Source organism: Artemia sp. Qi Xiang Cuo, chromosome 2, assembly GCF_049724085.1.
Source record: "Artemia sp. Qi Xiang Cuo chromosome 2, ASM4972408v1, whole genome shotgun sequence".
In the NCBI taxonomy this organism is placed as follows: Eukaryota; Metazoa; Arthropoda; class Branchiopoda; order Anostraca; family Artemiidae; genus Artemia; species Artemia sp. Qi Xiang Cuo.
The window spans coordinates 40,645,152-40,789,330 of NC_142795.1; the positions used below are offsets into that span (position 1 = coordinate 40,645,152).

The 144,179-nt window shown below is 34.9% G+C and overlaps 2 protein-coding genes and 1 non-coding gene across 14 annotated transcripts in view; all 3 read left to right on the forward strand.

The window, feature by feature from the left end:
* The first annotated feature begins 43,481 nt into the window (after positions 1–43,481).
* LOC148955231 (malonyl-CoA decarboxylase, mitochondrial-like) lies at positions 43,482–109,082 on the forward strand. Of its 9 annotated transcripts, none has more exons than XM_089101001.1 (11): positions 43,482–43,620; positions 50,771–50,935; positions 53,087–53,227; positions 54,596–54,736; positions 56,349–56,504; positions 57,894–58,089; positions 61,514–61,617; positions 67,634–67,778; positions 94,915–95,130; positions 105,506–105,611; positions 108,809–109,082. In XM_089101001.1, the coding sequence occupies exons 1-11, from the start codon at positions 43,510–43,512 to the stop codon at positions 108,933–108,935; spliced, it is 1,608 nt and encodes a 535-aa protein (XP_088957127.1). In that variant the 5' UTR covers positions 43,482–43,509; the 3' UTR covers positions 108,936–109,082. The 9 variants fall into 9 exon arrangements, with proteins under 9 accessions (XP_088957127.1, XP_088957183.1, XP_088957191.1 ...); XM_089101017.1 differs by having other exon boundaries at positions 43,500–43,620; positions 50,768–50,935; XM_089101009.1 differs by lacking the exon at positions 43,482–43,620 and adding an exon at positions 43,843–43,927.
* A 24,295-nt stretch (positions 109,083–133,377) lies between these two features.
* Positions 133,378–144,179, forward strand: part of LOC148955232 (uncharacterized) — a 24,100-nt gene continuing 13,298 nt past the window's right edge. The window contains exons 1-2 of one of the 4 annotated variants that reach the window (XR_016142933.1): positions 133,400–133,475; positions 135,972–136,433. The gene's annotated coding sequence lies outside the window, so the exon portion shown is untranslated. Of the gene's footprint in view, positions 133,476–134,343; positions 134,368–135,971; positions 136,434–144,179 lie in introns of those variants that run through there. The other 3 variants (XM_089101094.1, XM_089101103.1, XM_089101099.1) reach the window with 3 other exon arrangements.
* Positions 140,049–140,235, forward strand: LOC148955233 (U2 spliceosomal RNA). The gene has a single exon (XR_016143749.1). It is a non-coding gene; the product is annotated as a U2 spliceosomal RNA (small nuclear RNA).

A 144,179-nucleotide genomic window follows, 5' to 3' on the forward strand; every position in this document is an offset into this window, starting at 1 on the left:
ATCCTCAAAGACCTAATTTCCAGAATTTTCAACTATGTTGAACAAAATGGCTATCTCGAAATTTTGATTGGATGTGTTTGGGGAAAAGGTGGGTGTGAGATTGGCGTTAGTTGCCCTCAAATCACTTTCGACTATTAAAAAGGGCACTATCCGTTTGAATTTCCAATCGAATGAGTCATTTTTAAAGTTTCTACGACAAAGCTTTCTATAAAAACCTTATATGTCCCCAGGGCATTACTTACAACCCGTGCCCTGAGGACTGTGGGGGGAGTGTCCTCAAAAACATAATTTATATCTGGAAATCAACTACGTAGAACAAAATGGCTATCTAAAAATGATGATTCGAATGAAATTGCATTATTTTTCGCTCTTGGCTCCGTCCCTGACGAATGCCGCCAAGAGCTTGCATCGGCATTCGTCTCGGAACTACGTCATTCACTGATGAACGTCAAGAGATTTAAATTACGCAAGTCGATAAAACCTTGTGTCTCGTCTGATGAAAATTAAATAAGGTTTTAAAAATATAAAAATAAAGCATTTTAGGATTGCTGCTTAATTTTTTTTCGTTTAATTTGGCATCCCTTCTGTACAATAAGATCAGTCCAATGATTGACTGTCGTTTTGGATCTGAAACTACTGCTACTAACAACTCACCGCAGCACCAAGCCGCCTGAGGCCAATACAGCTACGCACGCTCCTCCTCCATCCCAATCTATTCAAAGCCTCCCTGTTTACACCCTCACACGAAGTTCCCATTTCCTTATACCTTCCTTTATGACGTCCTCCCACCCAAGACGAGGACGACCCGCTTTCCGTTTAGCCCTAGACGGTTGGCCGAAAAGAACAATCTTCGGCAATCTGTCATCCTTCATCCGCACAACGTGCCCTAGCCACCTCAACCTTTCCTTCACTATAGCCCTAGAGAGCGGTATTGATCCACATTTTCGTACAGCCTATTGTTTGAAATACGGTCAGTAAGCCGGGTACCCAGAACAATCCTTAAGCAATTTCTCTGGAAAACATCTAGCAAATCTTTATCCGCTTTTCGGAGCGCCCACGCTTCAGAGCCATATTTGACCACAGTCATCACTGTAGCTTCTAAAATTCTAATCTTGGTTTGCAGACTTACACCATTTTTACTAATAATACTACCAAGGTAAGTGAAGCTACCCACCTGGTCAATCTTTTTATTTCTCAGCGTCACCTTTTCATCTTCACTCATTAATTAAAAAAACTTTTTTCCACAAAATAAGTTTTTCAAAGAAAAGTAGAGCTCCATTAAACAAAAATTAGCAAAAATAAAATCAAATTATCTACCAAGCGTGAAACTACCCCAAATCATCATTGATAAATAAATGAAGCACAAAACGAACAGAAATTACCATAAATAAGCCAGTCAAACTCAAAACGAATAGAAATTATCGTGAGTTGGGCTCAAAACCACTATGCCTTCCCAAGGCCAGAACATAATTTGCAGTTTACTGAAAAAACATAAATATTTTTACTTTTATAACTTTAATAAATCAAATAATATTAACATTTTGATGACTAAATATCAGTATATGTATATTAAACTGACAATGCACATTCATTTGTATTTTTTCAGTAAAGTGCAAATTATGTTCTGGCCTTGGGAAGGCATAGGGGTTTTGAACCCAACTTATGTTAATTTCTGCTCGTTTTAAGTTTGACTCGGTTATTTATTGTAATTTCTGTTCGTTTTAGATTTGTGTTCTTTTCGCTTGGTAGATTATTTGATTTTATTTTTGCTCAATTTTTGTTGAATGGAGTTCTTTACTTTTCTTTGAAAAACTTATTTTGTGGAAAAGTGTTTTTTAATTAATTTCTGTTCGTTTTATATTGACATAGTCTTTTCAAGGACAAAGAAAATAATACTTTAAATCTTTTCGTTTTTATTAAGACTTTATAGTAGTAGGAAGGGCAAAATATCTCCCACGAGTACATAATTTATTCAAGAATTATCGATCGAGTCTAATGGGGTCAAGGTTAATTGATTTGTTGTTGTTCGTCTAGGTGTAATGACTCCAGGGCGAAGTTTGCACATGCGCATTAATGGGAGGAGATGTATTGATCTAGGACAAGAGGGGGAAGTGGATTTCCGAGAAATTGTTTGTGTAATCGACGGGGAAGTGAATTTCTGAGAACTTGATTTACATAATCGGTGGGGAAGTGGATTTCTGAGAACTTGATTGCGTAATCGACTAGGACAAGAGGGGAAGTAGATTTCTGAGAAACCGATTACATAATCGGTGGGGGATATATTGATCCACGAGTATAACGGGAACAGGATCACGTGTCTCCTTCTAAGCCAATTAGGGAGTCGGAAAATATTAGCGGGAGAGGATTGCCTGGAATATATGGAAAGGATTTTTGCTATAGTTTTATTAGTCTGTGAATAGAATTCAAAGGAGTGAGAACAGTTTGACTTTACTCATTTGGATATATTTGTGCTGATGATGAGTGGAATGTTTACCCTATTAGAAGTTGATAGTGGAGTTGGTAGCAATGATACAAGAGCACCAAACATTACGGTGGAAATCACGAGAGGATCACGGCTTTGTCTGGAATGGGATGAAGTATATGCAAGATATGTGATATCATTGAGCAAATTTAAAATGGAGGATCAATTATGCTTCGCTGCAAAAGTTGATATAGCGCATGTGAATGGACTTCAATGTGCTTTAAGTGCATTAGTGAAGCATATCGAAGACAATAAACTATATCGCTAATTGTACATGCTTAGTATAATTGTTGTATTTATACAATAAAATTGTATCGAAATCGAAAATGTTCCCTTTCTTTTTGTTAGAATGTTAGGCTAACGAATCATGGTCAGTCTAGAGTCACCAGTCAGAGTGATAGGATTGAAAAATGAATAAATTTGAGAAAGAGAGAATTAGATCGAATCTGGTGTTTATGGAAAAACATTTGATTTTGGATGATGATTTTATCGAGTTATCTCTTCAACGCAGGATATTCTCTCAGGGAACACTTGACAATGTAATGAAAACTAATTCTCCACCATTGGACTATTGTATGAAACTTTATCGATGTGACTCAAATACTTATACTCAATTTATTGGTATATTAATTGGAACAAAACAGTATAATATCGTGGATATACTTTTGAAAACATTGCCATAAATTTAATGTAGATAGCTCTCCCACCATTCGAAAGAGGTGACGTCACAGAGTTACTCCTCTCCCCTTACGTCCACCCTGAATTTATCGAACGAGGATGATCACATTTGTTTTAGCTGTGAGAGAGTTGACATCGGAAACCAAAAAAATGTTCTATACATGTCCACTATGCATGTAAACTCTTTACAGTTGGACACAATGTGAGAATTGTACAATTATTGATGACTATAATGAAAAGTGCAAATTATGTAATCCTTGTAAATTACATAGAGGCTATGCAGTTCACATTAAAGGATGTAATTCATGTCTTGAAGAGATTTGTGATTCTCATCCTAGAGGGCATCTGTGCTCCAATTGTCACTATGACAAATGTGATTAGTGGGAAAATACTTACCCCGCTATGATTGGAAAGAATCCCAAACGTGATTTTAGTTTATTTCTACGAGATTGGTATTGTCGTGGATTTAAATTATTCTGGGAGGAAGAATCTGGTCTACGATTCAACTGTTGGGGTAACAAGATAATTTGGTTTCTACGTCATCACTGTGACGACACTGCCTATTATGACTATAAACCAAGTGATTTTTATTTGGCAGCTACTGAATGTGATTCACCATTTGAAAACACTGTATGTGATATTGCTTCAAATAGACAGATTGAACTCTTGAATTTCTTAATATGAATGCAAATAGTAGTTTTGACTATACACAGAGATATGACAACAGTGAAGTTACATTACACTGTAGCAAATGTGACCCTGACTTTGCAGTTAATCATTATCAATATACAGTGAATCCAAATGATTTAACAGCAATAGTGGTTCACGACAGTTGCCTATACACCGAAAAAGAAGAAATCCATAGTGAAGATTTAAAGACATTGTTGTATACATACATTTTATTAATAAACAAATTCACATACATTTTCTAAGCACTTTACTCTTAGGACATCGAAATCAATATTATACAGGTCGGAGAGAATATTTTCCACCATAAAGTTGTTCAGACGTGGATTGTCTGCCTAAATGTTGAGAAAATGATTGTAAGTATAGCCACGACATCGGAACACAAAATATAGTACCGCATGGAAGCCACAGCTTTTAGTCGTCAGATCCTGCACTCTCTTCCGATTTTGAATAATAGCTTTCTCACTGCTCTCAATATAGTTGCTTATTTGGGGAGTGTAGAATGTATAGGGTAGTCCAAGAGGATCAAAAAATTCAATCGTCTTCATTGTTTGAAAGATGCACAACCAATGACCCGTGTGCACAGTCAATGGACTGCTATTAACAATAATTAAGGTATTGTTGGCACTTTGAATTTTTCCAAGGAAGTCCAAGGGCAGACAATAGGATCTGTACTCTGACATGTAGGGATCCATATTAAATATATTGATTATTTGACTGGTGTTCATGGCACCAAGTCTAGTAGAACAATGCCTTCGAGAGTGATTTCTCAATAGGTTTCATATTGATTCAGCGAGATTAGTGCAATACTCTCAGCTAATGGTTCGGCAAATGTACACTCTAAACGCACACTCCCCGTACGTACCATACTCATATCCTGGGTGCCAGACAAATCCAATACAATGATGCCATGTGTTTTAGCAAACATTTCTTCGGTTATACCATTTTCAAATAGTTGTGAATCATGATCTAGGGTTTGCATGGTCAACTCATACAATGTTCTATAGGATTTATCAAAGGATAGATTGTAGAGTGGGATGCCGTTTACTTTGCAGACAAGAGATGAAAGTCCAAACATTTCAAATTTATATGGACATCCAGTCCATGATCCTATTGCATTAGCGCTTTTTACAAATGCCAAAGCGAGTTTTGACAGAATTTCGCCATTGATAAAGGATGAGTCGGTGAAGGTGCGTGACCCCACGGCCATATGACGTTGATTGGTGATTGTATAAGGAACAAGTAATTTAATATTATTTTCACTGGCTCTCAGTTTTTCCACTGCCAAAGTAACAGAGCTCATAACTTGTTGTCTGCGTACATGAAGTATTGCCGAGGTGAAGTAGAGACTTACATCGGGATTGGCAGCAATTTCCTTTCTCAATATAAAACTAAAGGGAATCAGAGTTAGTTTTATATCTTCTTTAATACTGGGCGGTAACCATTTGGGTACATTAAATATTTCATGATATATTTTTTCGAATAGATGTAATTCGCTAGTTGTGGGATTTTAAGTGCATCTGTACTATCAGTATTAGTAATATATTCATATCCATTGGAGACGCCTCTCAATTCCTTGTATGACTTGGGTGTCATCAGTATAAATTGCATTATAGCTTGTATAATTTGAGAGATTGATGCTTGTGCTCACCAGCGTGCCATTGATGTAGACACTGATTTGACGAAATAAAATATGTAATATACAATTTTCATAGGATATTCCAACGGCGAGAATTAGCAATGTAGTATCGGATTTCCTGACATTAAATTTGTAAATCTATAAATGTCGGAGACATGTCCATAAAGTAGTCTTCATTGGAATAAATTTTAAAGTGAATATTATTAGAGAGGGGTTGTTGAGGATAAAATTGTTCACAATATCCGTGCTTGACACTCAAATCAACATTTTGTGCATTGAATAGATTCACTGAGGAGGTGATTGAAGGTTGGGAATCCTTATGCGGTAGGTAGGACATCTTAGGAAAAGATGTCTAGTTTTGATCTAGCAATTCTCTTCTTGGGGCTTCTTCTTCTACTAGTCCTTACAGTGCGTGTCGGCTTTTTCCTTCTTTTCTTTGACAGGGGTGATGTCTCTCGTTTCTGACCTGAGTAGAGACGGTAGTGCACAGCGAAACAGCTTAGCAAACCAACTGCCAAGACCGTAGCCAGACATTGACGAGCGACCTTTGTAATAGTCCATTCCATTGCCCTGTTGTCTTGGGCCAAGAGTATTAACATAGCAGTCAATATCAGGACAAATGAATACCACTTTTCTATTAGACATCTTGTTGTTATTGAACGATGGGTCGAAAATGGCATGTAATCACAGCCAAACCTTTTGATATTGCTAGAGGATCACTTTTACTGCCAATAATTGCAGGACTTGTAAACAGTTTTCTCTAGAGAATGGCTAAACCCTATAAATTGACGCCATTTGAACTTGTCCTCTCGCCCGTGGAACATTTTGAAGACAATCTAAGCAAATTCATTAATGATGAGAATATTACCGATGACAAAAAGCTAGTTTTACTTCAAGATGCATTGCGACGTGTGGACAAACATAGACCTTGTCGTGAGCGACCCGTCGTCACAGATCCCTCTAAACGGGAAACATCTCCTCAAGATTCTGTGCAGTCAAAGGAGAAGGAATTGAATTCTATAGTGACAACAATGGGAAACCTATTGCCAGTGACCTATCGAGAACAGAGTAAAAGAGTATTATCTTATCTCATGTAAGAAACTGATGGTGACCAAGTTCAAGTTGACAGTGCAGGGAAACGAATTATAATTCAGGGAAAAAGTTATAATCTAGTTGATTTAATCTGTGATATGGTGACGAATCGTAAAGGACTTTTATCTTTTGACAATAATCTATACACCTCTCTAATTGTATCAAACTTCCCCAAAAGTCTTATTGGCAATAAGCAAATTCTAAAGAAAATAAGAGAATATAGTCCTCTAAAAACGCCAACACCACCATATAAGAAAGCAAAAGATTCAATATTGAAAATACTAGCAGCAGCAGCAGCAGCAATGATTTTATTACACCTGTGGCTGCTAGTCAAGAGCAAAGACGGATTGATTCACCCTCCAGTGTGCAAAAGGGAAGTGGACATTACACTACGTGTTTGCGTTCAAAATGGTTGAAGTTCTGAAGCATGTCTATGAAAATATTGGTGAAGTGGGAAGTCTAAGTTCCCCCAAAACACTTTCTAAAGCTGCCTCTGACATAGACGGCGACAGCACATTAAAAAAAGCAAAAGAGTATCTACATAATGAACCGAGTTACTCACTGCATCGGAATCGCAGGCTTCGTGGCAAACAATATCGTCAAACTAAAGCCTTTTTCCCTCTGCATATAATGCAAACTGATCTTTTGACTTTGACGCAATTCAACGGCGTCACAATGCACCCTAAAAATATATTCTAGTGGCAATCATCGTCTTTAGTCGCTATGACTACGCAATCCCATTACAATGAAAGACAGGTTTTGAAATGTCTCGGTCCTTAGAAAGTATACTTAAACAGAATTGCTATAGAAAAATTCAATCGGATCGTGGTAGCAAATCTTTTAATCCTCATGTGCAAAAGGTTCTTTTGAAATATAATACAACACTCTACGATAGTCACAGTCCGATAAAAGCTGTACTAGCTGAACGATTGAAAAGAACTATTCGTCTATTAATTTCAAGATATTGTATGCTGAAAAATACATCTGCTTTTATTCATGATTTAGATAAAATCATGGGAATATACAACCAACGACCTCATCGTTCATTGTCCAACTCAAGCCCTCGGGAAGTTCATTGCAGTGAAAATACATTTGATGCTTTTCTAAAGCAATACTCCAGCGAAAAAGAAAAAAATGTGAAGAAAAAGAAATTCAATTTTGGTGATACTGTTTGAATTAATAGAACCACCAATATTTTTGAAAATGGGAATTATCTATGGAGCGCTGACATTTTTAAAGCGTCCAAAATCCTGGACACTTAACCCAAGACATATCGACTGCGAGACAACAAAGCTGATGTAATTCTTGGCCGTTTTCATGAATATGAACTTCAAAAAGTTAGAAAGACTAGCGAAATTTATCAAATTGAAAAGATATTCAAGAGTCGTACTCCTAGAGGCCACAGACAGTTGCTTGTTCGCTGGCTAGGATACAACTCTGAGTTTGATTTTTGGGTCAGTGTTGAAGATATTAACAATGCCCAATCATTTCTATGTGACTTTCATGTCCAATGTCTCTGATCCTCTCTACAATGACTTGAATAGAACAAGTAATTTTTGGACGAAACTCTCCCCCACCATCAAATTCGATGACAGAAAGTATGAAGTGGCTCTTGTCGACTGTATTCTCAAAAATACATATGATATTCTGAGAAAAGATCGTAAATATGAAATAAAAATTAGACCCTATGATTGGCCGTCACAAATTCATAAGATCAATTGGATGGATTATCCATATATTGAATTACCCTATGAAGAACTCACCTGTATGAATGATTTATGTCGTTCTATTAAGAAAAGAATTTCCGCTCGTAAAAAAGGAGCTTCTCATTTAAACTATTAAAAGGAGGAGGGTAAGATCTACATTAGTTCACCTATTGCCAGCGAAAAAGTTATTCTCAATGATTACCTAAAAGACGTTCTTGGCTTCAAGCTTAATGTAATCAATGGTAAAACGGGTGCAAACACTAATATTAATTTCGCAGACTACCTACTTGCCGTCTCTACAGACGGATTTATGTTTCTCTACGCCTCATCGGTTGAAACAACTAGTGTCTGCCATAGTAATGTCACTCTTTAACGGTTTCTTGAGCATACAACCAATGCTGAATATGTTCAGCCACTACAATATAAAGCATATTCATTGTATTCTCGTAAGCACTTCCTATTTGGAACTCTTTCAGTTAACACTAAGAACTGAATTGGGTGATCCAATAGCAATATCAAAAGGTCTGGCTGTGAAAACATGCCATTTTCGTCCCATTCAACAACAACAAGATGTCTAATAGAAAAGTGGTATTCATTTGTCCTGATATTGACTGCTATGTTAATACTCTTGGCCCAAGACAACAGGGTAATGGAATGGACTATTACAAAGGTCGCTCGTCAATGTCTGGCTATGGTCTTGGCAGTTGGTTTGCTAAGCTGTTTCGCTCTGCACTACCTCTGGTTAGAAAATATATTGTACCGGCTGCGACAGATTTTGCATCCTCTACACTATACGATTGGGGCTCTGGCAAGGATTTAAAAAAAAAGTGCTTCGGAAATTTTAGGACCAGCGCGCGAACCCTTGGCGAGAGATTAAAACAAAATGGAAAAGGTTTAAAAAGGTCAAGAAACAATGCATCACTCATCAGTCTCTACTCAGGTCGGAAACGAAAGACATCACCCCTGTCAAAGAAAAGAAGGAAAAAGCCAACACGCACTGTAAGCACTAGTAGAAGAAGAAGTCCCAGGAAGAGAATTGTTAGATCAAAACTAGATTTCTTTTCCTAAGATGTACTACCTACCGCATAATGATTCTCAACCTTCAATCACCTCCTCAGTGAATATATTCAATGGAGAAAATGTTGATGTGAGTGTCAAGCATGGATACTATGAACAATTTTATCCTCAACAACCCCTCTCCGATAATATCCACTTTCAAATTTATTCCAATGAAGACTACTTTATGGACATGTCTTCGACATTTATAGATTTACAAATATAAAGTCGGGAAATCCGATAATACAATGCCAATTCGGGCCGATGGAATATCCTATGAAAATTGTATATTGTATAATTTATTTCGTCAAATCAGTGTCTATATCAATGGCACGCTGGTGAGCACAAGCAACAATCTCTCAAATTATACAAGCTATATGCAATTAATGCTGATGACACCCAAGTCATACAAGGAATTGAGAGGCACCTCCAATGGATATGAATATATTACTAATACTGATAGTACAGATCCACTTAAAAATGCTACGATAAGTGAATTACATCTAGTTGAAAAAATATATCATGAAATATTCAATATACCCTAATGGCTACCACCCAATATTAAAGTGGATATAAAATTGACGCTTACAACATCCAATTTCATATTGAGAAAAGAACTTGATGCCAATCCTGATGTAACTCTCTCCCTCACCTCGGAAATACTACATGTATGCAAACAACAAGTTATGAGTTCTGTTGCTTTGGCAGTGGAAAAACTGAGAGCCAGTGAAAATAATATTAAACTACTTGTTCCTCATACAATCACCAATCAACATCATATTGCCATGGGGTCACGCACCTTCACCGACTCATCCTTTATCGATGGTGAAATTTCATCAAAACTCGCTTTGGCCTTTGTGAAAAGCGCTAGTGCAATAGGATCGTGGACTGGATGTCCATATAAATTTGAAATGATTGGGCTTTCATCTCTTGTTTGCAAAGTAAACGGCATCCCACTCTACAATCTATATTTTGATAAATCCTATAGAACATTGTATGAGTTGACCATGCAAACCCTAGATCATGATTCACAACTATTTGAAAATGGTATAACCGAAGAAATGTTTGCTAAAAAGCATGGTATCATTGTATTGGAGTTGTCTGGCACGCAGGATATGAGTATGGTATGTACGGGGAGTGTACGTTTAGATTGTACATTTGCCGACCCGTTAGCTGAGAGTATTGCACTAATTTCACTAAATCAATATGAAACCTATTGGGAAAACACTCTCGAAGGCAGTGTTCTACTAGACTTGGCACCATGAACATCAGTCAAATAATCAATGTATTTAATATGGATCCCTATATGTCCCAGTACAAATCCTATTGTCTACCCTCGGACTTTTTTGGAAAAATTCAAAGTGCCAACAATACTTTAATTATTGTTAATAGCAGTCCGTCGACTGTGCTGACGGGTCATTGGCTGTACATCTTTCAAACAATGAAGACAATTGTATTTTTTGATTCTCTTGGTCCACCCTATATAATCTACACTTCACACATCAGTAACTATATTGTGAATAGTGGAAAAACTATTATTCAAAATCACAGGAGAGTGCAGGATCTGACGACTAAAAGCTGTGGCTTCCATGCGCAACTATATTTTGTGTTTCGATGTCGTGGCTATACTTACAAGCAGTTTCTCAACATTTATGTAGACAATCGACGTCTGAACGACTTTCTAGTGGAAAATATCCTCTCAGACCTTTATAATATTGATTTCAGTGCCCTAAGAGTAAAGTGCTTTAAAAATGTGTGTGAATTTGTTTATTAATAAAATGTATATATACAAAAATGTCTTTAAATCTTCACTTTAGGTTTCTTCTTCTTCTTCGGTGTATAGGCAACTGTCGTGAACCACTAATGCCGGTAAATCATTTGGATTCACTGTATATTGATCTTGATTGACTGCAAAGTCAGGGTCAAATTTTCTACAGTATAATGCAACTTCACTCTTGTCATATCTCTTTGTATAGTCAATGATACTATTTGCATTCATATTATGAAATTCACGAGTTTCAATCTGTCTATTTGAAGCAATATCACATACAGTGTTTTCAAATGGTGAATCACATTCAGTAACTGTCAAATAAAAATCACTTGGTTTATAGTAATAATAGGCAGTGTCGTCACAACGATGACGTAGAAACCAAATTGTCTTATTACCCCAACAGTTGAATCGTAGACCAGATTCTTTCTCCCAGAATAATTTAAATCCACGACGATACCAATCTCGTAGAAATAAACTAAAATCACCTTTGGGATTCTTTCCAATCATAGCAGGGTAAGTATTCTCCCACTGATCACATTTGTCATAGTGACAATTGGAGCAAAGATGTCCTCTAGGGTGAGAGTCACAAATCTCGTCAAGACATGAATTACATCCTTTAATTTTTTACTGCATAGCCTCTTTGTAATTTACAAGGATTACATAATTTACACTTTTCACTATAGTCATCAATAATTGTACAATTCTCACATTGTGTTCAACTGCCAAGAGTGTACACGCATAGTGGACATGTATAGAAGATTTGTTGGTTTCCGATGTCGACTCTCTCTCACAGCTAAAACGAAACTGATCATTCTCGTTCGATAAATTCAGGGTTGAGGTAAGGTGAGAGGAGTAAGTCTGTGACGTCACCTCTTTCGAAGGGGGAGCCATCTACATTGAATTTATGGTAATCTTTTCAAAAGTATATCCACGATATTATTCTGCTTTGTTCCAATTAATATATCAATAAATTGAGTATAAGCATTTGAGTCACATCCACAAAGCTTCATACAATAGTCCAATGGGGGAGAATCACTCCCCATTATATTGTCAAGTGTTCCCCGAGAGAATATCCTGCGTTGAAGAGATAACTCGAGAAAATCATCATCCAAAATCAAATGTTTTTCCATAAACACAAGATTCGACCTAATTCTCTCTTTCTCAAATTTATTCATTTTTGCAATCCTTTCAGTCTGACTGCTGACTCTAGACTGACCATGATTCGTTAGCCTAACATTTTAAAAAAAAGAAAGGGAACATTTTCGATTTCGAAGCAATTTTATTGTATAATTACAACAATAATACTAAGCATGTACAATTAGCGATACAGTTTATTGTCTTCAATATGCTTCACTAATGCACTTAAAGCACATTGAAGTCTATTCACATGCGCTATATCAACTTTTGCAGCGAAGCATAATTGATCCTCCATTTTAAATTTGCTCAAGGATATCACATATCTTGCATATACTTCATCCCATTCCAGACAAAGTCGTGATCCTCTCGTGATTTCCACCGCAATTTTTGCGGCTATTATATAATTGCTACCCACTCCACTATCAACTTCTAATAGGTTAAACATTCCAATCATCATCAGCACAAATATATCCAAATGAGTAAAGTCAAACTGTTCTCACTCCTTTGAATTCTATTCACATACTAATAAAAACTATAGCAAAAATCATTCAATATATTCTCTGCAATTCTCTCCCGCTAATATTTTCCGACTCCCTGATCGGCTTAGAAGGAGACACGTGATCCTTTTCCCGTTAGACTCGTGGATCAATACATCCCCCACCGATTGTGTAATTAATTTCTCAGAAATCTACTTCCCCTCTTTTCCTAGTCGATTACGCAATCAAGTTCTCAGAAATCCACTTCCCCACCGATTATGTAAATCAAGTTCTCAGAAATCCACTTCCCTGTCGATTACACAAACAATTTCTCGGAAATTCACTTCCAGTTCGATTACACAATCAATTTCTCAGAAATCCACTTCCCCCTCGAGTCCTAGATCAATACATCTCTCCCCCGTTATTGCGCATGTGCAAACTCCCCCCCGGAGTCATTACACTTAGACGAACAACAACAAATCAATTGACCTTGACCCTATTAGACTCGATCGATAATCCTTGAATAAATTATAACCTGTCATCGTTAGACTCTATTGTAGATGGCAGCAGTGGTGTGCACCCGGGAACTCATGATAGCTTCCTACTTATAGTTTGGCCTGCTATTTGTATGCCGGAGAAAAATTGTCAGATATTTTTTTAGCAACACACACCATTTTAAACATCGAATGAGCTCTTTTTGAAATTTCTACGACGACGCGTTCTATAAAAACCTTATATGCACCCAGGGCATAACTTAAAACCCTTGCCCTGAGGGCTCTGGGGGAGTATCCTCCTCAAAAACATAATTTATATCTGGAAATCCACAACACTGAACAAAATGGCTATCTAAAAATTTTTATTGGATGTGTTTGGGGAAATGGTGGGCGTGGAAGGGGTGTTAGTCACCTTCAAATCACTTTCGACTATTAAAAAGGGCACAAGCCACTCCAATTTCCAATTGAATGAGCCCTTTTCAAAGTTTCTACGACAACTTCTTCGATACAAAGTGCCCTGCTTTAAAGGTTAAAATTAATCAATAATACATTAGGGTTAATCCAATAGGGTTAAATCCTACTTTATAAAAAAGGGTTATATTAGTCCTAACCAGAGTTCTAGTTGACTAGATAAAGGAAACTACAGAAATTTTTATTTCCTTATACAAACGGTGTTGCATGTGTTTTAGACTAATGTGAAGCCCCGTAAGCTAAAAGGCTTACTGTGTTTTTAGTGTTAACGTCAATTAGTGTTTAGGTTCAATGTACAGTCTCGTGCTAAAAGACTTACTGAGTTTTTTTAGTGTTGGTGTCACTTAGTGTTTTAATAAAAACACTACAATAATACAATAATGCAGGGCATCCTTATGCCCTGGCATAATCCAGTCATTTTTAAATGCATAATTTCTTTGTTGTTTACTGCGTTCGACATTGGGGATCCTGGGTCCTAAAAAGTGGACATTATGCTTTGAACGAGAATTTTATTACCACAAACCTTTACCATTGCCTAGAGATAAATATGCATTCTCTAGTGCTTCTCATTCGTCAATTCAAACGGCTTGGGCTTACGTCTTTTCAAACTCTCCGACATGAATAGCCAACCGTGTGAAGATTTTTTTTGGAAGATGCGGTCTCAAACCAGCACTTACAGTACTATAATAAACTTTTCGTTAATCCAACTTCTACATCGAATTCGTCGATATGAAAGTATAACGGATTTTGAAGCTTAATATTCTAATGAACAGTTGTCCTTGCCAAAGGCCAAGCGAGTTAGATCCATTGGTGTTGGGTCTGTCAGTTCTGATTTTTCTTTGCCTGGGGACGATGAAATCAAGCTCAAGCTAGGGCGAGCTCGTATTGAAAGCCAGCAAATAATGAAAGCCTTGATACCCGACGACGTACTTTCTGCTTTCGGTCACCAAGTACTGAATGTTCGTCTTTCTGTACTTCACGACAGTGACTCAGACGATGACTCAGAGGAAAATACTCTGTCCGATAAGCAGGAAAAGGCTTCCGCGACTGACACTGAATCGAGCTCGGAAAGTGACGCCATCGTTGAAGATTTACCAGTGATTGCTCACTGTGTGAGTAGGAAGCTATCAATATCTCCGGGGAGATGGCTGCTGCCATCTACAATTTAGTCTAACGCTGACGGGCTATAATTTATTCAAGGATTATCGATCCACTAACGGGTCAATGACCCCTTTTTTGAAGGTCGATTTATTTGTTGTTGTTGTTCGTCTAGGTGTATTGTCTCCGGGGCGAAGTTTGCACATGCGCATTGACGATGGGGGAGAGATGTATTGATCTGGGACTCGAGGGGGGAAGTGGATTTCCGAGAAATTGATTGAGTAAATGACTAGGAACTAGATTTCCGAGAAATTGATTGCGTAACCGAGGGGGAAGTGGATTTCCGAGAAATTGATTGCGTAATCGACTATGAAAAGTGAATTTCTGAGAAAATGATTGCGTAATCGAAGGGGAGAGAATTTCCAAGAAATTGATTGCGTAATCGAAGGGGAAGTGAATTTCTGAGTAATTGATTGCGTAATCGAAGGGGAGAGGATTTCCGAGAAATTGATTGCGTAATCGAAGGGGAGAGGATTTCCGAGAAATTGATTGCGTAATCGAAGGGGAAGTGAATTTCCGAGAACTTGATTTACATAATCAGTGGGGGAATGTATTGATCTAGGTTAGGTTAGGTTAGAAATGACATCACTTGTTTCCTAGGAATTATACGGGATTCTAAAGAGATAGAAAAATCCTTTTATAAATACGGCTTCTTCGATCTTTAGGTCATAGAGATAAATTAATATTCTATCGAAACCATAATAGTGTAGGTAGGAACATCTTAGAGATGAAGAGATTAACGCGGGAAATGGTTTCCTAGGAATTTCAAATGTAACAGCGCAGGGATGCCAAAACAAAAGAAACTTGATTTACATAATCGGTGGGGAAATGTATTGATTTAGGTTAGGTTAGGTTAGAAATGACATCACTTGTTTCCTAGGAATTATGCGGGATTCTAAAGAGATAGAAAAATCCTTTTTTAAATACGGCTTCTTCGATCTTTAGGTCACAGAGATAAATAAATATTCTATCGAAACCATAATAATGTAACTAGGAACATCTTAGAGATGAAGAGATTAACGCGGAAAAGGGTTTCCTAGGAATTTCAAATGTGACAGCGCAGGGATGCCAAAACAAAAGGAACACGCAGAAATTACTTTTAGGGATTATTTGGGCCAAACCGTTTGAGACATTTTAGAAGATGATTTAGGCGAAACCGTTTGAGGCATTTTAGAAGATGATTTTAGAAGATGATTTAGAAGATGATTTGGGGTGAAACTCTGTGGTCGTTATAATACACAAGTTCCATTTGATCAATGTGGTGAGGTCCCCTACCCAAACCCTAAAGGGCCCCCCTACCCCAACCCCAAAGGGCCCCCCGGGCCCTAAAGGCTCCATGGACCACCAAAGGGCCCCCTCCCGCCCCTTCCCCCGGGGTCCCCCGAGCCCCCGAAGGGCCCCATGGCCCCCAAATGCCCCCCAAGTGCCCCCGAGCCCCCACATTTTCTTAATTTTATGTTTGTTTGATGTGTTTGTGTTTGACGTTTGCAAGTTCAAGAATTTTTCTTTGTTGGTTTGAATGTCTAAAGTGTCTGTCTTTCTCTGTTTGGGTGTTTGATTCTATTTGTTTGCATGTCCGGGTTGATGTTTGCAAGTCCAAGAACTTGTCTGTGTTGGTTTGAATGTCTAAAGTGTCTGTCTTTATCTGCTTGTGTGTCTGATTCTATTTGTTTGCATGTCTGGGTTGATGTTTGCAAGTCCAAGAATTTGTCCTTGTTGGTTGGAATGTCTATAGTGTCTGTCTTTCTCTGTTTGTGTGTCTGATACTATTTGTTTGCATTTCTGGGTTGGTGTTTGCAAGTTCAAGTATTTGTCATTGTTGGTTTGAATGTCTATAGTGTCTGTCTTTCTCTGTTTGTGTGTCTGATTCTATTTGTTTGCATGTCTGGGTTGGTGTTTGAAAGTCCAAGTATTTGTCTTTGTTGATTTGAATGTCTAAAGTATCTGTCATTCTCTGTTTGTGTGTCTGATTCTATTTGTTTGCATGTCTGGGTTGGTGTTTGCAAGTCCAAGAATTCGTCATTGTTGGTTTGAATGTCTAAAGTGTCTGTCTTTCTTTGTTTGTTTGTCTGATTGTATATGCTTGCATGCCTGGGTTGGTGTTTGCAAGTCCAAGTATTTGTCTTTGTTGGTTTGAATGTCTAAAGTGTCTTTAATTCTCTGTTTGTGTGTCTGATTCTATTTGTTTGCATGTCCGGATTGGTGTTTGCAAGTCCAAGAATTTGTCATTGTTGGTTTGAATGTCTAAAGTTTCTGTCTTTCTCTATTTGTGTGTCTGATTCTATTTGAATGCGTGTCTGGGTTGGTGTTTGCAAGTCCAAGAATTTGTCTTTGTTGGTTTGAATGTCTAAAGTGTCTGTCTTTCAATGTTTGTGTGTCTGAATCTATTTGTTTGCATGTCTGGGATGGTGTTTGCAAGTCAAAGAATTTTTCTTTGATGGTTTGAATGTCTAAAGTGTCTGTCTTTCTCTGTTTGTATGTCTGATTCTATTTGTTTAAATGTCTGGGTTGGTATATGCAAGTCCAAGAATTTGTCTTTGTTAGTTTGAATGTCTAAAGCGTCTGTCTTTCTCTGTTTATGTGTCTGATTCTATTTGTTTGCATGCCAGGATTGGTGTTTTCAAGTCCAAGAATTTGTCTTTGTTGGTTTGAATGTCTAAAGTGTCTGTCCTTCTCTGTTTGTGTGTCTGATTCTATTTGTTTGCATGTCTGGGTTGGTGTTTGCAAGTTCAAGTATTTGTCTTTGTTGGTTTGAATGCCTAAAGTGTCTGTCTTTTTCTGTTTGGGTATTAGATTCTATTTGTTTGCATGTCCGCGCTGATGTTTGCAAATCCAAGTGTTTTTTATTTGTTGTTTTAATAACTAATGAGTTGGTCGTTCACTGTTTGTTTTTCGTATTCTGTTTTTCTGCAAATATGGTCTTTTTTTTGAAAGTCCGAGAATTTATCGTCATTTGTTTGAATAACTACAGAGTATGTCTTTATCTGTTTGTGTTTTTGATTCTATTTGGCTACATGTGTGGGTTGGTATTTGCAAGTCCAACTATTTGTCTTTGTTGGTTTGAATGTCTAAAGTGTCTGTCTTTCTATGTTTATGTGTCTGATTCTATTTGTTTTCATGTCTGGGTTGGTGTTTGCAAGTCAAAAATTTTGTCTGTGTTGGTTTGAATGTCTAAAGTATCTGTCTTTCTCTGCTTGTGTGTCTGATTCTATTTTTTTGCATTTCTGTGTTGGTGTTCGAAAGTCCAAGAATTTCTCCTTGTTGGTTTGAATGTCTAAAGTGACTGTCTTTCTCTGTTTGGGTGTCTGATTCTATTTGTTTGCATGTCTGGGTTGATGTTTGCAAGTCCAAGTATTTGTCTTTGTTGGTTTGAATGTTTAAAGTGTCTGTCTTTCTGTGTTTGTGTGTCTGATTCTATTTGTTTGCATGTCTGAGTTGGTGTTTACAAGTACAAGTATTTGTCTTTTTTGGTTTAAAGGTTTAAAGCGTATGTCATTCTCTGTTTGTGTGTCTTAGTCTATTTTTTTGCATGTCTGGGTTGTTGTTGGCAAGTCCAAGTATCTGTCTTTGTTGGTGTGAATGTCTATAGTGTCTGTGTTTTTCTGTTTGTGTGTCTGATTCTATTTGTTTGCATGTCTGGGTTGATGTTTGCAAGTCCAAGAATTTCCCTTTGTTGGTTTGAATGACTAAAGTGACTGTCTTTCTCTGTTTGTGTGTCTGATTCTATTTGTTGGCATGTCTGGGTTGATGTTTGCAAGACCAAGAATTTGTCTTTGTTGGTTTGAATGACTAAAGTGCCTGTCTTTCTCTGTTTGTGAGTCTGATTCTATTTGTTTGCATGTCTAGGCTGGTGTTTGTAAGCCCAAGAATTTGTCTTTGTTGGTTTGAATGTCTAAAGTGTCTGTCCTTCTCTGTTTGTATGTTTGATTCTATTCTTTGGCATTTTTGGGTTGGTTTTTGCAAGTCCAAAAATTTGTCTTTGTTTGTTTGAATGTCTCAAGTGTCCGTCTTTCTCTGTTTGTGTGTCTGATTCTATTCGTTTGCATGTCTTTGTTGGTATTTGCAAGTCCAAGTATTTGTCTTTGTTGGTTTGAATGTCTAAAGTGTGTCTTTCTCTGTTTGTGTGTCTGATTCTATTTGTTTGCAAGTCTGGGTTGGTGTTTGCAAGTCAAAAAATTTGTCTTTGTTGGTTTGAATGTCTGAAGTGTCGGTATTTCTCTTTGTGTGTGTCTGATTCTATTTATTTGCATATCTGGTTTGGTGTTTCAATGTCCAAAAATTTGTCATTATTGGTTTGAATGTCTAAAGTGTCTGTCTTTCTCTGTTTGTGTGTCTGATTCTATTTGTTTGCAAGTCTGGGTTGGTGTTTGCAAGTCCAAATATTTGTCTTTGTTGGTTTGAAGGTCCAAAGTGTCTATCTTTCTCTGTTTGTGTATTTGATTTTATCTGTTACATGTCCAGGGTTGATTCTTACATATCCAATAGTTCGTTTGTGTTTATGTGAATGTTTAAAGTATCTGATGGTCTCTATTTGTTGGTAAGAATATATTTTTTTGCATGTCTCGGCGGATATTTAAAAGTACATTAACTTGTTTTTATGGTTTGAAATGTCTAAAGTGTCTGTCTTTAACTGTTTGTGTCGCTGACTCTATTTGTGTGCATGTCTGGGTTGTTTTTTGCAACTCCAAGAATTTGTCTTTGCTGGTTTGAACGTCTAAAGTGTCTGTCATTCGCTGTCTTTGTGTCTGATTCTATTTTTTTGCATGTCTGGCTTGATGTTTGCATGTCCAAGAATTTGTCTTTGTTCGTTTTAATGTCTAAAGTGTCTGTTATTCTCTGTTTGGGTGTCTGGTTCTATTTCTTTGCATGTCTGGGTTGGTGTTTGCAAGTCCAAGAATTTGTCATTGTTGGTTTGAATGTCTAAAGTGTCTGTTATTCTCTGTTTATGTGTCTGATTCTATTTGTTTGCATGTCTGGGCTGGTGTTTGCAAGTCCAAGTATTTGTCTTTGTTGGTTTGAATGTCTAAAGTGTCTGTCTTTCTCTGTTTATGTGTCTGATTCTATTTGTTTGCATGTCTGGGTTGGTGCTTACAAGTCCAAGAATTTGTCTTTGATCGTTTGAATGTCTAAAGTGTCTGTCCTTCTCTGTTTGTGTGTCTGATTATATTTGTTTGCATGTCTGGGTTGGTGTTTGCAAGTCCAAGAATTTGTCTTTGTTGGTTTGAATGTCTAAAGTGTCTGTCTTTCTATGTTTGTGTGTCTGACTCTATTTGTTGTTATGTCTAGGTTGGTGCTTGCAAGTCCAAGAATTTGTCTTTTATGATTTGTATGTATAATAGTTCTGTATTTGGGTTTGAAACTCTGTGTATAGTTTTTAACATGTCTAAATTTACGATTATAAGCAAAAGTAATTTTCTTTGTTGGTTTGAATTTATATAGCCCCTGCCATGCTCTTTTTTTGTTGCTGATTTTAAGTGTTTAAATGTCAAGGTTGGTGTTTGCAAGTCCGAGAATTTGTCTTTGTTGGTTTGAATGTCTAAAGTGTCTGTCCTTTTCTGTTTGTGTGTCTGATTCTATTTGTTTGAATGTCTGGGTTGGTGTTTGCAAGTTCAAGTATTTGTCTTTGTTGGTTTGAATGCCTAAAGTGTCTGTCGTTCTCTGTTTGTGCGTTTTATTCTATTTTTTGGCATGTCTGGTTTGGTGTTTCAAAGTCCATGTATCTGTCTTGGTTTGTTTGAATGACTAAAGTGTCTGTCTAACTCTATTTGTGCGTTTGATTCTATTTGTTGGCATTTCTAATTTGATTTTTGCAAGTCCTTGAAATTGTCTTTATTGGTTGGAATGTAACTGTATCAGGGTATAGCGCAACAAAACACATTTCAACGAAAGAAATCCACAATGAGCTTTGAAAAATCGAGAGAATGTCAGTGTGACAAGGTAAAGCACAAGAAAACACTACTTAGATAGTCTAATTCTTGAAATTAAATCAAATAAATTCCAAAAGGGACAATGAAAAATCTCGAGAATGCAGCTGTTGCAAGTTAAACAACTAAAAATAACTATTGAAATATTCTGACTCTTGCGTTTCACGACAGAAATTAAATAAGAACTCTGGAAAATCAATAAAATGAAAATGTATCAAGGTAAATTACAAAGAAACACATTTTGATGCAAGAAATCCACAATGAACTTTGAAAATAAATAGAATGTAACTGTGATATGGTAAACCACGACAAAACACTACTGAAATATTCCAACTCTTGCATTTCACGAAAGAAATTCAAAATGAACTTTGAAAAATCAAGATAATGTAACTCTTACATGGTAAACCACGACAAAACACCACTGAAATATTCAAACTCTTGCATTTCAACGACAGAAATTTCAAAATGAACTTTGAAAAATCAAGAGAATGTAACTGTGACAAGGTAAACCATTACAAAACACTACTGAAATATTCCAACTCTTGCATTTCAACGAAAGAAATTCAAAATGAACTTTGAAAAATTAAGAAAATGTAACTGTGACAAGGTAAACCATGATAAAACACTACTGAAATATTCCAACTCTTGCATTTCAACAAAAGAAATCCAAAATGAACTTTGAAAAATCAAGAGAATGTAACTGTGACAAGATAAACTACGACGAAACGCTACTGAAATAATCCAACTCTCAAAATGGACTTTGAAAAATCAAGAGAATGTAACAGTGACAAGGTAAACAATGAAAAAACACTACTGAAATATTCCAACTCTTGCATTTCAATGAATGAAATTCAAAATGAACTTTGAAAAATCAAGAGAATGTAACTGTGACAAGGTAAACCACAACAAAACACTACTGAAATATTCCAACTCTTGCATTTCAAGGAAAGAAATCCAAAATGAACTTTGAAAAATCAAGAGAATGTAAGTGTGACAAGGTAAACCACAACAAACACTATTGAAATATTCCAACTCTTACATTTCAATGAAAGAAATCCAAAATGAACTTTGAAAAATCGAGAGAATGTAACTGTGACAAGGTAAAGCACAACAAAACACTACTGAAATATTCCAACTCTTGCATTTCAACGAAAGAAATCCAAATGAATTTTGAAAAATCAAGAAAATGTAACTGTGTCAAGGTATAGAGAATGTAACTGTGACATGGTAAACCACGACAAAACACTACTGAAATATTCAAACTCTTGCATTTCAACCAAAGAGATTTCAAAATGAACTTTGTAAAATCAAAAGAATGTAAGTGTGACAAGCTAAAGTACGATGAAAGACTACTGAAATATTCCGACTCTTGCATTTCAACGAAAGTAATTCAAAAAGAACTTAGGAAAATCAAGATAGTGTAACTTTGGCAAAGTAAACCACGATGAAACACTACTGAAACATTCCAACTCTTGCACATCACGAAAAAAACTCAAAATAAACTTTGAAAAATTTAGAAAATGTAACTGTGAGAAGGTAAACCACAACAAAACACATTTCAACGAAAAAAATTCAAAATGAACTTTGAAAAATCAAGAGAATGTAACTGTGACAAGGTAAACCACGACAAAACACTACTGAAATATTCCAAATCTTGCATTTCAACGAAGTTAATTCCAAATGAACTTTGGAAAATAAAGATAGTGTAATTTTGACAACTTTAACCATGACAAAACAATACTGAAATATTCAAACTATTGAATATGCACGAAAGAAACCGAAAATTAACTTTGAAAAATCTAGAAAATGTAATTTTGAGAAGGTAAACCACAACAGAACACTACTGAAATATTCAAACTCTTCCATTTCAATTAAAGAAATCCACAATGAACTTTGAAATCAAGACAATGTAACTGTGATATGGTAAACCACAACAAAACACTACTGAAATATTCCAACTCTTGGATTTCAATGAAATAAATTCAAAATTAACATTGAAAAATCCAGAGAATGTAACTGTGACAAGTTAAACAACAACAAAACGCTATTTAGATATTCCAGCACGTTAATTTAAATGAGATAAATCCAAAACGAACTTTGAAAAATTAAAAAAATTTATTTGTGACACTGTACAGCACGAAAAACTACTACCGAAATGTTCCAACTCTTGGATTTCAATGAAGGAAATCCAAAATGAACATTGAAAAATAAAGAGAATTTAACTGTGACAAAGTAAACCACGACAAAACACTACTGAAATATTCCAACTCTTGCATTTCAACGAAAGAAATTCTAAATGAACTTTGAAAAATTAAGAGAATTGTAACTGTGACAAGGTAAACCACGACAAAACACTACTGAAATATTCCAACTCTTGCATTTCAACGAAAGAAATCCAAAATGAACTTTTAAAAATCAAGAGAATGTAAGTGTGACAAGGTAAACCACAATAAAACACTACTGAAATATTCCAACTCTTGCATTTCAACGAAAGAAATCGAAAATGAACTTTGAAAAATCAAGAGAATGTAACTGTGACAAGGTAAACCACAACTAAACACTACTGAAATATTCCAACTCTTGCATTTCAATGAAATAAATTCAAAATGAACTTTGAAACATCAAGAGAATGTAACTTTGACAAAGTAAACCACGACATAACACTACTGAAATATTCCAACTCTTGCATTTCAACGAAAGAAATTCCAAAATGAACTTTGAAAAATCAAGAGAATGTAACTGTGACAAGGTAAACCACAACAAAACACTACTGAATTATTCCAACTCTTGCATTTCAATGAAAGAAATCGAAAATAAACTTTGAAAAATCAAGAGAATGTAACTGTGAAAAGGTAAACCACGACAAAACACTACTGAAATATTCCAACTCTTGAATTTCAACGAAAGAAATTCAAAATGAACTTTGAAAAATCAAGATAATGTAACTGTGACAAGGTAAACCACGCCAAAACATTACTGAAATATTCCAACTCTTGCATTTCAATGAAAGAAATACACAATGAACTTTGAAAAATCAAGATAATGTAACTGTGATAAGGTAAACCACAACAAAAGACTACTGAAATAGTCCAACTCTTGCATTTCAACGAAAGAAATCTACAATGAACTTTGAAAAATTATGATAATGTAACTGTGACAATGTAAACCACGACAAAACACTACTGAAATATTCCAAATCTTGCATTTCAACGAAAGAAATTCTAAATGAACTTTGAAAAATTAAGAGAATGTAACTGTGACAAGGTAAACCACGGCAAAATACTACTGAAATAATCCAAACCTTGCATCACGAATACGGAAATCAAAAATGATCTTTGAAAAATCAAGAGAATGTAACTATGAAAAAGTAAACGACGACGAAACACTACTGGAATATTATAACTCATGAATTTCCACAAAACAAGTCGACAATGATATTTGAAAAATCAAAAAAATGTAGCTCTGATTTGGTAAACCTCGACAAAACACTACTGAAATATTCCAACTCTTGCATTTCAACGAAAAAAATCGAAAATGAACTTTGAAAAATCAAGAGAATGTAACTGTGAAATGGTAAACCACGATAAAACCACTACTGAAATAATCCAACTCTTGCATTTCAGTGAAAGAAATTCAAAAAGAACTTTGAAAAATCGATAGAATGTAACTGTGACAAGGTAAACCACAACAAAACACTACTGAAATATTACAACTCTTTCATTTCAATGAAAGAAATTCAAAATGAACTTTGAAAAATTAAGAGAATGTAACTGTGACAAGGTAAACCACGACATAACACTACTGAAATATTCCAACTCTTGCTTTTCAACGAAAGACATTCAAAATGAATTTTGAAAAATCAAGAGAATATAACTGTGACAATGTAAACCACTACAAAACACTATTTAAACATTCAAACTAGTGCATCTCACGAAAGATGCCGAAAATGATCTTCGGACATTTTGAAAATTGTGTATGTATGATTGTAAACCTCAGAATAACCTAACTGAAAAAATCCAACTCTTGAAGTTCAATTAGAGAAATCCTCGAGTAGCAATGGAAATCGGGAGAATATAACTGAGACAAAAAAAACCACAACGAAACACTACTAAAATATTCCAACTCTTACATTTCAATGAAACAAATTCCACAATTAACTTTGAACAATCAAGAAAATGTAACTGTGACAAGGTAAACCACAACAAAACGCTACTGAAATATTCCAACTCGTCCATTTCAATGAAAGAAATCCACAATGAACTTTGAAAAATCAAGAAAATGTAATTGTGACAAGGTAAACCACAACAAAACACTACTGAAATATTCCAACTCTTGCATTTCAATGAAGGAAATCTACAATGAACTTTGAAAAATTAAGAGAATGTAACTGTGACAAGGTAAACCACGACAAAACACTACTGAAATATTCCAACTCTTGCATTTCAATGAAAGAAATCCAAAATTAACTATGAAAAATCATGAGAATTTAACTGTGACAAGGTAAACCACGATAAAGATATACTGAAATATTCCAACTCTTGCATTTCAATGAATGAAATTCAAAATTAACTTGTAAAAATCAAGAGAACGTAACTTTGTCAAAGTAAACGAAAACGAAACACTACTAAAATAATCCAACTCTTGCATTTCAAGGAAAGAAATCCAAAATGAACTTTGAAAAATTAAGAGAATGTAACTGTGAAATGGTAAACCACGATAAACCACTACTTAAATAATCCAACTCTTGCATTTCAGTGAAAAAAAATTCAAAATGAACTTTGAAAAATTGAGAGAATGTAACTGTGACACGATAAACCACAACAAACCACTACTGAAATATTCCAACTCTTGCATTTCAATGAAAGAAATTAAAAAAGAACTTTGAAAAATTAAGAGAATGTATCTTTGACAAGGTAAACCACGACATAACACTACTGAAATATTCCAACTCTTGCTTTTCAACGAAAGAAATTCAAAATGAACTTTGAAAAATTAATATAATGTAACTGTGACAATGTAAACAACGACAAAACACTACTGAAATATTCCAACTCTTGCATTTCAACTAAAGAAATTCAAAATTAAATGTGAAACATCAAGAGAATGTAACTGTGACAAGGTAAACCACAACAAAACACTACTGAAATATTCCAACTCTTACATTTAAACGAAATAAAATCGAAAATAAACTTTTAAAAATCAAGAGAATGTAACAACGACAAGGTAAACCATGACAAAACACTACTGAAATATTCCAACTGTTGCTTTTCTACGAAAGAAATCGAAAATGAACTTTGAAAAATAAAGAGAATTTAAGTGTGAAAAGGTAAACCACAACAATACACTACTTAAACATTTCAAATCTTGAATTTCAACGAAAGAAATTCCAAATGAACTTTTAAAAATCAAGAGAATGTAAGTTCGACAAGGTAAACCACGCCGAAACGCTACTGAAATATTCAGACTTTTACATTTCAATGAAAGTAATTCAAAATTAACTTTGAAAATCAAGATAATGTAACTCTGATAGTGTAAAGCACGACCATAGAATACTAAAATAGTCCAATTCTTGCATTTCAATGAAAGAAATATAAAATGAACTTTGATAAATTAAGAGAATGTAACTGTGACAAGGTAAACCACGACAAAACACTACTGAAATATTCCAACTCTTGCATTTCAACGAAAGAAATTCAAAATGAACTTTGAAAAATCAAGAGAATGTAACTGTGACAATGTAAACCACAACAAAACACTACTGAAATATTTCAACTCTTGCATTTAAATGAAAGAAATTCAAAATGAACTTTGAAAAATCAAGAGAATGTAACTGTGACAAGGTAAACCACGACAAAACGCTATTTAAATATTACCAATCTTTAATTTAAACTATTGACATTCACAATGAACTTAGTAACAAATAGGTTATGTTTGAGTGACAAGGTTAACCAAGACAAGAAACTACTGAAACATTCAAAATCTCGCATTTAAACGAAATAAATTCACAATGAACTTTGAAAATCAAGATAATGTGACAATGATAAGGTAAACCACAACAAAACACTACTGGAAGATTCCAACTCTTGCATATCAATGAAAGAAATCCAAAATGAACTTTGAAAAAGCAAGGAAATATATCTTTGAAAAAGTAAACCACAACAAAACGCTACTGAAACAATCCAACTCTGGGAGTTCAATGAAAGAAATTCAAAATGAACTTTGAAAAATTAAGAGAATGTAACTGTGACAAGGTAAACCACGACAAAACACTACGGAAATATTCCAACTCTTGCATTTCAACGAAAGAAATTCAAAATGAACTTTTAAAAATTAAGAGAATGTAACTGTGACAATGTAAACAACAACAAAACACAACTGAAATATTCCAACTCTTGCATTTCAATGAAAGAAATCCAAAATGAACTTTGAAAAATCAAGAGAATGTAACTGTGACAATGTAAACCACGACAAAACACTACTGAAATATTCCAACTCTTGCATTTCAACGAAAGAAATTCAAAAATGAACTTTGAAAAATCAAGAGAATGTAACTGTGACAAGGTAAACCACAACAAAACACATTTGAAATATTCCAACTCTTGCATTTCAACGAAAGAAATCGAAAATGAACTTTTAAAAATCAATAGAATGTAACTGTGAAATGTTAAAACACAATATACCACTACTGAAATATTTCAACTCTTGCATTTAAACGAAAGAAATAAAAAATGAACTTTTAAAAATCAAGATAATGTAACTGTGGCATGGTAAACCATGATAAGCCACTATTGAAATATTCAAAATCTTGCATTTCACTGAAAAAAATTCAAAATGTACTTTGAAAAATCTAGAGAATGTAACTTTGACAAAGTAAACCATAAAAAAACCCTAATGAAATACTCCAACTCTTTCATTTCAATGAAAGAAATTAAAAATGAACTATGAAAAATTAAGAAAATGTAACTGTGACAAGGTAATCCACGTCAAAACACTGCTGAAATAAACCAGCTCTTGCATTTCAATTAAATAAATCCCAAATGAACTTTTAAACATCAAGATAATTTAGTCTTGACAAAGTAAATTGCAACAAAAAAATACTTAAATATTCTAACTCGTTCCTTTCAACTACAGAAATTCCAAAATAAACTTCTAAAAAACAAAAGAACGCAATTATGACAGGGAAAATCATAAAAACACACTACTGAAATAGTCTAACCATTGAATTTCAAGGACAGAAATTCGAAAATGAAAGTTGAAAAATCAAAAGAATGTAACTGTGACAAGGTAAACCACGACAATACACTACTGAAATATTCCAACTCTTGAATTTCAATGAAAGAAATTCAAAATGAACTTTGCAAAATCAAGAGAATGTATCTTTGACAAAGTAAACCATGACAAAACACTACTGAAATAATCCAACTCTTGCATTTCAATGAAAGAAATACACAATGAACTTTGAAAATCAAGAGAATGTAACTCTGACAAGGTAAACCACAACAAAAAACTACTGAAATATTCCAACTCTAGCATTTCAATGAAAGAAATCTACAATGAACTCTGAAAACTCAAGAAAATGTAACTGTGACACGGTAAACCACAACAAAACACTACTGAAATATTCCAACTCTCGAATTTCAACGACAGAAATTCAAAATGAACTTTGAAAAATTAAGAGAATGTAACTGTGACAATGTAAACCACAACAAAACACTACTGAAATATTTCAACTCTTGCATTTAAAAGAAAGAAATTCAAAATGAACTTTGAAAAATCAAGAGAATGTAACTGTGATAAGGTTAACCACGACATAACACTACTGAAATATTCCAACTCTTGCATTTCAACGAAAGAAATTCAAAATGAACTTTGAAAAATCAAGAGAATGTAACTGTGACAAGGTAAACCAAGACAAAACACTACTGAAATATTCCAACTCTTGCATTTCAACGAAAGAAATCGAAAATGAACTTTGAAAAATCAAGAGAATGTAACTGTGAAATGGTAAACCACGATAAAACCACTATTGAAATAATCCAACTCTTGCATTTCAGTGAAAGAAATTCAAAATGAACTTTGAAAAATCGAGATAATGTAACTGTGACAAGGTAAACCACTACAAAACACTACTGAAATATTCCAACTCTTGCATTTCAATGAAAGAAATTCAAAATGAACTTTGAAAAATCAAGAGAATGTAACTGTGACAAAGTAAACCACGACATAACACTACTGAAATATTCCAACTCTTGCATTTCAACGAAAGAAATTCAAAATGAACTTTGAAAAATTAAGAGAATGTAACTGTGACAATGTAAACCACAACAAAACACTACTGAAATATTCTAACCCTTGCATTTCAATGAAAGAAATTCAAAAAGAACTTTTAAACATTGAGAGAATGTAACGGTGACAAGGTAAACCACGACAAAACACTACTGAAATATTCCAACTCTTGCAATTCAACAAATGAAATTCCAAAATGAACTTTGAAAAATCAAGAGAATGTAACTGTGACAAGGTAAACCACAACAAAACACATTTGAAATATTCCAACTCTTGCATTTCAACGAAAGAAATCGAAAATGAACTTTGAAAAATCAAGAGAATTTAACTGTGAAATGGTAAACCACGACAAACCACTACTGAAATAATCAAACTCTTGCATTTAAATGAAAGAAATTCAAAATGAACTTTGAAAAATCTAGAGAATGTAACTGTGACAAAGTAAACCACGACAAAACACTACTGAAAAATTCCAACTCTTGCATTTCAATGAAAGAAATTCAAAAATAAACTTTTAAAAATCAAGAGAATGTAACTTTGACAAGGTAAACCACGACAGAACACTACTGAAATATTCCAACTCTTGCATTTCAACGAAAACACTACTGAAATATTCCAACTGTCCTAGTCGATTATGTCATTCTATGCCCATATATGGAGCCCCTTCATGACCTCCTGATAGGGTTCTACCGATTATGTAATCAATTTCTCAGAAATCCATTTGTCCTAGTCGATTACGTCATTCTATACCCATATATGGACTCCCGTCACGAGCTCCTGATAGGATTCTACCGATTATGTAATCAATTTCTCAGAAATCCATTTGTCCTAGTCGCTTACGTCATTCTATGCCCATATATGGACTCCCGTCACGACTTCCTGGTAGGGTTCTACCAATTATATAATCAATTTCTCAGAAATCCATTAGTCCTAGTCGATTAAGTCATTCTATGCCCATATATGGACTCTCGTCACGACCTCCTGATAGGGTTCTACCGATTATGTAATCAATTTCTCGGAAATTCTCTCCCTTCGATTACGCAATCAATTTCTCGGAAATCCTCTCCCCTCGAGGGATTCTATGCCCATATTTGGAGTCCCGTCACGAGCTCATGAGGTTAGGTTAAGTTACGCAATCAATTGCTCGTAAATTCACTTGTCCTAGATCAAAACATTCTCCCCACCGTCAATGCGCATGTGCAAACTTCACTCCGGAGACAATACACTTGAAAACAACAAATAAATCGACCTTGAAAAAAGAGGTCATTGATCTTGTACTCGCCGTATTTCCAAGTTCCCTGATCGGTCTAGAAAGAGGGTGTGGTTTTGTACTCGTGGAGTTTCACCCTCAAATCCTCTTCTAAAATATCTCGAACTGTTTCGCCCAAATAATCCCCTAAAAGTAATTTATGCGTGTTCCTTTTGTTTTGGCATCCCTGAGCTGTCACATTTGAAATTCCTAGGAAACCTTTTCCCGCGTTAATCTCTTCATCTCATAGATCAAAACATTCTCCCTACCATCAGACATTGATAAACTTGGCCTGGAGACAATTCTCCTGGACGAACACCAACAAATCAATTGACCTTGACATCGTCCATCAGACATTAATAAACTTCGCCCTGAGACAATTCTCCTGGACGAACACCAACAAATCAATCAACCTTGACATCATCCATCAGACATTAATAAACTTCGCCCGGAGACACTTCTCCTGGACGAACACCAACAAATCAATCGACCTTGACATCATTCATCAGACATTAATAAACATCGCCCGTAGACATTTCTCCTGGACGAACACCAACAAATCAATTTCTCGGAAATCCATTTCCCCTAGGGAGTCTATGCCCATATATGGAGCCCCGTTCGGTGATACATTCTTTCGATAACCGAATTTTGTACTCATGGGAACTCTTGAAAACAAAAAATAAATCAACCTTGAAAAAAGAGGTCATTGACCCCCTTCGATTACGCAATCATTTTCTCGGAAATCCATTTCCCCTAGGGATTCTATGCCTATATATAGAGTCCCGTCACGACCTCATGAGATTGCGTTAGGTTACGCAATCAATTTCTCGGAAATCCATTTCCCCTAGGGAGTATATGCCCATATATGGAGCCCCATCGGCATTAAACTAAATTGTAGATGGCAGCAGGAGTGAGCAATGGGAGTACTAGGGTCCTTCCTACAAATTGGCTCCAGCTTTGACCCCCGCATATAGTCATCTTAAAAGTAAAAGATTATTGCGAAAATAAATCAACTAAAACTAAAAACTTTTCAACTGAAAATCAACAGAAACCAAAGCTTGAATGATCAATATTTTTAAATTGAACCTTCGAACTTCACTCTATAACGAAACCTGTGTTCTAGAATTCTAACTTTGGTAATTGAGGAAAAAAAACATTCTTGTCCCCTCGGTGTTGTCTCCTGCCTAGGTTTTGAAAAACGTTTTTTTTTTGTCATTTCATTGGAAAAGATACTTTTTTTTATTTAAAAAAATGGGAGAAACAACCAAAAGCGAACTTTATGGGAATGTGCTATCAAGTCAAATTTATAAAAAGCGATTAGGTATAAATACAAGCTTTTAAATGAGCCCTTAAACAGCTCTCTTTTGTTACAGTAGACTTCTATTTTCTGCAAGTCAGTAGGCGATTTATAAAGCCCTGTCTTCATTATGGCTTTTCAGGCGAAGTCAGCCAAGAGTAAAAACAGGTCTTTGTTCGTCAAAAAAAAAACGTTCCTGAAAAAAATGTATTGTTTTGTGAATTAGCCTATGGATAATGAACTTGCATCGGTAGCACTGATCTGTCTCCGTTTTTTTTTTTTTTTTTTTCACCAGGGATAGCGAATAACCAGAACATCATAGAGAGACGTGTAATAGCTCATTCAAAAGAGAATTAAATTTGTAAGTGCCCTTTTTAAGTGACCAAAAAGATTGAAGGGCAAATAGCCCCAACCCTACAGGCCCCCTCCCCCCAAAGTCATCCAATCAAAATTTCGAGATAGTCATTTTCTTCAATATAGTTCAAAGGTCCAATATCTATGGTTTTAGTGATGATATGACCCTCCATAGTCTCTGGGGAAAGGGCTGTACGCTGTATTGGTATCAGACGTATCGATATCACGCGTATAAGTATGGGCGTATTGTTATTGGGTGTTTTGGTATCGAATGTATCTTAGACAAATTTTTAGTAGCTCATATAAAAGATATTGCTCATATATACGCCCTTCCTTCCAATAAATTTCACAATCAGCAAGTTCCAAATCATGGTTGCAGCACCAACTGCAACCTAGTAAAGAGCTAACAACAGCCCATAGTAACCAAAAGTTTAAAAACGCGTTTTAAAAACAACTGCCTTGTGAAGAAAAAATTGCCACATGACACTGAATCAAGACAATAACTGACACTAACTATTGTTTCGGTTAATCTTAAAAGTAAAAGTGTATTGCAAAAAGAAATTTATGGTGATTTCGAAAAAGAAACCCCTTGAAAATGGCGTCAGATCAAGATGAAAAGTGTACCAAAAGTGAGTTTGGAAGCATAAAACGGTACCATTGCAATAATTATGGTCCAAAGCCCTTAACTAGAGATTTATTATATCCCTCAAATATATTCCCCCTCCAGACCCTCTTAGTAAGTTTCATAAATCGCCTACTCATCTTAAAAGTAAAAAATTGTTCCGAAAAAAGATCAACTAAAACTAAAAACTTTTTAACTGAAAATCTAGCAAAAATTAAGCTTGAATGATCAATAGTTTTTAATTGAACCTTCAAACTTCACTCTGCAATTAAACTTGTGTTCTAGAATTCTAACGGCGGTAATTGAGGGGAAAGGACGTTCTTGCCCCCTTACTTTTTTGCTTCTGCCTAGGTATTGAAAAACACTCTTTTTTGGTCATTTCATTGGAATAGATACTTTTTTCATTTAAAAAAATAGGGGAAATAACCAAAAGTGCACTTTATGGGAATACGCTATCAAGTCAAATTTATGAAAAGTGATTAGGTATAAAAATAAGCTTTTAAATGAGCCCTTAAACAGCTCTCTTTTATTACAGTAGCCTTCAAGTTTCTGCTTGTCAGTAGGTAATTTATAAAGCCCTGTCTTCATTATGGCCTTTTCAGGCGAAGTCGGCCGAGTAAAAACAGCTTTTTGCTCGGCGAAAAACAAACGTTCCTGAAAAACATGTATTATTTTGTGAAGTAGCCTATGGATAATGAACTTGCATCGGTAGCACTGTTCTGTCTCCGTTTTTTTTTTTTTTTTTTTCACCAGGGCTAACAAATGACCAGAACATCATAGACAGACGTGTAATAGCTCATTCGAAAGAGAATTAAATTTGTAAGTGCCCTTTTTAATTGACCAAAAAGATTGGAGGACAAATAGCCCCCCCCCCCCTCCCTACAGTTTTGGGAAGTATGAATGATGAACTTTATGTTACAGACGGAAAGTTTTTCGTAGCTGTCAAGGTTGTTTGCAGTACTTTCTAGAGGTGTCTTATCTCCCCTAGATCGGTGATAATTGGAAATCATATTAAAAATTAATTTTCAACTGGAACAAGTTTTTTCGAGGGAAGTAAAGAGCGAAGTTGAAACTTAAAACGAACAAAAATTATTACTTCACAGCCTATCTGACATATATCAATAAAACTAGTACAAATAAACCAACTAATTATGTTTCCCTATGTTTCTAGGATTATAGAAGTAGGAATGGGCCAGGAGGTGCTACGGGGCCCCACTCCTGCCATTTATAATCGAGTCTAACGGTACAAGACCACACCTCTTTCTGGACCTGTTTGATGGTTATATTGTTTGTTGGTTATATGGTTTGATGGTCATATTGTTTGATGGTTTGATGTTGTTTCATGGTTCTGTTCTGTTTGTTGATGGTTATATGGTTTGATGGTTATATTGTTTGATGACTTTTTAGTATGATGTTTTTTTATAGTTCTCTTCTGTTTGTTGATGGTTATATGGTTTGATGGTTATATTGTTTGTTGGTTATATGGTTTGATGTTGTATCATAGTTCTGTTCTGTTTGTTGGTCAACTTGTTTGATGTTTCTATATTGTCAGATATTTATATGCCAGAGTTTACATCATTGCCAGATAAGAGCGTGTCTAACGGGACAAGATAATTGACACCTATTTCTAGGTCAATGGATTTACGTAAGGTTTCTCTTACATCACAATTCCACCTTCAGATTTTGTTTATAATGAACATGCTAACAAAGGAACATACCGTCTCAAGACATTATGGAGCAAACAACGAATTCTGTGGATTTAGAAGTTTTAGCTACACAGATTTATAATGTGAGTCCGGTTTAGTAAATTTTCTTTGGTTTTTCCAAATAAAATCATTTTTTGTAGTCCTCCCCCAATATATTCAGATTCACGGTACACCCCCCCCCAAAAAAATCTTTATACTTTGTTACAAATATACTCTTTTTTCCACTATGTAACCTCTCCTCCCTCCTCCCACCATTGGTCACCAATTAATTTTTTCAATTGAAGATATTACTTGAAAAAGGTGACTTTTTCACATGTATTTAAAACCATCACAATCTTCACACTTGCGATTTAACCTAACCTGTGTGTGAATATGTCTCAAAAGGGAATGATTTCGTAAACATATCTTTTCGCACGCGCATTATCTAAATTAAAAAAAAAAACAAGGGTGGTAGCTAGACAATGAAATGATTAAGGCTACAGGCTTTGCGTAATTCTAGACGGTCTGAAAAAGGACCGAATTATTTGCAAAATTTAAAGAGATATTCTTAGGACATGGAAATTATGTAAAAAGCGGATGCTAACAGCCATTTAGAGTCCATATTATTCCTTTTTTATAGCTTTCTTTTGATAAAGTTTCTTTTATATTCTAAGAGGGGGAGCGTGAAAACTATTTATAGTATTAGGCTAGAAAGCAGTCTTTAATTTAGGAGGGAGGGTTGGTAAAATTAGACCTATGTCTCTTACACTCTATAAAAAGATATCTTTTATTAACTGAGCGGAAAATGGTTGCTTTTGCAGACAATTATACCTTATGAGGGAAGTGTTCAATTTTCAAATGGCTTTGATGAAAGCAAATACTTCTGTTATGAAGAGAAATAATGGTTTAGTTAAATCTTCAAAGTTTTACTATGCCGGAAAGGAAGGGATGGGGCAATTTAAATGCTCTGATTTTCGTATTCATAGATTTTATCTGTTCTTTAGATCATTAATAGTTTAAGAGGCTTTCATAAAAATACTACTTTCACTAATTTCTCTTCTTCTGTAACAGGGAGTCATTATTTTATACTAAATTTTTTCTTCTTATCTAGGAAATCACCGAGTTGACAGGCCCAATGAAAAGGGCAAGGAATAATAATGCTAAACCCCTAAAACGGTCAGCGATGCCTATCCCATCTGTACCTCATCTCCCCCCTTACAGACCGTTAATGCCTGCGCAATCTGCCCCTCATCATGAGATGCCTGACCCTTTCGTTGATCATGTTGAGTTAGAAATATCCTTTTATTGTGACTGTTCTATATATACAGGACATTATCATGATTTTGAGAATTCTCATGAACCTACAACAATATGCTTAGACAGTGTGGACGTAGGGATAGACGAGAAGAGTCTGGAGGAAATGAGGAGAAAAATCATACATGATATTGAGAGAAATTTATACAGATTGCATGCAAGCTCGCATAAAACAAAGTTCAATAAGAAAGAATAAGAAGAGAAAGATCGAAAGTAGATACGTGGAAGAGAGGGATATCTCTACAGAGATATCTCAAAATATAGTATAAAAGACAGTGATGAAAACTCAAAGAAAAATGTGCATAGTGCAAGGTATAACAATGAATATTATGATGAATATGATCTAAGAGAAGAGAAAAAGTGGCCCTCTAAAAGACAACATAAGAGGTTATTCTATGGAATGGATTTTAAACATCAAAAATCGGGCTGGAAGAGCTCTCATATATCATTTTACGATAAATCTCAATATTGATATGCTTGACGAGTTTTATATCGTAATTTTACAATAAATTTGTTTGTACTATATTAATTTTTTCCTACGCGATAAGTCTACCCCAAACTAATCTTTACCAGATTGGTTTGGGATCGACTAGATCCCACTCCCCCAGTTATCCATACCCCGCAGCAGCCCTCCCTCCACTAGGCTACCACCCCGAGCGTAGGCCGCCAACGAGGGAGTATCCAATCCACCGTACGGTTTATCTCAGTTCTGGCGCAGCCCAGGACACATTTTTCAGCAAAAATATCAAAACACGCAAAGGAAAGGAAATTCAATTTTAAGAAATTCTTGCCCCCGACCAACCCGTCCGATGTGGGGGATTTTGGTCAGTGTTGTCTCATTCCAGGGACGATATCCGGTCATCCCAACGCGATTCAGGGAGGGTTTGCTCACTGTTGAATCGTTCCGAGGAGACGGAATCCGGGTTTCGGCTAGATGATAAAAGAGGCTAAAAACGGTCTCGCTCGAGCTAATTTAAAGGTAGTGATAATAAGGAAATTATCTTTGAGTTTCTACAGCAACACTCTAGCGTCAGAACATCCCTGTGTGAGAAGATTAGATGTCCAAATCGATAAAAAAGTATACTTACGGTCCAGTGCGGAATGGCACTACGACAAAGTTTTCACACTAGCACCAGCTCTCCACACATCACCCCCTCCCCCCTTTGAAAACAGAGAAGCCCTTATTTTTTTCTTTACTATTGTTAGATACTCTAAGCTTTTCACCTCACAATGCTATACTATAAATACTCTAAGACATCCCCTCTCATCACCCCATCTCCCCAAAAACGCTTTTCAGACATTTCTCGCCAAAAATTTTATTTTCAAGTCATTCATTTGGGCTTTCTCAAGCAATTCAGCCCACAGTGTAGCGCTATAACTACTCTAAGACATCCCTCTGCCATCACCACATCACCCCAACCATAAATTTCTCTTAGAAATAATATTTTTCGTCAGTGATAACACGTTTTCTGTTTGAACTAGCAATTTTTCTGCCAAAGATACCAAATTTGTTCTTAGAAGTGAAAAATTTTTTTGATTGTGATAACAACTTTTCTGTAAGAAGTAGCAAGTGTTGCTTAACACTAACAAACCTTCTCATCAAAGTAACAACATTCTTCTTTAATACTACCAAACGTTTACTTAACACACAATTTTCTCTTAGAAATAATATTTTTCATCAGTGATAACACGTTTTCTGTTCAAACTAGCAAGTTTTCTGAAAAAGATACCAAATTTTTTCTTAGAAGTAACAGGTATTTTCTTAAAAGTAAAAAATTTTTTTTTAATAGCACCAAGTTTTCCGTCAAAGATAATAAATTTCTCTTAAAAGTAACAATTTTCCATCATTGATAACTAGTTATCTGCTAGAAGTAACAATTTTTTCGTTATGATAACAAGTTTTCTGCCAGAATTAGCAAGATTTCCTTAATACTAACAAGTTTTCTATTCGAAGTATCAACATTTTCCATTAAAACTAACAAACTTTTTGTTAACTCACTCAAATTTATCTTAGAAGTAACAGGTATTTTCTTAACATTAACAAATTTCTTCTAATAGCACCAAGTTTTCCGTCAAAGATAATAAATTTATCGTATAAGTATCAATTGTTTGTCACTAATAACAAGTTATCTGGTAGAAGTAACAAGTTTTCTGTCAATGATACCAAATTTTTCTTACAAGTAACAATTTTTTCGTTATGATAACAAGATTTCTGTCAGAAGTAGCAAGTTATCATTATCACTAACGAATTTTCTCCATCGAATTAACAATTTATTCTTTAATACTAATAAACTTTTACTTAAAACACTTGAATTTCTCTTCGAAGTAACAGTTTTGTTTCTTAGCAGTAACAAATTCCTTCTAATAGCACAAAGTTTTCCAACAAGATATCCAATTTCTTTTAAAAGTGACAATTTTTGTCAATGATAACAACTTTTATTTTAGAAGTAGAATGTTTTCTGTCAAAAGTACCAAATTTTTTATAGAAGTAACAATTTTCTCGTTTATGATAACAATTTTTCTGTCAGAAGTAGCAAGTTTTCCTTAACAATAACAAAGTTCTTCATCGGAGTAACAACTTTTTCCTTAATACTAACAAACTTTTACTTAAACAATTCAAATATCTCTTAGAAATTATAGATATTTTCTTAATAGTAACAATTTTTTCTAATAACACCAACCTTTCCGTCAATGATAATAAATTTTTCTTAGAAGTAAAAATTTTTCGTAATGGTAACAAGTTGTCTGACAGAAGTAGCAAGATCTCCTTAACACTAACAAATTTTATTTTCGTAGTATTAACATTTTCCCTTAATACTAACAATATTTTATTTAACACACTCAAATTTCTCTTAGAATTAATAGGTATTTTCCTAACAGTATCAAATTTATTCTAATAGCACCAAGTTTTCCCACAAAGATAATAAATTTCTCATAAAAGAAACAATTTTTCGTCAATGATAACTAGTTATCAGTTAGAAGTAACAATTTTTCTGTCAAAGATACCAAATTTTTTTAGAAGTAAAAATTTTTTCGTTATGAGAAAAATATTTCTGTTAAAAATAGGAATATTTTCTTAACACTAACAAATTTTCTCCATCGAAGAAACAACTTATTCCTTAATACTAATAAACTTTTACTTAAAACACTTGAATTTCTCTTAGAAGTAACATGTATTTTTCTTAGCAGTAACAAATTTCTTCTAATAGCACAAAGTTTTCCAACAAAGATATCAAATTTCTCTAAGAAATGACAATTTTTGTCTATGATAACTAGTTTTTTGTCAGAAGTAGCAAGTTTTCCTTAACACTAACAAATTTCCTCATCGGGATAACAAAGTTTTCCTTAATACTAACAAAATTTTACTTAACACACTCAATTTTCTCTTAGAAGTAATAGATATTTTCGTAACAGTAACAAATTTCTTCTAATAACACCAACCTGTCCGTCAATGATAACAAATTTATCATAGAAGTAACAATTTTTCGTTTACGACAACAAGTTGTCGGACAGAACTAGAAAGATATCCTTAACACTTAAAAATTGTCTCTTCAATGTAACAAGTTTTTTCATAAAACTAACAAACTTGTACTTAACATACTCAAATTTCTTTTGGAAGTAGTGAATATTTTCTTAACAGTAACAAAATTCTGCTAATAGCACCAACCTTTCCGTCAATGATAATAAATTTCTCTTAAAATAAACAGTTTTTCGTCAATGATAACTAGTTATCAGTTAGAAGTAACGAGTTTTCTGTCAAAGATACAAAATTTTTCTTAGAAGTAACAATCTTTTCGTTATGATAACAATTTTTCTGTCAGAAGTAGCAATATTTCCTTAACACTAACAAATTTTCTCTTCGAAGCAACAATATTTTTTATTAATAATAACAAACTTTTCCTTAACACTAACAAATTTTCTCAATTGAGTAACAACTCTTTCCCTAAAACTAACAAACTTTTAATTAAAACAATCAAATTTCTCTTAGAAGTCACAAGTATTTTCTCAAAAGTAAAAAATTTTTTCTAAATGCAACATCCTTTCCATTATTGATAATAAATGTCTCTTAGAAGTACAATTTTTTGTTATGATAACAAGTTTTCTTACAGAAGTAGCAAGATTTCATTAACACTAACAAATTTTCTTTTCGAAGTATTAACATTTTCCCTTAATAATAACAAACTTTTACTTAACAAACTCAAATTTCTCTGACAAGTAATAGGTATTTTCTTAACAGTAACATATTTTTCTAAAAGCACCATCCTTTCCGTCATTGCTAATAAATTTCTCTTAAAGAAACAATGTTTTGTCAATCATAACTAGTTATCAGTTAGAAGTAACAAGTTTTCTGTCAAAGATACAAAATTTTTCTTAGAAGTAACAATTTTTTCGTTATGAAACAAGTTTTCTGCCAGAAGTAGCAATATTGTCCTATCACTGAAAATTCTTTCTTCGAAGCATCAATATAGTCACTTAAAAATTACAAACTTTTTCTTAACACACTCAAATTTCTCTTATAAATTAAAGGTGTTTTCTTAACAGTAAAAATTTTTTCGGCAAAACACCAACCTTTCCGTCAATGATAACAAATTTCTCATAGAATTATCGATTTTTTGTCACTGATAACAAGTTATCTGCTAGAAGTAACAAGTTTTAGTCAATGGTACCAATTTTTTCATAGAAGTAACAATTTTTTCGTTATGATAACAAGTTTTCTGTCAGAAGTAGCAAGTTTTCCTTATTACTAACAAATTTTCTCCATCGAAGTAACAACTTATTCCTTAATACTAATAAACTTTTACTTAACACACTTAAATTTCTCTTAAAAGCAACAGTTTTTTTCTTAGCAGTAACATATTTTTCTAATAGCATCAAGTTTTCCATCAAAGATAACAAATTTCTCTTAAAATTGACAAGTTTTCTCTCAAAGATACCAAATTTTTCATTGAAGTAACAATTTTTTCGCGCGCACTTGTAATCTAGACTAAATCAACCTCAAAATGAAACAAAACCAACTTTATTAGAAAAATATACAAAAAAATTAACCTTAAAATGCATAAAATCCAACTTTAATAAAAAATAATATGCGAAAATGTACCCAATTATTAGCGGAGTAGACCGTTGCGGAGGGCACGGCCGCTGTGGTGAGCAGTGACACGGGTCATGGACTGTTGTTAATTCGATGGAGAAAATTTTTTAGTGAGAAGGAAAACTTGCTACTTATGACAGAAAACTTGTTATCATAACAAAAAATTGTTACTTCTAAAAAAATTTGGTATCATGGCCAGAAAACTTGTTACTTCTAACTGATAATTAGTTATCAATGATGAAAAATTGTTACTTTTAAGAGAAATTTATTATAATTGACAGAAAGGTTGGTGTTATTTGAAAAAATATGTTACTGTTAAGAAAATACCTATAACTTCTAAAAGAAATTTGAGTGTGTTAATTAAAAGTTTGTTAGCATTAAGCAAAATGTTGTTACTCTGATGAGAAAATTTGTTAGTGATAATGAAAACTTGCTACTTCTGACAGAAAATTTGTTATCATAAACGAAAAAACTGTTACTTCTATGAAAAAATTGGTATCTTTGAGAGAAAACTTGTCAATTTTAAGAGAAATTTGTTATCTTTGATGGAAAACTTGATGCTATTAGAAAAATATGTTACTGCTAAGAAAAAAACTGTTGCTTCTAAGAGAAATTTAAGTATGTTACGTAAAATTTTTTTATTATTAAAGAGTAAGCTATAACAGTGAGTAGAAAATTTGATAGTGTTAAAGAATGTTTGATACTTTTGACAGGAAACTTTTTGTTGTAACGAAAAAAATTTTGCTCGATAAAAAAATATTGTATCTTTTCCAGAAAACTTGTTACTTCTAGCAAATAACTTGTTATCAGCGACACAAAATTTATACTTCTATGAGAAATTTATTATCTTTGACGGAAAGGTTGGTGTTATTAGAAGAAATGTGTTGCTGTTAAGAAAATACCTGTTACTTCTAAGAGAAATTTGAGTGTGTTAACTAAAAGTTTGTTAGTATTAATGGTAAATGTTAATACTTCGAAGAGAAAATTTTTTAGTGTTATGGAAATCTTGCTACTTCTGGCAGAAAACTTTTTATCATAACGAAAAGTTTGTTACTTCTATGAGAAATTTATTATCATTGACGGAAAACTTGGTGCTATTAGAAGAAATTTGTTATTGTTAAGAAAATACCTATTAATTCTAAGAGAAATTTGAGCGTGTTAAGTAAAAGTTTGTTAGTATTAATGGAAAATATTGATGCTTCGAAGAGAAAATTGTTTAGTGTTAAGGAAATATTGCTACTTCTGACAGAAAACTTGTTATCATAACGAAAAAATGTTTACTTCTAAGAAAAATTTTGTATCTTTGACAGAAAACATGTTACTTCTGTTACTTCGTGGCACCCACGTCAATTTAGAGGGGGAGGGGTCTCCTCTAGATCCACTTGTATGACAAGCTTGTGTAGTGTTCTGTGGTGTTTAATAATTTCTGATTTTCCAACTAAAATGTTTGGGCCTTTCAATTTTTACGTATTAATCAGTACCTATTTGAAAAACTGTGGTTATTAAAATATTATGGAATTGAGTCGATCTAAAAATTGTTTCTGTGCGAAAAATGTAACCTAAAACTTAGAAAGAAGAAGATTTTAATTCCTTTGCTGAGGAATATGAAAATTTTTACCAGGACAATTGAAAAACCAATCTTCTAAAAATGTATATGGCGATCCTTATAATTTACATGTGGCTCATTTTGTTATGAAATCTGTCAGTGTTGTTCGTATAGAAATAAAAAATAAATAGAGGCAAGATTATCGCTATTTTTCACTATTTATTTCATTCTTTCACTACTTCCATACCGTGAATTCAGGTTAACGATGAAATTTTGACACAGAGTTTGCAGAATATGTCCAGCTTTTTTTCTCTATGTTGTTACTAATTGATTTTGCCCCCCTCCCATTCTGTGACAAGACTTTGGGCGGTAGACCCTTACACGCCTAGGTAAATATGACTGATTAAGTTCATCGAGGAGGGAAGGGGGTGGCACTGGTAAGAAAGCAAGGGCCCAGTGCGATATAAGTGTTTAATGCGTAAATTTATCTCCGTGTACGATTCTTTTTAACGCAATTTATTATTTTTGAAACTCTTCTTTTTTTTATTCCCGAATTTCTTATAATTTTTTTTTCACAATATCCTGAAAATAGCCTTTACAAGAAAAACTGCCTATAATGAGCCAAAAAGTGAATCCAAGGATTGCCTTGTACGTTTTCAAACCCCTAACTGAAATAGTCTTCTCCCGGAGCGGATTAACTGAGGTTTCAGTTTTCCTTCGAATTCGAAGTATGAGGTCAATTTAAAGTCACAGGTCTTAGTTCACCAATATTAGTTCCATTTTGTATTGATATGTAAATCTAATAGACTTAATAGCTTCTCAAAACGTTCAAGATATATCGTTTTGCTATAATCTTTTTTTAATGAAGGATATCTAAATGCTTGGGATGTTAAATATAAAATATGGATAATTCTGCGACATTTCAAGCAGCACTTTCAGCCTCTATGCATTCCTCTTATCTTTACACACAACTCAGCCTGGGGGCTTCTGGTGTGCACGGATCTTCAAGTGAACAGCCCCTTGCAGCATCTACTTCCTCCGTTGCTTTCTGATAACCATCTAGGTTTTTTTTAAAATAAATTTATTCACTTGCCTTATTCTTATTTTTTTTAAACCCATAGTACCTTCACTTATACGTTGGAACAAATTTTGTTCCAAAACCAGGTCATCAATCCAAACTAGTCCGTTATTCCTCAAAATTCCCCAGCGTTTGATTGTTTTTTATTGCGCAAACGAACTTGCGAGACAACCGGTGCTGACTGGCAAAAATTATGCAATATTGTCTTATAAATTTGCATGGAACTTGACAAAATTGCTAGGAGCTCATTTAAGTTCAGTCACAAAGGATTTTGTGTCCTGCTATCTTTAGATTTTGCTTTAGACGCTGTTGTGAGACCTTTTAATCAGGTAAAGGAAGACAACTAAGTCCTAGCCCAATATTTTAGCAACAGTGAATTGATTACCACAGCTAGGAAATAGAAGAGTCGCCTACTCTTTTGCATAAAAAATTTAGCTATCAATTTGTAAAATAGTTCCTGAAACTGCTCATGATTTTGTTATTATTTTTCAGTGACTGTGCTGAATTTTGTGCATCGTAAATTAGATGGCATATGTTGAGCAATAGTTATAAAATAGTTGAAATATGATCTATTTAAGAATTTTAAAAAATCTTAACCGTTTCTCTAATGTTGTCAGACACAGTCAAATTCTTCCTGTATGACTCTTTGAACACTATTTTTATTCACTTTAGTCCTAACTCAATAATATGATTTCGTATATATTGACCCTATTTTTTAGGGTAGCTCAATTTAGGTAGCATATTATTATGGATATAGGAAGGACAAAGCAAAGGAGTCTCATCAGGAGATGCATCCTGGCTCCAACTAAGAATATCTAGGCCTACAACTAACAAGGCCACATGTTGCAGCACTAATTTAACAGTGGCATCAATTTACAAAAATATTGAGGGCAGTGAAAAAAGGCATTTGTAAAAATACAGTTTCGTTTTATGAAAATGCCAAAAAAGACTTTTGGTTACACTGGAGAGCTCTTCTGAAGGAAATACTAAAATATGAAAAGGATAGTATCATTTGATTCTTCATTTTATACTTTTCAAAAGTTGAAAGAACACTTTTCTGACAATGCACACCCTGGCCCCCCCCCCATTGATGCTCCCAGATGTAGCCCTGAATAATATATTTCTCCAATGTGTTTCATCTCTTGGTGCTTCGTATTTCTTTGTTAATGGGTAGCAGTACCTTGACCTGTCAAAAGCATTAGCCTAAGCCTATCTGATGATAAAAGAATTATGGTAGCCTAAGATAAGTTGGATACAAATATTATTTAGAAATAGGTACACTAATGAAAGGATACATGATAGCCTAATCTGATTAACAATAAATGATCTTGTTGTTTTATGTTTTCTTTTAGTCTTGCATATATCAAAAGGCTTTGTCTAGGACTGGGGCAGATCCAGGATTTTTTTGGAAGGGGGGGGGGGGGTGCAAAATAGGTTGATCCAAAAAACTTGCATTAGGAGCAAGTTTATTTAGCCTAATGCAAACTTGTGTTAATTAAGTAAATTACACTACTTTAGACTAAGTTAAGGAGGGGGGTGCATCCCCCTTGCCCCCTGGATCCGCTGCTGGTCTAGGACTATCAAGTAGGAGGGATAAGAGGGGCTGCATTATCAGAAAAGTAGGAATGGTATCTGTAAAGAGTATAAAATAAGCAATCAACTGGTACCATTCTTTTGTTTTTTTTGTGTTTCCTTCAGAAAAGCTGTAACCCTTCAGTGTTACCCATTCTTCAACTAGAATACCCCCTGGAAACGTATTTTGTAGAGGGGGAGGCAAGTGCCCACTAGTGGGATGCATTCCTCCCAATTGATGCCTATGCAAATAACCTAATGCTGACACAGCTCTACAAGTTTTTCTATCCTATTCTGTTCAATATGTCACTCTTTACTTCCTCTCTTGAAGTTTTAATTTTCTTAAAATCCTTTCTTACAACCTTTTTGCACCCCACTTGGGACATCTTGCTCTTCATTGATCCTACATTGATTGCTAAAAGCTTGTGTTTGGACAATCTATTATCCTTCACCAGTAAAATGACCTATACCATCTTAACCTTTGTTTTGTTATTAAATTTTTAAAAAGATTTCCTCAAAGCAAGTTTTTAGAAGAAAAGTAAAGAGCTCAACTAGGCCCAAAATGAGCAGAAATAAAGTCAAATAACCTTCTAAGTCTAAAACTACCACAAACCACTATCAATAAACAAAAAAACTCAAAACAAACAGATATTACAATGAATAACTGAGTCAAACTTGAAACAGGCAAAAATTAATATGAGTAGGGCTGACAACCCCAATCCCTTCAGAACATAATTTGCAGTTTACTGAAAAAAAAAAAAATGACCATGGATTTTCAGTTTAATATACATATAGGCCTACTGATATTTATTTATTCCTTAAAGTTGTGATAATTCTTTATTTTTTAAAGTAAAAAAAGTGAAAACATTTTAAATGTGTTTTATTATTGTATTGTGTTAGTGTGTATATACAGTATATTGTGTTATGTATTCCAATTATTTGAGTCAGATTTCAAGCCATCGACTATTAGGATTTTTTTTGTAAATTCTTTAAAACCTCAAAACTAGGATTTAGCAAAGGTGTGATGCTAAAAACAATCCTTGGGGTCATGGGCGCCCATAAGCTGAATTCCAGGGGGGGGGGCAAACTTCGTCTAATTGCTACTTTTAATGCTATATAATAGAAATCTCAGAACAAAAATATAAAAATAAGGCAGCATCATTCAGCCAGGGGGGGGGGGGCAAGAGCCGCCCCCTGCCCCCCCATATGGGCGCCCATGCTTGGGGTTCTTATATAGTAAATGTTTCTCTGAGGGTTCCATTTTTATTAAGATAATCTAAGATCAATGCGCTTTGGAGAGAAGAGGCAGAGTTGAATAGCCTACCTCAAAAGATGTTCTCAAGGCATAATTTAGACTGTAAATCCATTCTTGGAAGTGTCAGTCACCAAACTCAGCTACTTTCTAAGAATCTGAAAAGCCCATCATCTAGAATTTTACCATAGCTGGAAATACTTCCTAGTTAGTGAATTTAAACAGACCTAGTCCTATAAATTGCTAATCTTTTGAGTTTTAGTAAACAGGATTCACATTTTCTTTCTTGGAGTTACTGATATTTGTTAAATAATCTCCTAGTCTGTACAACTTCATTCTAGACATGAGTACAACCACTCTGTGTTATGGTGGTATTGGTAAATGATATACTACATTTCTGACAATGGTTGAAACAAGTTGAATTCAAGTTCCACTTCTCTGTGACTCTTTTACTTAGAACTGTGAGCCATTTCATGATTTTTAATGATTGCTAGAAAACAAAACTTTTTATGAAGGCTTCCAAGGCAAAACCAAAACATGTCTAGATTTAAACAATAGGCACTATATATGTATCACATATGCCAATACTTTAGAAATTAGTCTAGTTTGTTTAAAGTGTTGCTATTGAAAATGATGTCATTATAGCATATATTAGATTCTATACAGAGTGACATGTGAAATTACTTTTAAATTTCTTTTCTTTTGTATACCCTATGAGTTTGATTAAATATTGAAGAACCAATTTTCTGAGAGCCAAGTATTCAACCTACCATACTTAAACAACAACTGGTTTACAGTAAATTCTATAGAAGTAGCTTTTGCTACATTGCTAAGTTATTAAGCTGGGTGAATATACATATTGAGAACAGATCTTGAACCCAAAAGAAGAATTCAGTAAGGTATTTCCAAGTTCTTACCTCCATTTCTTCCCTTCTTTCAGTGCACTGACTTTATGAACTAGGAATGCCTTTTTGTGCTAGGTGAATAAAGCCTTCGGGAATGGATTTATTGGCCAAATCTGGGCATAGAAAGGTGCTTTGGCTTGAAATATCTACTTGTTCATACTTGTAAGAATTGAGAAATGCTGTGAAAACAAACACCTTTCTTAACACAGATTTGCTTAGAATCATACTCAAATTGTAGGAACTGCTTTGCCAAGAGAAATAGGTGCTAAGCCAAACTGAAACATCATTTGTGTAAGTTAAGATAAGGCTTCACTAAGTATTAAAAAGCCTTACTAGTCAAGAGCTCAGAAACACTTTCCTGGATCCATATGAGATGTAGGCTCATTCTTGAAAGTTTCATTCATCTGCTATCTAACTCTCCCTGAAGTAATGCCATGCTAGAGTTTTATGCTATATGTAAAACCATATTAAAATCCAAAGAATATCTGTGAAATGGCAGGTAACACTTTGGTAATATTTGATTAGAAAAATTAATTATTAAGATTAATCATATTGTCTTAATAAATAATATTTCATTGCCCTAATGCTGACATTTTTAACACAGAAAACCCTTATTTTTTTTTTGAAAGTGAAATGGGTCTCTTGCATTAATTGAGAGACATAATTAGAATTTTCATTTATGGTTAATTTTTAGTCAATGATACTCAGAGCTGGCAGAACTCACTATATGACAAATAAGTGAACATTTTTAGTAGATTACTATTTTGCAATCAGAGGTATTATTGTATATAGCAGGCAAGGGGGGGGAGAGGAGAATGTTTAGCTATATGTTAAGAATGAAACAATTAGAAACTTAAAATACAAAAAAATTCATGTTAAAGAAGTCTTGTCCCCTGAGACTGATCTTTAGACATGCCCAAATGTGTGCATTGCTGATTATATAAGGACTATGAGAGTTAAATTTTGTCTTCCCAATATGAGTTAGGGGTATCCTAAAATGGGATTTGAGCTAAATTACTGGGGTTGCAAGTCTTTTTTCACAGATGGGGTGTTTTAATACCTTTCTGAAATATGAGTCATACAAGGATTTTTTATGTGTATAATTTGAGGGCTGACAGTTGGGCCTTTAGAGCCTTGCTTCCTTGTATATCTCCTTTATCAAAACTTAACTCATCACCAATATCTTGTACAAAATTTCAACTCACAATCAACCAGTGACTGTTTAAAGAATGGTCATAAGTGAGTAATTGTTAGTCAATAATATTATTTATGTCATAGAAAGAATGCCTTAAATCTAAAGTCATAAAGTATACATTTTACAAATTGTATCAATATTGTCCAGAATCACCACTTCAGGGTTTCTGAAAGTATGAGATATATTGAGCACATTTACAAAAGGTGTTTTATTTCCACCAAATGTGGCATTTGAGGATTTTTGAGAATTCTGACTACAAATCTGAGGCTAACATTGCAATATGTGCTGAAACTCTAAACACATAGGTTATATATTTTACTAATGGAGGTTATGTTGTTCCTTGTTGAACACCAGAGCCATTGAAGTAAGTTGAATGTGTATGAAAAGGACCATTAAAGTTGGACCCTGGAGATACAGGGGGATCTTCTGTCCTTTCCAGTCTCCTTTTTTAAGGTATAAACAGCGAAACCTAATGAGTATAAACAGCCAAGCCTATTACGCCCAAGTTCCCCTTGCAGGACTCTGTGGTATTGGCTACAATTTCAAAATAAAAATTTTAGTCAGGATAGCCAAAATATTTACTCAGAACAGCCAAAAATTTCACAAAATAGGCCTTTGGGGGCAACTATGACCAGTGTTTTTTAGGGATAAGGACCCCAAATTATACAAAATAAGTCATAAAATATATTAATTTTTCATGGATGTTGAAGTCAGTATCTTACAAAGACTTATTATCTGTAAGATAGAAGTTGGATTATATATGCCTAATTTTGCACACACAGACAATTGTTATCTCCTTCAACTAATGGCAATTAATAGGGTGTTAGGGAATGGTTCTTAAACACAATTTGTGTGCTCTGTACTTAGTGTGTTTTTAGTTTAAAACAATCAGTACTGCAATGTTAATCACTTGAGATTTAATTATTAAACTTAAGTAATGCCTACTTGTTCATGAACACAACATATTAACATATGCAAAATTAGGCTGGACAGTGATTCAAACCCTATTTTGAAGTATTTTTGACTTAAGACAGTCATGCTTTGATCTGAAAGATCTTTAATGATTAGTGTTTAATAATTAATAATCCCTAAATAGTCTCTTAATGATCACAAGTTAAGCCAAAACTGTATAATATGTCTAATTGTGCACAGTGGAGGTGAAGAGTGTTAGAGGGGACGCAGGCCAACTAAATCTGCTGAAGGCCTTCTAGTCATGTAGACTGAAATCCTTCCATGACTCAGATTTCAACATGGTGAGAAATGTCCTCCATTTGTGAAATAAGTACTAAATGTCGTTTTAGGCTATTCGGGATGTCTATGTCATCCTTTGATTCTATTGGGTTTTGTCATTCTGTGAACAATGGCAATGATTAAGGTTGAATCATGAAAACTCTTTGGGATCATGGTGTGACTGTTCTAAACCAAAACACACATTTCCCAAATGGTATTTCATTTCCACCAAAACTGATTCACAAAGACTTATAACCCTGTTGGTTACAAATACAAATCTGGGGTAATATTGCACTACAAATATCCAAAATCGAAACAAATTAAGCTCATAGTTCACAAATGGTGTAGGACATGTCAAACCTTGTTGAAAACTGAGTAATTGAGTATTTTCAGTCTTCATTAAATAGTGTTGCGTCTATTCGACCTCCAACAATACGCTCCCACCTTCAATTTGCACAAGTAGACATGTTATACAACATGATCATTCAGAGACTGTTTAGGTTATGGTTTTTGCAATTAAACGTCAACCATTAAAAATATTTAATATCACAGCATAACTTTCCTAAGTATAAAAAAATCAAATACACATTTCAGAAATAGTGCCGCGTTACAAATCAAAATTGATTTGTATAGTGTTTCTGAGGCTGCTGAACATAAATATGAGGCTAATATTGAAATAAGGGCATCTAAATAAAAAGATATAAAATATAATTTCAACAATGGGGATCATGTCAAACCTTGCTGAAATATGAGTAATGTAAGGTTACATTAACGGGCTGCTAGTAACACCACAGACAATGTTCTAGGGAAAATTAACATGAGTCAAAATGTAATTGTGTTGCAGAAAACAGCTTTCACCATTTCTAGTTTACCACTAAATGGCGACCCAATGTACCTTCATTAAGCCTTTAATTAATTCAAAGGAAAAACAAGGAAAGAATGTAACTTCTAACAAATTTTGACAATGATTGCTGTTTCAATATTTACATTTGGTGTCCTGTAAACAGTTCTTGCTATTGAAGTTTGTTATTGCTTTTGTTTTATTTATTCCCAGCATTCTTGGTTGGAACTCAAGAAATGTTGCGAAATAAAACCGTGTATTGAAATATGAACTGAATTTGAGAGTAAAATATTTTTAAGAGATCCACTCATAAATCTACCAAATAGATACTGGCAACCAATAATCTTTGGTTGGAGGTTTGTGATGCAGCACAAAAATGTTAGCCCTTTAATTGCTCCAAGTATAGGGTGTGGCAGTCAAAAGGTAAAATATGTCCATTCCCTCAAAGGCTCTTCTTTTAATAATGCATGACTTCTTTCAGTAGATGGCAGCTAGTACTCATATAAGTAACTTGACAACTGAAAAGTTGGATGATGATAAAAAAGCATCCTACGATTTGGACACTATGTTGGAGCCAAATTTCAAGGTTGCAGAATCTGTTTTAAAAGATCTAGTCTCCTCTGAATTGGCAACTAGTTATTTCATTGAGGTAAATCTTGTGCTTAACTTTTTATTGGATTAGCTATTTTTGCGTTAGTAAATTTAAACCCTTATTAAAAGTACAAGATAATGTATTAAGCAATAAACTTCAAGGCCATGAACTTAATATAAGCTGATTTGCAGAATCTAAGAGTGTGAAAGGGCTCGTTTCTGTGGTTGTTGTTTTTAAAGTAGTAAGACTGGTCCTTTTTTTTTATTGAAAGCTGGAGGTGGATATTTTAGTTTTTTCCTCATTCTGCGTAATTCGAACAGTCACTGAGGATTGATATACTCTTATCTTCCCCATTCAAAATATGAAGGCTTAACAGTATCTCTCTTTGCAAAGAGGTAATATTGATATCTTTGTTTTGTCTCACTGTTCTATTGTGGTAAGGCAAATTGAAACATTTTGAAACCACGAATGTCTGTGCATTGTCTGTGCAATCTCGTTGAAGAAAAAAATCTACAACTAAATCAGGAAGCCTTGTTTTAGACTTAGAAGTATTACTGTCTATTATATTTTGTATTATTAGTGTTAAGTGAAGTAGAAGAAAGAAACATGAGCAATTTGCTTGTCAATGGGAAATACAAGCTAGCTGTAAATAAGTAGGAACAAAAGTAACATATGTATATATACATTTATATATATATATATTTATATATATATATATATATATATATATATATATATATATATATATATATATATATATATATATATATATATATATATATATATATATATATATATATATATATATATATATATATATATATATATATATATATATATATTATTTATATATATTCTATATATATATATATATATATATATATATATATATATATATATATATAGATATATATATATATATATATATATATATATATATATATATATATATATATATATATATATATATATATATATATATATATATATATATATATATATATATATATTACATTATTTTTAAGCTATTTGCTGTAATTGATAGGCCAAATACTCTGAAAACTGGAAAGCATGAATAAAAAAAAGATTAAAAACTTCCTATGCTATGATATCAAAATAAAAATAGCTGAACTGATTGCCTCGTACAGCTACTAGGATTGATATAATACAGGAAATATCAAAGCTGTTAGTTTTATTCTGTATATTATTGGCTGTCTATGACACTCATTGCACTGTACTTTGTTTTTCCTTTGAAGCGCTAGAGGGTAGTGTTATTTAATAAAATGGATTTGGCTTGAGTTCTGTGTTAGCAAGACTGGAAACTTGAGCTTGTCTCTTTCTTATATAGAAAAATCACTAGCAGTGTTTTCACTGGATAAACCACTAAAGTATCTCAGGAAAATCCAGCTTTGTAATTGCGATATGACTTGACAGTTTTGTTTACGTTCAGACATAACGGATAATATGTTGTTTTGTAATATGTTTTATATTTAAAAAGATTTGTAATTTTAGGGAGATTTGTAAGGGCTGCACCAAGACTTAATTTGACTAAAATCTCTGTTATAGTTTTTTTTTTTTTTTTTTTTTTTTTAGTTTAACGTTACGATTAATGTTGCAAAAAATAATTCTGAATGGTAACATTGCCTGATCAGAAATTAGAGTAAAGAAAAAATATGGAAAATGGTAGGATAACAACAAAATAAGACGGGAAAATTATTTAACATTTGTAATTAATAAGGTGGTCTAAAACATAATTTATGTGATTCATTTGACCAGTCATTTTAATGAAATCGAGTTGCTTTACATTTGAATATCAATTCAGTGGTTGAAGGTAATAATATGATCTATTTTTGCAAAATAATCTTCAACCACGGGGATTGTAGAGCATATAAACATGTCACTGAAGAAGAAATAGAAAAAATTATGTCATTTCAGATGTTGAAGGCCCTAACCGCCATGCAAATTGCATGAGGGGAGACGGTGAAAATTTCACAAAGCTAGCTTTGCCTAGTAGTTTCTATTAATATCAAACGCGTTAATTATCACCCTTTTTAAGTTAGGTTGTGACTTCCAAGACACCTTCTATTCTAAAATGTCAGCCAACATAGATGTATTTTCATGCTTCAATTTTCCATGTTAAACAAATTTAACAGTTATTATTATCATATTAGTTTATTCAAATTAATACTGTATTATATTTCATTTCAGAAAAAAGTGAGAGAGTTTTGCCAGTTGTACAGATCTTTTTCTGATGACCAAAAGGGAGCATTATTGGTTACTTTGTGCAGAAACTTCGGACTCGAGCATAAGAAAGTGATGTCAGCTGCAGAAAACCTTCTTCAAGAAAAAGTAATTAATTACTTCCGCCTCCTCTGTATTTTATAACGTTGCTCATGATTGTTTTTTCTGCAAAAATTATATAAATTTAAATTACATTTTTTTCTTTTAGAGAATTTGTCCTTCTTTACATTTCACCATAAATAAGCCAATGACAACCCGAATCATTAAACTTCAGTTCAATTCTTTGTTAATTTAAGGGCATTCTATTAAGTTTTAATGCCCATATTTTAATATTTTTTAGTTCTGCAATTCCTATGCGTTTTATAGTTTTGTCTTTGGGTGAAGCTTCTTTTACTCAATTAAAAAACGAACTTTTTTCATACAATTTCTGTACGTTTGTTGATGCTGGTTTTTTTATTCGGATTTTTGCTGTGAAGAATATGAAAACGAAATGCTTTATGGACTTTGGGCAGGTAGTGCCAATAATTTTGCATTACTTGTCCATTAATATTAACAACACTGTTTTTTTTTCTTTAATTTGTTGCTCGTTTTATAATTTACTTCAGTATAAAATGTTCATTCCATGCTGTGAAGATTTTTTATAAATTGGGTACGAAGAATAACTGTTGTAACAAAATTCGCCATTTTTTAAATATGACATTTTACTAATCAAAAGATAAGAAAAATTTCCTAGCCTAGTATTTAAATCCAAGACTTTTGACTTTATGAGCATAGGTGCTTGCCACTGTACGAGACGGCACTGGATATAAATTTACTGTAGTTAAGGTCCTATAAAAAAAAGAAGTTTTAAATTAGGTCTGCTTCTTGCAGGAAAACCAAAGGGAGCTTTTTAACTCTGTGGATTTTACATGTCAAGCTTCGCAACAAATGAACACCCGGATGTCAAAACCTGTTAACACTTGCTTGTAGATGCAAACGCAAAGAAAAATCTATTATAATAGGGATCATACAGTTGATTATAAATCACTGTGCGTTATTTTTGAAAAGCATAGAAGACGAGATCTAATCAAGCTGAAATTTGATGATGAGGTTTTTTTACCCCAGGGAATTTTAAATGTAATAACTTTATCCCAAGCAGATAATGTTCAAGCATGGCTGAGGTTGGTGTATTGAAAATTCCGCTTGGATTTTTTCCCCCAATTGACAAATTAAAAAAAATCTTGTAAGATAAAATACCATAATCTCGATATATAAATGAAGTATTAAGATACACACAAAAATAGTTTTGAAACTATACAAATATCTATTTATGTCTGTATTGGAGGACTGTAGCCATTTTCTTGAAAACAGTCATTTTTTTTGTTGAAGCATTATAATTTCTGGTGTGAAGCTGATATAAAATAACAATCGTGTGAACAAGTTTTTTGCCATTGGACTTAAATTGTGCCATTATCCTTTCCTTATATTCGTTGATAGGAAGATAATATCATGGCCCTTCTGAGACTAGAAGAAAGGTTGAAAGATCTACTGAGCCCAAAATATAATTGGATTTTTGCACAAATTGGAAAAATTGATGGAGGTGTCAAGTTCTTGGTTGACATGAGAGCTGATCTACTTGTAAGTCTTTACTCCCTTAACTGTTATTAATCTAATTTAGACAAGCTGACTTGGTTTAAGCATCATTTTTTATAAATTAATATTGTGCTATCCATAAATGTTTCCTCTACTACGAATATTTGTGTTACGGTTTTGACATTGGGCTTTGACAGATGAAGTATTAGGGCAGGAGGAATAGTGGGCTCATCCTCCAATGACATGTGACAGTTTTCAAACAAATTTATCCTATTTGTGTTGCATGTAAATGCCTGTTTCATTGTTGGATCAGACCTCCTAACATATCCAGCAAATAATTTGGTCTTTTTTTGTAGTTTTGTACTTTTCTGTTTTTGTGATACAGAAAGCAAAAAATAAAATTTCTGTTGATATACAAGTGTAGCGTACCTCCTCAACCTGTTTTTTGAATTAAAGATCGAGTTGCCAACTGACATGTAGTACACGTGGAACGAATTTAAAATTGATTAGGGGCTGCTTTTATTTTACAGTAGTGTAGTCCCTTTGGGGTTTATTAATAATAACTTTCCGCAGCATCCTACTTACCTGCAAGGATGTGTGCAGGTATTTGTCCAAGGGGAACATATTTAAAACATACATCCAGGTGAGGGAATTGAAGCTGGCTTTCTTGTCCGAAAATTGTTGTTTTTACCGAATATTATAAAATATTACAATTTATGGATATTTCTGGTATTTTTTTTTAAAGTTAAGTTAGGGTTTATTCATCAACCAAAAATAACAAAATCCAGAAGCTAAGCTTGTAAAGGAGATCACTACCCCAATTAGGTCTAAAAATAACAAAAAAAAACTATAATATAAAAATCACTAATAAGCAAATATACCACCCCTACTCGTTTACAACTCATCAATTCTCAGCATTCAACATGTTTGACCTTGTCCTGCTCAGTCCATCCACCAAACACGACCCCCCCCCCCAAAAAAAAAACAACAAATTAAAGGCATAAGAGACCAGAGAACTGACTGACTCACCCCCATATACCATATAACAATGTATTCTAACAAGAGGGGGGCGGGTGATCCGCCAAGAGGGGGCTAGTGCTTCCGCCTACCACTCCCTTACTTGTGTAGCTACGCATCTAATTTGTCTCTTAGTGCGATTTCTGATAAGAATGTAATGTTTGCCCTTAATATAATCTACTGGAAAATCAAAAACTTATACTAGCGTAATAGAACTTCGTAGTTCGCTGCTGAATATCCAAAGAAAGTTAATAAGGTTATCCCTTCATTTGAGATTATGTCTTCCACTAGGGTGCTTGTTGTATTTTGCTGGATTGGTCAAAATACATTATGGCCGGTGCTTTGCTGGCATACAGACTAGGTGACTAAACTGCTGCTATGATAGAAACCTAATTTGTCAGGTTAATTATTTAAACAGAGCAGAACAAAATCCCGGGAAACATCATCATGTTATGCAATACTACTTCGCTGAAGGCAAATAATACAGATACGAGTTCAAACTGCTTTAAACCAGGATAGACTGATAGTTTTTTTTTTGTTTATATTTGAAAACTATTTTTCATTTTAGAGGTCATAATTATCTTACGTTTGATATGGGAAATTTGTCCTGAAGTTTTGAAACCTGTTCTATTTGATTTAGTGTTCAATATCTCGAGAGGACGGTGGAATCGACTTGCTGCCGAGCTTGCGGTCTATGAATAACGCATTGAGAGACCTGTTGGTGCTCTGGTTCTCGGTGGGATTTCTCAATTTGGAAATAATTACATGGAAGTCTCCTTGTGAAATGCTAGAAAAGGTAAGAAAAGGTGTTCTAATTTGTAGAATTAGGTTTCAAACATCTCGGCTGCCATAAGAAAAGGAAGGGGATATCATCAATGGTTGGGAAGCTTTTATAAAAAAGATTTCGCCTGTCTTTTAGGCTTATATGTATATATTTTTTTGTAATTCTTGTTTAAATCGGGTTTGTAGAAAGTCTGTGCATGAAGAAAGAGAAGACAAGTGTCAGGAATTAGCGTAGCAAATTGCGTTAATACGTTTTTGCTGCTTTCAATATGAAAATTGACACAATAAAGTTTCTGCAGTGATTTGCATTTCCAGTCAGTAGAAGCAAGTCCAATTGGAAATAAATTTAATTGGAACATCAATAGGCCTCGCACATGTGTGTTTTTCCGCTAAAATGTCGTGATTTTTACATCCGACTGAAATCCTTTATTAAATCCCCAAGTGCTTAAGCGATATGCAATGTAATTTGTACTTTTTCATCGTGAAGCTCTTACAGACACTGTTCCTAACTGGGTCCATGTCGAAAGTGCTTAACCGTAGAATTATTCTCTTAACCGCAGAATCAGTCCGAGATTTTTCTCACATCCTCTTCTTGTTGACCTGTTTTATACCTTTCAAATTCCTTATGTGCAGGGAAGAAATTATATGTGATGTTTGATTGTTTTGGTCATTTAATACATTCAAGTTGTTTCTAAATGAAAGACTATCCAGAATTCTCTATAAAGGAAAGACTATTTCGGGTAATCAACTTGGCCTGACTACTCGAAAGAGAAAATAAGAATAAGTTCTGTCTGGCGTTGAGCATGCATCTAGAACTGACTCCCTGGGTCTTTACAAAAAATATTTTGTAAGCCCTATTTATAATTATTTAACAAAAAGGGACTTAGTACAAATATTTGATCAAATTCATCGGTTTGACTCCTCCAATCAATGTTTCAATACGGGGACATGTATAAATCCTACCAAGTAAGCTCTGTAAAAAAAATTGTATATCGGGCTCTTAACGTGCCTGGTGCTGTGAAGCGTTTCTAAAAAAGAACTTAAGATTATGTGTCTACATTCAAAAGTTAACCACATCCCAAGAATGAAGAGTAAAATCTATTATTTCTTGATTTCCATATTTTGATATATATATATATATATATATATATATATATATATATATATATATATATATATATATATATATATATATATATATATATATATATATATATATATATATATATATATATACAATGATATACATATATATATATATATATATATATATATATATATATATATATATATATATATATATATATATATATATATATATATATATATATATATATATATATATATATATATATATATATATATATATATTAGTCTTTTTGGACTCCGTGTTTCTGTATAGATATCTGAATACGAAGCAGTTCATCCAATAAGGAACTGGACTGATTTGAAAAGACGAGTGGGTGCTTATAGGAGGTGTTTTGTTTTCACTCACAATGCTATGCCAAGTGAACCAATTGTGATCCTTCATGTGGCACTGACGGATAACATACCATCCTCGATGAGGGAAATTGTACAAACACCTAAAATGATGTCAGGTAAGTAGTCGTAATTTTTGTCATTTCATTTTAGCGATAATTAAAACTACCAAACGTAATTATTGATGCTTGAAAATTAACCAAGGTCTCCAGAACCAGATCACAAATGTCGTTAAGCGACACTCTTTCTGGTTATAATTTTATTACACAAAACATCACTTGCGCTTTCTACGAAATTATAGTCAAAACATGAAATAATTTATGTTGACACACATGATTAGACTTTAGAATTTCAACCTGATAACTAGAATTTCGCCCAAAGTAAAGGATTCTGAGGTTCCGTTATTTTAAGTTTTTTTATAAATCTGGATGAAAATTTACTGTGACTTTGCATTTGAACTTAAAATTCATAATAGGTTTGATGGGTTGTGTATATCCTCCTCTTTCTTAATGTTAGCTGTTTATTAGCTTTTAATATTAATTATATATTATTAATAATTAGCTGTTATTATTAGCTGAATATTTGCAGTTGGACTTGGGCAACTACTTTATTTAACTCAGTTACTTAAGCAAAGTAAATTAAAATCTTATAAATGTTTATTTTTTGGGATATCACCTAACAAAAGTACCATTAATTAACATTCACTTAACAAAAGGGAGAATAACACACAAAAATAGTTTCAAATTGTATAATTTGAGAAAAAGGCTACTATCCTTCGATACATACAAAATTAGATATATGTATATATATCTAATTTTTTATGTATCGGAGGATTGTAGCCTTTTTCTTGAAAATAATCACTCTTTTTGCAGAAGCATTATAATTATCTTATATCTCTTTATTTGATAGCGAATTTCAAGTAGTTGTTCCTGTAGCCTTTTTCTCCAGGGTATAATCTGTAAGTCGAAGGTAATTATCTGTAAATCTCCTGGGTAAATCGAACGTATAACCTGTCTTATATTAGTTAATAACTAGCTTCCTTCCTTTATACATTACTAAACCATTCATGCAATCGGCACTTTTAACAGTTGAAACTTTGGACTGTTGTCGAGTACACTCTCGCAGAGATCTTAGTTAAGGAATTTTTTGGCTGGGGGAAAGGCCAAGAGGAGGAGCCTTTTTGTCTCCGATCAAGGTGAAGTTTAATAGAAGGCAACCTCTACAAAGGAGATGCCAATGCGCCGAAAAAAAAACGAAACACAAATTCTGAGGGAAGGAGGCCCAATATCTCTAATAACGAACAGATGGATATTTATTCTTTGTGCATAACCAGGCAATTCATCCGGTCACCACGAAATCCTGGGGAGTTGTCATGTGTTGTCTTGGGCTGATTGACTTGATTCTTTTGGGATATGTTCCTAGGGCCATAGTAACTTCAAATTTATGTGTGGGGGGAAGGTTGGGGGAGTTTAGGGATTGGCCCATTTTTGTCTCCGATCTAGCTCAAATTCTACAAAAAGATAATCTCTACAATGAAAATACCAATGTGCCAAAAAAGAAACGTTCTTGCAAACATTTGCTGGGCATTGAGAGTGGGAAGATGACAATCGCCACATATACACAATGTATCAAACTTCGTCAAGATGACATCAACCAAAGATATATTGACTCAAAGGGTTTTTTCAAATGTCGTGCGGAATTCCAAAAATTGTCAGTGTTTCAGTGTACGTGCTGTATTAGCAGCTACGAAGAACGATGTCACTGTCACCATTATCAGCATTCGAAACAGAATACCACGTAAAGCGACAACATACAAGTCCATCGTTTCTGTGATTAATCAACTCGAAGTTGTCTATTACCCAACTGCGCTCTTGATTAACTGGATTTGCCATTTAGGCCAACTCACATAATAATGTTAAGAATTTCAGTGAAAAAGATGAACAACAATGTCGTTTGAGGTAAAATTTTGAATAGAAAATTTAAGGGGGAAGATGTAGTGTTGCCACCTGTTCAGTGATCCCAACAGATATGCTATTTGAATTCAGACGTTTAGTTTTTGGTACCACTCGCTTCCGCAATGACCACAACAAAGCAAAAAAAAAATAATGGCTGTAAGTTTGTGAACTAGATTTTGAAAGTATGTGCTTCTTAGAAAAACAAATAGGGAAAAGACATAATCGGAATGAGGGTGGTTTTTAGCCGATGAAAAAGAAAGAAAGAAGAAGACAAAGCAGATGTATCGGCATTGACTTTCTCTAAGTTTTCTTCACTGCTTAAAAAAGAAGAAAATTCTCCTAGCATATGGAATGCCTCCGAAAATTGTGAATATGATCAAAGCCCTGTATGCTGCACAGGTTTGTGCAGTCCAGACGGAGAAATGGTTGTCAGAGTGGTTCCCTGTCGAGTCCGGTGTACGTCAGGGATGTTTACTATCTCTAATATTATTCGGAATACTTATAGACTTTGTGCTTTGAGCTTGCCACTTTAGAGGAGGCATACAACTAAGCCCCGAGTGTCAAATACACGACTGGAATTTCGATGAAGATATTGCTCTCGCGGCTCACTGCCAAGAGGACATTCAAAATAATCTGAATGAACTAGCAGCGAAAGCTGCCCCTGTTGGCCTGAAGATTAATGTTGATAAAACGAGAAGTATGTCTAACGGAGTCGTGACGACCTTTGCAGCTGGCATTCGATATGAAGGCACTGATATAGAAGAGATCAGAGCATTGCTACGCATAGCGTATGCAGGTAGAACTTTTTCTCAGCTGAAGAACATGTGGAGATGTAGAAACTACTCTCAGAAGTTGAAATTGCGATTGTTTAGGAGTAATGTACTCTCTGTACTTTTGTATGGATGCGAGTCTTGGAGCCTTTCAAATAATACTGAGAAAAGACTACTCAACTTCGAGAACAATTGCCTACGTAAAATCCTTGCGATACATTGGACCGACAGAGTGACGAATGCCCAGATAAGGGCAGATACCGAACAACCACTGGTGACCGACGAGATCAGAATGAGAAGTTGGAAGTACCGGGGGCATATGACCCGCATGAGCGAAGGACGCTTCCCACATGATGTATGGTGTTGGACCCCACCCGGCATTTGAAGGGCTGGACGACCAACGCAGCACAATTGGTCGAACCCCGGAGAAAGAGGTGACGAGACCCCTAACCACGCTGAATGAACCTTGGTCTTTGGCACAAGATCAGCCAAGTTGGAAGTCAACCGTCGTTGCCCTATGCGCCCCCTGGTGTAGGAGGATCTAAGTATCAGTAAGCAAGTATGAAAGAAAGAAAACTAACCTTCTGAAGTAAACGGCACCTAAGCAGAAAGACAGCTTATTATTTTTTTGTTTCATATATTCTTTGTTCACTATTTTTTTTAGCAGTGAGGATGGCTTAGCGGAAGTCTTTGCCGAAGTATGAATTTTGTCCCTTTCTGTTTTTTTTTCTACTAGCAAGAAAAGATAAAAGTGAAAACTTGGTTTAAATTTAGAGTTTTAAAGAAGGTTTTGAAACTAATATTTTTCTTACCTTTAGTGGATTCCGTTATTTCATCTACAGGTTTTAAACCCGAAGAAGATGTAAGATCTTCAAACTCTGCTATTTTCTATTCGATTACTTCGACACAAAGAGGACTTCAAGTAAGGAATTTATCTTTTACTATTTGCTATGTTTCTGTTTTACTAAGTCCTGAAAAGTTGTTAAATATTAATGCTATCTACAGACACTTGGCATTAAATCAAACAGTTCGTGGTAACGAACTGTAAGCAAGGAGCGACCCGACTCAATGGGAACCCTAAACTCTAGAAAACAGGATTTTGATAGCAATAGATACATCAAAAGAATCAGATTTTAATGCTGATTTCAAATATATAAGTTTCATCAAGTTTAGTCCTACCCATCAAAAGTTACGCGCCTGAGAAAAGTTTCCTGATTTTAGAAAAAAGCGTAAAAGACCACCTAAAATCTATAGAACCTTAATGAAAATCACACCATCATATTCAGCGTATCAGAGAACCCTACTGAGAGGTTTCAAGCTCCTATCTACAAAAATGTGGAGTTTTGCATTTTTTGCCAGAAGAAAGATCACGGATGCGTGTTTATTTTTTTATATTTTTTTTTCTTTGTTTTTTCCCGAGGTGATCGTATCGACCCAGGGGTCCTAGAATATCGTAGGAGGGCTCATTGGAACGGAAATTAAAATTTCTAGTGCCTTTTTAAGTGACCAAAAAAATGGAGGGCAACTAGGCCCCCTTCCAAGCTCATTTTTTCCCAAAGTCACCCGATCAAAATTTTTAGATAGCCATTTGGTTCAGCATGGTCGAAAATGTGATAACTATGTCTTTTAGGATGACTAAATCCCCCGAAGCCCCCGGGGGGAGGGCTGAAATTTATGAACTTTACCCAATATTAACATATAGTATTGGTTATTGGGAAGCATACAGACGTTTTTAGGGGGGGGATTTTTCTGGTAATGGGGGGGGTGGATCGGGGGTTATGTGGGAGGATCTTTCCATGAAGGAAGTTTTCATGGGGAAAGGACATTGCTATGACGGGGACGCCGGATTTCCCAGCATCATTTAAAAAAAGATACGAAATTAAATAAAAAAAAAAGTTTTTCAAACGAAAGTAAGCAGCAACATCAAATATTTCAACGAGCAGAAAATATGACTCAGATGATTGGGTTTACCCCCTATTAAAAGCCTTACTCTTTAAGCCAAATATTTTTTAGGACTTTAATAATAGATATTTATTATAATTAACGGCCTTTGGGATTAAGCGGTCATTTTTAAAGAATTGGAACTAAATTCGAACTTAAGCTTAAAGAGCAAGGTATTGACTAGGGGGCGAACCTAACCCCTAATATACGTATTAAAAATACATGAATATAGAAGTTCGTTACGTAAGTTAATTCGTAAGTTACGTATATTTTTTACTAATAAAAACGTTCGTAAACAAAATTAAACAACTTTCGAGGAGGCCATTTAACCAAATAAAAGTAAAATGAATATGCGAATTTTGTTTTAATTATTCATGTACGGTGAGCCAAAATCAAAATCTGCATTAATTCAAAAACGTAAAAAAATTAAATTAAAAAAAACAAGTTTTTTTAACTGAAAGTAAGGAACGACGTTAAAACTTAAAACGAACAGAAATTATTCCGTATGTGAAAAGGGCTGTCCCCTCCTCAACGCCTCGCTCTTTACGCTAAAGTTTGACTTTCTCACAACTCTATTCTTTTTTTTTTACAATAAAAAACTGTAGCGTAAAGAGCGAGGCGTTGAGGAGGGGACAGCCCCTTTCATATACGGAATAATTTCTGTTCGTTTTAAGTTTTAACGTCGTTCCTTATTTTCAGTTAAAAAAACTTGTTTTTTTATTTAATCAATACATGAACCAGCTTTTCAATCATTTAGCAATCATTTACAGTAACCTACTACTTGAGATTTTGCGTAATTAAAAAAGAAAAAAGAGGAAGGACTCTGTTTGGATAACAGTAAAAAGTTAACCGGTCAAATGAAATCAGGCACATACGCTGGATTTTTCTGTGGGGGGGGGGGTTAAAATTTTTTGGGTGGTTGGGGGTCGGGTAATAATAATTCTTTTTGATAATATGAATAAGAAGTGTCCATAAATAGAGGGAAATTTAAGTTTCTTTTTTTCTGGAGGAAGGGGGATGGCTAGAGTGTACTAGTAGTACTAGGACGGAACAGTAGATATATCCTGGAAAGCTACATATTTTACCCATAAAAAGTAATTTACCTTGGTGACTCAAAGTTTTAATCGCCGCTAATTTAAAACTATAAAAGCCTGGTTTTCCTATAATAGCCATAAAAATCAATGTAAAGAGGTTAAGGTCTGTTAAACTAGGAATAGATGAGGATGGAAAGGTGATGGTAAGTAAAGAGAAAATCGGTTAATTCCATAGCTTCACTAGCGAAGGTAGCATTATTAGCAAGATGGTAAATGCACAGATGAAGTAAGAAGTAGAGTAGCTAAGGTGCCGAGCAGTTGAAAAAAGTTTGGCAGAATAGGGGGGCTTTGGAAGAAATACCGGCAGAGAGGGCGTTTTGCAAGACAAAGAGTTCGTGATTCGGGTTCTTTTCTATAATATATATATAAACCTATATATGTCTATGTGAAGGATTCATGCCTGAACTTCTCAGCCGACCATAATGGGTTTTAAAATGTATATTGTCGGAAAACCAGTAATATGGACAGGTTATTTTTACTCCCTAAACTTTACCATTCTCCCGTAAAATTGGCGATAAAACCTTTTGCATCACGTAGTAAATAATCGCAAATATAGTACTTTGCAAACACGGCCTAAACCGTTTAAAACCCTTAAAGAAATTGTCTATAGTTTTGCCAAACAACAAGCAATTTTTTTTTTTTAATAAAAATAAAACACATTTTTATAGTTTTAAATTTAGTGGTGATTAAAACAGTAACATTCTAACATTTAGTAACCTTTTCTTATTCCGGGCACAGATTAAATAGAGAAGTAGAGAATCAGAAATAACAATGTTGAAGCAGCCTGATTTATGATTGTATTATTATAAAGATGTGCTTGTATTCATAGTTATTTTTATTAAAAGCATCTAGATTAAATTAAAATATAAATTTCATGCTTAGAAGTTTGTATTTGTGCAATATATAGGTTTTAAGTCTTAAGTCTGAAATATTATTTGATATAAAAAAACAACAAAGAGAGAAAAAATCAATGAAAAAACAACAAAACGAGATTGCGGCCAGTAGAGATAAAAGGTGAAAAACTAAAACGACGCGGATATTTCGACTGTATGTAAACAAAGATTAGAAACAAAGATAAAAACTAAAATAAACTAAAAACAAATAAAACAACCACCAATATTAATAAAACACAATTATTGCAGCTGATCCACGTAGGTCACAGAAATTAATAGTTACTTCGATGAGAACACCAAAGCAACTGGGTAAAAAAGTATAAAAATGGAAATGAAGTTAATTGTTTTGTTGGGAAATAATCCTATTGTTAGCTATTATTGAAGCAATTCTTTTTGGTCTGGTACGTAATCTTGTCTGCTGTTGAATTTGTAAAATCTTAATATCTATATTAACTATTGATTCGTTTTTCAAAAGAATATTATAAATTGGGTCAATATTTAAATTTCCCGTATCTCTGTTTATTGAAAGATTAGCAAACATATGTTTTTTTTTATTTCTATAGCCTCCCTCACCCACTGAGAAAAACCTTTATCATTAGAAATAGCCATGGCCTCATCAAATTGTACCAAATTTTCAGGATGAAAGAAAATATGTTCTGCCAAAGCCGGAACAAAGGTTTCAGGAGGCTCACTGAATTGTAGAGTTTTTTCTATTGAGATGCGATGCTCAATCAATCTTTCAAGAAATTGTTGATGACTTCTACCAATATAAAACTTCCCTCAAGAACAAGGAATCTTATGGACCCCAATTACTAAACTTACCTGAGTTAAATCCTTCCCAGAATTAAGGATAAGACCTATTGGTCTCACCGATTGAACAGACATATGTATCAATATTATATTTACGCAAAATTTGTTTAAGCTTCTCTCCCAAACCAGGTACATATGGCAAAGAAATGAAACTTTAGACACATTTAATTCTAAAGATTGCGAAACTCCAATTACCTTGCTATTATATTTAATGCGTCTATTTTCTATTATTTTATCAATGAACTTAATTGGGTAACTATTACAAAATAAAATATCCCTCAAATCTAACAATTCATAATCCAGAAATTCATGGGAACAAATTCTGAAAGCTCTATCCACTAGTGAAATCACAACCTTTCGTTTCACCGAAACAGGGTGGCACGAATGAAAATTTAAATATCTATCATTGTGCATAGACTTTCTGTATATTGAGAAATGTAAATGGTAATCTCTTTTAATAAACAAGATATCAAGAAAAGGTAGTTTGTGATTGTCTTCAAACTCCACTGTAAATTTTATATTTTTTAAGAACTATTTAAATGTTTACAGAAAAGGTCTAAGGAATCCAAAACGTGTCCAAATGTAAACTACATCATCCATGAACCTGCCCCAGAAACAAGGGGAGAGTCTAAAACTGTGCATAGCGGAGGTTTCAATAAAATCTATGAAAAGATTTGCCAACAGAGGAGAGAGGGATGCCCCCATAGGCAAACATAACACCTGCTTGTAAAATTCTCCTCTAAAACCAAAATAAAGAGAATATTCATTTACCAGGATAACTAATATCATAATGATCTCAATATCCAAACCAGTCAAGGTCACATCTTGTATCAAATCAAAGTGTTTTTGTCTTTAATATATCTTCGCACTTTTTTACGTTACAATTTGAATACTTGGAAACAACATCAAAAACTGCAGAGAATTGAATACTCCTCCAATGCAAAATTTATTAATTTATTAGTTAGATCAGTCTCGTTTTGTTGTTTTTCATTGCGTTTTTTCTCTCTTTCGTGTTTTTCGTCATGGCTGGCCTTTTCGGTTTAAGATCCTTCATTATTTGATATATGTTTTAATATTTTGATACTGACATATGTTTTAAGTCTGAAACATGAAAACGTCCAAAAAAGCATGTCTTAAGTATTTTGTCGGTAATTTGATGCGAAATAATGGAGGAATTTCAGATTGTCCGATTTTAAGTTTCGAATACGCTCGTTCACGAGCTTTTTTTTTACGGAAAATTAAACTGAAAAGTTATAGATCTACCATGTCTGGCCGTGATGGGAGGTCCTTCCAAGAGGGGGTACGCTCCAACCATAAGAAAAGTTTTTTTTTTATCATTGGCGTGTATCTCTCTCCTGGAAAGACCTTCCATTCATGTGCAGGCACGGTAGATCCATAAATATTTTATTTCAAACGCCCATTACTAGGTGTATGCGAGTGTGTACGAAACTTAGGACCATAAAAACAACCTTTCACGACTTACGGGTACCATACCTGTAATATAACCATGCATGCATCCACCATACCCGCAAGTGAATGGGAGGTCCTTCCAAGAGGCCACTAACGTCAATTCACGAAAACGTAGGGAGAAGGGTTCAAAATATATTTTTCAAAATATAGGGTTAGGAGGGCAATTTTTTTCAATTTTTAAGAGTCAATACCAAAAAAAGACATTTTGAATTGCTAGTAGTTTTAAATAGGGGGGGGGGATACCGCCCCGCCATTGATGCCTCTTAAGAAGCAATATGCAAACGGTTTCAATTTTCCCACACAATTAGGACATTAGGACTTAAAAATACCGTGTTGATATTCCTGAAAAAGTTCAGCCCCCTCCCACTTATGAACAGCTCGTAAATCGCTGATTCTAGCACAGGTGTCATTTCCTTTGCTAGTGAATAATCGCTGAGATTACTACCTCCACACCCCCCCCCCCCCCGCCCTCTCACGCATTGAGATGTTCGTAATTTTTCTCTGTAAATATCATTTTATTCGTTGACATTTTATTCGTTGCCAGAAAAGATAAGCTGCGTTCTTTAATATTTTGAGAAAATTCCACGTTTCTTCCTCTCACATTGTTTCAAAGCTTTAAACTTAATGAGGTAAAGTTTTCATTTTCATTTGGTTTCCATTAACATTGTAGCTTTTAAAGCTAAATATAGGGTTTCTTTTCGTTGTTTCATTCCAAACTTTCGTTTTTAAGGGAATTGAATTGGGCACTTACTTGATTAAGAGAGTTGTTCATGAAATCCAGCAAGAGATGCCTAATGTTAAAGTATTCTCAACGCTATCACCGATTCCTGGCTTTAAAATGTGGCTCATTTCTCAAATTAAAGAAGCCGAGAAAGGTTTGTACTTTATTGGTTCATTGGGATGTTAGGTATCGATGTTTTCCTATCCACAGACTAAATTTAGATGCTAAAACTATGTTTTTGTATTTAAATTTTTTACAAGTTTTTTTTTTATTAACTATCTTTTTTTCAATAACAGTTTAAGTGTTATCATATTAAAAAAAACTTGTTCTCGAATGTAAAATTGATTATTATGAGGTTTTTTTTAATAAGAACTCGTTGTGATTATCAAAATTTGGTCAGCTTTCTTTGTATACAATTTCTTAGTATTGTAAATAGAAGTAGCCGATACCACCAGAAAAATAAAATATTAACGCTTTACATTGTTGCTATGTTTATATTCTCTTAGAGCTAGTTTGTATAAATTATAGTCCATTTTTATTGGTCTAAAACTAGAAGCCTGCTGAACTATTGAAGTATTACTTTTGAAGTTACAAGAATAAAATGACTACATTCTATTCGTAAGAACTGTTTTCCTAACTTGTGTTTCCTGTCTGCTAATGCCTATGAAATTCCGAAGTGAACAGGGTGCTAGTGATTGTAAGGGTGATATTAGTAGAAAGGGGTCTTATAGTCGCGACCCTACACCATATTTCGGCAAAGAGTTCCCAGGGAGAACACCTGTGCTGTCAGTCCGACGGGGCACCAAATATAGGCATGGAATCCTCAGGGAGAACACGTTTCCGAGAAATGTCTCCGGGCAAAGTTTATTAGTATCTTTGATGTATTTCCAAGGAGAATTGTCTCCGGGGCGAAGTTTAATTATGTCTTTGGAGTTCTTCCAGGAGAATTGACTCCGGGCGAATGTTTTGATCTTAGAGATGAAGAGATTAACGCGGGAAAGGGTTTCTTAGTAATTTCAAATATGACAGCGCAGGGAAGCCAAAAATAAAAGGAACACGCAGAAATTACGTTTAGGGGTTATTTGGGCGAAACCGTTTTAGACATTTTAGGGAATTATTTCGGCGAAACAGTTAGATACATTTTGAAAGATGATTTTAGAAGATGTTTTAGAAGAGAATTTGAGGGTGAAACTCTGTGGTCGTTATAATACACAAGTTCCATTTGAACAGTGTCGTGAGGTCCCCTACCCCAACCCCAAAGGGCTCCGATCCCCCTACCCCAACCCCGAAGGAAGCTCCCGGCCCTCAAAGGTCCCCCGGCGCCCCAAAGGGCCCCCCGGCGTCCCAAAGGCCCCTGATCCCCCATTTTTTAATACTTTTTTAAGGCTTTATTATATCTTTTCAGAACAAGTTATTTTCTTAATGTCCCTCCTAAACCCATTTTACAAGTTGAAATGGGCGAAACCGTTTTAGACATTTTAAAAGATGATTTTAGAAGAGGTTTTAGAAGAGGATTTGAGGGTGAAACTCTGTGGTCGTTATAATACACAAGTTCCATTTGAACAGGGTCGTGACGTCCTCTACCCCAACCCCAAAGGGCTCTGATCCCCCTATCGCCAACCCCGACGGAAGGCCCAGGCCCTCAAAGGTCCCCCGGCGCCCCAAAGGGCCCCCCGGCGTCCCAAAGGCCCCTGAGCCCCCATTTTTTAATACTTTTTTAAGGCTTTATTATATCTTTTCAGAACAAGTTATTTTCTTAATGTCCATCCTAAACCCATTTTACAAGTTGAAATGGGCAAAACCGTTTTAGACATTTTAAAAGATGATTTTAGAAGAGGTTTTAGAAGAGGATTTGAGGGTGAAACTCTGTGGTCGTTATAATACACAAGTTCCATTTGAACAGTGTCGTGAGGTCCTCTACCCCAACCCCAAAGGGCTCCGATCCCCCTATCCCCAACCCCGACGGAAGCCCCCGGTCCTCAAAGGTCCCCCGGCGCCCCAAATGGCCCCCCCGTCCCAAAGGCCCCGGAGCCCCCATTTTTTAATACTTTTTAAGGCTTTATTATATCTTTTCAGAACAAGTTATTTTCTTAATGTCCCTTCTAAACCCATTTTACAAGTTGAAGAGTTCTTCCTTTTCACCCACAACTTTACTTTACAGCTTTTTGGATACCTCAACACCAAGAAATACCTTTCAAAAGGCATTTCAGAGCAACTTCTTTTCTTTATGTCCATTCTAAACCCATTTTCCAACTTGATGTACCCATCCTTTTCACCCACAACTTTACTTTACAGCTTTTTGGATGCCTCAACACCAAGAAATACTTTTCAAAAGGCATTTCAGAGCAAGTTCCTTTTTTATTGTCACTCCTAAACCCATTTTACAAGTTGAAGCATCCATCCTTTTCACACACAACTATACTTTTCAGCTTTTTGGATACCACAACACCAAGAAAGACTTTTTAAAAGACATTTCAGAGCAAGTTCCTTTCTTAATGTCCCTTCTAAACCCATTTTCCAACTTGAAGTACCCATCCTTTTCACCCACAACTATCATTTACAGCTTTTTGGATACCTCAACACCAAGAAATACCTTTCAAAAAGCATTTTAGAGCAAGTTCCTTTCTTAATGTCCCTTCTAAACCCATTTTCCAACTTGAAGTACCCATCATTTTCACCACAACTTTACTTTACAGCTGTTTGGATACCTCAACACCAAGAAATACTTTTCAAAAGGCATTTCAGAGCAAGTTCCTTTCTTAATGTCCATCCTAAATCCATTTTACAACTTGAAGTACCCATCCTTTTCACCCACAACTTTACTTTACGACTTTTTGAATACCTCAACACCAAGAAATATTTTTCAAAAGACATTTCAGAGCAAGTTCCTTTCTTAATGTCCCTTCTAAACCCATTTTCCAACTTAAAGTACCCATCCTTTTAACCCACAACTTTACTTTACAGCTTTTTGGATACCTCAACACCAAGAAATACTTTTCAAAAGGCATTTCAGAGCAAGTTCCTTTGTTAATGTCCCTTCTAAACCCATTTTCCAAGTTGAAGCATCCATCCTTTTCACCCAGAACTATACTTTACAGCTTTTTGGATACCTCAACACCAAGAAATACCTTTCAAAAGGCATTTCAGAGCAAGTTCCTTTCTTAATGTCTCTCCTAAACCCATTTTACAAGTTGAAGCATCCATCCTTTTCACCCACAACTATATTTTTCAGCTTTTTGGATACCTCAACACCAAGAAATACTTTTCAAAAGACATTTCAGAGCATGTTCCTTTGTTAGTGTCCATTCTAAAACCAATTTCAAAGTTGAAGCAGCCTTCCTTTTCACCCACAACTTTACTTTACACCTTTTTGGATACCTCAACACCAAGAAATACCTTTCAAAAGGCATTTCAGAGCAAGTTCCTTTCTCAAAGTCCATTCTAAACCCAGTTTCCAACTTGAAGTACCTATCCTTTTCACCCAGAACTATACTTTACAGCTTTTTGGATACCTCAACACCAAGAAATACCTTTCAAAAGACATTTCAGAGCAAGTTCCTTTCTTTATGTCCATTCTAAACCCATTTTACAAGTTGAAGTACCCAATCCTTTTCACCCACAACTTTACTTTACAACTTTTTGGATACCTCAACACCAAGAAATATTTTTAAAAAAGACATTTCAGAGCAAGTTCCTTTATTAATGTCCATTCTAAACCCATTTTCAAACTTGAAGTAACCATTTTTTTCACCCACAACTATACTTTACAGCTTTTAGGATACCTCAACACCAAGAAATACCTTTCAAAAGCCAATTCAGAGCAAGTTCCTTTTTTAATGTCCCTTCTAAACCCATTTTCCAACTTGAAGTACCCATCCTTTTCACCGACAATATTTAAATTACAGCTTTTTGGATACCTCAACACCAAGAAATACTTTTCAAAAGACATTTCAGAGCGAGTTCCTTTCTTAATGTCCCTCCTAAACCCATTTTATAAGTTGAAGTACCCATCCTTTTCACCCACAACTATACTTTACAGCTTTTTGGATACCTCAACACCAAGAAATACCTTTCAAAAAGCATTTCAGAGCAACTTCTTTTCTTTATGTCCCTTCTAAACCCATTTTCCAACTTGAAGCATCCATCCTTTTCACCCACAACTATACTTTACAGCTTTTTTGGATGCCTCAACACCAAGAAATACTTTTCAAAAGACATTTCAGAGTAAGTTCCTTTCTTAATGTCCCTTCTAAACCCATTTTACAAGTTGAAGCATCCATCCTTTTCACCCACAACTATACTGTACAGCTTTTTGGATACCTCAACACCAAGAAATACTTTTCAAAAGCCATTTCAGAGCAAGTTCCTTTCTTAATGTCCCTTCTAAACCCATTTTCTAACTTGAAGTACCCATCCTTTTCACCCACAACTTTACCATACTGCTTTTTGGATACCTCAACAGCAAGATATACATTTCAAAAGGCAGCTCAGAGCAATTTCTTTTCTTAATGGCCCTACTAAACCCATTTTACAAGTTGAAGTATCCTTCCTTTTCACCAACAAATTTACTTTAAAGCTCTTTGGATACCTTAACACTAAGAAATACCATTCAAAAGGCATTTCAGAGCAAGTTCATTTCTTAATGTCCCTTATAAACCCATTTTCCAACTTGAAGTACCCATCCTTCTCATCCACAACTTCACTTTACAGCTTTTTGGATACCTCAACACCAAGAAATACTTTTCAAAAGACATTTCAGAGCAAGTTCCTTTCTTAAAGTCCCTTCTAAACCCATTTTACAAGTTGAAGCATCCTTCCTTTTCGCCCTCATACTTTACTTTACAGCTTTTTGGATACCCCAGCACCAAGAAATACCTTTCAAAAGGCATTTCAGAGCAACTTCTTTTCTTTATGTCCATTCTAAACCCATTTTCCAAGTTGAAGCATCCATCCTTTTCAACCACAACTATACTTTACAGCTTTTTGGATACCTCAACACCAAGAAATACCTTTCAAAAATCATTTTAGAGCAAGTTCCTTTCTTAATGTCCCTTCTAAAACCATTTTCCAAGTTGAAGTATCCATCCTTTTCATCCACAACTGTACATTACAGCTTCTTGGATATCTAACCATCAAGCAATACCGTTAAAAAGTAATTTCAGATCAAGTTCTATTCTTAATGTCCATCCTAAATCCATTTTCCAACTTGAAGTACCCATCCTTTTCACCCACAACTTTACTTTACGACTTTTTGAATACCTCAACACCAAGTAATACTTTTCAAAAGACATTTCAGAGCAACTTACTTTCTTAATGTCCCTTCTAAACCCATTTTCCAACTTGAAGTACCCATCCTTTTCACCCACAACTTTACTTTACAGCTTTTTGGATACCTCAACACCAAGAAAACCTTTTCAAAAGACATTTCAGAGCAAGTTCCTTTGTTAATATCCCTTCTAAACCCATTTTCCAAGTTGAAGCATCCATCCTTTTCACCCACAACTATACTTTACAGCTTTTTGGATACCTCAACACCAAGAAATACCTTTCCAAAGCCATTTCAGAGCAAGTTCCTTTCTTAATGTCCCTTCTAAACCCATTTTCCATCTTGAAGTACCCATCCTTTTCACCCACAACTTCACTTTACAGCTTTTTGGATACCTTACCACCAAGAAATACAGTTCAAAAGGCATTTCAGAGCAACTTCATTTCATTATGTCCATTCTAAACCCATTCTCCAACTTGAAGTACCCGTCCTTTTCACCAACAACTTTACTTTACAGCTTTTTGGATGCCTCAACACCAAGCAATACCTTTCAAAAGGCATTTCAGAGCAAGTTCCTTTTTTATTGTCACTACTAAACCCATTTTACAAGTTGAAGCATCCATCCTTTTCACCCACAACTATACTTTACAGCTTTTTGGATACCTCAACACCAAGAAATACTTTTCAAAAGGCTATTCAGAGCAAGTTCCTTTCTTATGTCCCTTCTAAACCTATTTTCCAACTTGAAGTACCCATCCTTTTCACCCACAACTATACTTTACAGCTTTTTGGATACCTCAACACCAAAAAATACCTTTCAAAAGGCATTTCAGAGCAAGTTCCTTTCTTAATCTCCCTTCTAAACCTATTTTCCAACTTGAAGTACCCATCATTTTCACCACAACTTTACTTTACAGCTTTTTGGATACCTCAACACCAAGCAATACTTTTCAAAAGGCATTTCAGAGCAAGTTCCTTTCTTAATGTCCCTCCTAAACCCATTTTACAACTTGAAGCACCCATCCTTTTCACCCACAACTTTACTTGACAGCTTTTTTGATACCTCAACACCGAGAAATACCGTTCAAAAGGCATTTCAGAGCAACTTCTTTGCTTTATGTCCCTTCTAAACCCATTTTACAACTTGAAGTATACATCCTTTTCACCCACAACTTTACTTTACAGATTTTTAGATCCCTCAACACCAAGAAATACTTTTCAAAAGACATTTCAGAGCAAGTTCCATACTTAATGTCCCTTCTAAACCCATTTTACAAGTTGAAGCATCCTTCCTTTTCACCCACAACTTTACTTTACAGCTTTTGGATACCCCAACACCAAGAAATACTTTTCAAAAAGCATTTCAGAGCAAGTACTTTCTTAATGTCCCTTCTAAACCCATTTTCCAACTTGAAGTACCCATCTTTTTCACCCAGAAGTATACTTCACAGCTTTTTGGATACCTCAACACCAAGCAATATTTTTCAAAAGGCATTTCAGAGCAAGTTACTTTCTTAATGTCCCTCCTATACCCATTTTACAAGTTGAAGCTTCCATCCTTATGACCCACAACTTTATAGCTTTTTTACACGACATAATATCAGACAAGATTCCACATGAGTTCAGATTTCTCTTAAAGAGATGAAAGAATTTAAAATACTGCTCCAAATTTTTCGTAGAAGATAGAAAGTTCAAGTTATCTTCTGAATTTTAATACAGAACTTACAGTTCAATTTTAATTTCTCCAGGGAAAATAAAAATCTTCCACTTCAGTTCTTAATTTCACAAAGACACAAGGAAATTTAAAGTTCTATTTGAAATTTTTCCGTAGAAGATAGAAAAAGCTATACCATAGTTGTGAATATTTTCCTTGAAGATAAAAAGTTCTACTTCAATTTTAAATTTTCTCAACGAAGTGAAGAAAAGTTCAAGTTCTAGTCTGAATTTTCTCAATAAAAAGAAATTAGTTATTGATCAATTCTATTTTTTCCAAATAATGTAAAAAGGTTCCACTTCAGTTCAGATTTTTCTCAAAGAGATGACAAAATTTAAAATACTGTTCCAAATTTTTCATAGAACATAGAAAAGTTCAAGTTCTTTTCTGAACTTTACCAAAGAACACACTTCAATTCTAATTTCTCCAGAGAAAACAAAAATCTTCCACTTCCATTATTTATTTCACAAAGACACAAAGAAATTTAAAGTTCTATTCTAAATTTTTCCATTGAAGATATAGAAAAGTTATACCCTAGTTGTGAATATTTTCCCGGAAGAGTTTAAGTCAGGTTAGGTTAACTTATCATGAGCGCTCATGATAAGTTAACCTAAACTAACTTTTTCCGGCAAGTATGGTTAGGTTAGGTTAGGCTAGATTAAGTTAGGTTAGATTAGGATAGGTTAAGTTACCTTAGGTTAGCCTACGTACGCTTCACTTAGGTTAGATTAGATTAGGTGAGAGACAGGCAAAAAGTTAGGTGTATGGTTAGGTTAGGTTAGATTATGTTAGGTTAATTTAGGTTAGGCTAGGTTAGCCTACGTACGCGCGCGTACGTAGGCTAACCTAGCCTAACCTAAATTAACCTGAAGGTATCCAAAAAGCTGTAAAGTAAAGTTGTGGGTGAAAAGGATGGGTACTTCAAGTTGGAAAATGGGTTTAGAAGGGACATTAAGAAAGTAACTTGCTCTGAAATGTCTTTTGAAAAATATTTCTTGGTGTTGAGGTATTCAAAAAGTCGTAAAGTTGTGGGTGAAAAGGATGGGTACTTCAAGTTGTAAAATGGGTTTAGGATGGACATTAAGAAAGGAACTTGCTCTGAAATGCCTTTTGAAAAGTATTTCTTGGTGTTGAGGTATCCAAAAAGCTGTAAAGTAAATTTGTGTACCCATCCTTTTCACCCACAACTTTACTTTACAGCTTTTTGGATACCTCAAAACCAAGAAATACCTTTCAAAGGCATTTCAGAGCAAGTTCCTTTCTTAATATCCCTTCTAAAACCATTTTACACGTTGAAGCATCCATCCTTTTCACCCACAAGTATACTTTTCAGCTTTTTGGATACCTCAACACCAAGAAATACTTTTCAAAAGACATTTCAGAGCAAGTTCCTTTGTTAATGCCCCTTCTAAACCCATTTTCAAAGTTGAAGCATCCATCCTTTTCACCCACAACTATACTTTACAGCTTTTTGGATACCTCAGCACCAAGAAATACCTTTCAAAAGGCATTTCAGAGCAAGTTCCTTTTTTATTGTCACTTCTAAACCCATTTTCCAAGTTGAAGCATTCATCCTTTTCACACACGACTTTACTTTACAGCTTTTTGGTTACCTCAACACCAAGCAAGACTTTTCAAAATACATTTCAGAGCAAGTTCCTTTCTTAATGTCGCTCCTAAACCCATTTTCCAACTTGAAGTACCCATAATTTTCACTACAACTTTACTTTACAGCTTTTTGGATACCTCAACACCAAGAAAGACATTTCAGAGCAAGTTCCTTTGTTAATGCCCCTTCTAAACCCATTTTCAAAGTTGAAGCATCCATCCTTTTCACCCACAACTATACTTTACAGCTTTTTGGATACCTCAGCACCAAGAAATACCTTTCAAAAGGCATTTCAGAGCAAGTTCCTTTTTTATTGTCACTACTAAACCCATTTTCCAAGTTGAAGCATCCATCCTTTTCACACACAACTATACTTTACAGCTTTTTGGATGCCTCAACACCAAGAAAGACCTTTCAAAAGGCATTTCAGAGCAAGTTCCTTTCTTAATGTCCCTCCTAAACACATTTTCCAACTTGAAGTACCCATAATTTTCACCACAACTTTACTTTACAGCTTTTTGGATACCTCAACACCAAGAAATACCTTTCAAAAGCATTTCAGATCAAGTTCCTTTCTTAATGTCCCTTCTAAACCCATTTTCCAACTTGAAGTACCCATCCTTTTCACCACAACTTTACTTTACAGCTTTTTGGATACCTCAACACCAAGAAATACCTTTCAAAATTCATTTCAGAGCAAGTTCTTTTCTTAATGTCCGTACTAAACCCATTTTACAACTGGAAGTACCCATCCTTTTCATCCACAACTTTACTTTACGACTTTTTGGATACCTCAACACCAAGAAATATTTTTCAAAAGACATTTCAGAGCAAGTTCCTTTCTTAAAGTCCCTTCTAAACCCATTTTCCAACTTAAAGTACCCATCCTTTTCACCCACAACTTTACTTTAGAGCTTTTTGGATACCTCAACACCAAGAAATACTTTTCAAAAGGCATTTCAGAGCAAGTTCCTTTGTTAATGTCCCTTTTAAACCCATTTTCCAAGTTGAAGCATCCTTCCTTTTCACCCAGAACTTTACAGCTTTTTGGTTACCTCAACACCAAGAAATACCTTTCAAAAGGCATTTCAGAGCAAGTTCCTTTCTTAATGTCCCTTCTAAAACCATTTTACAACTTGAAGCATTCATCCTTTTCACCCAAAACTATACTTTTCAGTTTTTTGGATACCTCAACACCATGAAATACTTTTCAAAAGTCATTTCAGAGCATGTTCCTTTCTTAATGTCCCTTCTAAACCCATTTTCCAAGTTGAAGCATCCATCCTTTTCACCCACAACTATACTTTACAGCTTTTTGGATGCCTCAACACCAAGAAATACCTTTCAAAAGGCATTTCAGAGGATGGGATGGGTACTAAAGTATAGTTGTGGGTGAAAAGGATGGATGCTTCAACTTGTAAAATGGGTTTAGTAGTGACAATAAAAAAGGAACTTGCTCTGAAATGCCTTTTGAAAGGTATTTCTTGGTGCTGAGGTATCCAAAAAGCTGTAAAGTATAGTTGTGGGTGAAAAGGATGGATGCTTCAACTTTGAAAATGGGTTTAGAAGGGGCATTAACAAAGGAACTTGCTCTGAAATGTCTTTTGAAAAGTATTTCTTGGTGTTGAGGTATCCAAAAAGCTGAAAAGTATACTTGTGGGTGAAAAGGATGGATGCTTCAACGTGTAAAATGGTTTTAGAAGGGATATTAAGAAAGGAACTTGCTCTGAAATGTCTTTTGAAAGGTATTTCTTGGTGTTGAGGTATCCAAAAAGCTGTAAAGTAAAGTTGTGGGTGAAACGGAAGGGTACTTCAAATTGGAAAATGGGTTTAGAAGGGACATAAAGAAAGAAGTTGCTCTGAAATGCCTTTTGAAAGGTATTTCTTGGTGTTGGGGTATCCAAAAAGCTGTAAAGTAAAGTTGTGGGTGAAAAGGAAGGATGCTTCAACTTGTAAAGTGGGTTTAGAAGGGACATTAAGAAAGGAACTTGCTCTTAAATGTCTTTTGAAAAGTATTTCTTGGTGTTGAGGTATCCAAAAGCTGTAAAGTAAAGTTGTGGGTGAAAAGGATGGGTACTTCAAGTTGGAAAATGGGTTTAGAAGGGACATTGAAAAAGGAACTTACTCTGAAATGCCTTTGAAAGGTATTTCTTGGTGTTGAGGTGTCCAAAAAGCTGTAAAATAAAGTTGTGGGTGAAAAGGAAGGATGCTTCAACTTGTAAAATGGGTTTAGAAGGGACATTAAGAAAGGAACTTGCTCTGAAATGCCTTTTGAAAGGTATTTCTTGGTGTTGAGGTATCTAAAAAGCAGTAAAGTAAAGTTGTGGGTGAGAAGAATGGGTACTTCAAGTTGGAACATGGGTTTAGAAGGGACATTAAGAAAGGAACTTGCTCTGAAATGGCTTTTGAAAAGTATTTCTTGGTGTTGAGGTATCCAAAAAGCTGTAAAGTATAGTTGTGGGTGAAAAGGATGGATGCTTCAACTTGTAAAATGGGTTTAGAAGGGACATTAAGAAAGGAACTTACTCTGAAATGTCTTTTGAAAAGTATTTCTTGGTGTTGAGGTATCCAAAAAGCTGTAAAGTTGTGGGTGAAAAGGATGGATGCTTCAAGTTGGAAAATGGGTTTTAGAAGGGACATTATGAAAAAAAGTTGCTCTGAAATGTCTTTTGAAACTTCAAGTACTTCAAGTTGGAAAATGGGTTTAGAAGGGACATTAAGAAAGGAACTTGCTCTGAATTGTCTTTTGAAAAGTATTTCTTGGTGTTGAGGTATCCAAAAAGCTGTAAAGTAAAGTTGTGGGTGAAAAGGATGAGTACTTCAAGTTGGAAAATTGGTTTAGAAGGGACATTAAGAAAGTAACTTGCTCTGAAATGTCTTTTGAAAAATATTTCTTGGTGTTGAGGTATCCAAAAAGTCGTAAAGTAAAGTTGTGGGTGAAAAGGATGGGTACTTCAACTTGTAAAATGGGTTTAGTATGGACATTAAGAAAGGAACTTGCTCTTAAATGTCCTTTGAAAAGTATTTCTTGGTGTTGAGGTATCCAAAAAGTTGTAAAGTAAAGTTTTGGGTGAAAAGGATGGGTACTTCAAGTTTGAAAATGAGTTTAGAAGGGATATTAAGAAAGGAACTTGCTCTGAAATGTCTTTTGAATGGTATTTCTTGGTGTTGAGGCATCCAAAAAGCTGTAAAGTATAGTTGTGGGTGAAAAGGAAGGATACTTCAAGTTGTAAAATGGGTTTAGAAGGGACATTAAGAAAGGAACTTGCTCTGAAATGACTTTTGTAAAGAATTTCTTGGTGTTGAGGTATCCAAAAATCTGTAAAGTATAGTTGTGGGTGAAAAGGAGGGATGCTTCAACTTTTAAATTGGTTTTAGAATGGACATTAAGAAAGGAACTTGCTCTGAAATGTCTTTTGAAATGTATTTCTTGGTGTTGAGGTATCCAAAAAGCTGTAAAGTATAGTTCTGGGTGAAAAGGATGGATGCTTCAACTTGGAAAATGGGTTTAAAAGGGACATTAACAAAGGAACTTGCTCTGAAATGCCTTTTGAAAAGTATTTCTTGGTGTTGAGGTATCCAAGAAGCTGTAAAGTATAGTTGTGGGTGAAAAAGATGGGTACTTTAAGTTGGAAAATGGGTTTAGAAGGGACATTAAGAAAGGAACTTGCTCTGAAATGTCTTTTGAAAAATATTTCTTGGTGTTGAGGTATCCAAAAAGTCGTAAAGTAAAGTTGTGGGTGAAAAGGATGGGTACTTCAAGTTGTAAAATGGGTTTAGAACGGACATTAAGAAAGGAACTTGCTCTGAAATGCCTTTTGAAAAGTATTTCTTGGTGTTTAGGTATCCAAAAAGCTGTAAAGTAAAGTTGTGAGTGAAAAAGATGGGTACTTCAAGTTGGAAAATGGGTTTAGAAGGGACATTGAGAAAGTAACTTGCTCTGAAATGCTTTTTGAAAAGTATTGCTTGGTGTTGAGGTATCCAAAAAGCTGTATAGTAAAGTTGTGGGTTAAAAGGATGGGTACATCAAGTCGTAAAATGGGTTTGGGACGGACATTAGAAAGGAACTTGCTCTGAAATGTCTTTTGAAAAGTATTTCTTGGTGTTGAGGTATCCAAAAAGCTGTAATGTAAAGTTCTGGGTGAAAAGATGGGTACTTCAACTTGTAAAATGGGTTTAGAAGGGACATTAAGAAAGGAACTTGCTCTGAAATGCTTTTTGAAAGGTATTTCTTGGTGTTGAGGTATCCAAAAAGCTGTAAAGTATAGTTGTGGGTGAAAAGGATGGATGCTTCAACTTTGAAAATGGGTTTAGAAGGGACATTAACAAAGGAACTTGCTCTGAAATGTCTTTTGAAAAGTATTTCTTGGTGTTGAGGTATCCAAAAAGCTGAAAAGTATACTTGTGGGTGAAAAGGATGGATGCTTCAACGTGTAAAATGGTTTTAGAAGGGATATTAAGAAAGGAACTTGCTCTGAAATGCCTTTTGAAAGGTATTTCTTGGTGTTGAGGTATCCAAAAAGCTGTAAAGTAAAGTTGTGGGTGAAAAGGATGGGTACTTCAAGTTGGAAAATGGGTTTAGAATGGACATAAAGAAAAGAAGTTGCTCTGAAATGCCTTTTGAAAGATATTTCTTGGTGTTGGGGTCTCCAAAAAGCTGTAAATTATATTTGTGAGTGAAAAGGAAGGATGCTTCAACTTGTAAAATGGGTTTAGAAGGGACATTAAGAAAGGAACTTGCTCTGAAATGTCTATTCAATAGTATTTCTTGGTGTTGAGGTATCCAAAAATTTGTAAAGTAAAGTGGTGGTTGAAAAGGATGGGTACTTCAAGTTGTAAAATGGGTTTAGAAGGGACATTAAGAAAGGAACTTGCTCTGAAATTCCTTTTGAAAGGTATTTCTTGGTGTTGAGGTGTCCAAAAAGCTGTAAAATAAAGTTGTGGGTGAAAAGGAAGGATGCTTCAACTTGTAAAATGGGTTTAGAAGGGCCATTAAGAAATGAAATTGCTCTGAATTGACTTTTGAAAGGTGTTTCTTGGTGTTGAGGTATGCAAAAAGCTGTAAAGTAAAGTTGTGGGGGAGAAGGATGGTAACTTCAACTTGGAAAATGGGTTTAGAAGGAACTTTAAGAAAGTAACTTGCTCTGAAATGGCTTTTGAAAAGTATTTCTTGGTGTTGAGGTATCCAAAAAGCTGTAAAGTATAGTTGTGGGTGAAAAGGATGGATGCTTCAACTTGTAAAATGGGTTTAGAAGGGATATTAAGAAAGGAACTTGCTCTGAAATGTCATTTGAAAAGTATTTCTTGGTGTTGAGACATCCAAAAAGCTGTAAAGTATAGTTGTGGGTGAAAAGGATGGTTGCTTCAAGTTGGAAAATTGGTTTAGAAGGGACATTAAGAAAAGAACTTGCTCTGAAATGTTTTTTGAAAAGTTTTTCTTGGTGTTGAGGTATTCAAAAAGCTGTAAAGTATAGTAGTGGGTGGAAAAGATGGGTACTTCAACTTGTAAAATGGGTTTAGAAGGGACATTAAGAAAGGAACTTGCTCTGAAATGTCTTTTGAAAGTATTTCTTGATGTTGAGGCATTCTAAAAGCTGTAAAGTAAAGTTGTCGGTGAAAAGGATGGGTACTTCAAGTTGGAAAATAGGTTTAGGATGGAAATTAAGAACAGAACTTGCTCGGAATTGTCTATAGAAAGGTATTTCATGGTGTTGTGGCATACAAAAAGCTGTAAAGTATAGTTGGGGGCGGAAAAGAAGGGTACTTCAACTTGGAAAATTGGTTTAGAAGGGACATTAAGAAAGTAACTTGCTCTGAAATGTCTTTTTGAAAAATATTTCTTGGTGTTGAGGTATCCAAAAAGTCGTAAAGTAAAGTTGTGGGTGAAAAGGATGGGTACTTCAACTTGTAAAATGGGTTTAGTATGGACATTAAGAAAGGAACTTGCTCTGAAATGTCCTTTCAAAAGTATTTCTTGGTGTTGAGGTATCCAAAAAGCTGTAAAGTAAAGTTGTTGGTGAAAAGGATGGGTACTTCAAGTTAGAAAATGGGTTTAGAAGGGACATTAAGAAAGGAACTTGCTCTGAAATGCCTTTTGAAATGTATTTCTTGGTGTTGAGGTATCCAAAAAGCTGTAAAGTAAAGTTCTGGGTGAAAAGGATGGATGCTTCAACTTGTAAAATGGGTTTAGAAGGGACATTAAGAAAGGAACTTGCTCTGAAATGTCTTTTGAGATCTATTTCTTGGTGTTGAGGTATCCAAAAAACTGAAAAGTATAGTTTTGGGTGAAAAGGATGGATGCTTCAACTTGTAAAATGGTTTTAGAAGGGACATTAAGAAAGGAACTTGCTCTGAAATGCCTTTTGAAAGGTATTTCTTGGTGTTGAGGTATCCAAAAAGCTGTAAAGTATAGTTCTGGGTGAAAAGGATGGATGCTTCAACTTGGAAAATGGGTTTAGAAGGGACATTAAGAAAGGAACTTGCTCTGAAATGTCTTTTGAAAAGTATTTCTTGGTGTTGAAGTATCCAAAAAGCTGTAAAGTAAAGTTGTGGATGAGAAGGATGGGTACTTCAAGTTGGAAATTGGGTTTAGGAGGGACATTAAGAAAGGAACTTGCTCTGAAATGTCTTTTGAAAAATATTTCTTGGTGTTGAGGTATCCAAAAAGTCGTAAAGTAAAGTTGTGGATGAAAAGGATGGGTACTTCAAGTTGTAAAATGGGTTTAGGACGGACATTAAGAAAGGAACTTGCTCTGAAATGCCTTTTGAAAAGTATTTCTTGGTGTTGAGGTATCCAAAAAGCTGTAAAGTAAAGTTGTGGTGAAAATGATGGGTACTTCAAGTTGGAAAATGGGTTTAGAAGGGACATTAAGAAAGGAACTTGATCTGAAATGCCTTTTGAAAGGTATTTCTTGGTGTTGAGGTATCCAAAAAGCTTTAAAGTAAAGTTTTGGTGAAAATTATGGGTACTTCAAGTTGGAAAATGGATTCAGAAGGGACATTAAGAAAGGAACTTGCTCTGAAATGTCTTTTGAAAAGTATTTCTTGGTGTTGAAGTATCCAAAAAGCTGTAAAGTATAGTTGTGGGCGAAAAGGATGGATGATTCAACTTGTAAAATGGGTTTAGAAGGGACATTACGGAAGGAACTTGCTCTGAAATGCCTTTTGAAAAGTATTTCTTGGTGCTGAGGTATCCAAAAGCTGTAAAGTATAGTTGTGGGTGAAAAGGATGGATTCTTCAACTTTGAAAATGGGTTTAGAAGGGGCATTAACAAAGGAACTTGCTCTGAAATGTCTTTTGAAAAGTATTTCTTGGTGTTGAGGTATCCAAAAAGCTGAAAAGTATACTTGTGGGTGAAAAGGATGGATGCTTCAACGTGTAAAATGGTTTTAGAAGGGATATTAAGAAAGGAACTTGCTCTGAAATGCCTTTTGAAAGGTATTTCTTGGTGTTGAGGTATCCAAAAAGCTGTAAAGTAAAGTTGTGGGTGAAAAGGATGGGTACTTCAAGTTGGAAAATGGGTTTAGAATGGACATAAAGAAAAGAACTTGCTCTGAAATGCCTTTTGAAAGATATTTCTTGGTGCTGGGGTATCCAAAAAGCTGTAAAGTAAAGTTGTGGGTGAAAAGGAAGGATGCTTCAACTTGTAAAATGGGTTTAGAAGGGACATTATGAAAGGAACTTTCTCTGAAATGTCTTTTGAAAAGTATTTCTTGGTGTTGAGGTATCCAAAAATCTGTAAAGTAAAGTTGTGGGTGAAAAGGATGGATACTTCAAGTTGGAAAATGGGTTTAGAAGGGACTTTAAGAAAGGACCTTGCTCTGAAATGTCTTTTGAAAGGTATTTCTTGGTGTTGAGGTGTCCAAAAAGCTGTAAAGTAAAGTTGTGGGTGAAAAGGAAGGATGCTTCAACTTGTAAAATGGGTTTAGAAGGGACATTAAGAAAGGAACTTGCTCTGAAATGCCTTTTGAAAGGTATTTCTTTGTGTTGAGATATGCAAAAAGCTGTAAAGTAAAGTTGTGGGGGAGAAGGATGGTTACTTCAGGTTGTAAAATGGGTTTAGAAGGAACATTAAGAAAGGAACTTGCTCTGAAATGTCTTTTGAAAAGTATTTCTTGATGTTGAGGTATCCAAAAAGCTGTAAAGTAAAGTTGTGGGTGAAAAGGATGAATGCTTCAACTTGTAAAATGTGTTTAGAAGGGACATTAAGAAAGGAACTTGCTCTGAAATGTCTTTTGAAAAGTATTTCTTGGTGTTGAGGTATCCGAAAATGCTGTAAAGTAAAGTTGTGGGTAAAAAGGATGGATGCTTCAAGTTGGAAAGTGGGTTTAGTAGGGACATTAAGAAATGAACTTGCTCTGAAATGCCTTTTGAAAGGTATTTCTTGGAGTTGAGGTATCCAAAAAGCTGTAAAGTATAGTAGTGGGTGGAAAGGATGGGTACTTCAACTTGTAAAATAGGTTTAGGAGGGACATTAAGAAAGGAACTTGCTCTGAAATGTATTTTGAAAAGTATTTCTTGGTGTTGAGGTATCCAAAAAGCTGTAAAGTAAAGTTGTGGGTGATACGGATGGGTACTTCAAGTTGGAAAATGGGTTTAAAATGGACTTTAACAAAGGAACTTGCTCTGAAATACCTTTTGAAAAGTGTTTCTTGGTGTTGAGGTAAACAAAAAGATGTATTGTAAAGTTGTGTGTGAGAAGAATTGGTACTTCAAGTTAGAAAATGGGTTTAGCAGCTAAAATAATAAAGTAACTTGCTCTGAAATGTCTTTTTGAAAATTTTTTCTTGGTGTTGAGGTATCCAAAAAGTCGTAAAGTAAAGTTGTGGGTGAAAAGGATGGGTACTTCAACTTGTAAAATGGGTTTAGGATGGACATTAAGAAAGGAACTTGCTCTGAAATGTCTTTTGAAAAGTATTTCTTGGTGTTGAGGTATCCAAAAAGCTGAAAAGTAAAGTTGTGGGTGAAAAAGATGGGTACTTCAAGTTGGAAAATGGGTTTAGAAGGGATATTAAGACAGGAACTTGCTCTGAAATGCCCTTTGAAAGGTATTTCTTGGTGTTGTGGCAACCAAAAAGCTGTAAAGTATAGCTCTGGGTGAAACAGAAGGATTCATCAAGTTGTAAAATGGGCTAAGGAGGGACATTAAGAAAGGAAGTTGCTCTGAAATGTCTTTTGAAAACTATTTCTTGGTGTTGAGGTATCCAAAAAACTGAAAAGTATAGTGTTGGGTGAAAAGGATGAATGCTTCAAGTTGTAAAATGGTTTTAGAAGGGACATTAAGAAATGAACTTGCTCTGAAATGACTTTTGAAAAGTATTTCTGGGTGTTGAGGTAACCAAAAAGCAGTAAAGTATAGTTCTGGGTGAAAAGGAAGGATGCTTCAAGTTGGAAAATGGGTTTAGAAGGGACTTTAAGAAAGGAACTTGCTCTGAAATGCCTTTTGAAAAGTATTTCTTGGTGTTGAAGTATCCAAAAAGCTGTAAAGTAAAGTTGTGGATGAGAAGGATGGTTTCTTGAAGTTGTAAAATGGGTTTAGAAGGGACATTAAGAAAGGAACTTGCTCTGAAATGTCTTTTGAAAAATATTTCTTGGTGTTGAGGTATCCAAAAAGTCGTAAAGTAAAGTTGTGGGTGAAAAGTATGGGTTCTTCAAGTTGTAAAATGGGTTTAGGATGGACATTAAGAAAGGAACTTGCTCTGAAATGCCTTTTGAAAAGTATTTCTTGGTGTTGAGGTATCCAAAAAGCTGTAAAGTAAACTTGTGGTGAAAATGATGGGGACTTCAAGTTGGAAAATGGGTTTAGAAGGGACATTAAGAAAGGAACTTGATCTTAAATGCTTTTTGAAAGGTATTTCTTGGTGTTGAGGTATCCAAAAAGCTGTAAAGTAAAGTTGTGGTGAAAATTATGGGTACTTCAATTTGGAAAATGGGTTTAGAATGGACATTAAGAAAGGAACTTGCTCTGAAATGTCTTTTGAAAAGTCTTTCTTGGTGTTGTGGTATCCAAAAAGCTGTAAAGTATAGTTGTGTGTGAAAAGGATGGATGCTTCAACTTGTAAAATGGGTTTAGTAGTGACATTAAGAAAGGAGCTTGCTCTGAAATGCCTTTTGAAAAGTATTTCTTGGTGTTGAGGTATCCAAAAAGCTGTAAAGTAAAGTTGTGAGTGAAAAGGATGGGTACTTCAAATTGGAAAATGGGTTTAGAAGGGACATTAAGAAAAGATCTTTCTCTGAAATGCCTTTTGAAAAGTATTGCTTGGTGTTGGGATATCCAAAAAGCTTTAAAGTAAAGTTGTGGGTGAAATGGATGGATGCTTCAAGTTGGAAAATGGGTTTAGAAGGGACATTAAGAAAATAACTTGTTCTGAAAAGATATAATAAAGCCTTAAAAAGTATTAAAAAATGGCGGCTCAGGGGCCTTTGGGACGGCGGGGCCCTTTGGGGCGCCGGGGGACCTTTGAGGACCGGGGGCTTCCGTCGGGGTTGGGGATAGGGGGATCGGAGCCCTTTGGGGTTGGGGTAGGGGACGTCGCGACCCTGTTCAAATGGAGCTTGTGTGTTATAACGACCACAGAATTTCACCCTCAAATCCTCTTCTAAAACCTCTTCTAAAATTATCTTTTAAAATGTCTAAGACGGTTTCACCCATTTTAACTTGTAAAATGGGTTTAGGGTGGTCATTAAGAAAATAACTTGTTCTGAAAAGATATAATGAAGCCTTAAAAAGGTATTAAAAAATGGGGGCTCAGGGGCCTTTGGGACGCCGGGGGGCGCTTTTGGGCGCTGGGGGACCTTTGAGGGCTGGGGGTTTCGTCGGGGGTTGGGATAGGGGGATCGGAGTCCTTTGGGGTTGGGGTAGGGGACCTCACGACACTGTTCAAATGGAACTTGTGTATTATAACGACCACAGAGTTTCACCCTCAAATCCTCTTCTAAAATCATCTTTTAAAATGTCTAAAACGGTTTCGCCCATTTCAACTTGTAAAATGGGTTTAGGATGGACATTAATAAAAGAACTTGTTCTTAAAAGATATAATAAAGCCTTAAAAAAGTATTAAAAAAGGGGGGACTCTGGGGCCTTTGGGACACCGGGGGCCCTTTGGGGTGCCGGGAGACTATTGGGGACCGGGGGCTTCCTTCAGGGTTGGGGTAGGGGGGTCGGAGCCCTTTGGGCCTGGGGTAGAGGACCTCACGACACTGTTCAAATGGAACTTGTGTATTATAACGACCACAGAGTTTCACTCTCAAATCCTCTTCTAAAACATCTTTTAAAATCATCTTTTAAAATGTCTCTAACTGTTTCGCCTAAATAATTCCCTAAAATGTCTAAAACGGTTTCGCCCAAATAACCCCTAAACGTAATTTCTGCATGTTCCTTTTATTTTTGGCATCCCTGCGCTGTCACATTTGAAATTACTAAGAAACCCTTTCCCGCGTTAATCTCTTCATCTCTAAGATCAAAACATTTGCCCGGAGTCAATTCTCCTGGAAGAACTCCAAAGACATAATTAAACTTCGCCCCGGAGACAATTCTCCTTGGAAATACATCAAAGACACTAATAAACTTTGCCCGGAGATATTTCTCGGAAATGTGTTCTCCCTGGGGATTCCATGCCCATATTTGGTGCCCCGTCGGGACTGACAGCACAGGTGTTCTCCCTAGGGACTCTATGCCCAAATATGGTGTAGGGTCACGACTATAAGACCCCTTTCTACTGATATTGCTTCATTGATAAGTAGATAAAAGCATCTTAATAAATGAAGAAAACATGCATAAATATTGTTTCTTTCTTTTTTTTTTCTGTATTAGACATAGTGAATGAATGAATGATACTTATTGACAAACGAATTTTCACAACATCAAACTGCCGAATTTGTCGTTTTCTGTCAGATAGCCTACGTTATAAAAAAAAACATATAACATTGTCGGTACATCCTAAACATTGTCGTTACAAACTGTTTTTGTCAGGTACATAAACAAATAACATTATAAAAACATTGTCGCTCTTCGTCAGGTACATTATAAAAACATACAACGGTGGTCCCGACTCGCCTGTCATTTCAAAACGCTAACAAACAAGCTGACACATTATAGGATAATAGTACAATTTCATTTATTTAGGTTTTCAACAAACACCGGCACAAAGCTCTTTCTGTAATGCTCAGTTCTTGCATTGATAGGATTTAGAACCGGAATTTTTGTGCTTTTGATCGAGGTAAATGGGACTTTGGTGGGTAATAAGGGGCTGGGAGTAGATATTGAAAGTGTGGGTTACGATGCAGATTATTCCCGGAATTAGTGCAAAGAATAACACGTCGGGCTGCCAAGATTGAGAGGCACAATTCCTTGAGGAGGAGAATGTAAGGCACTTTGCCCCGACCGTAAGTAATTCTCATGGCTCTCTTCTGGATAGTTTCGAGCCTATCGGACTGATCCACCGGAAGACCAAAATGTCATACCGAGCAAGCATATTCAAGCAGTGGACGGATAAAAATATATGTAAAGGCGGAGGATATGTGCTTTTGTGCATGAAAATTTAGCAAATATGAGAGACAGAGATGTACTAGCGTCTTTAATAATAGAGCAAACGTGGGCCTCCCATTTCAAATCGCAGGTCAGTGTGACCCCTAAAAATTTAGTTTTTGTTGTAATTATTTCATTAGGTATTGGAGATGGCTTTGTAATCAGAAAAGCAAGGGGGCATATTGAAATTCTCTTTAGTTTACGTATTTTTGCCTCAACATCAACAGGTTGTATTACTGGGCTATCCTGGCCTCGTGCTAAGGGGCAGGGAATATTACATGAGAGAGAAGTGAGGGTTTGTACAATAGCGGCGAGATGTTTATTTACTGAATTAGCTGTAGTTTCAGGGGGAACATTAAGAATAAAGTCTAAAAATTTTAACTGTTTCACCACTGATTTTCTTGACTGTATTACACCACTGCTTCGGTCGTGCTTTAAAGAATTCGCTTATTCTATTACGGTAATACTGGGCTGAAGTTTTCCTAATCTGTTTTTTTAGAGCTTTTCTAAGTAGGTTAGCTTCTTCAATTTTTCCCTGGCGAAACACTCTTAATTTTTGTCAGATTAAATTTTTTAACGTATCATTTATATACGGCTTTCTTATTCGATACGTCGGCAGCGAGTACATCTTCTCATTGCTCTTGTTAAAGCCATTTTCCAAACTTGATCAGTAATTTGGTCGATACTTAAATCCATCAAATTTGTACTTGCGGATATGATCTTGTATCAGATTTAGCGAAAGCGTAAAATGGTAACTTCCACCAAGTTGGGGGAGCGAATATGGTCCCCCCCAATTGGTGGCTGTGTGGCAGGGCACTTTTTCCCTTTGTTTGCCAAATAAAAGCAAAAAAGTTACCCAATTCTTTACTAAATTTCATAGACGTTAAATTTCATGCAATCTGACAGTATGGAAAAAAAACACTCCCTGACCGGATATGGGCCATGCCAATACGTTTCATGTAATTTGTGGTAGGAATTCATATTTGGTTTTTACACCTGAGTAAGGACAAGAAAGGGTTCTTGTTATAATTATTAACGGCCAGTTTTTATTTTGAAATAAAAATTGATTTGTCTTGGGAAATCCGAAAAGACAGGGAAATTCAGCATGAAGTTTCTGCAGAAACTTCGAGTAATGGACTAGACTGCAAATTAAGAAATTAATAGTTGCCTACAATCAATTTATTTTACATATGATGTGCTCACTCAGGCTTGTGGTTTTTATTTACAAAGGTCAGTTTTCTTAACAAAAACTGAATGCTCTGGCATTTATTATGACTTGGCAAGCTTAACATTTCATCTGAAACTGTCTTTGAAACATTCCTCTTGGTCGTCTTTTTCTGAGAGAAAATTGAAATCCTCGATGTCTGTTAGCGCGTATATTTCGTACACGTGACTTTTCGGGTTTTTTTCCGCTTGAAATAAAATATTTAATGCAGATCGCTTCCTCAATGCGTTCATTCAATTTTTCTGAGCAAGTTCAGCTGGTTTACTTTTATTTCTAATTGGGAAAGTTTAATCCAGATAAACTAATGTTAATAAATTGTATTGTTAGGATTACTGCCCCATTCATATATAATGTCGAATGAATAAACAGTAACACAGCTTGATTCGACTACTTTGTTCATCATTAAGGATAGGAAGATAAGTAAGGTTAATTGAAGCCTCTTTAAATTTTAATTTGAACATTTTCATTTCTTGATTATTTTTCTGTTTATTTAATTTAGAAAGCCTTAATATAACTGCGTATAGACCCCGGCGCCGCGCCGATGAGGGAAGACTGTTGGTGGCGGGGCAAAAACATCCCATCGCGCCGCACCGCCGGTATGATGTCGGTGGCGCGCTGCCAGTACGATTTCGGTGGCGCACCGACGGCGCGATCAATATTGACCGAAAATATTAATGTTTTCACCAGTCTTTCTCAAATCATAGCTTAAATTTACAACAGATTCGAGCCTATTCATGAGTTCAAAAATTTACAAGTCGCTGGCTTGAAACTTCTTGGTCTTCTTGGTTATCCCTCAAGAGAAGTAGGAATGTGGTAGAAACGAAATAGCTGTGGAGTTACAGAACCCTTGCATAATACGAGTAGTTGAAGTATCTATTAGCTATGTAATCTTTACGTAAATGCTTATCAAATTTAGTAGTTTTTTTTCATCGAGTATTACAGCATATAAAGCTTCAAATACCGTATCACAAAATTCGTCAGTTATCTTGGTAAAAACCTTGAATATGACATTGAACTTAGAAGCTTCATTTTTTCACAATGCCTTTTGCTTATTTCTGTTTTGTCACATTTAAAACAGTTGAAATGGGCGACTTTGATATTGATTGTTTGTTGTTTTTTTTTGCTCTTTTGGATTCCTAAGAAGCCTTCTTGTATTAAAAACTGGTTTTTAATTACAATGTTAAAAAAAAATGCATTTTAAAGTTTTTTTTGGCTTCTTTATAGAATATATGTCATGTAGGCTAAGGCTGAACTGCTGGTTTTTTATCGCTTTTGGCTGCTCTTTTGGATATTATTCATTTTTTCTTTTGGGGATTCATTTCAAATTATAAACTGATAAATACCTAATATCAGTCAAGTTATAAACTGCATCTAAAAGGACTAAATTTATTAAATTGAAAAATACATGATGAACACTTCACATGAGAACGCTTCAATTACAATGACACAAAAAACACTTAATAGTTTATTCGCTATGAAGAAAAATGAAGTGCCAGCTATTTTCTTACGTAAAAAATGAAAAACTCACCCGTTTTAAGTGTAATTAAATGAAAATAATATACAGACTGAAGTAGCTCCAGGAAGATGTTGAAATTTTCATCCTAGCTCGTCACTTTCAATCCAAGCAAAATGTTAGGACACTTAGTATCAGTTATTGAGTTTAAGCTTTGATTTCCAAATGCTCACAAGAATTACCAAATTTAAGAAAATCGCAACAATAAGTCACCTGTGGTCAAAATACTTAGCCAGGCTCCCCAGCCAGGCTCAAAGCTTCTGCTATGGTCATTTCCATGGAAATCTCCAAAGAGGTTCTTTTTAAAATAGCTTTCAAGCGTAGTTAGGGGTATTTAGACTTTTTTGCTTTTCTTCAAAGCTTTGGAAAAAGTGTTATAATATTCCAAATGTTACATTTGTGCATATTTTTGGTAATCATTTCTAGGGTGATTGAATTTTCTAAACCACTGTAGATACGTAAGAACGTTGCAACGTCTAGTACCCTGAGGGCATAAGACTGTCAAAGACTCCTCCTTGAACCTCCAAACCTAAAATCTTTGATCATAACAAAACCTTTTAATGTAACATAAGTACTGGACAAAAGGTTCAATTGTCACTCGTGCACAATATAAGATGTGAAAGTTGATATCGATTTTGGGCAGCCACGTTGTTTGTTTGCGAATCTACCCGGTACATAAGAATGAATGTTTCCAAAGTAAATATTTTTCATCAATAGGAAAAAAAAACCGGATTGGACGCGTATGCCCCTTTCCTTTCGGATCATAAAACCATGCAAGTGCTGTATCACTCACGAAAATCTTGTTAATTTTGTCAACTTTTCAACTTTTTGACATCCCTGCTTTCAATAAAAAAAAAAAAATCAAGGTACTATCACTTAAATATAATGACTCCCTATGGATAACATCTTGATAGGATACCGTCTCTGCTTCAAATAAATAAAAATAATTAACTTTTTTAAATCCCGGCTTTAAAAAAAAAAATCGAGTTATTATAACTTAAATATAATAGATCAATCCCCCCCCCCCCCCCTCTGGACACCAACTTGATAGGATGCCGTCTCTACTTTAAATTAAAAAAAAATCAACTTTTTGGGATCCCTGCTTTCAATAAATAAAATTTCGAGCTATTATCATATAAATATAATAGCTCCCTACCCCCCTCCTCTCTGGATACCACCTTGATAGGATACCGTCTCAGTTTTCATTAGAAAAATAATTTACTTAATAATTAACTAGGTCACTATATGGTTCAAACAAACGCGCAAAATAACGTTAAACAGCTTAGTGTTCCTTGAAAAAGAAATTGAGGGTATGAGTAAAGGGGTACAAAGACAACAAGAAAATGTCGAAATTATTAAGATATACCTCAAATTATTGTAAAACTGAGTGATAGATTCGCAATGGTATTCGATAAGATCCAAAGAATCGAATTACAAGGGGGCACACGCAAAAACCAAATTACGCCAGTAGCCTATGAGAAATTGCAAAATACCCAAGACAATGAACAAGTCCTGATGGGGGGCCCTGGATCTATCAAAATATTTGAATGGTCTCCCAGGGAATTCTATGTCATTTTCTTCTGTCTCCACTTTAAATGAAAAAAATAAATATCTTTTTGGCATCCCTGCTTTCAATAAAAAAATGAGGTATTATCATTTAAAAATGATAGCCCCCTATCCCCCTCCCCTATAGGCAATAATTTACAATTTATTTATGAATCATATTTTTGGGGTAACTTCCGGTTCAATCTTAAATGCCCAACCCGTGGACCTAGCTTCGTCTATTCCAAAATTTTGTCTCAACCAACGGCTGTTTTTTTGTGGGGGGGGGGGGTAAAAAGTCTACGGAAAGAAGATTTTATTTTATAACAAATTTTAAATAAATTAGTATTAAAAATTAATTAAAAATTATAAAGAAAAAGCAAAAACAAAAAAAATCTGCAAACTTACAATTCAGCTGTAGAAACAATAAGTTGGCTGTCAATTTCAAAATCCAACAAAAGGCTGAAGCTGTATAGTAGTGAATGCGTTCTATAATTCTATTCAACTTGAAAATAAAATTCTTGACTACGAATGATGTAAGAAATAACGATTGGGAAACTGCATTCGAAATAATTTAAACTCATTTCATAAAGACGATACTTTTTATTGTCAACATATGAAGAACTGTGTATATTGCAATATTTGCAATAGCATATTGCATCTGTCTGGTTTTTATGCAAAGTAACAAAAGAGACGAAAATTAATGAACAAGAGAGTAGTGAAGAATTATGGTATACAAAGTAATATTTGGCAGGGAAAGTCACTGGTGATAAATCACTAGGGGTGGCACCGTGATTGCGTGATATTCGGGGATTCGGGGAACCAAATTTTTGTTCGGGGTGACGCATAGATTTTCGGGGAAATACCCGAAAATTCGGGGATAGTGCAAGCCCTGCTTGATTTCTAATCAGGAAAATCGAAATACTCAACCACACGAGAAGGAAAAGCTCCGACTTTGCGGTTGACGCAATAAAGAATTGCCGCAAAATTAATTTAAAGTCGACCGAACGCCGCCGCCTCTGCCCGCGGTGGCGTGCGTGCGGCGGGCCGGCGGCGTTACGACCCTTCGGCGGCGTTCGACCGGCCCGCGCGTCGGCGGCGTTCGGGCGATCCGCCGGCGCGGCGCCGGGGTCTAACTGCGTAATTAAAAGCCTATTTGAATTTTCTTAAATATGCATTTATAGAAATATTAAAAGGTGATGATGTTAAATTTTGCTTTTACCTCCAAAAGAAGTACCTTCAAAGGGACCTTTGGGTTCAAATTTTTTTGGGTAGGTGAACATAATTTCTCAGTTAATTCTAGCCTGATAAAGATGACCTTACAAAGATAATTTGTGAATATTCTCTCTGCTTTTTCTGCATTGATAAACCTAACTTGTAATACATTGTTGCATATCAAACTGAAACATGTGAAACCAAACTGCATTTATTTGGTGTATTATCATATCCTATAGGGTTTATTACAAAAATGTCCATGCTGCTGAAACTTTTATATTAATAGAGATTTTTGAAATAGCTTGTTATTAACGTGACGATGAAATGACGAGGTACAAAACAAATTTTTGAAGGAGTCAAGTCACTGAATAGTAGTATTCAATAAAGAGGAGAAGAAGAGAATAACCTACCAAAACTATTTGACAGTAAAGTGTTGGTGTTTTCTTTACTTTAAAGATGCTGTAGAGACACATAAGCTATTGTAGCAAAATGATGTTGCAATTCTGAGTCCAGAACTTCAAAATATTAGTTTGCAATGTGTTTCTGTCATTCCATCAATTACGGCAGAATGAAAATAACTTTATAAGGATCTGTGATGACAGAACATAGTTTCAGAAGCATGCCTTAATTTAAACGCCTATTTGAATATTATGAGATACGAAATAATATCAATTTGTAGGTTGCTTTCGAGTTTTCACAGATGAGGAGCAAGTAAATCTAGTAGAGCATTTCGGGCCTCCGGATCGATTCTACCGTAGCTTCAGGTACATGCTTGGAAATGGATCTTGGATTCAGGATGACTCATTAGTTCAAATCTTGGAAATGCCACTAATGAGGATGTGCGCTCAGTACTTGTTCCTAGAAAAGAGGAGAGGCTTGGCCCTTGACTCTGTTGGTAAGCATTTCGTATAAATTTTTAGCTAGATTTTGCGTGTGAAAATAATAGAAGTATTTGCTTAAGCACTAAGAGCAACGGAGCCAAAGGTTCTTTTTTAATTGGGTGTTTTTTTTTTCAACTGCATCTTTATCCTTGTTTTTCTAAAAGAAATTCTACGGAATTAAAGAGCCAAGTAGAAACTTACAACAGACAAATTTGCTTCGCCGATTCCACAAAATATATCTACAAAACTAGCTCAGATAAATTAACTTGCGATATTTTTCAATATATGTAGAATTTTCAAAACTAGTACTTTACTGGAAAACACTTAACTGACCTCGAAAAGCAAGATGTTCTCTCAGGAGGAGAAAATTCTATAAGTAGGCTGAAAAAATGGGAGACTAATTTGTAAAGCTCTTAATGGTCGTTTACCTACCATGATATCGATTACTTTTAGTATATAATTATTAATTCTCTAGGTAAAAAAAAATTGACGGGAAAAATTAACGACAAAGTGGACTGACGGCAAAATAATGTAGAACCAACTTCAAGCCAGAAATTATAGACCCGCATAAAATTCCACTTGCATAAGTTCAATCCAAGGAAAATTAAACAAGATTCGGACGATCAAATTCAACCTTAAAAACTCAACCCGTGCAATATTTAACTGAAACAAAACTTAAGCCTTTAAAACTCAACCCAGGCATAATTTAACCCTGCAGAAATTGACCAATTACAACTCATCCCAGCAAAAATCATCTAAAGCAAAACTCAGGAGGCTTAGGAGCCCCATTGGGACCATGGAGTCAGACAGACTTTTAAACAAAGGATCATTGTAGTATCATTGATATGATATACCATTTTAGGGGAATGGGGACCTCCAACGCATCACTTGGGGCCTGTGGCCCTGTGAGCCAGGTGGGGTTTGAATGTTAGGTTATGTTAATTCCAAATAGATATAGCAGGCCTTTAAAGGGAGGGGACTTTCAAGGCCCCAACTGTGGTCTGTTAGTCGGGGAGGTCGCTGATCCTTGGGTAATTCTGATTCCAAAGAGGTGGAACATGATCGTTTATGTTTTGCTTGACGGGGTTTAGTAACAGTTTAGTTTCCTAATTTGAATTTTCACATAGTTTTGTGGGTTTATCTTTTGTTGGTTGAGTTGTCGTTTTTCAGAGTTGAGTAGCTAAGTTTGTGTTCGGTGAAGTATTGTGTAGATTGAGTTTTGTGGGGTGGGCTTTTACTGGGTTGACAATTGCATTGGACATAATTTTGTCTGGTTAAATTCTACTTGGGTCGACTTTTACTTGTTTTAAATTTAGCTTAGTTGAATTTTACATATCCTGTACAAATAGTCTGGCGGGAAAATAGATATTGATATATTATTTTAGCCCACCATTAACACAAAAATATGGCGAAGTACAGAAAGAAAAAAAGAACAACACGAAAAATACTACTTCAAGAAACAACGATTAGACTGTATACACTATATAAATTCGTAGCTCGTAGATAACGTGCAACGGCAGGAAATCGTAAAGGTGCTCAAGTGCACCTTTTCTAGCATTACTTACCAGCTCTGCCACAGCTTTACAGAGGTCTGAAATTAGATACTTCTCCAAGAGAAATATATTTCTCTCAGGGAGTGATGTACAAGTCAAAAGATTCAAATACTTACAAAAAGTGGATCTGACCTTTAGTCGCTCTGTTTCCATATGCAATCCCCTAGGGGGGGGGGGGGGCCAGAACATGTGACAAAGCCACTGCTCTATATAGCTTCGCTAAAATTTGGCGATTGTAAGATCAGCGTGGCAAGTTATCCATAGCTCACTCGCAGGTTTGACATAAGGGTGTCAAGGCAAAAAGTTGTCGTTGCTTTCTTGTCTCGACCATATCGAAGACCTAAATATTTAAGCGAAGAAGACGGTGAAATAGTAGCACCATCTACTGATTCAGTTGGTGCTAGCGAATCCCGTTTCGTCGGTTTGAAAACCAGAAAATCGGTTTTCTGGTCATTAACTTGTTGACCAAATGCGCTATAACCGGATACAAGCTTATCTAAGTTATCCTGCAATACACTTAAAGTAAAACTCAACATAAGTAAGTCATTAGTATAGCTTATTAGAATAAAATCACAAAAGATCAATGCTTAACCCACCAGAAATTTGTTTTGTTACCTTAGAAGTCGAAGCGTTAAATAATATCGGACTTAAAACTGAACCTTGTCGAAGTCCTCTATCAAGTTTAACTAGCGCACTAAGTCTGTCAAGTCCAAGTTTCATTCTTATATAGCTATTGGAGTACCAATACGATAAAATAGCTACTGGGTGTTCACACCAGTATCTAGCAGGGTCTGGAAGACGGCAGACTGGATAACTGTATCAAATGCAGAAGAAATATCAACACTACATATATGTACGGACAGCCCAAGTGATTCAGCCTTGGCAAGAATACGGTTTTGAAATTCGAGACAATAATTAGAAATGTTTTCGAAACTCAAACTGTCTGTGGCCTATCACACACTTCGATAAAACTTCGCTGAGAACCAGTCTTTCCAATGCTTTGCTCAACGTATTTGAGACGGTAATCGGCCTATATCTTCCACATTCGTATGCGTTTTTTCCTTTCTTGAGAATATTTGAAACGACCCCGGTACAGAACGAGTTAGGGGGGGTGGCACTATCTCCACACATCTGAAAAAGCTGTTGCATATGATGAAACAAAAGCGGGGAACCATTGCGCAGACGATTACCCCCCCCCCACACCATCAAGACCGGGAGCCTTGTTACCTTTGAACCAGTGAACGGCCCCCAGAACACCATTCTTAGGAACGACAAAATAATTTTGCTTTTTCAAAAGCGGACCAAGACGTGTTTTAGCGATTAATCATACTCCTTTTCCAAAGGAATATTTCTGGACCCGAAAACTTTCGAATAATGTTTTAACCATTGATCCTGAGGTATCGTGGCATAAGGCTTTGGCTGTACTGTACTACTTTTGAACTTTTTCCACATTTTTTGCGGGTCACGGATAGCCTGTTCCGAAGCGGTTTCTGCTTCTTTCACTTTCAGCTCATCCAAAAATGTTTTATATTCTCTTTTTGTTTTACGAAAGAGATAAATGACCATGCCAGACCTAGCCTTGCCAGATTTGCGTCACATGGAATACCACATCTTCGACCTTCTTTTAGCTTGATTTACGTACGGATGGTCACTCTAACCCCTTTTCCTTGTACCTTTCTTAATAACTGCTCTAGGAACTGAGGCAGATTCAGCAACTTTTAGCGCGTGAGTGATTTCAGCACAGTATGTATTGAGCGCGAAACTTAAAGGTCTTAGAGTTTGTGTATACTTTTTTTTGCCAACGGTTTAATTTTTTAAACGATTTTCAGTTTGTCAAATTTGCTTCGACAAGAATTATTTAGTATTCTGTAGCCCAGCTACTTTTGTCATTTTGCGGTATTTGTTTTGTTTTAAGAGAATATCTTTATGGACATACAGAGGCATACCGAGTCATGGACATACCGAATCATGCAATTCTTTTGATTTTGAAATATAAGTAAAAGGTTTGTCAGTTTGGCCCGGGAACGGCTTCAGTTGTATTTTATCCATACTTTGAGCTCAAACTTGTTTCTGGAAAATAATATTTGCCACCTTTTCAGCTTAAGAAGTTGATTCGTTTTCTTATATTTTTTCAGTGGATAATGCTCATTTATTGTTCTTTCTTGCTGCTCTTACAATTGGCCATTCGAAAATTGAATTAACCGTCGCCGGTAAAGTTGTCAAAACTAGATTTTGGCGAAGTATTTTTTTTCTAAAAAAAATAATGATTCTAAGTTGTTGTTCTAAATATTTCTTTTATGCTCCTATCCTAGCGCTACTGAATTTCTGCTTTAATAAATGATTGGTGCGATATTTTCCCTTCGTGTTTTCTGTCTTAAATAAATAGTGAATGATCATTAAGATCCTACGATTCTGTGTTTACAGTATTCTCCTCGGAAATCGTGGCTAATAGCCATACCAAATGGACTTGTAATTTAAGAAGGGGATAGAATATTCCTTTTTTCATATTTAAAAAGTAATGAAAGCCAAATAGTCTTTCTAATGAAATGTGATATAACTCATGTGGTAATTTGTCCCTGTCTGAAATATGATAATTGTTCAGTTTATTGACAGGATCTGGATGCACTATACCCTAGAGACAAATTTTTATACGGACAGGGTATTTATGCTAAGATACCAATATTCTCGTAATAAAGAAGAATGAAAAAGGGCTAATGATTTTTGCGATTGGTTTCATTAACTGTAACCAAAAAAAAAGAAACGAAAAAATGACGAATTACAGCAAGGATGTCTAGCAAGATGAAAATAGCAATATAGGAACTCAGTCGTGGCTGAAAAAAGTTTCTTAAGTGTTGTAATTTCTATTATCAGTAACATACATTGCGTTTTAGCATAACAAGGCTGTTTATTCGGAAACCCTTACTTCCTGCAATGCAATTTGCGATAGATTAAATCAAATGCTCTCCGACCATGTGCTAGCTGCAACTGTTTGATACAGGGTTGCCACTTAGTGAGAAAAATCACTAGATTTTATTGATTTTGTACTTTTATTAAATAATCTAGCGATTTATGTGCTGATTTAGTTACTTTTTTGTTTAGGCAATATAAATCACTCAAAATAGTGATCGCTAGAAATATAAATCACTAGCTGGTTTAATAAATTTAATATGCACAGTTAGTTGCGTAGACACTGCTAAACTTTTCACACTAGTATAAATTAAAATACTTTATGTTACGCTATGTAACCTTACCGAGCAAATTTTGTCCGTAACTTAGGTAGTGCTTATTGTTGTTGTTTGGGGTTTGACGCGTTCGACCAATAGGTCATATGCGTTCATATCACTCGATTTTTCTGTGCCTTCTGTAATCACTAGCTTGCTTGGGTGTCACTTTGGTCAATATTCACTGAACCTGATCATGCATCACTTATCTTGCTATTGGTAGGGAATAATTCACCTACAGGCTGCAGCAGTTGCCTGCATTGAAAAACAGGAATCAAAATAATGCAACTGTGCTTTGTCATACAGCTATTAAAATACATAGTACACAATTATAATAGATAATACATTTTTACATTATAACCTATCGCATACCTCCATATATATAAATTTAATCAGATAAAATATGAAAAAATAGATAAGGATAATAAAACAAATAAAATAGAAAAAGGATAACACTAAAATAAAATAATATGGGAGGGGCATCATGGCCACCACAATTAAAATAATATGGACCCATCTACCATTTATCTTACTTATTATAGGGGTTAATCCCCATCAGCACCTGCCAACAAATATAAACAGGAACCAGAATGATACAAATACCATATCAAACAGCAAATACAAATTCTATACAAGTCAATTATAATAAATAATACATTTAACCTGTCACCTAGATCAAATTATAAACAAATAAAGCAACTCTAAAAAAAGGAAACATACAGGAAAAAAAGAAAAAAAAATGAAAAAAAAAATGAATTTAGGGAATGAACCAAACCAGTAGTCTTAACCAAATTACTTAATAAGCTTGTGCTTAGTCAACCATGCCAAACCCAAGGGAAAACAATGGAGATATAACTAGTCAATTGTCTGAGAAGGAGCCAACCTAGGTCTGGCCCTAGGTTGTATTGTAGAACCTTCTGGGCTAGGTACAGACGCCTTTCCTTTACGTTTCCTTTTTACTTTACCACGGCTACTGGTAACTGCTGACATGGTGGGAAGGCTTGAACCTTCTATGTTTAGGTTTTCAACTGAGTCATTCAGGCTATGGACTTTATCTTTGAAAGTATGTGGTGCTATTTGAGAAACCAGCTTGCAAAGTGAAGTTATAATCTGGGTTAGATCAGAGATTTGCTTTGCAACACCTTCAAACATGTACCTCATGTTGAGTTCCTCAGCTGGATGTTGATTAGGAGTCAGTGGAGGGAAAGAGTCTGTGTCTACCATGGGGATGTGTTCTGTGTGTTTAGGAAGTCCTTTCTTCAAGACCTCAGAAGCAGTCCTTATGGGGACATTATTGGTGAAAGAGTAAGTTACAATTGCTTTCTTCTCCATGAAGACTGGGCACTCCTTAGCATTAGCAGCATGGTTACCAGTGCAGTTAGGGCACTTGAGTACCTGGTCTTCCTTGAATGTTTTAGATTGGGGACATTCATCAGGGGTGTGTCGTCCACTACAAAGTAGACATCTTCTGCCTCTGCGGCAATTTGAAGCCATATGGCCAAAACCTTGGCAATTGAAACACTGTATTGCCCGGGGGATAAACTGCTACCTTGCACCCCAAACAGAGATTTTAGAGGAAACTGAACATCCTGATTAAAGGTGCAAACCAAAGGTTTAATTGATGGGCTTTGGTTTTTAAAGGCCAATGTCACTTGTTGTATTCTGTCATCAACTTGGACCTCCTTGACAAAATCATCAAGATGGGTGACCTCCTCAGATGGGATAAATACAATGCCTTTTCTGTTTCTGATTAAAGCAGGGTTAGAGCTAGGACCAAGCACAAACTTTACCTTACATCCATTTACTGCTATATCTGAAAAAGAAAGTATAGCAACAGTTACTGACTGGTTCACAAATATTATGATAATGGAGCCACCTGGTCCAATTCTTTACAACATTGAATCATACTAGCCCCTGAAATCATGATTTTGAATATAATGAAACAGTGTTTTAGCAATGACTGTTTTACTACCTGATTTACACAACATAGACTTACTGGTCTCATTAAAATCTTCAATACGTAAAGCCAAAACCCTTACACTAAAGTTAATGGTGTCAGGGTTGACAGGACTACTAACCATCTTGTCAGTTAGCTCAAATAAAACCCCGAAGGGCTAAAATAATTTCAACAACAAAATTAAATCACAAAAAGGAAATAAATTGTCAAATAAATAAAACGATTAGGCTACAATCAGAGGGGGACCCTCAGTCAAAAATAAGTTAGGCAAACAATATAAGTCGAAAGCAAGGATAGCACTAAGCTTCAAAGCAGGGTATAAAACGGTTTGATGAGCACTTTCAAGCAATTGGGTGTTGGAATATGCAGGAATCTGAGAGAGTGTGTGGCCAGCACATTAACAGTCAAAGCAAGCCATAGGCCAAAAAATGCACAACAAATTGAGTGTACAGGCGTCAGGGACCCCAAAGGGCAGAGCCCCTTGTGTTTTAATCAACAAACCGTGGCACCGATCTATCCCTACTAGGGAAATAGCAATTAAGAATATCTTTGGATCATTTCAATTTCAATTTGTCTTTTCTTCAGGTAGTGCTTAGCAGACTCGAGCTGTGCTTAGAATTTTGCGTTAAGTACGTTTATATTACGTTATGGGAAATTTCAATATAGTTGAAAACCAGTTTATAAAACTATTCTAGGAAGCCTTTCACGCTTGATCAGAGCTTGAATCTTCTCCTCCGCTCCACATTTTCAATTTTTAGATAATTTGCTTGTGATGTAATGATTATAAAAAATGATAATCGTGGTTTTATGTTTGTTTTTTATGACAGCCTAGTGTGAAAGGACTTGTTGAAGTGTGAAGGACTATACTTAGCGTAACGTAACTCTACCACTTTGCATAACAAATATGTACATGCAGTTAAAGCTGCTTTCCTGGATGCAAGTGATCCTGGTGCTTACCTATACCTTTACTGAAAAATCCAGTTTTGTTGTCCCTGGGATAATATTAAGGGTTTTACTTTACCTGGAGTTTTTGTCGCTGATTAAAAAGATTAGGAGATGGGTGTTGTATCATTGGATAGGTGAATTACGATAGACCTGGTCTAGATGTTATTTTTTTTTTATTAATTTTACATTAAAAAGGAATCTGGTGAAATGAAGGAGCTATATTACTGTCCAAAAAGAGGTATGCCCTCCTATTCGAGTTTGTGCTTGATAAATATGAATAAGAACAATTTTTCCAAAATAACTAAATTCTAATTTTTCTTTAATTTATGTTGGGTTCAGTTTCTCCATTTTGCATGTACATCCTCCTCAGATTACTTGAGAAACCTTGGGAATTTCCAACTTTAAAGGAATCAGTTGCACTCTGAAGGTGCACACACGTTTGGGGTACTATTTATAACTGCCAAGAATATTCAAGATTGGAAACAAGACGTAGTACCAGACTAAGTCTCTCGACTAATCTATTAACTTTAAATGAAAAGTAGTAAGTTTTTAGCAAATTCTTGAAGCGAAGATTGAAAATGTTACCTGACAAAGATTCACACTGTATTATTAGGGCTGCTGTGTGCAACATAGTCAAGGCCGTATCCAGAAGGGAGAGGGTTCACCGGTTTTGCCCCCCCCCCCCGAAAATAAAATCGTCCGACTCTTAAAAAACCAAAAATACATAAAAACAAGTGTTTGATGCATTTTCTAAAGTTATTCTTGCCCCTCCCCCCCCCCCAAATAAAAATCCTAGATACGCTCTTGCACATAGTATAATTGATTTTCTTTTTTTAAACTGGAAATAACTTGACCACACTTCGATATGTTTCAAGGGGAAAAGGCTATTGATCTACCGCTGTTCTACTAGAATGGGTGTGGTGTCTTATCATTTTTAACCTTATAGCTTGTACAAACATTGTGTTGTCCATTTCCCCAAATTGATGATATTGTAAAAGAACTAAAAGGACTCTTTTTTTCATGGAAAGTGGTTGCAATATTAAGGCTTCGGGTTGAGGCTTTAACCCATATTTGACTGCCTTCTTTTTTAATATACCGATGCAAAATGTTTCAAGCAAATGTCTAAGAAACCAAGAATCGGACAATTTTTTTGTTTTAATTGTTTTTCCTCCTCAGGTAAGGGGAGAAATGATAGCAGAAACATTATGGATCGTACGTTCCCCTTTTAGAGGGTGTTGGGGAGGGCGCTTCATCATAATTACAGATGGGAACCCTACCTAAGATATCGCATGCTAAAAATGCATTTTTTTTAGGGGAAGGGAGGGAGCAAAACGACTGCCTTTCAAATCCATTAAGCCTTCAAACCTTAAAGTAAATTACCTTTGAAATCGTATGAAAGGGGTAGAGATCCTCCTTTCAGGGCATGGTAGGAGGTAGCTTTGAAATTTCAATTTGTAACTTCTATAAAGCTCTGGGTTTTAGGAATTTGTAAAAAAAAAAAAGATTTTTCTGCAGCTATGATTGGAAGAATCATCAAAATTTTATAAGTATTTAAGGGTTGGAATGAAAGCATTGAAGCTGTTTGCCCAAGTTGAGCAGCAACCGAAAATATTTTAAAACATAACCTTATGTTGTTTTATTTTACATGTCTAATGCGCCAAATTTAATAAGGGATGATATTTGAATTTCTGAAACTATATCCTTATTCCCATTCTCATTGCCGAGTGAAGAATCTATGTGTATCCCTAAAAAACCGATCAGTTAAATTGAGCGTTAAACTGGTCAAAGGAATATTTCGTTTAGATTTTGTTTCGGGAATTTTCGGCTTTTATATCCTACCTTTGTCCAATTTCTATTCTAATCTACTTCATGGTTTAAACGAATTGGTTAAACAATGGTTAAACAAAAAAAAAGATCAAAAAACATCAAAATTTGTTTAAATGCATTTTTGTTCGTAGTCGGAAAATGTGTTCTTTTTTTTGGGGGGGGGGGGTGGGAGGGAGGGGGGTTAAAACCCAATAACCTCCCCTCCCTAGATACGGCTTTTGGCATGGATTTTCGACAAAATTACTTTAAAAAAAGTTTAGCAAAGTGAACTTTTTCTTCCATAAGGAGCTAAAAGTCTCCCTATAGGGATTGTTTGAGCCGGAGTAAATCTTGACTACAATCTAAAATCGGGACTTAATCTCTAAACCATAATTTTGTATTTGCTGATCAATTTGACACTGCTAGTTCTCAAACCTATGGGATTTTTGTTTAAAATGACCGTCTCTGTATTTATTCTGACTATTTTTATTGACCTTCTTTTTAAGTAGGTGGAGTTAGTATTTACACTGGCTCCTCCTCTGGCCATCGAGTTTTTAGGCCATAGCCTAACCAGATTTGATGTCTCGCTCTTTCTGTTTATAAAATTACAACGTTCAGATGTTTGTTTTGATCCGAGAATGCTGGTGAAGTCAGTTTTTGAACTTGCTATTAACATCTTTCTTTCGTCGTTATTTCTTCTTGTCTATAAATCAACTACAGTACTTATTCATTTTTTCCTAATCCTTTATTTATTCTATATATAGAAGATAGAGATCCTAAATACATCCTATTTTTCTCAAAAACTCTTTTTTGTCTTATTAGTAATGGTCTTAGATTGCTTTTGACTACTTTTGTTTTTGGCCGCTTTAAAGCCGATAGAAATTGAGGTTGATCTCTTGACTTTTAGCAAATTTTCACCTTAGAAATGGTGCTGTTATGTGGCGGCTTAACTGGAAAGCAGATTTGTCACCAAGAGGTCTTGGAACTTCCTGTGGGCTCATGGTAAATTACAGGTAAGCTTATCCTTCTTTCAAGGAAGAGGGGGGTGTTAAAATATTTGTTGTTTCTTTTGCTGGACAGCTTTGTAAAATTTTAATACAGAGCAATTGAAATGAAAAGTCCTTATTAATAGATATATATTAGTGAGTGCCCCCATATTTGCGATCTAGTTAGGCTTTGTCTAATTTAATCAGGTTGTTTACTTTCTTCTCTCTGGAAATGGTTAGAAAAACCTCCTTTCTTGCAATGATCTTATCTTATCAGGGAATTAGTTCTACCTAAGATCAGAATTTTTCTCCGTGAGTGACAGAAATGCGAATTAGCTTGTTTTAGTGTTGGAGCCAACCAGTTTAATTTGGCTCCCCATCGTGTTTATGGCTACTGTTTTTTAAGTTTCTGTCTATTTACGTTCTGAAAAAAAAAAATCTAATTAAACGTTTGAGTATACTCTATGCTAATTTTTCAAATCTAATTAGTTTTTCCAGCACTCACAGTTGTCGTGTAATTATTTTTTATATTTTATGTTGACCTGTAGGTGTTCAAGACAAAATTTAACTTCAAAAAAATTATCGCGCAAAAACTGAAAATGTTTGGAATTTTAAGTAAGCCTTCAAATCAGAATCACCTTTTTTGTTTTTGAGCCAAAATAAATTCTATTTTATCCCCTGGTACTATCAACCGTAAATTTGTGTTTCAAGTCAATGATGAAACCGTATTTTGTGTTCTTTTGAATGTCTGTTAGTAGAAATTTTTGTGTTTTGGAAAAAGAGGCCGCAAAAAGTCCCTTCTACCTGCCATATAAACAACTGTTTCTATTATGTCAACCGCAACATAAATTATTTTTAAAATCAAATTTTTTTGATTTTTCAAATTTAGTTTTTTTCTTTCACTGTAAATTTTTTTAATTTTATCATTCTTTTTATCTTAACCATTTGGCAAACACAAGGTATCAATTTGTGTTTGTTCACCTCCAAAGGAGAAATATCCTATCAACAAGACTTTCCTGTTTCATATTCAGAAATTGAGAGCTTTAATGCGCGTTACCTTGTTTATCTGTAACTATAGCCGCGTTTTCAGGCTCAGTGGGTTCGAACACGGGTTGTTCTCGTCTAGTTTCAAATTTCTAGTTTTGGCTAGTTTCAGCGGGCTCGAAGTTTCAACCCCGTGTTTTCCTCGAGAACCCGCTTTGTGAAAACGCTTGATGCACTAGCGTTGTGCATCAGTGCATCTAGTACATCAAACACGGGGTTGAAACTTCGAGCCCGCTGAAACTAGACGAAAAACTTGAAACTAGACGAGAACAACCCGTGTTCGAACCCGCTGAGCCTGAAAACGTGGCTTATAACAGGCCGCACTATTTCCTGATAACGTTGTTATTTACTAAACTGAAACACATAAGTTTATAGTGTCGTTGTAAATTTTTTTACATTTTGCCCTTGATTTTTGCGTAACTGTTAGGCAAAGTACTTGCTTAAGATAAATGTGAAATATGTACCCTTATTGAAAATGTCTGTCAAAGAGCTGTTGTTTAAATTCAGACTTTCTTTCGTTATTTGTATTGTTTGTAGTAGTCTTGGAACCTCAAGAAAATTTTGTCTGACCTAAAAAAATCGTAAAATGTGGTTTTCTGAAAAAAAAAAAATGTTTGTGTAATCGGGTGCTTCAGCTTTCTTTTACCATTTTTTCACTTCTCAAATTCCCAGGAAATGTCTAGCTAAATTCCTGAAAACGGTTTGCATGGATACTAATTCATGCAATCAATCTGTTTTTGCTATAACATTTATATGGTTTGCTCTATTTTCATCATTTTTGGATTACGAGTCTTTCTAATTTTTATTTATTATTGCTTGTGTTTATACTAGCTGAACCTAGCAGACCTTAATCAACATCTCTGTCTAAGGGGAAAACTTGTTGATATCAAAGGTGGTGAAGTATGAGATATTTCCCCAACACTAAGAATATCTGCCAACCAGTTTGTTCTTTGGTCTCGTTAATGTTTATTTATCGAAATAATCTCATAAAGAAAGAGCTATGTTAATCAAGAGATTTATATATACAGTCATAGCTTTTGATAAGAATGGATTATTGATTTTCAGTAACGTTCAGATGAATATAAGCTATCTTGGGTGTCTCTTCATTCCGATGAAATTAATCAAGATAAGACTCTGGTGGCTATTAGGTGTTGAGTATCTATTGTGTTGAACCAATTTAATACCACCAACCAGGCTGTATCAGTCTGATATTATGTCTTAATAGTTGCCAAATAGATTTTCCAACAAACGCTAGGTGGCAGTGACATTTATGGAAACCATTCATGTCCTGGGTCTTGTTTGTCTGGGATGATAGGATAAGGGGTATTCTTCTGGTAAATACTAATTATCTTTTAAAAGAAAGAGATGAACGCTAACCAAATTTGATATCCCCTAAGGTTTTCTTATTAGAATTTTAGTAGAAGTAGTATATTTTAAAAAGGTGGTTTTATCAGTTTCAGTGGTTAATCACCTCTACCTGCTGTATTGATAAGACCGAACTTTAAGATCCAAGGACAACAATTATGAATTAACAGTATCATCCCTCCTCATTTCTGCCCTTCCAAGAATGCGATTAACGAAATTCCCCGGAATGGTCTTATTAATACTTGTATAGCCCCTGTAGTCTTTTAAGGATTATGAAATAATTGATTGTGAATTAGCAAGAAAAATCGAAACTATTTGAGAATGTCCCTTTCGAATTTTTAAGACATCGTTGACAGCACTGTTTTAGGAAGAATTTCTTATGTGTGGATGCTAATAATTCTGATTAAAAGGGTTGGATATAACTAATTTCTCAAAGATCAAAAAGGCTCTTAGTTACTCCCCCTCCTCCCGCCCTCAAAGTTGCACTACTTTATGATCATGTTTTTATTTTTGTAATGAAGTTTTTAAATGGATACTAAATGAGTTATTAAACAGTAAGCAACAAGATTTGTAAAATTAAAAATTGTAAACCTGTCATAGTTGTAAAATATAAACTGTCGAGAAAAAATTCCGAATCATGTGAATTCTGAATTACGACAGTTCTAAGATTACCTTTAATATTACTTTGATAAATTACCGTAATAAGTTGTATGTGTCAGTTTCGGATTAATGAATGTTTCTTATGATTATAAAATTGATAGAGCTTGTGCATGAAAAATGCTTTCGATTTGAATGTTCTTGATTATTTTTTTTAGATACTTTTTGGAAGACTGTGATGAAAACAGTTCAAAGTATCTGAGAAAACGGACTATAGCGACTTCTGAGCAAGTTGAACACCTTGCCAATAAATCCGTGCAAGTGAAGACAAGTTCAAAATTGTAGATTCATTCTTTTAGAAGCATTCTAGGACTTTATAACGTCTCTGCTTATTCTTGTGATTTTTCTTATCGCCTAAAAAATAGAATTTATATCAAATTTTGTTACCGAAAGCTTGTATTTATGTTTTAATAAATTTTATTTAGGAATTAAGCTTTGATATTGTCTTCTTTTCATTGATTCGGATTTACATAGTTATTTTTCCATACTTATTTCGTCATTACTACTACTACTACTACTAACAACTCACCGCAGCACCAAGCCGCCTCAGGCCAACACAGCTACGCACGCTCCTCCTCCACCCCAATCTATTAAAATTCTCCCTTTTTACACCCGCCCACGAAGTTCCCATTTCCTTTAAATCTTTCTTTATGCCGTCCTCCCACCCCAGACGGGGACGACCTGCTTTCCGTTTAGCCCTAGATGGTTGGCCGAAAAGAACAATCTTCGGCAATCTATCATCCTTCATCCGCACAACGTGCCCTAGACACCTCAATCTTTCTTTCATTATAGCCCTAGAGAGCAGTATTGAACCATATTTTTCGTACAGCATATTGTTTGAAATACGGTCAGTCAGCCGTGTGCCCAGAGCAGTCCTTAAACAATTTTTCTGGAAAATATCTAGGAAATCTTCATCCGCTTTTCGGAGCGTTCATGCTTCAGAGCCATATTTGACCACTGTCATCACTGTAGCTTCTAATATTCTAATCTTGGTTTGCAAACTTATCTTCTTATCCATCCAAACTTTTTTTAACTGTGAAAAAACACCCTTAGCCTTGGATATTCTACTTTTAACATCCTCACTGCTCCCACCATCTTTACTAATAATACTACCAATGTAAGCGAAGCTGCCCACCTGATCAATCTTTTCATTACCCAACGTCACCTTTTCATCTTCACTTATTCCTAGCCTTCGTGACTTAGTCTTCCTAACATTAATTTCCAAACCAATTCTAGCACCCTCAACTCGCAAAACCTCTAAAACTTCATTCATTTTGTTATTAGTAAAAAAAAAAATGTTAGAAATAAATCTTTGGTGTTAAGCAAAAACCTTGGGTGTTGTAATTGACGTGACGTGGGCTATTTGTTTTATCATACGTAAAGTAGTTGATTATCGTAGTTGGATTAAAGAGTTTTCCAATTCGATTTAAGAGCTTCCCAAAAATTTTTAACCATAAACCCCGAACTGCTAAACAATTTTGACTATTACATGACGAATCCATGCGCAAAGACACTTAAATACGTACTGGGCACTCGAGCAAATGTACAAAAACAATAAAATCGGGAACATTTGTTCGAGTAAAAGACGTAAAATACAAGTCTAGGGTTTAAGATACGCCACGTCTGTTGTGCCAAAAACATGAATGTTTTTTGAAAAAGATGAAATTGTTTACATTGCGCTCTTTAATAAAATTAGAGAATAAATACTAATTTTTATCACTGCAAGAACATTGATAGTTCTACTTCTTGGGCATAGAAAACTTATGCTTTTAAATACAGTTTTGTATTTCTCTCTGGTTCTCTTTCTCATCATCGGTTTCTTTTTTCCTTTGTTATTTCTCTCTCTCTCTCTCTCTCTCTCCTCTCTCTCTCTCTCTCTCTTTCTCTCTTTTGTTTTGTATCGTCAAGTTTCAAAAAAGATAGAAATAGTGGTCATGAAAGTTTCAAGATGGTTTCATCGCAGGCGAATACTAGACATTATGCCAAAACTTCATTTTATTTTAACACCTTTACTGTTGTTTCATGATTCCTAGAGTAATTCAAAAGCTTTGAGAGCTAGTATTGCACATCATATGCCAATGTAAATAGAATACACAGTTTCCCTATGCAAAATAAGCCTCAATTTTTTATATAGAATGAGTTGGTTCTAATGAAAGATTTGAGTATACGCTGAAAAGGTTGACAATTGTTTTACGAAAGATAACTTTTCATTCCATGTCTCAAATGAAGCTGACTCCATTCCAATGAATTTTTGCATTCAATGGAGCATAGGCGTCATTTGGGGGGGGGGGCAGTTGCCTAATTTTAAGCAAACCTGAAAATAGTAATTGGTGAGAAACTGGTTTACGCGTTGCCAGGTTTATTTTGTTGTCAAAACATAGTTTGACTAGGTTGGAAGGTAAATTTTAAATTAACTTTTTATTAAATTAACGTCGATACGGTAAAAATTACGACAGTGCTAGTTTCGTAGGAAGTCTCATAGGGTAAGGTAAGCCTACAAACGGGCACTGCACACCGGCCGCTGAGAATCTGTCATGATGACTAAAAAAAGGTAGATGACTAGCACTTTTTGTAACAAGTGTGCGTAATACATAGTAAAAACATTGGTTTTTTATTTTTATTATTGGTTTTTTAAACATTGGTTTTATATATATATATATATATATATATATATATATATATATATATATATATATATATATATATATATATATATATATATATATATATATATATATATATATATATATATATATATATATATATATATATAATTTTTAATAGCTTGACTAGTATGCATGTATTTCACAAGTTTTAGCTGACATAGGGTTACCATATAGATCTTATGGTAGAGGCTCCACCGTGCCGGGTAAATAATGTAAAGCCTTGAAACCTGTTAAGGGAGGTGGTATTTCTTCTGATGAGCCCTAAATGGAAGGTTCTACTTGGAAATATTTCGCTAGATTTAAGGTGCTTTTGCTGGTAAATTTACAACGACTTACATTTATTGATGACGACTTTGCATGGATTTGGACATTTCTATTTGGTTGACGGTTCGGATATACTGTTTGGTCCTAGGTAGTTGGATAGATGGGTAAGGTAAAAGCCTCGTTCATGTGCACATTTGTCTAAATTGGTGGATTGGGACGACAGTTTTTTTTTTTTTTTTTTTTTTTTTGCCAAGTAATTACCTCTTAAACATAATATATATATATATATATATATATATATATATATATATATATATATATATATATATATATATATATATATATATATATACATTTTATATACAAAAATTAAATATATACAAAAAGTCGTCTCTGTGTGTGTTTCGTCTCTGTATGTGTGTCGTCTCTGTGATTTAGTCGTCTCAGTATGTGCGTCGTCTCTGTTTGTGCGTCATCTCTGTGTGTGTCGTCTCTAAGTGATTTTGAAATATTGTAAGATGTATATCACAAAATCTTTACGTTACGATCTATTGTAAGAACATGTAATAAACATTTTGACTTATCCTATATTCTTTCTTTTTGCTTAATGTGGCATTTATTTATTTATCTGAATATAATATTCAAAGGGAAACAAATTAAAAGTAAAAATCTTTCTTTATTATCTACATTGTTGGCAAGTCCTTTAGGTTAGGCAAATACTAATAACGGCTCTATTCGTTTTAATGTAAACAAAGTAAAGTGTGTTAGTGTATTAAAAATCTGATAAAAATTCAGTACATGTTGGTAGTTCTTAGTTCCAGTTCGATTTAAGTTCTTAGTTCTTAGTTCAATTTAAGAAAAAATTAAATAATATTTTAGTAGACCAGTAGTAAGTGTTTGGTTTGATAAATTTACATCGACAGAATAAAAAATCCGCTCAAAATTGAATACAACTGAATAAAACGATGCACGGGACTGTTAGAATATGACGTGATTCAACTGTGCGATTGAAATTTTTGTGCTGGGCACGGGGATTGGGGGAAGCGGAGGGAGATATGGACTGTAGCACTTGTGGTGAAGCTGGAAGAAAGATGCCGAGTTTTTACAAGATTCACCCACCCAAAAGCTTACTCACACCACACAACCGTCATCACCAGCAACTTATTATTGCCAGCTTTGGCAAAGTCCGAGCGCCAATATTTAATTTTATGTGTGTCTATTGTTTATTATATATTGGCTAGTGTTTTAAAATTAACCGAGTACCGGTTTTGCTCTATAGTAACTTTTTTCGCTCCCGCTTGAAGAAAAATGTGTTATTGAAGACTAGGGCAGGCCCATGCCGCCTGTACTTTTTTACCGTTTCGTATCCCCTGGGTGTGGACCATGCTCTCCCCGTCAATCGAAATATTGAAATTACGCTCCTGCAACTAAGATCTTTCTTTTCATACTTAGATAAAACTTGGATCATTGTCACTACTAAGAGGATTAAAGTACTACCTGCTTTTTTTTTATAAAAAGTGTACTACCTTTAGATTAGTTTTTTCTTATTTAGAGTTATTAATAAAAAATTATAAATTTGATATACATTCGAAAATTGAGCAATTTGTTTTCTACGTCATTGATGAGAAAAATCATGTGTGTCATGTGGTTGTTCGCGGTTAGACGATCGACTGTTTTTCTTATTTGTTTAAAATTTCCCTCTAGTCGCCATTGACGGGAACCGCATACCCGTGCCACTATGATAAAGAAATAACCACCTGGTTATTTCTACAGATTAATAGGCATTATTATGCACTACTCCAACTTTTGGGGTTTTAAGGTCACTTCCATTCCAGGTTTTTATTCTCTTTACACCTTTTTTTTCATTTTACTTGTCAAGATGAAAAATAAGTCTGACAATTATGATCCTAAGTTTTTTCCTTCATTAAGAAATCTTTAATACTTCCGCTAAGGACATATATCGCTTGCTTTTACGATCTGAGACGCATAAATATCCTCTAATTCAATTTTCGTTAACCACTGCAGTAATTACACTTGTGCTTAAAAGAGTTGAAATCACGAATATTACTGATCATATGATTGGTGCTACACAATGTATTGAGGTTGCTAACTCGTCGCAGTGTGAAACCACTTGAGACTAATGCGCTTCTGTACATCCCTTCTCCATCCAAACTGTTTAAAGGCTCTAGTTTAGCCAACACCCAAGATATCTCCAAAATATTTAACCATTTTTTGTTTTGTTATCCCAATCTAATGTGGGGTGCCCAGCAGGGGCGGATCCAGGATTTTGTTTAGGAGGGGGAGGCACAAAATAGGTTGATCCCATAAAAAAAATTAGGGGGCGCAAAATAGGTTGATCCGATAAACTTGCGTTAGGAGCAAGTTTAATTAACGCAAACTTGAATTAATTAAGTAAATTACCCTACTTAGACTACGCTAGGAAGGGCGCGTGTCCCTTCTCCCTACCCTCCCCCTGGATCCGCCACTGGTGCCCAGTTATTTTTGTGTGTAAGCATGAAGTATCCTATTAAATTTCCCCGAATAAATTTCACTTTAATCGCCGACTAAACTTCAGTCGTTTATGGTCTACTATAATGAGCTTATCCTAAAAAAATAAAGAAAATAGAAGTTTTCTACAAAACAACTACGGAATGTTTCTTAACTATAGTAGACATTGTAATAGTCTGTGCAAACAAAACATTGCAAAACCATGGTTTTTTTTTCATTTTTACAGAAAGGTGGCGAGTAAAGCAGTATTCTCGAAAAGAGCTATGCCAAAAAATTGCTTAAATGAGCAAGAACAGTTAATGTTGCCGACCTGACAATTACATAATAATAGTTACATAGTTCCATCGACTAAATAGGATTAATTAAAATAGTAGATAAAAGATATGCATAAGAATCAAATATTATTCATAAGAAAAAATAAAACATTGAGTTTGTTTCAGAACTCAGTTATCGTTAGTAATAATTAATTTTTGGTCATTATTTTTGCTCTAAGACAACAGATAAAATAAAATTATAAGCAATTGTATTACTTTAAGCGCAGAATGGACTACAATGTTAGCCCATTTAACTTATTATAACGATTTTAGGGGTCAAATTGTTTGAAATCTTTCAATTTAGGCGAAAGGTAAAAGCAAATAATTAATGGTCATTCATGATAATTGAGTTCTGGAACACATCTCAAGAAACGGAACTTCAGGACAGCGAAATTCACAAATAAAGAAAATACTGCGGATATTTTTCAGTCATAATTAACAAGGGAGTCTCGGGGCAAATGAAAAAGAAACATAAAATGAAAGAAATTAAGAACTAAAGTAATAAGGTCTTGAGGATATTAAAGATTCTTGAAGGAAATTAAATTAAAAAAACAAGCTAATTCAGCTGAAAGTAAGGAGCAACATTAAAACCGGAAATAAACAGATATTATTCCGCATATGAAGGGGTTGTCCCCTTCTACATCGCTCTTAACGCTAAAGCTTTTAGCATTTTTAAAAAAGCTTCCTATTCTAATTCTTTTGTTTCAGGAGCCGTTCTTAAAAAATTGGGACAAACAGTCAAACTTTAGCGTAAAGAGCAAGGTATTGAGGAGGGGGCAACCCCTTCATATACAAAAATTTGTGTTCGTTTTGAGTTTTAATGTTGCTCTTTCTTTCAGCTAAAAAACTTTTTTTTTTTTATTTAGATTCTAATCGTTTTTCAAATAATGCCGGTAAATTTGGCTCATCCTCCTTGAACTGCCCCCTCCCTCATAGGAAACTCCCCCGTAGAAATTTCCTCCGACTGAAAATACAACCCCGCCCCCATAAAATTCCCTCCGGACAGTTCCATCTTCGCTGAAAATTCCCTCCCCCGTAAAATTTCTTGCAGGCGATTCAGCCTAAAAAATTCTCCTTTGCATATTTTCATTTGAAAAAGACTTTAATTTCTAATTCTTTTCTTGATCACTCCGGACCCCCCCCCCCCATTTCCGTGGAATTTCTTCCCGGATGTCCAGACATGCTTAAGATATCCCCCGGGATAATTCTCCCGGAACATCTCCACATGCAACATTGAGTTGGCAAAGAGAAAGTAAGTCAAATAAAGCGAATTTCATGTAGAAATTCTGTCAAATCCCTCCAGTATAAAATTTTCCTTGGAAAGTTCACCCCCCAGATACCTACCTCCTCACGAAACGTTCTCCCTATGGAAACCCACACCAAGTACAAAATCCCCCCCCCCCCCGAAAAATGTCAGTATACTTCCCAATAACAAATACTATACGTAAACAATGGGCAAATTTTATAACTTAATGACCTATCCTCAGGGGGCTGGGGGGGGTTAATGTTATCTTAAAACGTATAGTTGTGGGACTTTTCAACTATGCTGAACAAAATGGCTATCTCAAAATTGTAGTAGAATGATTTTAGGAAAACTAGTGGCGTGGGGGGGGGGGGCTGATTGGCTGCCAATATTTTTGGTCGCTCAAAAAGGGCACTAGAACTTTTAATTTCTGTTCAAATGAGTCCTCTCTTGATATTTTAGGCCCATTGGTTCGATACGATCATCCCTGGGAAAAAAATAGAACAAATAAACACGCATTCGTGATCTTTCTTCTGGCAAACAAAATTCCACGTTTTTGCAGATTGGAGCATGAAACTTATACAGTAGTGTTCTCTTATACGCTAAATTTGATGGTATAATGTTCATTAAATTCTTTGACTTTTAGGGGGTATTTCCCCTTTTTTTCGAAAATCAGGCTAAATTTCTCTGGCTCGTAGCCTTTTATGGGTAATACTTAGCTTTTATGGGTCTTTGGAATCAGCATAATGAGCCAAACCTTTGATATATTTATTGATATCAAAACTCCGTTTTTTAGAGTTTTCGTTACTATTGAGCCGTGTCACTCCTTACTTAGGCCTACAATTCGTTATGACGAACTGTTCTAAAATCGCAATACCAAAGAACTAAAAGAAATTTCAAAAGAATTAAAATCAAAATATAAATACACAATTCTGCATAGGGATGCAGAGGGTGACCGAACAGTGACTATCACAAAATTTAAACTTTATTTATTCTTTAGACAGCAGCTACGCTAATTGAGGGGAAAAATGAATTCATGCAAACCAATGCTTATTAAAGTACCGGATCTAAAAGTGGAAAGTTCTATTGAAAATATTTTATTACCCCTTCCATAGCGAGACTTTTGAAGAAACGTTTTCGAAAATTTTCGGACAAAAAAAGAAGAAAAAGAAATGTATATCCTGATTGCTTTTTCCTTTGAACGTAACTCAGTAGATTTGTTAGAATAAAAGTTTTTACGTGTTTGAAAACATAACTGAAAAGTGAAAATTTTATGAGCTGGTTTTATTACAATATTTTCTAGTCGTAATTTCTCAAAATTATTAGAGTAATTTCTCAATGAGTGGGCCCGAGGGAGCGATTACCAGAAAGGATGACAGTAAAAGACAATAGAATCTGCTTAATTTCTTTAATTTTTGGAGGGAAGGCTAGCCTGCGAAACTCCTCAGGGGAGAGGGAGGTTGAAGGTCTGAGATTTTTTCTGGAGAAAAATATCAATTTTTTTCAAATTTGAAAAACTTGAAAACCATAATATTTATTTTAATACATCTTGTGCTTTGTAAATTATTGGTCCTCTAGGATGAGGGGAGGGGCAGCACTCCTGAGGGGCTTGGGGTTCCATTTTGCATCCAGGTTGTTCTTGCATCGAAGCAGGTCTTAGCTCAGCTCGTTTTCCAGTAGAATCATTATCCAATTTGTCTGTTCCTCAAAATTTTTAGAATGGTGTACCTTACGAAAAATTCTTTGTAAAAAAAAAAAAAAAAAAAAAAAAACTGGTTCAATATACATTAATCAGCTCTCCATGGTATATTGATCACCGTTAAAAAGAAGGTAGGTAATTTATTTTACTTCAATTGTCAATTCTTCTGCCATGTGCCGACTTTATAATATACCTGCCAAGAAAGGAACAAAGGAAAACCTCCAGTTTCCTTAGCAATGAGAGAACTATTAACGTTTAAATGGAAACTATGATGCCATTCCTCTACCTCGCTCTCAGCCACAGAAACTTTATGGCAAACTTAATCGAAATCAACAACAGAGATGGCTTGCAAACGTAGTTTGCAGTAATTTTGGTCCTTTGTTGCATTTTTAAATTTTCTATTCATTATTCGAAGAAATTTTTTAAGCAATAGAGCTGAACCATCGCACATCTTAAGCCTTTTCGGGTTTTTATCTTAACTTCAATCTGAAATTGTTACCTTGTTTGTTTGCCTGCCTGACCGGCAAGTAACATGGCAACTTTTCAAACAGTTCGTGGTAACGAACTGTAAGTAAGGAGCGACCCGGCTCAATGGTAACCGAAATTCTAGAAAACGGGTTTTTGATACCAGTAAATATATCAAAAGAATCAAATTTCAATGCTGATTTCAAATATATAACTTTCATCAAGTTTAGTGCTACCCATCAAAAGTTACGCGCCTGAGAAAATTTGGCTGATTTTCACAAAAAAGAGGGAAAGACCCTCTAAAAATTATAGAACCTTAATGAAAATCACACCATCATATTCTGAGTAGCAGTGAACCCTACTTTAGAGGTTTTAAGCTCATATCTATGAAAATGCGGACTTTCACATTTTTTTGCCGGACGAAAGATCACAGATGCGGGGGTATTTGTTGTTTTTTTTCCCCAGGGGTGATCGTGTCAACTCTGTAGTCCTAGAATATCATAAGAGGGCTTATTGGTCTGGAAAATAAAAGTTCCAGGTCCGTTTTCAAGTGACCAAAAAAAATGGAGGGCAACTAGGCCCCCTCCAACGATTATTTTTTCCCCAAAGTCACCCGATCAAAATTTTTAGATAGCCATTATGTTCAACATTTTCGAAAATATGATAAATATGTCTTTTAGGATGACCTAATCCTCCGAAGTATCCAGAGGGAGGGCCAAAAGTTAAGAGCTTTACCCAATGTTATCATATAGTATTGGTTATTCGGAAGTATACAGAAGTTTTCAGGAGGTTTTTTTCAGGTAGTGGGAGGGAAGGGTGGGTCGGGGGTTATGTTGGAGGATCTGTTCATGAAGGAAGTTTTCATGGGGGAACGGAAATTGCCATGAAGGGGGCGCCGGACTTGCCAGCATTATTTATTGGTTATTGGGAAGTATACAACCATTTTCAGGAAGGATTTTTTCTGGAGAGTGGGGCTAGAGGAGGGGGTTACTCTGGATAATATTTCCGTAGAGGATGTTTCTTTGGGGTAAGGGACATTTCTATGAAGGGGGCGCCGGATTTCCAAGCATTATTTCAAAAACGATCAGAAATTAAATAAAAAAAACAAGTTTTTTCAACTGAAATGTAAGAAGGAATATTAGAACTTAAAACGAACAGAAATTATAACGTATGTGAGGGGGTTCTCCCCCAAGTCAATACCTCGCTCGTTACGCTACAGTTTTTTTTATTTCTTTCAAAAGAGATATATATTATAATTAAACTGCCTTTTTTATTAAGGGTTTTTTTAATAAGAATTTTTTTTAAATTTTAAAGTACAGTGCGTCGTTTTGAATTAGGGGAGAACCCACTCATATAATTATACAAAAATAAGTAATAAAAAAAAAAAAATAAAAAAACAAGCGATACGGCTCAATAGTAATCCAAAATTTTAAAAACGGAATTTTTTTGTCAATAAATGTATCAAAAGAATGTGTTTATAATGCTGATTCTAAATATATAAATTTTATTAAGTTTAGTATTACTCATCAAAGGCTACGAGCCTGAGAAAATTTACTCGATTTTTTAAAGAGGGGGAAACATCCCCTACAAGTGAAAGAATTTTAATGAAAATCACACCGTCAGATTCAGCGTATCAGAAAACCCTATTACATAGGTTTCAAGCTCATATCTGCAAAAATATGCAACTTTGTATTTTTTGCCAGAAGAAAAATATACGAATGTAGAAGTTAGTTACATAAGTTAATTTGTAAAGACATCCATTTAGCAAAAGAAAATTAAAATTTTGATGCAAATAAAAGCTGCATTGACTAAAAAACGGTCAGAAATTAAATAAAAAAAAAACAAGTTTTTTAAACTGAAAGTAAGGAGTGACATTAAAACTTAAAACGAACAGAAATTATTCCGTATATGAAAGGGGCTGTCCCCTCCTCAACGCCTCGCTCTTTACGCTAAAGTTTGACTCTGTCTCACAACTTTATTTTTTAAAACAATATTTATATTTTTAAAACAATGTTTGTTTGCCTGCCTGACCGGCAAGTAACATGGCAACTTTTTACTCAAAAGCAGAAGCATTGTTTGAAGAAACGGAAGCTCAGTAGAACAACTTTAGATGAGTCTCTCTGACATAGACTGCAAAACTCCACTAGATCTCACGCTGTAGACTGTGGCCCAAGAAAAAAAAAATAACCTATTTGGTTCCAGGTAAGCAAATTACGCAGCTTTCCAAAAAGGTAATATCATAGTCATCAATCTGGCCAGAGATCTAAACGTTCCGTAAAAATCATTTAGGTTAGACGCTTACCACTTTATCATAATAATCTGGAACCGGAGCACTGAAAAAACCAAACAAGACAAAATCAAAGGGTTGTTTCCACAACACATTTATTCTGTAAACGTGAAGGGCTGCCCTTACCTTGACACCGCACCTTTACAAACAGTTTGTGGCAACGAAGTGTAAGTAAGGAGCGACCCGGCTCAATAATAACCAAAACTACTTTAAAAAACGAAATTTTGATACCAATAGTTATATGAAAATAATTGGCTTTTATGCTGATTTAAAATATGTGAATTTCATTAGTTTTATTTTTACCCATCAAAGGTTACGAGCCTGAGAATTTTTCCTGATTTTCGGAAAAGGGGGGAAACAGCCCCTAAAAGTCAAGTGATCTCAATGAAAATCATACCATCAGATTCAGCGTATCAGAAAACCCTATTGTATAGGTTTCAAGCTCCTATCTGCAAAAATGTGGAATTTTCTATTTTTTGCCAGAAGAAAGACCACGGATGCGGATTTATTTGTTTGTTTTTTGTTGTTGTTGTTTTTTCAAGGGTGATCGTACTGACCCAGTGGTCCTAGAATATCGGGAGAGGGCCTTTTTAAGTGACCAAACAAATTAGAGGGCAACTAGGCCCCTCCCCGCCCCTTTTTTTCCCAAAATCATCTGATCAAAATTTTGAGATAGCCATTTCGTTAATCATAATTGAAAGGCCCAATAATTATGCCTTTGGGTATAACATAACCCCCTCCCCCTTCATACCCCGAGGGGAAAGGTCTTTCAGTTATAAAATTTGTCCATTGTTTGCGAATAGTATTTGTTATTGGGATGTAGGCATAAGTAGAATGCATATATTGAATTTGCTTTCAGGTATAGGAATTCCCATACTATTTGCTTGATGCTCTATACCTTTTCAAAGAGAGTCAGTACTCCCTCACATGGTATACACTACAGTTTGACGTGCACATTTTAAAAAGCTGGCAGTACGAGTGGGGATTCCCCAATGGCTCCTGAAGTCTAGCTTGTTACACAAGTTTGCTTCAACTCCATGTTTTCATGGATGCTTCAATCAGAATTGTTTGACTGACATTTGCAAAAAGGGATAAGGGATTCGCGAATTGGACTGTACGAACAATCTTATTTGAATAATAGGAAAAAAAACGGAGCTAGATAACATTTGCAAATTGGATCGTATGAAGATGGAGAAAAAGGGTCAAAGTGATTAGCAGTTAAGTTAATCTCAATGGCGTTTGAACAGTGTTATCAGTTTAAAATAGAGTCTAACGTTATAGTATACTAAAAAGTTGATACTAAGAGAAATGTAGATGGCAAAAAAAGAATTTTAATAATGGATAGCATTACTTCTTCGATGTGTTCTGTATAATACAGAAGTAACGTTTGAACAGTGTTGTCAGTTTAAAATAGTGTCTAACGTTTTAGTATACTAAAAAGTTGATACTAAGAGAGATGTGGATGGCAAGAAAATAATTTTAATAATGAAATTCAGAACAAACCTTAGAAATCCTTGCAAATCAAGTAGTAAGGTGTATGTGAGTACGAACCATAAAGGATCATAAGCACCAATGACCCTAACCAGCAGAGAAATCCCCCCCCCAAAGGTCCTCTACCCCCAAACTCGAAGGGCGCCCCCTCCCCTCCAACTTTTTAGCCCCCCCCTCCCCCCACCATTTTTTTGAAATTTTTTTAATTTTTTTTTTATTATTTTTTTAAACATGATATATTTTTCAACTTTTTTTTACATGTCTTCGAATGAGATGAAACATACTTAAAACAAAACAAAAAATCATAGTTACATTCTATTGATTTTTCAAAGTTCATTTTAGATTTCTTTCGTTGAAATGAAAGAGTTGGAATATTTTAGCAGAATTATTTATTAGTTTGACTTGTCACATTTACTTTCTAACTAATTTTCAAAGTTCCTTTTGAATTTATGTCATTAAAAAGAAATAGTTGGAAGATTTAAGTAGTGCTCTGTTGTGGTTTACTTTGTCACAGGTACATTCTCTTGATTTTTCAAAGTTCATTTTGGATTTCTTTCGTTGAAATGCAAGAGTTTGAATATTTCAGTAGTGTTTTGTTATTGTTTACATTGTCACAGTTACATTCTATTGATTTTTCAAAGTTCGTTTTTGAATTTATTTTGTTGAAATGCAAGAGTTGGAATATTTCAGTTGTGTTTTGTTGTGGTTTATCTTTTCACACGCACATTCTCATAATTTTTCGAAGTTTATTTTGAATTTCTGTCGTTGAAATCAGAGAGCTTGAATATTTCAGTAGTGTTTTGTCGTGGTTTACATTGTCAATCTTAAATTATATTGATTTTTAAATTTTCATTTTGTATTTCTTTCTTTGAAATGCAAGAGTTGGAATATTTCAGTAGTGTTTTGTCATGGTTTACCTTATCATAGTTACATTCTCTTGATTTTTCAAAGTTTATTCTGGATTTCTTTCGTTGAAATACGATATTTGTAATATTGCAGTAGCGTTTTTTTATTGTTTACCTTTTCAGAGTCACATTCTCTTGATTTTTCACATTCCGTTTTTGAATATCCGTCGTTAAACTACGAGAGTCTACATATTTTAGTAGTATTCTTTTATGGTTTACCATCTAACTGTTACATTCGCTTGATTTTTCAATGTTCATTTTGGGTTTCTTTCGCTGAAATGCAAGAGTTTGAATATTTCAGTAGTTTTTTGTTATTCTTTCCATCTAACAGTTACATTCTCTTGATTTTTCAAAGTTCATTTTGGATTTCTGTCGTTGAAATGCAAGAGTTTGAATATTTCAGTAGTGATTTGTTATGGTTTACATTGTCACAGTTACATTCTCTTGATTTTTCAAAGTTCATTTTTGAATTTCTTTCGTTGAAATGCGAGAGTTGGAATATTTCAGTAGTGTTTTGTTATGTTTTACCTTGTCACACTTACATTCGCTTGATTTTTCAAAGTTTATTTTGGATTTCTTTAATTTAAATGCTAGAGTTCAAATATTTTAGCAGTTTTTGGTCATGGTTTACCTTGACACAGTTACATACTCTTGATTTTCAAAGTTCATTTTGAATTTCTTCGTCGAAACGCAAGAGTTTAAATATTTCAGTAGTGATTTGTTATGGTTGACCTTGTCGTAGTTACATTCTCTTGATTTTTCAAAGTTCATTTTTGAATTTATTTCGTTTAAATGCAAAAGTTGGAATATTTCATTAGTGTCTTGTCGTGGTTTACCTTGTCGCACTTACATTATCTTGATTTTTCAAAGTTCATTTTTGGATTTTTTTCGTTGAAATGCAAGTTGGAATATTTCAGTAGTGTTTAGTTATGGTTTACCTTGACACAGTTACATTCTTTTGATTTTTCAAAGTTAGTTTTTTGGATTTCTTTCGTTTAAATGCAAGAGTTGGAATATTTCAGTAGTGTTTTGTTATTTTTTACATTGTCACAGTTCCATTCTATTGATTTTTCAAAGTTCATTTTGAATTTCTTTCGTTGAAATGCAAGAGTTGGAATATTTCAGTAGTGTTGTGTTGTGGTTTACCTTGTCACACTTACATTCTCTTGATTTTTCAAAGTTCCTTTCGGATTTCTGTCGTTGAAGTGGAAGAGTTGGAATATTTCAGTAATCTTTTGTTGTGCTTTACCTTGTCACACTTACTATCTCTTGATTTTTCAAAGTTCATTTTGGATTTCTTTCGTTGAAATGCAAGAGTTGGAATATTTCAGTAATGTTTTATTGTGGTTTACCTTGTCACAGTTACATTCTCTCATTGATTTAAAAGTTCATTTTGGATTTCTTTCGTTGAAATGCAAGAGTTAGAATATTTCAGTAGTGTTTTGTTATGGTTTACCTTATCACAGTTACATTCTCTTGATTTTTCAAAGTTCATTTTGGATTTCTTTCCTTGAAATGCAAGAGTTGGAATATTTCAGTAGTGTTTTGTCGTGGTTTACCTTGTCACAGTTACACTCTATTGATTTTTCAAAGTTCATTTTGGATTTCTTTCGTTGAATGCATGAGTTGGAAACATCATTTGTCGGATATGTCGGACGAAATTTTTCTTATCAAGGAAATATCTGAATGCGTTTAAGGTATAGTACGAATGGCTTGCAAAAAACGCGAAAATACTATCAGAATGAATAAATTCTTTATCAACATCCGTTGTTGGAAATGTCATTATGAAAAAAAAATTGTAAGTAAATAAAAAAGTCAGTAAGTAACAAACTCTTTCTTGAATTCACCTCTTGGATACACAATACAGCAATTTAATTCAGGAAATTATGAAAAAAAATTGAACAAATTCTTTATTAACATTCATTATCGATTGATGTCGCTTCCTCGACAGACAATACAGCAATTTCACAAAATCTAAGTATAGGAGTGATTAAATTCTATATCAACATTCATTTTTCGGATACACAGGAAAAGGTTTACAAAATCTAAGTGTTAGGGTGAATAAATTTTCTTATCAACATCTTTTGTCAGATACATCGGATAAAATTGACAAAATCTAAGTGTCAGAGTAAAAAAAATTTTTATCAACGTCCTTTCTCAGATACATCAAATAAAATTGACAAAATCTAAATTTCAGAATAAATAAATGCTTTAACAACATCATTTATCGGAAATGTCGGAAAGTATCAGAGTGATTAAATTCCATATAAACAACCCTTTCTCGAATACATGGGATAAAATTGAAAAAATCTAAGCGTCAGAGTGAATAAATTTTTGTATACCAATACCTATAGTCAGATACATCGAATATAATTGACAAAATCTAAGCATCATAGTGAATAAATGCTTTATCAGGATCCTTTGTCCAATATATCGGATAAAAGTGACAAAATATCAGTACCAGAGTGAATAAATGCATTATCAACATCATTTGTCAGATACGTCAGTTAAAATTGACATGTCGGATAAAATCAACAAAATCTAAGTGTCAGAGTGTATATTTTTTTTCTCAATATCTTTTGTTGGATACATCGAATATAATTGAAAAAATTTTAGTGTTAGAGTGAATATTTTTTTTTCAACATGCTCTGTCAGATAAATCGGATAAAATTGACAAAATCTAAGTATCAGACTGAATAAATGCTTTATCGACATCATTTGTCGGATATGTCAGACAAAATTTATTTATCAAGGAAATATCTGAATGTGTTTAAGATATAGTACGAATGGCTTGCACAAAACATGAAAATACTATCAGAATGAATAAATTCTTTATCAACATCCGTTGTTGGATATGTAATTATGAAAAAAAATTGTAAGTAAGTAAAAAAGTAAGTAAGTAACAAACTTTCTTGAATTCACCTCTTGGATACACAATACAGAAATTTAATTCAGGAAATTATGAAAAAAAATTGAACAGGTTCTTTATTAACATTCATTATCGATTGATGTCGCTTCCTAGACAGACAATACAGCAATTTCACAAAATCTAACTATAGGAGTGATTAAATTCTATATCAACATTCATTTCTCGGATATATAGGAAAAAGTTGACCAAATCTAAGTGTTAGAGGGAATAAAAAATTTTTTCAAAGTTTTTATCGGATAAATCAGATAACAGTCATAAAATCCAAGTTCTGTTCGTTTTGGCTTCATGCCGTGTTACGTCAAATTTAGGTTAGACCGGTTTTTCTTTCTATAGTAGACTAGTGTATATTTTTAGAGTAGAAAAAAAATTCTGGTTAGTCTGAAGTTGGTTGTGAGAGTGTTAGGACTCTAAAAAATGGATAGATTTGAGAAAGAGCGAATCATGGGGAATCTTGAGTTTATGGAAATAAGTTTGATTCTAGATGATGATTTTCTAGAGCTGTCTATTCAAAGGAAGATACTTTCTCAGGGAATGATTGTCGATATAATGAAAACTGATTCTCCATCATTAAACTATTACATAAGGCTTTTACGCTGTGGTTCAAATGCATTTACACAATTTATTGATATATTAATCACGACAAGGCAGAATAATATTGTGGATATGCTTTTAAACACTACTTTAGAAATTTAGGACTTTTTTTCATGAGAAAGATGGTGTTCAATGATGATTGATTACCCCCCAATGTCAAGATTGACATAAAGTTGCAAATAATACCAAATACGAAAAGCATATTGAGCGTGTTGATGACACACCAGTAAAAATTTTGTATGACTCAAAATGGAATAATGATTATTCTACTGATTACGAACTAAGAGAAGACAATAGGTACAATATCAAGAGAGAACATGGTGAACTATTTTATGGAACATATTCAAAATGTCCAAAGTTGATCATTGATATTAATAATGTATCATAATATATATTTGTATTAATATTCTACATAGCATTATTTCATTAAAAATATATTATGCATTACATTGTCATGTGTTCATTCCTTTTAGAGTAAGCTAGCATATCAAACGTTTAGAATGTCTACTAAAACATCGGAGATGTAAGAAAAGGAATTTCCATACATCTTTTGTCAGACACATAGGGTAACATTGACAAAATCTAGGTATCAGAATGAATAAATTCTTTATCAACATACGTTGTTGGATATGTCACTATGTCATTATGAAAAAATTGTAAGTAAGTAAGTAAGTAAGTAACAAACTCTTTCTTGAATTTACCTCTTGGATACAAAATACAGAAATTTAATTAAGGAAATTAGGAAAAAAAATTGAACAAATTATTTGTTAACATTCATTATCGATTGAAGTCGCTTCCTAGACAGACAATACAGCGATTTCACAAAATCTAAGTATAAGAGTAATTAAATTCTATATCAACATCCATTTCTCGGATACATAGGAAAAAGTTGACAAAATCTAAGTGTTAGAGTGAATAAATTTGTTTATCAACATCTTTTGTCAGATACATCGGATAAATTGACAGAATCTCAATGTCAGAGTGAATAAGTTTTTTTTTTATCAACATCCCTGAAATGCATTATCAACATCAAATGTCAGATACATCGGATAAATCTGAAAAAAACTAAGCATGATAAAGAATTAATTCGTTTTCAAAGTTTTTATCGGATACATCAGATAACAGTCATAAAATTCAAGTCCAGTTCATTTTTACTTAATGCCTCGTTCCATTGAATTTAGGTTAGACCGGTTATAGATGGCACTACACCCGCTCAGACACACAGTCATAGTGAGAGAGATATTCAAAAAGTTGAGTTAATTTAAGTTCACTTAGAGTGGCCAGACATGCATTGGAATACGCAAACACCCGCCCAGACACACACAGGCAAAAAGAGTCTGAGAGATAAAAACACATACAAATACGTAGATTTAGACACAAAAAAACGAGAAAGACATGGAGTGTAAACCGTGACGGCACATACATAGTGAGAGAGACATGCAAATTCGACATAGCTTTATTTCATTTTTTAAGGTTAATTTAGACAAAGTTACGTGCGTGCACGTAACCTCGTCTAAATTAACCTTAAAAATGAAATGAAGCTAAAAAAAATGAAAAAATGAAATAATTTCTGTTCGTTTTAAGTTTTAATGTTACTTCTTACTTTCAGTTGAAAAACTTGTTTTTTTATTTAATACTCTAAAGTTTATCTAGTGTTTAACTAGAAGTATTCTAGAGTGTAAGAAATACAGTCAGTTGATAATTTCAAATGTTTGATTTGCCGATTGTCCTTATAAAAATGAACTACAATTTTTATAATTTAAACCAAATACGAATAAATAATTCCTTCTTTTTTTCAAGGCATTGTGGAAAAATAATGGACACTTTTCATATTGCTATTGTATTACACCAGGGGTTCCCAACCTTTTTTTTACTCTAGAGCACATTAAAATATCGGTAGGGTGGCGGGTACCACCTATTTTAAATCCACAAACTCCTTTCATAACTTGTCATTTTCCTATAATTTGTTTTCTTATTTTCTTATAGTCATAATGTATTAATAAATAATAAACAAAAATGTTTCAAAATAATAAAATCATTTGGCCTTTTTTTTAAATTGTATACACACAGAGAAATGTATTTAAAAAACGTGAAAAGATTAAACGAAACACACAAATACAATGAAAAAATTTAATTAAAAAATATAATCAATGTGATCTTTGGCATTGCATTTCATTGACCAGAGCTTCATAATTAGGAGCGTATGACGATAATCCTGTTTGTAGACAATCATAAAGATGCTCATCGGTGACTCAAGATCTATATCTTGATATTGTCAAGTTCATGTTTGAAAATAATGATTCGCATAAATATGTCGAACCGAAAAATGATTCAATTTTATATGCCGCATTTTTCAACAATGGGAACATTTCTCTATCCACTGCATTCCAAAAGTCCTCTGACATTAAGGATTTTAGTAAAATATCATTCTTAAGGTCTAAATTTCTAACTCTAGTTCATCTGTCTTACCTTGAACAAAATCTGCAATACATGCGGCTATTTCTATAACATTTATATGGCAAGTAAAAGCATTGATACAGAAGGAAACTATTGGCTCATTATGTTTAAACTACAAAAATCTCTTCAAATTTTTTTTTTAACTCTTGAAGATGCTTAATAAATAATGTCCTATTTAATTCACTGTCACGTAGCATTTTCTTCATATGTGGGAAATGCACGGGAGAATTGATCTGCAGATGTAATATCAACAAATCCAATTTAACTTTAAATGACTTTACTAAGCTTATCATTTCAGATATGCTTTTGTCTTTACCCTGCAACTCCAAATTTAAAGAATTCAATTGTTCCATGATGTCTGTGAGAAATCCCAAATCAATCAGCCAGCCAGAGTCAGCTAGTTCATCATAATTTTCCTTTCTATCGTTTATACTGCTACTACTACTACTAACAACAACTCACCGCAGCACCAGGCCGTTTGAGGCCAAAACAGCTACGCACGCTCCCCCTCCACCTCGATCTATTCAAAGCCTCCCTTTTTACACCCGCCCATGGAGTTCCGATTTCCTTTAAATCTTTCTTTATGACGTCCTCCCACCCCAGACGGGGACGACCTGCTTTCCGTTTAGCCCTAGATGGTTGGCCGAAAAGAACAATCTTCGGCAATCTGTCATCCTTCATCCGCACAACGTGCCCTAGCCACCTCAACCTTTCTTTCATTATAGCCATAGAGAGCGGTATTGAACCACATTTTTCGTATAGCCTATTGTTTAAAATACGGTCAGTCAAGCGGGTACCCAGAACAATTTGTAGGTAATTTCTCTGGAAAAAATATAGCAAATCTTAATCCGCCTTTCGGAGTGATCATGCTTCAGAGCCATATTTGACCACTGTCATCACTGTTGCTTCCAGTATTCTAATCTTGGTTTGCAGACTTATCTTCCTATTCTTCCAGACTTTTATTCTAACTGTGAAAAAACACCCTGAGCCTTGGCTATTCTATATTTAACATCTTCACTGCTCCAATCATCTTTACTAATAATACTACCAAGGTAAGTGAAGCTGCCCACCTGATCAATCTTTTTATTACCCAAAGTCACCTTTTCATTTTCGCTTATTCCTAGCTTTCGTGACTTAGTCTTCTTAACATTAATTTTCAAACCAATTCTAGCACCCTGAACTCGCAAAACCTCTAAAACTGCATTCATTTTGCTAACACTTTCATCTAGGATGCTTAAATTATCATTTCTATCGTGTATAAATGTTTTTATTCCTTCAATTAAAGTCACAAATCTTGTAAGAACCTTTCCTTTACTGAGCCAACGTACTTCAGTATGCAGAATAAGATCATGTTTTTTATCTTCAGTATCTTCTAACAGGGCCTTGAAAAGTCGGTGTTGCAAAGGAGCTGCTCGAATAGAATTGATTATTTTGTAACTATATTCATGACGTGGTCAAATGGCAAAATTTTACAACACAGAGCTTCCTGGTGGATAGTACAATGGCAGGACATGAAGTATGAAAATTAATCATCTTTCATGCAGAGGGCAATAAATCCTTTGTTTTTACCCATCATTGCTAGTGCCCCATCAGTGGTTATTGCAGACAGCTTGTGCAAAGACATATTCATTGACTCGGCGTATGTTTTGAATGTATTATAAATATCCTCACCCCTTGTCTGTCCTTTCATAGGTAATATTTGTAACATATCCTCTTTTACTGTGAAGTTACTAACACCATTCCACAGTTTATATAATTAGGCAGTAAGTTTACCGCAGATGGTTTCTGGCTCTTCATTCTCGGTGCGAACAAAAAGCTCCTCCCACTTGTTTCTGCATTAGCGGGTTAGTGGGTATGCGTCAATCAATGAGAAATGGTTAGAAATTGCATTATTCGTAATTGCGAAAGCAGAAAAAAACTTGGTGAGCCGGCCAAGTGGTTTGCAACTGGCCCATCTCACAGGTATGACTTAATTTATATACAAATTATGACTTAATCTATTATTTATATACGGTGGACTCAACTGATTGGCCTGTGTAGGATTTTGTAAAAAAGGGGGCGGGGGTTGATGAAATTTGTGAAAATAAGGAATTTTTTTTTCTTCTAATAACTGGTGGAATAGGTGTGATGATTTCAGGGGTGGATCCAGGATTTTGTAGGGGAGGGGGCGCAAAATAGGTTGATCCTATAAACTTACGTTAGGAGCAATTTTAATTAATGCAAACTTGCGTTAATTAGGTAAATTACAATCCTTTAGACTACTTGGGGGGGGACCCCTCGCCCCCCCCCCTCCGGATCCGCCACTGGATGGTTTATCATTTTTTTTTTTTCACGTCGTGATATTTATTTTCTCAGATTGTAGTTCCTGTGAAACTTGAAAAGGCTAATTACCTGTTTTGGCGGAGAGTGTATATATATATATATATATATATATATATATATATATATATATATATATATATATATATATATATATATATATATATATATATATATATATATATATATATATATATAGTAAGTATATAGTATATATAGTAGTAGTAGTAGCGTGATATATATATATATATATATATATATATATATTATATATATATATATATATATATATATATATATATATATATATATATATATATATATATATATATATATATATATATATATATATATATATATATATATATATATATATATATATATATATATATATATATATATATATATATATATATATATATATATATATATATATATATATATATATATATATATATATATGTGTGTGTGTGTGTGTGTGTGTGTGTGTGTGTGTGTGTGTGTGTGTGTGTGTGTGTGTGTGTGTGTGTGTGTGTGTGTGTGTGTGTGTGTGTGTGTGTGTGTGTGTGTGTGTGTGTGTGTGTGTGTGTGTGTGTGTGTGTGTGTGTGTGTGTGTGTGTGTGTGTGTGTGTGTGTGTGTGTGTGTGTGTGTGTGTGTGTGTGTGTGTGTGTGTGTGTGTGTGTGTGTGTGTGTGTGTGTGTGTGTGTGTGTGTGTGTGTGTGTGTGTGTGTGTGTGTGTGTGTGTGTGTGTGTGTGTGTGTGTGTGTGTGTGTGTGTGTGTGTGTGTGTGTGTGTGTGTGTGTGTGTGTGTGTGTGTGTGTGTGTGTGTGTGTGTGTGTGTGTGTGTGTGTGTGTGTGTGTGTGTGTGTGTGTGTGTGTGTGTGTGTGTGTGTGTGTGTGTGTATGTATATATATATTCCAATTACCCTGGAACACGTATTTTGGCAGAAACTTTCTAAAAATGCCTTTGAAACCAACTTGAGACTTCGAAACCTATTTTTAATTCCCAAAAACATCTAATAATAACATTGCACTACTAATTACCGATTTTCATGTAAGTATTGGAATAAATTAATTTAAAATTAGTTTCTTCAAAATTAGTGTTCCAACGTTGAAGACAAGTTTCGCGTTCAAGAGAGATCTGACTTGTCTACCCGTGAAAAGATCTAATGTGGCTTATGTTTACACGTTCTCTGGAGCACTCGCACCTCGGTCCGGGTTTTTATAATGGGTGAGATAGGGAAAGATCATACTGCTAATTATATATACTGTGCACCATTCCCACCATAACTGCTAACTGTGCGGTGTCTGACATATCTGTTGACTCGTCAAATTGTAGCGAGAACCAGTCACATATTTCCAGGTCAGTTTTTAACTGAGTTTGTATGTCTGTTGAAATTGCATGTATTCTTCCTGTGACTGTGTTATTTGACATCTGTAAGTCTTGTATTGCTGAGACTATCTCACATTTGTTAAAAAAAAAAATCCATCAAACAAACAATCGGCACCAGTCAAAAATAGTTCCTTAAACAACTCACCATCAATGAAAGGTTTCTTCATTTTTGCGAGCATGTGAGATATTTTGAATAAAGCAATAGTGGCCTTTTCAGAATTTTCCACATGTCTAGTGAAAACAGTCTGTTGTGCTGTTAGACTTGATTTTAGATTACAATTCTTTTTTCTTTCTTACTTCAGATTTAAGAGGATAATGTACATTTAAAGTGCCATGATTTGTCTGAAAGTGTGGTTCAACGGTATGTTTTTTCGGCACTGCAATGCTACTACCACACAACAAACGAACGCATTTATTTTTCAAATTAACGAAACAATATGATACCTCTCAGTCAGTGTTAAAATTATAGGTTCGTTGTCTTTTACTTGGTCCACTCATTTTAGAGCTAAAATAAATAATAAAAGAAAATAATAATTGAAATAAAATATAATATCAATGTTATAGCGCAAGTCTGTTCTGCATTATATGCATAAATATATTATAACAAGATTATAACTATCTCCTCAACAAAATAGTTTATTCAAGATCATCGCTTATGAATACAATAAATAACGCACCTCGCTTTTAGCCTGTTAATTTTTTTTTATAGAAAACTCTTAATTCGTGTTTCGTCTGACGAACAAGTCTCTAATCTAACTGTCGCGACCCGAACAGGGCAGCAATCACAAATTCACAATGACAACAACGCGGTTCCAGGCGGGGAATCGACATTCACAAATTTCGAACATTCAAGGTAACATACATATGTAAGTCTGTTTTGTTTTTGTTTTTTTAATTTAATATCAATCTGGTCCCTTGTTGCGCTTTTATAGCCATATTGCAAAAAGATAGCTCATTAATTCTGTCTATAAAAAAAGAACGCATACCATTGTTTAGAATATTATCACTCATTTGTTTGTTTAATTACTTGCAGGTGGTCTGTAATAACCATCACAGGTGATTCTGAAAAATAACATTTAGGAAAGGTATTACAAAGTTTATTATTTTAACAGCGAGGTCGTCGCTTCTCCTGTTCCGAATCGCTGGAAATAAAGTTCGACACGGCATTTCCCGAGCATTTTCCACGCAATTATTCCCGAAACAGATCTTGCAGGTGCGGTAACAATCTGTTAGTAATGTCCTAGTGTTTAGACAGGCTACATGAGCGATAAATAGTGGAAAGGCTAAAGTAAGGTAAGAGTTACTCTATTCACAGTCGCAATAAGTTATAAGTATATCAGCGCTACGTAACAAACAATTTGTCTAAACTCAAATTTGTCTCAAGGATGAAACTTATCTGTTGAATTCAACTTAGCTGTTGCATTCAACTTCAAACTTACTGGTTGTAAAATCGCTGAGGCTCGGTTAACACATTTTTGATAACCATTAACGAAAGAATGTGAAAAAGTACTGGAACGCGCTGAAAAATAAACGTTCATTTTTCGGAAAATTTGATCTAGAAGGACGTATTCTAGAAACAAGAAAGTCCCAGATTTAACAGTCCTGTCCTTGGTGTCCTGGAAAGCTATCAAAATACCTGGATATACACGGCCAAAAGAAAACAAAACTTGTGACTGTTCAAATGCTGAAATCTGCATATCCAAAATGGAATATTGAGCTTGCTTCTAAAGTGTTCCATCCCAACTTTTCTTTAAAAAGGCTGCTATGAGCTATAGTGCTATTTCGGCAAGAAAAATACGAAGAAAAGACTGAATTTGTTTCCATTAAATGTAGTTTTTGGTTATTTGCAAAAAATTACTTTTTCTAAAAGTCAGTCTTACTATCATTTGTTGCTTTCATTTTTTGTTTGTCTTGGCGAACAGCTTCACTTGTAAACCACAAGAAAAGATAGTACTTTTGTATTGTCTTTGTACTTGTCGATAATGGCAAAAATAAATAACTTTTGTAACTTCAGACCTGACAAAAACAACAATATGGATTTTTGTAAAAGTTGATGTTCCATGGTCAGTTTTAAATGTATTTTAACAAAATAAAGAACAAAAAAAGTAAAAGAATTATTCAGGTATCATTTTTAGTGACCATGGATTAGCGAAGCATCAGCCATCAATAAACAACAGTAATTCAGGTTTGGTTTTTTTTGTGAATAATTAAATGGTCTGAGGGAAAAAAATTTCCCGTTGTGGAATACAAGGGAGGGATGGGTGGATGGAATATTAAGTGATATAAGTTCTATGGGATTAAGAAGTTGGGTAAGTTTGTGGGTACAAGTATGATACGTAGGGGCCATTTCCTGCAATTTTCTTATTGTTTAATCTGGATTAAAGGGTTTGTATTTGTTTATGATTTGTATAGTGTTATATTTTTTTGTATTAACCGAGGCCCGTAAAGGCTTGTCGTGTTAATAAATATCATATCATATGGTTGAAAGTGTTACAAAATCTGTCTTCAGGAATGAGGATGGGGACATGAAATTCCCCACGAACACCATAAGCATGGATATTATCAAATTGACCCATTCACCATAAATACATTTTAGTAAAAAAAAAAAGTTGGCACGTCACACTTGGTCAAGAATAGAATCTTATTTAAAAGGAATTCAAGTAGCCATGTGTGATTGGATGCACAAATCAGGCCTGTTACTCCCCAATCCAAAAAGCCCCTTATGCCTCGGGGTGCCCCCGTATGCCCCCGATAGTACCGGGTCAAAAATTTTACATAGCCATTTTCCCCAGAATAGTCAAAAGATCCAATAGATTTTCCTCTACGGATAACCTAACCTACATAGACCAGGGACAGGAGCTTTAAATTCTGCAGACTGTCCTTTTTTCACAGGTAGGTTTTAGTAGAAAAGGTGGGCATGTTGAACCATGTTTGAACCAAAACCACATACATTTTTTTGAAACGGGATGGTGGAAAGCCTTGGCTTCCTAGTCTAAATGGCGAACAAAAAGAGTTAAGCATAAAAAAAAGAAATTCAAGCACTTTCAAGAAAATGACAGATCCTGAAATATAACACCTTTGTCTTCTATAACACCTTTGTTCCTTTGTCTTCAATACAGATCATTAAACTATAGCTTTTAGATTTTGAAGGGCACGATGCCGGAGGGAGAAGATTCTAAGAAGTGTTTTTAATTTTTATTCTCATTAAAATGTTAAGACCACCACAGATTGCTGTAACTTGCCAAAAAGCCATTTCCAAAGTAGTTGCTTAAAAAAAATAATGTAATCCAATAATGGTAAAATCTACAAAAATTTTATTCACTTGTTGTTAGGACTCAGTTTCTGCGTAAGTGTTGACTAAAGGGCCCTAGGGGAATCATGAAAAATATTTCCAATTTTACTTCTAAAGAAACTGTAAAAACCACGAAAGATTCCTATAATTTGTAAAATATTCCCAATCTTGAAGTTTCGGACCCAGCACACTGATAAACGAACTTGCGGTTATTTATTAATGTGTATAATGAAATACTGAAGAGTAATCAAAAATACTGAAGAAATACTGAAGAGTAATAATCATTAATTCAGTTAAATCTACACCCAGTTTTTCCTTTATTTTTTTTTTAATCTCGAATTAGTTTTTACGACTAGTAGTAAGGCAGTTTCAATAGAAAGAGACGATTTCTTATAAAAAAATATGCATTGTTTTGGTCCATTTTACGCATTATTATCTATATGATGTCGTTTTGTCACGCTAAGTTCCTAGTAAAAATAATGGTTCGATCTTTACAGGATTCGGAGTTATGTCAGCAAAAATATTAATAAAATAAGGCACCTGACCTATCAACTGAACTTTTCATGACATAAAGATATAATTTTCCATTCGTGAATCAGACCTGTCATGGAATATGCATGTCCTCTCTTCCCTGGTGCACCAAAAAGCCCCATCGCTCCACTCCAACATATTCAGAATAGAGCAGTGCGTGCAGCAACCTCTGGCAACACGAAAGCTGATACCCCACAGCTGATCCAATAACGTTCCGATGTGGCGTACCTGTCGGTTTTCTATAAGTACTTGTATAACCCTCCATCAGAGGAGCTATCGAAGCTCGTTCCTGATAAAGCAAAGCCCTTGCGATCAACTCGCCGAAGTACAGCTCGTCAGGACTACCTTGAGCAGGGTACTCCCAGGACTAGCGGCAAATCATCATCTGTGATGGAGTCGTGAATCCTGTAAAAAAAAATAAAACACGACTTAATAACACAGTCAAATCTTATTTAAACTAAGAAAAAAGTAATGAAAACAGGATCAAAATCATGAAGAAACAGAAAAAAAACACAGGAGCATGAGAACGAAGCAAAGCAAGAAGGATGGAGACAAAGAATGAACACAGTAGCAAAAACAGAAAAAAATACAGTTATGAAGGAGCGTAGGAATACAGCAACAAAGACAGGCAAGAACAGAGGAAATAACGCATGAGCAAACACTGGAACAAAATTACACAGGAACAATGAAAATCACGAACAAACAGAGATACAAAAACTGCTAGGAACAGAGGAATAAACACAAGAGTGAACACAGAAACAAACACTATAATGAACACGAGAAGCAACAGAGAAACCAAAACGTAACAAAACACAGGAAGTAATATAGGAACGAAAATAGCAACAAATAACTAAGAAGAGGACTCACTTGATTGGAGACTGAAAGTTTTTAAGAATAAAAAAGATAGTGATAAAATAAGATACAATTTTGTGGAAAACTATATTTCTTGGCATCACACCCGATATTGACAACGTGGCTTGTTCTTTATTAGGTTCCAGTTAAGAAAAGGCAAACGCTTTTTCCTTTATTTAATATATTGATAATAATTTAAAAATTCAAACTAACCGGAATTATTATTATAATGGAATCCAAAGCGAATTATGTAAGAATTGCATTATATATTAGTGTTATGAAGAAAAATTTATTGAGACTCCATAGTGACTAGCTCTCAAATGAGCTATTAAACTGCTCTCAATAACGTTTCAATGTCCCATAGCGTCGGAAAAAAAGAAGAAAATATAGGCCTGGGTTTGCTCCTTTCTAGGCTGCCCCTAGGAGGGTAACCATGACGAAAGGGATTGTGCCACAGCGAAGTGGAATTTTCTGCCATATTGATAAATAAAAGTTCAAATAGGGATAAAATCCTTTTAATAGACAGTGATGATGACAACAATGATAGAAATTCACAAAAATACCAGATATTTCGGTCACACATGCCGTGACCGTCATCAGTAGTAAAACTACTGGGAATGCAGATCCTGAGTTTTACTACTGATAACGGTCACTGTATATGTGACCGAAATATCTGGTATTTTTGTGAATTTCTATCACTGTTATCATCATCACTGTCTATTAAAAGGATTTTATCCCTATTTGAACTTTTATTTATCGTCATGGAAAGGCAGTGTGGTCTCCGAAATTACCTATTTCTGCCATATTGGGCCACAATATATCAATTTTTTTAGCCAAAGAGAGTGAAATGCCCGGGAATGCAGATCCTAACCTAACCAATCGATTTTCATGGTTTAAAAGTCCAAACAAGAGGTTTTCAGCAAATAAGGTAGAACCGAATTCCTGAGTGAGTTCTGTGTCTATCAATAATAATATAAAACACTGAGCCGGTGGGGAAGAAAAATATCTAAAACTGGACTAAATATTGCAATAACCTAACAAAGATAGGGGTTTGCAAGTTGGTTTTAAATGGGTAAAAACCTACTAGCTAAAGGGTAACCAATTTTTCGCAAGCTGTACCCTCCGTATTCACGATGCTGGAGACCTGGAACTCGCCAGTAGCAGTTCTACGCTTCAATATCATTCTCACTAAAACCGAATCTTAGGTGTTCGGGCCGGTGCTCTTCGGGATCGAAAATCAGGGAAGTAGTTTGCTAATTTTGGTACCCAATGAATCTAAAGTCGGGATAGCAGCTTTCTAATTCCGATATCCTACGTGATCACCAACCTTTTGGTTTAAAGAGCCAAATATAGTTTTTGATGTTAAATACGATGATAGAATACGATGTTAAAAAGATCCAACGAAGAACATCTGTTTGGGTATAAAATATTATCAACAAAAAACTTGCATATTATTCACTTTGTAACCATTATTTTCATTTGAAGATATCTAATCGGATGTCAATTATTTAATCAAACCATTAAAAAATTTAAATTTAAGAATTTTTAAATTTACGAAAATCACTGACATCTGCGTTCAACAGCTCACAATTCTTTGTGAAACAAAACCTCCAAACTTAATGCTGCTTCATTATTCAACTACACTTTTCTTTTATCTAAAGGTAACATTTGATTAATGGCATTTAAAATGTCTCACTGCCGACATGCACATAAGACCAGTAGACTACTCTTGACAGTTCAAATCTATTCATCTAACTTCGTACTCGAGCTGTTTTCTCCCGTTTTATTTTGCCTGACAACCTACAAGTACAAATTCTCTCGTAAGTAGTTTGATAGCACGACCAGGTGTGATGCGTGCGAGAGTAAAGCAGCAATGTTGCTCAGGGATCGTACAACAAATTTTCTTGGAAATAAACCAATAACAGCACTTAAAAATACGCTGGGGTGAATTGTGTAGAGTACCTCTAATTTTCAATTATTCATGTTGTCGGACATGTCTGGTTCTGTAAGATAAGCTTTAATATGTGCTCTTTTTTTGTGGCTTATTTTGATTATTGAACATGCATAATCGGAATGACAAAGAGTTTCTCATGAGCCGTGTGTGGTACGCGGGCTGCAGGCTGCCGTCCACTGCCCTAGGAAATCAAACAAACTAGATTTTAGCTCTGACGTTATTTTTTTAATTGGGTTTGGAGGAGTGGGACGGGACTTTTTCCTGCATTTTTCCTCTGTTAGAGCAACCACTGAATACTTTGTTGAGAGCAACCACGTAAATATTGTATTTTCATGGCTCTACATTTCTGGCTCTTAAGGGTAAGCGGTGGAGGTATTACATAAGTGGCAATTTATTTCTTATTTCCTCGATCTATATTATTGACTTGTGTGTTCCTAGTAAAACAGTTTTTTTGAAGTAATGCTCCTATTGGTAACCATCAGATGTGCTATCTTGTTATCTACACTATTTCAATATTTAATCCTGAGCACCTAGATTAGCAAATTTCTTGGGTACGGAAAGTAGCAAGTTGCTGCCCCGACTTTGGATCCATACACAACCGATTCCAGTACCGAAGCATCGACTTTAGCTTTACCGCTTCAATGTCACGAACAAATGGAGTTATGTTTTCAGCAAAAGCTTGGAAACTAAATGCACTGTCTCTGACGATCTTGAAATATGTTCTTATGAGTAAGATCTTAGCAGATTGATTAACAAAAAAATGGATTAAGTGGGAAAAAAAGAACCAATTCGGATAGTTTAGGATTAGATGCTATTCCATATTAATGATTGCTGAAGGTTTAATAATTGGAACGAAAACATACCTGACCCTAAAACGGAGAAGAAAAAAGAAATAAAACCCTTCTCCAATATCCACAACACGACTATTATAAATACTTTTGCCATGGTGCCATATCCCCTTCAAGGTTAGAGCTTGACTGCAATTCATAGAACCCTTAGTTTCAAAGACGGCAATTTAAAGTTTGTGCTTAAAAATTTTAGTTATCACCAAGAATATATAGATAAATTTATAGAGCGTGAGAAATTCCGTACATTGTTCAGAAACTCTTGGAAAAAGTTTGAAAAATTGATTGAGTACTATTTTGTTTTGCAGATGTTTACAATGCAGATGAATCCCTGACAAAACTTGGTATAGCCTACTTATTCTCACTAATTATCTAATAATTTTGACAAGTGTGTTGCTTCTCAGACTTTTAGCTAAGATGGACATGCAGTATCTGTCCTTATCAGCTAAACATATGATACGATCCCTACATGGGGCCCAGAATATCTAACTGATTCTTGGGAACTGGAGGGTTTTCGGGGCTTGCTTCATCCACGTGTTGGCCCGGTATTGCGGTGCCTCCGGAATCGGTAAAGCCCTTTTGAGGAGAATTAGAGTGCCTAGCACTTTTATTACATGCATAATAAGGTGTTTTAGCGTGGGTGCCTGTAGTACGGTGTAAATACCCTGTTTACATTACTTCTATGCTGAGTTCTGAGTACGAACAGTCCCCCCTCCAAAAAAGAATCCTGCGAATATGCTTGCAATGTGTTATCAATACTTCATGCAATCTACCTCTTATTTTTACAAAATGTGAACTCAGTTTAAATTTTGACTCTGTTGGGAATTACTAAAATTCTTGACTAAATTGCCTTTTTTTCTTGTCACTGTTTTTTTTTTTTTTTTTTTTTTTTGCCATGAGAAAAGATCGATTTATCATTTGCAGGTCGAATTCGTTTCTTTTTACGTTAAAACACTGTCAGTATAAAAGAATAAAATATATTTTATATGTTTCTATAATAGAAACATATAAAATATGTTGTGACGGACACTGAGAAATACTATGATTTGTTTTTAGCAGTAACGCAAAACTTTAGCATACTGCAAAGCAATCACGATTCTTTATTTTTTCTTTTCTTCCTTACCATGTTTTAAGTTCCTATTGATTTTCGTTCATGAACGCTATTGTATTAGTATATATAGGATAAACCGTAAAATTCCGTGTCCTTTTGTATTATAATCAATCAAATGAAAAGAAATAGATAGAAATATTTATCAGTGGTCGCGATGGATATTGCTAAAATAGTTCTGGTTCCAAGTCAGATAAATCTGTCAAATCCACCAGTACAACTCGAATACAGATATGCAATTGATGACAGGCACAAATCGAGCATTCTAATTTTGGGAACAGTACAAAGTTAGCTCATTTGAAGCAGAAACCCCCAGGGCTTGAAGTCCCTTCTTTATCTAATATTTTGCCCCTTCAAAGATGACATATCGAAAAACGAGCAATGAGCTGTTGTTGTTTATGTTAGCGCCAGGTCATTCAAAGGGGGAAACATATGGGCTCAGTTCTTCTATTAGAAGAATAAAAATATACGATAGTCAAATTTTGCCTTATTTGGAAAATATAAGATGCTTTTCTAAAAATAGTATTTTTTGACATTTGGCACCTTCCCCAGGAAAAATTTTGACGGCTGACCCCTACAGAAATTTGGCAGGTACCCTTAAGTGAGGAAAAAGGTACGGAGAGAATTCACATTAGGACGATATGTAAGATTTGACCGAAAGTAGAGAGGGGTCAGGAGGTCCGAACGATTACCACGTGGTTTATGGTTTTCTCAGTGAGAATGAAAAAACAGGAATTTTCTCACTTGAAAAACCATGAATTTTGTCACATTTATGGATGTTTTATGGTTTTTGTCAGTGAGAATTTGAAAAACAGGAACTTTCTCACATTTTTGTATGTTTTTATGGTTTTTGTCAGTGAGAATTTGAAAAAACAGGAACTTTCTCACTGAGAAAACCATAAACCACATGGTGCTGTCACGAGTCAGAACACCTGTGCTGTCGACCTCAATTCACCTATCGTGAATCAATAATTCCCCTTAGAAACAACAAATTAATTTCCCCTTTCTTGACAGATCAATCAATCAATGACATCATCTGTCAGACTTTTAAAATTTTCGCCTAGAAACATTTCTCCAGGAATAGATCCAAATCATTAATGTCTTTGCCTCGGGAACAGTTCTACTGGTCGAACTCCAAAGGATATTAATAACCAAAGGCCATGGAAACAATTAGGCAAAAAAAATCTTAGCGATGAATTGTTTTAGCGCGCGAAAAGGTTTCATATTAATTTGAAATGCGTTAGCGCAGAGATGCCAATAACAAAGGAACACGCTGAATTTGCGTTTAGTGATTATTTGGGCGAAACCGTTTTAGACAGGTTATGGAACTATTTCGGCGAAACAGATAGAGACATTTTAAAAGAAGATTTTTGAAGAGATTTTAGAAGAGAATTTGAGTTTGGTCGTTATAATACACAAGTTTCATTTGAAGAGTGTTTTGAGGTCCTCTAACCCAACCCCAAAGGGTTCCCATCCTCCTACCCCACCCCCCCCGGACGGGCCCGGTCCTCAAAAGCCCCCCAAGCTCCCAAAGGCCCTCCACCGGTCCCCAAATGTCCCCCAGGCCCCCAACTGCCCCCCGGACCCTCAAAGGCCCCCCAAGCTCCCAAAGGGCCACCGGCGCCCCCAAAGGCCCACCCCCCCCCCCCACGTCCATCCCCCGGCCCCCCACCGGCACCACGCGCGCTCCCCGGACCACCCGGGTCCCCAAGGCCCTCCACCAGGCCCCCAATGTCCCCCAGGCACCCAAAGGCCCTCCCGGTGCCCCCCCCAAAGGCCCAGCGAGCGCCCAAAGGAGCCACGGGGTCCCAAAGGCCCGCCACCGGGCCCCAAATGACCCACCCGCCCCCTAACTGCCCTCCCTGAGCCCCAACGGCCCACCCGTCCCCAAAAGTCCCCCCGGCCACCCAAAGGCCCTCCCTGTGCCCCAAAGGCCCTCCATGTGCCCCCATTCAATTATCAGAAAGTATTGTGACACAATGGATAGAACATATGAAATTAGTGATGAACTTGAAGCCTTGGCAGCCACAATTAGCAATGTAAGTTCTGTTTTCATTTTTTATTTTCAAAATAAAATTGTTTTCCGTGGTCCCCTTCTACTCTATTCGGGTCATCCCCCCCCCCTAGACACCCGTCCCTTGATGATGTTTATACTCGATAAAAAGTGTTAAATACGCTGTTTTTTCGTTAATTAAACCCCATCCTTCCGTCCCCCTCTGTTTACGACCTTAATTCTAGCAAAAATAAATAATTTTCTTTCGTTAAATTTATGCAATTTTAAGTGTCTATATCCTAGCTAAAAGCGATCATTGACTTCCGTCACTGGTGTTATTAACCGAACCTGGTTTTGACACAAGGCTCTCCGGTACGAGGCCTATAATTAGTTGTCATCCTTTCCCCTCTGTGTTTACGAACGCAGCAGCCAAAGTCAAAAGGAACTGTTTCTCTGTCAAAATTTAAACACTTTGAGGCAATTGTAATAATTAGGCGCAGACGCAATGTGCTATTTTGGAGAACCAGTGAAATCTCGTTATTTTCAAATTAAGATCTAACAATATATTTAGGACATTGACGAAAGGGAGGGGGGTTTGACAATGCCTCAAGTCTATCGCCATCATTGTAAGGTGAAAACAAACTGTTTCTTCGCGTGAAAAGTAAGGGGGGTGAGTTTAAGAAAAAAGATACATTGCTTTATTATGCGTAAATTGAATAGCATTTTTACCATATCTTTCGGTGGACGGAGGGGGTATTTTCCCATGTCTTTTCTCAGGGATATTTTCCGTGGGGGTTATTTTCCGTGGGCTGTTTTTTCTGGGTGTGTGATAAATACCAGCTATCGTAAAAGGATATGGAAAGATAAAAAATACCGTTAATACTTTAAATGCACCAAACAAGGCGTGCACAATGCAGATTAAAAGCAGAAAAGAACAGAAACGCCTAAAAATAAGAAATTAGGCCGATTTATATAGGCAGGCTTTAGAAGGGCTCAGTGAGACGTGATTCTCAGATTCAAAGAAGGATGCAATTAGTATATTTCACAAAACCTGATTTGGGAGGTGTAGTTTGCTTTTTTGACTTTTCAGAGCTAGGATTCTGAGTCACTCATTTGTGTTTGTTGTCTGAAACTTCGGGTTTGGAATGAGTAGTTGGCTATTTAAAACCTTTCTGAGCTAAGGTTTCTTAGTATTTCGTTGGTGAATGATGTCTGAAACTTATGATTTAGGATATGTAAATTACTATTTAGTGCTTTTCTGAGTTGGATTTCTTCGTCTTTCATAGGTGTGTAGTGTCTGAAACCTATGATTTGGGATGTGTAGTTTGCTATTTTAGACTTTTCTGAGCTAGGTTTCTAAGCCTATCATAGGTATGTGTTGTCAGAACAGTATGATTTGGGATGTGTAGTTTGCTATTTCAG

Excerpts from the sequence above, each read along its gene's own strand:
- LOC148955231 (XM_089101001.1), top strand. The coding sequence starts at position 43,510 with ATGGAACTTGACAAAATTGCTAGGAGCTCATTTAAGTTCAGTCACAAA. Across the intron at positions 67,779-94,914 it reads AATTAAAGAAGCCGAGAAAG|GTTGCTTTCGAGTTTTCACA; the intron begins GTTTGTACTTTA and ends ATCAATTTGTAG. Across the intron at positions 105,612-108,808 it reads GGGCTCATGGTAAATTACAG|ATACTTTTTGGAAGACTGTG; the intron begins GTAAGCTTATCC and ends TATTTTTTTTAG.